Source organism: Garra rufa, chromosome 12 (assembly GCF_049309525.1).
Source record: "Garra rufa chromosome 12, GarRuf1.0, whole genome shotgun sequence".
NCBI classification, from domain to species: Eukaryota; Metazoa; Chordata; class Actinopteri; order Cypriniformes; family Cyprinidae; genus Garra; species Garra rufa.
In genome coordinates this window covers 47,696,769-47,840,947 of record NC_133372.1, presented here as the reverse complement: position 1 = coordinate 47,840,947, position 144,179 = coordinate 47,696,769, and the positions used below count along the sequence as shown (strand labels likewise).

Genomic DNA, 144,179 nt, shown 5'->3' with positions numbered 1-144,179 from the left:
CGAAGCATTAGGAATCGAGAGTCGATTCCAAAGTTTGGAATCGATCCCATCAAGGGGAATTGACTCCTTATTCAGAGCCGTGTTCAGTTCAACAACATCTATGTATATAGATGCCTGTCAAACGAAAGACTGCATCCCACGAAGGCTGCATATCTCAGCTGCTAGTCATCAAATGTTGCCGAACGTTTTCGGCGATTCATGAAAATAAACTGAATGAAACGATCATTACAGAGCTCGTCTGAAGCACCCATTAATTCGGCTCTTGCTCACTGATAATTATTAAAATTCTGTTAGATCGTTTTAATAAACTAGTCCAAAAAACTATAAGTTATTTTACGATGGGAGTCACCCATGTTGTCCACAAATTTGAGCGCTGCACGACGGAATAGACGTGAGAATGCAGAGAGCACCAATCAGTGGTCTCTAGAACGCACCTGATTGGCAGCTAATCCACAAGCTCTAACATTAGTGTTGTTGTTAAAGTTGTTTATTTTGTTTCACTGTATCGTTTGCTAATTTTGTGCGACGCATACTGTTAAAGTAAATATCATTCAGCTGAACTGTGGACATTAGACACTTCATGACTTGTTTTAGTATTGCAATAAATGCATGTCCACTGCTGAGCCCTGGGTTATGACTAATTCCATGGGCAATGCAGACAAATTACAATTTAAAATCTGTCAGAGCTACAAAAATATTGTACATTTTCATATTTTTACAATGAAGCTTCATATTATGAGAAAGCTACTTTCTTTGACTTCAATATCCTGCAGTCATTGCAAAATTAGCTTCATCCAATTTAAATGGCAAGAATTGAAAACAACAGTGAGGAAATCGATTCTGAACCAGGAATCGAATTGATTCCAAAAATTTCGGAATCAAACAACCCTACACAGAACAATGGCCGCAGCCCAGCCCTCCACCGCAGCTCCTCCTCAAGCAATGCCTGGGCCCGCAGCCCAAGCCAGCGTTTGGCCGCTTCGTCTGCCAATCGCAGCCCTGGCCACCAACCTCTTTTCTCGTGGAGTTCGCAGCCCAAGCAAGCGCTTGGCCACCAGTCTCAGCTCCGCCGCCCGCCCCCGGCAGCTCGGGGCTCGCAGCTCAAGCGAGCGCTTGGCCACAATGGCCGCCTTACACAGCCCCGCCTCTAGCTGCAGTCAGCTCGGATCTCGCAGCTCAAGCGAGCACCTGGCCGCACTGGCTGTCACACACAGCCCCGCCTCCAGCTCATGTCAGCTCGGATCTCGCAGCTCAAGCGAGTGCTTGGCCGCACTTGCCGCCTCACACAGCCCCGCCTCCCGCTGCCGTCAGCTCGGATCTCCCAGCTCAAGCGAGTACCTGGCCGCACTGGCTGTCACACACAGCCCCGCCTCCCGTTGCCGTCAGCTCGGGGCTCGCAGCTCAAGCGAGCACCTGGCCGCACTGGCTGTCACACACAGCCCCGCCTCCCTCTGCCGTCAGCTCGGGGCTCGCAGCTCAAGCGAGCGCCTGGTCGCACTGGCTGCCTCACACAGCCCCTCCACCAGCCTCCTACAGCTCACTCCTCCAACCACAGTACTCGCTCTTCACTGCAACACCAATGCCCGTGCCATCAAATGCCACAGCTTCAGAGCCTCCCCAAGTGGCCCACAGCATCCGAGCACAGATACTGGCAGAAATTCAGGATGCTGGCTCCAGAGGCGGAACAATCCCCAACTCCAGTTCCTCATTATTCAGGATTAAGATTCTCCTAAACCACCCACTGAAACCCCTCCTCGACGCGTCCCTCAACACCATCCTCCAAGCATTCTCTCCATGAACCCTCCAGTCATACATAACTGCGTGGAAATGCTTCAAAGCTTTCTACCTCTCATACAACACACCCTTCCCGGATTTTTCCCTACCCTCAATCACCTCATTCATCTCTTTTCTCGACAGGATCAAGGGACTCCAAGCCGGGCCCATCAAGGGCTACCTGAGCGCATTCAATTTTTCCACAAGCTGATGTTCGGGGCACCCTCTCCCGAAATAAATAACTCACAAACCTCTCTACTGATCAGGGGTTTCAACGATCCAGGCCCACCCGGCCCTACCCTAGACTTCCCATAATGCTAGACATCCTCACACACACTCCGCACCAGTTACCAGCCTCTCAGTACTGCCCGGACAGTCGATGCCATGTTCATTTTAGCCTTCTTCGGGTTCCTCAGATGCTTGGAACTCACCATCTCTTCTAAATTTGATCCAAATACCAACCCCACCATTTCAGATTTAACAGTACTCGATAACGGTACAATTTCCTTCCTAATTAAACCAAGCAAGACAGACCAAGCCAAAAAAGGCCACCTCATCTACATCTTCAACCTCCCTTCTCCAATCCAACCCTACCAGTCCATCCTTCAGTTTCTCTGCCTCAGAAATACCCAGGCTAAATCCCCCCGCGAGCCCTTGTTCTTAGACGAAGCCAAAAGACCTGCTAATAGCTTCTGGTTCCAAAAACATCTCAAGTCCGTCCTGCAATCATCAGGCATCCCAGCAGGAAATTTCTCAAGCCACTCTTTTCGCATCGGGGCAGCAACATCAGCAGCCCAGAAAGGCCTCTCCAAACAGCAGATCCAAACCCTAGGAAGATGGACATCAGAAGCCTTTCAGAGCTACATCAGAACTAGCCAGTCACATATCAAAGAAGCCCACCAAACCCTCATCAGCCCATAAGCCACCCAAAGTAACCTTCTCCAGGTCTCCCTATCCCCCCGCCTGGTGCAATGCTAGGAGTCTTGATCTCCCATCATTGCCATGAGAGCCCTCCCAGGCGGGTCTTTTTCTCCCTCCCGGCCCGGCGGGCCTAACCCTACACCTTTCCCCTGCCTGGTGCAATGCTAGGAGTCTTGATCTCCCATCATTGCCATGAGAGCCCTCCCAGGCAGGTTCTTTCACTTTCCCTTCCCGCCCGGCCGGCCAGACTCTACGCCTCCTCCCCCCGCCTGGTGCAATGTTAGGAGTCCCGATCTCCTATCATTGCCATGAGAGCCCTCCCAGGCGGGCTTGTCTTTCCGCCTCCCGCCCAGCGGGCCAAACGTCATGCCTTCCTCTGTCCGATGCAACGTCCCTGCCTGGTGCCATGCTAGGAGTCTTGATCTCCTATCATTGCCATGAGAGCCCTCCCAGGCAGGTTCGTTCAGTTTTCCCTTTCCACCCAGCGGGCGGGCCAAACGCTACACCTTTCCCCTGCCTGGTGCAATGCTAGGAGTCTTGATCTCCTATCATTGCCATGAGAGCCCTCCCAGGCAGGTTCGTTCAGTTTCCCCTTTCCACCCAGCGGGCGGGCCAAACGCTACACCTTCCCCCTGCCTGGTGCAACGCTAGGAGTCTTGATCTCCTATCATTGCCATGAGAGCCCTCCCAGGCAGGTTCGTTCAGTTTTCCCTTTCCACCCAGCGGGCGGGCCAAACGCTACACCTTTCCCCTGCCTGGTGCAATGCTAGGAGTCTTGATCTCCTATCATTGCCATGAGAGCCCTCCCAGGCGGGTCTTTTTCTCCCTCCCGGCCCGGCGGGCCTAACCCTACACCTTTCCCCTGCCTGGTGCAATGCTAGGAGTCTTGATCTCCCATCATTGCCATGAGAGCCCTCCCAGGCAGGTTCTTTCACTTTCCCTTCCCGCCCGGCCGGCCAGACTCTACGCCTCCTCCCCCCGCCTGGTGCAATGTTAGGAGTCCCGATCTCCTATCATTGCCATGAGAGCCCTCCCAGGCGGGCTTGTCTTTCCGCCTCCCGCCCAGCGGGCCAAACGTCATGCCTTCCTCTGTCCGATGCAACGTCCCTGCCTGGTGCCATGCTAGGAGTCTTGATCTCCTATCATTGCCATGAGAGCCCTCCCAGGCAGGTTCGTTCAGTTTTCCCTTTCCACCCAGCGGGCGGGCCAAACGCTACACCTTTCCCCTGCCTGGTGCAATGCTAGGAGTCTTGATCTCCTATCATTGCCATGAGAGCCCTCCCAGGCAGGTTCGTTCAGTTTCCCCTTTCCACCCAGCGGGCGGGCCAAACGCTACACCTTCCCCCTGCCTGGTGCAACGCTAGGAGTCTTGATCTCCTATCATTGCCATGAGAGCCCTCCCAGGCAGGTTCGTTCAGTTTTCCCTTTCCACCCAGCGGGCGGGCCAAACGCTACACCTTTCCCCTGCCTGGTGCAATGCTAGGAGTCTTGATCTCCTATCATTGCCATGAGAGCCCTCCCAGGCAGGTTCGTTCAGTTTCCCCTTCCCACCCAGCGGGCGGGCCAAACGCTACGTCTTCACCCTGCCTGGTGCAATGCTAGGAGTCTTGATCTCCTATCATTGCCATGAGAGCCCTCCCAGGCAGGTTTTTCTCTCATCCCCCCCACCCAGGGGCTAAACTCTCCCTCCCCCCCGCCTGGTGCAACGCTAGGAGTCTTGATCTCCCATCGTTGCCAAGAGAGCCCTCCCAGGCGGGCTTTTCATTCTACCTCCCCGCCGGTGAGAGCCCTCCCGGTCGGGCCTACATACTCGCCGCCCACAAGCGAGACTCATCTATCCAACGCCACGTGCCATAATCTCCCGCCTATCATCTCAGTAGTCCTTCCGACCCCAAACCACGTACTTCAGCATCAACAGCCGGCAGGGCCTACCTGACTGTAGCCTCAAACCAGAGCACTCTGGCCTGCCTACCTGCCAACTTCCCGATCATCAGCCCCCGTCACATTAGTGCCTATTTTGGGGGGTGTCTTTAATCCGGCGGCTGTCCTTCTATCTATTTGCTTTTTGGGGGGTACTCTGGGTTCGGGCCATCCCTGAGCTCGGAGCCCTTCACCGGACAGCACGCCAAACATGCATTTCTATTCTCCGGCTAATTATATGTAAGCGCGAACTCGTGAAATGATGTTTCATTAACAAAGTTCGGGAGAAGCGCGTCAGATACTTAGCGTAAACAGCACAAGAGGAGCCCACTCAAGTCAATCAGCGCCATAGGTTAAATACAGCTGACTCACCTCCATTCACTTGATGGTTTATCAGTAACCCTCCACCACCCCATCTCCTCACTCCGAGTTCTCACTACTCCTATTGGGGGGTACTCTGGGTTCGGGCCATCCCCGAGCTCGGAGCCCTTCACCGGACAGCACGCCAAACATGCATTTCTATTCTCCGGCTAATTATATGTAAGCGCGAACTCGTGAATGCCCTACACCGCTGTTTTACCTTTTTTTTTTTTTTTTTGTAAAGGGCATTTGATGATCTTTGCATGTTCACTTTGTAAACACTGGGTTGGTACGTCTGCAGCGATGTAGGACGATTTTGAAGTTGGAAGAGAAAATGAGATGGGAGTTTTTTGACATACCCTAACTGCCTTGAACCGGAATATACAGAGTACACACAGAGCTAAACAAGATGAGCATTTGAGGTGAAAAAGTATATAAATTGTCCATTTTTTAGAAAATAACTGATGGTTTCTCAAGACAAGACCCTTCTTCCTTGGCTGTGATCATTTAGAGCCTTTTGAAGCTGCATTTAAACTGTATTTTGGAGGAAACTATTTCTTTACGACCTAATTTCAAAGACATGAACATCTTGGATGACAAGGGGGTGAGTAAATTTTCTGTAAATTTTTGTTCTGTTTAATCAGTGCAAAAAATGATCAAGTGTATGACAACAGTGAAACATCTTGATATTTGTTGTTAAACAGCATGTGAGTGAAACAGAGTGTCCATCTGTTCTGACTTAAGTGGTCTTCCACCTCTCTTTACTTTCTCACAGTGAGTACTCGCTCTCTGGTGACTGTTCACACTCATGTCTCACTGAAACACAACAGGTCTCACCTGCCATCAATGTACCAGCATGCAGACAAATTGATTAAAATTACACTTTCTCCTCCTGTTGAATGATCGGATACTAAACACAGTGCATAACCACTGGCAATGCACAATGGGAATTGAGCTGTAACCTCTGGTTCCCAGCTCATTCGTTTTACGGCACAGGTGCCATCGGAGAAAAAGGACAATGTTAGCCCACTGTGTGGTGGGCATCTGTTATCCAGACCACCATTCTACTCAGTATTTATCTATCAATCATTTCCTCCCATCCAGTCTCTTCCAGCGATCAATCACCCACAGAATGAAGCATTTAAATGTTATTGTTTTCCACTTATCTATCAGTCTATCTGATTACTTGCTTAGCTTTAAAACACTGCTTTGAATATGCATGATTTAGATGAAATGAAAAACAAATAAATACAATCTGATTTTTAGAGAATAATATCTGTCAAAACTACACTAAAATTCAACATTTCTATTACTATCTAACATTGTTCTGACACGCCAAAGTCCCAGTGTTCCAGCGGGACAGTGAAGATTTATCTGACTCATCAGAGCCACTCGGTTCCCCATCTTCAGGCGTGGATACATCGGGTCCAGGGGAATTTGCCCAGACAGGTTTGATGAATATCTGTATTCCCCCTCAAACTGTAGACTGGGAGTTTCTCCAAAGTGTGTCTCTTTGGGTGGAAATACAAGAGGTGCACTCAAGAACACCGTGACACATTGACTTTGCTTGCCCCTCTCATTTGGCTTGGCAAATATTATTTTTCTTTTTGTTGCTGAATGCTACAGTTCTATTTTTCTGTATATGAAGTTTTTTAAGAATATATAGCAATTAAAATTAAACTAAAAAATCATGAACAGCAAATAAAATATTATGGTTTACAATACGTAACCATGTGATATAGTAGTATAGGTAATCACAATATATAGCCATATCGCATGGCTACGAGTGTGAAATTGCTTTTATGCAACAATTTGACAACACGAGCGTGTAAATACATAAGAAACAACAATGGAGTGTTTTTTTAAACCCTCTTTGTGTGCAAACTACTTCTGTCACAATTCTGGCAAGTTGTGGAGGAGATATGACGAGGCAGGGACCGGAGTAAAATAAACACTGAATATTTATTGAACAAATAAACAAAGAACATAGAGCAAACAAAACAGAAGTAACGTTAACGACGGACACTGGGGTGTGAACTGACACAGACTTAAAATACACAGAAAATGGGGCGTGGTAACAAACAAGATAACAGGATGACGAGGGGGAAATACAAATATGGGCAATGCATAGGAAACATAGGGGGAAAGACACTAGGAAAACAGAACAGACAAGACTAAATCCTGACAACTTCCTTCCACCACAGATTTAAATCTCAAGTTGGAAGTTTAACAGCTGAGCCCAAGCCTCCATTACTAATTCGAAAACGTCACTTTAAAAAGTGTAATGAAGCAATGTTGAGCTGCTTTATTGAAAGCTTATTGTATTACTGTTTTAAAAGTATTATGTAGAGTACTATGAGAGAGAGAGATGCATCTGATACAGCATTCATTCTTCAGCTCAATCTCATTTTCAGCATAAAACATTATTATGTCAATTGAGGAAAGCAATATCTTTGTCATACTAACTTTTCATCTGTTAAGGATGATTTCCGATGACATTGCTGCTCAGTGCATTTGTTGGCTGCGTCTTTCAAGGTGTTGTTGAAAGTAAAAATAACTTCCTTGTTTAACTGTGTTTCAGTCTCTTTCAACATAATTTTTTTTTACTGCTGACTCCCTCTCAAAAACTTGTCCCCATCTAATGGTAGATCAGTGAACTAATCACTATCAGGAACACACATTGTTTCTGAATACTAAATGTTACTATTAAATACATAAATATTGAGAAGTAATATTTAATAAACAACAAGAGCCATTATAAAAGTTGCTAGGCAATTCAGTCAAAAGGCGGCGCTCTGATATACAGCATTAAATTTACATAATGAGATTTGCCCTTAGCCAAAACTATTTGCTCTAGAACAAATAATAGATTAATGAGACCAAAGACTGCCTGTTAGATTTACCCGAAACGAATTATAACTCATGTTTAACCACTACAGAGACATCAAAGCCAGTGGCAAATTCCAGATGATCTGACTGAGGTAAGACTGCTCTCATTGGGCTCATGAGCGCTGAACGGCCGCAAACACCCTGGAGCTCACATTTCCGAAAACATCAAAGCAAATTTTCTAATTTATTAACAAATCGCCTAAGTCTAAACAAGTACATTATTGTCTAAAAAACTCTTAAAACAAGAATTGGATCAATAATTTGATTATACAAATGATGGTGCAAGGATTAGTTAATATGTCTCATCATGTATGAGAGCACCAGCAATTTCTTGGCATCCGCCCTTAAATGTTAATAAAGGTGTTATGCATATTTCAGTGATGTAAACAGATGCAGGTGAGGCAGGACTGAGGAGTAATTTATTTATAAGGGTCTGTCTTGTAAAGGTGGAGTTTACAGGGGGCTGTCCTGTTTGTATATGCACATGTGTGTGTTTATGTCAGCTTGGTGCAAGTGTCAGTGCGTTGGTGTCTGAGCGGAGCCTATGTCTGACTTCACTGGGCTCCCGGAGGCATGCTAAGGACGCACAACACTCACAGCTCCACAGTTTACTCAAACACAATCACGCTACGTAAACAGCAGCACTACTGAACACGTGTGTATGCTTGAGTCCTCTGGGAATGTGCGATTTTATAAGAAAATAGGCAATTTTCTCTCTTCAGAAGAAGCAACAAAAGACTTCTCTACATTAAAAACAGTCCCACAGGACCAGCATGCCTTCCAGAATCATACACAAGGGAACTGCGCAATGATAGTTTACATGCTCGATCATGTTGCCATGAATATATTCACCCTTTTAAAATGGCCTCAAACAAGACAGGTAGGTAAATTGTCTGCCTAGATGGATAAGAAATCAATTGTGAAACGAAAAGACAAGTTCATGTACCTGACAGCTTTGGAAATGGTTGACTTTCAGATGTCAGAGAGAGAATGAAAGGGGGATAATGAATAAAAAGACAGAAAACAAGAAGGAAACCTAGGATTTCTGAAAGAATAAAAGGATGGATGAGCACAAAGGAGTTCTTGGGTGGGAGATACAAATGTTAATGGCTTAAAGGGATGAAAATTCTGTCATTAATTACTTCCAAACCCGTAAGACCTTCGTTTCTCTTCGGACCACAAATTAAGATATTTTTGATGAAATACGAGAGCTTTCTGATGCTGCATGGACATCAAGGGAACTACCACGTTCAAGGCCTAGAAAGGTAAAAACGACATTGTTAAAATAGTTCATTACATTTTTTAAATGTTTCCAAATCCTAATACACTAGCAGTCAAAAGTTTTTGAAAGTCTCTTTTGCTCACCAAGCCTGCATTTATTTGATCCAAAGTACAGCAAATATAGTAAAATATTGAAATATTTTTACTGTTTAAAATATCTGTTTTCTATTTGAATATATTTTAAAATGTCATTTATTCCTGTGATTTCAAAGCTGAATTTTTAGCATCATTACTAAAGTCACATTATCCTTCAGAAATCATTCTAATATTCTGATTTGCTGCTCAAAAAACATTTATTATTATGTTGAAAAAAGCTGAGTAGAATTTTTTCAGGCTTCTTTAATGAATAGAAAGTTCAGAAGAACAGTATTCATCTGAAATACAAATATTTTGTAACATTATAAATGTCTTTATCATCACCTTTGATCAATTTAAAGCATCCTTCCTAAATAAATTTAATTTCTATAATTCTGTAATTTCTTAAAACACTGCAAAAAATGCTTTTCTTACTTAGATTTTTTGTCTTGTTTCCAGCCAAAATATCTAAAAATTCTTGAATCAGGAAGGATTTTCGAGACAAGTAAAAATTATTGTCTTGTTTTTAGTAAAAACAAGTCAAAATTAGGTGAGTTATTGCTTAAAACAAGCAAAATAATCTGCCAATGGGGTAAGAAAAATAATCTAGTTGTCTGCTTGAAATAAGATTTTTTTTTCTTACCCCATTGGCAGATTATTTAGCTTGTTTTAAGCAAAAACTCACTTAATTTTGACTTGTTTTTACTAAAAACAAGACAATAATTTTTACTTGTCTAGAAAATCCTTCCTGATTCAAGAATTTTTAGATATATTGGCTGGAAACAAGACAAAAAATCTAAGTAAGAAAAGCATTTTTTGCAGTGAACAATTATACTGACTCCAAACTTTTGAATGGTATAGTGTACAAAGCTTTTTATTTTAGATAAATGCTGATCTTTTGATCTTTCTATTCATCAAAGAATCCTGAAAAAATGTACTCAGCTGTTTCAAATATTGATGATAATAATAATAATAATAATAATAATAATAATAAATGTTTCTTGAACAGCAAACCAGCATTTTAGAATAATTTGACTGAGGATCATGTGACACTAAATACTGGAGTAATGATGCCGAAAATTGAGATTTGGTCACAGGAATAAATTGAATTTTAAAATATATTCAAATAGAAAGAAGATATTTTAAATCGTAAAAATATTTCACAATATTTATATTATCAAATAAATGCTTGGTGAGCAGAAGAGACTTAAAAAAAAAAAAAATCTTAGAGTGCAAAAACTTTTGACTGGTAGTGTATATGTAAAAAATTCTTTATTTCCAGAGTTTAAACACCAGATAGTCCATGTTAAACACTCTGTTGAATATAAGCAGCATTGTAACTACATGCCAACCACCAATATTAGTATTAGTAGAGCTTATTTGTAGACTCTCTTCTTAATATCCTAATATCTAACATTATTTTTTGATGGTCCCTGAACAGAAATTCTACTGACTATGAGTAACTTTACAACATGTCAGCTTATTCTACCACCACTAGGCCTAACCTAACAGTCTACTACTACTCTAATAAGAGATAGTTAACATGTAGTTGCAAAAGTTACTAGAATGTCTAGAAAGGATTCATGTTGCAATGAACATGTTCACACTTTAAAGTGACAAGACAGGTGAATGGGGGTACGAAGTGAACAAAAACACAGAAAACAAGAGGAAAACTTAGGATTTATGAAAGAAAAAAAGGATGGATAAGCATGGAGTTCTTGGGTGGGAGTTCCAAATGTTAATGGCTTAAAGTAGGGTCACCGCAACAGGAAATCGCAGACGACTGGGGTGTCATAATTCATCATAGCCGCGCTCAGTAATGCAGTGTAGGAATAGGATATGCAGGAAAGTCAGCCTTTCTTCCACCATGACCTCATACTGCCAATGCGTCTCACCACAAGACATACTCTCCGCCATTTAGACCAGAGAGATGATTTGTCAGTCTCTCTCGCTCGCATGCGCCCGCACGCTAACCAGCGGCTGGTGCTAATACACCTCCTTCTGTCACTACGTGCCAGTTTCTTGTCATTTGTGCGACTATTCTTACCACAATTTCTGTTTTCCTTCTCCCTCCATCTACCACCGTACGGTGGGAGTCAAGCTGAGTGTGCAGTCTTTAGCGGAAAACTTTCTGCCCTGTTTTGCTCTCTTCTGTATTATTAGGACCTATAAAGTGGAACAAGGGTAAACTAGGACATGAACTGGGGGCCTCACAAATGAGAGGAGAAACGATACATTTTTTATACCGAACATTGTAATTGATTTGGAGTTTCTCCCATTATATGCATCTTTTTAGCTTGTTAGAGGCACTTTCTCTGCTGTGCTATGGTGCGTTTGGCCACGATACTCTATAAATCTGTCAGTACGTTCTTAAAAATAGATTGAGGGAGAGAATGCCAACAACTTTTCTCGGTTCATTGACGAGATTACTGAAACAAAAACAATTGAGGGTCTTAAAGGGACATAAACACAGGCGGATAATGCAGTACATAACGTGTGGCAGTTTGTCAGGGTGTGTTAGAGAGGACCCTCAGGGCTGCAGTATACAACAGAGACTGCCAACTTCAAGACAGGGTATCAATCCAAGAGCCTGGATATTGGAGCATTGTCTGTCAGCAGATATCAAGTGCACTAAATCTAAGATTACCAAATTAAGAGGAGGCACTTAAGTGAGGTATCTATTAGACACACACACATAATGTACACACATACAGTGAGTCCAAAAGTCTGAGAGAAACAGCAAAAATTCTTATAAACCTTTTAACATATCTATCCCTCTTTTGATTTAAAGACAGCAGTATTACTCTAGAGGAAAAGAAATTGTATTTTACATTTATTTCATGGTAAGTATGTGCTAAAGTGGAACTGCTGCAAGTATACTTTAGCTACACAAGACCAATATTAATCAAAGTTCATACAATCCTCATTAACAGTGACATTAAAACACATTTTTAAGCTTAATATTAAGAAATGTGCATTGTGCACAAGTAGCACTCCAAATAAAGTTTAATTATAAGTTTTATATCAGTAAGTCTTGAGTGATATGTCAGTAAATATGTTAATAGATCTGAACTATACTTCGTATGAAATAAATGTATTTTAAATATATCACTTTTTTTTTTTACATATTTTTTTCCCTAAAATTGATTGAAGAAATAAAATCAAAGCATCAAATGACAAAACTGCTGAATTTTAAACATTCAGAAAATTATTACTAAATACTAAATTATTTGTCATTATTAGTGATCTATGATATTATATTAAGCTGAGTATCAAAGGTTTTCACGTCTATTTGTTAATAGGAATTTATGAACACATTAATGATTTTAGATTTATTAAGGAAAATGTAGTTATTTATTTATTTATTTATTTATTTATTGGCACAGATTTACATGCTTATTGATCAAAAGTACAGCAAAAACAGTACAAATTTGAAATCATTTTACTATTTAAAACAATTGTTCTATTTGAATATATTTTAAAATTTAATTTATTTCTGTAGTTTCAAAGCTGAATTAATAGCATCACTAAAGTCACATTATCCTTTAGGAATCATTCTAATATTCTGATTTTCTGCTTAAAAAAAAAAAAAAACATGTATTATTATTTTGTTGAAAAAGGATGTGTAGAATTTTTTCAGGTTTCTTTGATGAATAGAAAGTTCAGAAGAACAGCATATTTCCAAAATAGAAATATTTTGTAATATTATAAATGTATTTAGCATCACTTTTATTTAATTTAAGCATCCTTGAAATGTTAATTTCTATATTTCTTTCTGTATTTCTCATCCTGAAATGTACTCAACTGCTTTAAATATTGATAATAATAATACAATGTTTTTTGAACAGCAAATCAGAATATTAGAATGATTTCAAATGATAAATTGACACTGAAGACTGGAGTAATGATGCTGAAAATGTAGCTTTGATCACAGGAATAAATTATATTCGAAAATATATTCAAATGGAAAACAGTTATTTTAAATAGTAGAAATATTTCAAAATGTAACTGTTTTTTTAAATGTAACAATAAAAATCTTACAGTTCAAAAACTTTTGACTGATAGTGTATCTTTGCTATTAAAGCTATTAAAATCATTCAAATTGATTTCATAGTGTCACTATTAAGACATATCTTTAACTAAAATATGAGCAAATAAATATTTAGATATTCGCATAACTTACTGTAAGTACCTTTAGACAAATATTGATTCTGCCTTGTCTGTCTTTAGTTATTCAACTACTCAAAAAAATTGTCAAAACACAAATTTTGGTAACACTTTACAATAAGGTTGTATGAATTAGCATTAGTTAATGCATTAGTTAACATGAACTAAGCATGAACAACAACTCTGTTCAGCATAAATTTTAATAGAACAGTTGATTTAATATTTCATATTATGACATTTTAAAATATATAAGGGTTAGGATGGAACTTTTAATTATTTTACATTTGGTTCTACAACTAAATTAGCAAATTGTTCTATTTCCCTTAATAACACATTGGCTGATACATGATTTTTTCCCCCTATTCTACTCTCAATATAAGAATCTCTTCTGAATAATTACTATTATTTTAGCTTTTGTAGCAGATACCAAGAAAAAGAAGTGAAACAAACAGATATGTGTTCAGGATGAGTTACAGTAGAGAAAGCACAAAGACTTGTTCTCAGACTTCACCTCAGTATGGACTAAATCGTTGTGAATGAAGTTTGAGAATGAGATAGCTCTGGAAAGCCCAACAACAGATAAAAGGAAGTGAAGACACTTGCACTTTTTATCGGGTTGAGTCTGCTGGCGGCGTGTTTCTATCCAGTCACACAGAATCTGGGAAAATAATCTGTCAAAACAGTGCACAGGGTCTCATTACTGTTCACTCAAACTCATTCCAAAACATCATTACCTTGTAATACTAAATGGATGTTAGAAAAATAAAAGCTGTGTTGCCATGTACCCGTCACTTCCTGGCGTCCAGGACACATTAAGAATTAATGAGCTCCTTGTCATGCCCTTTATTTGAACCACAGATCCTTTCCAAACATTCACACACACCTTATAACTATAAAAAAAAGACAATTTTGATACATTTTTTTTTACATTTTAAAATGAATTCAAAGACAACTTGCATGAACAGCAAAGAGCTGGATTCCTTCTCTCTGCTGAAGTGCACCACCCAATGGAGAGGCGCATCAGTCGAGTGCAGATGGAGCGTATGATTGTCCTGCGCATCTGTGGTTTAAAGACAGAGAGAGGGGGAGACTCTTACAGCAGATGAGCGGTGATCCTGGTCCTTGACTCTGTGTGTGTTCATTCAGGGAAAGCGCTTTTGGCCCACTTACTGACGTACACGAGTAATGATAGTGTCAGTGGACTCGGCTGGTCGCTGGCTTCATTCTATCGCTCCCCGCTTCCCCCATATACATCTCCCCCGTGCTCGGTTTCTAACTAAATTAATTTCACGCCTCTTCGGTTTGTGGTGTTTATACACTGTGAAACTTTAGTCAGATTCTAATTGTTAAACACATTTGGGTAAATCTTTGAGAGTACTATTGGTACACTTGATCAAAAAAATTCAGTTGAGTATTGTGAAAATTCATCAGTGTGAATTTGAATTGAATTGGTCAGACGACACAAGAAGGTACATACAATGAAAATAAATTTATTAAATATAATTATATATACACTTGCTGTTCAAAAACATTGGGATTGGTATGATTTTTTAAATTGTTTTTGAAAGATGTCTCTTATGCTCACCAACACTGCATTTATTTGATGAAAAATACAGTAACAGTAGTAATATTGTGCAATATTACAATAATTTTAAATAACTACTTTTTAGTTTAATATATTTTAAAATGTAATTTATTCCTGTGATGCCTTACGCTAGTCTTCAATGTCACATGAACCATCAGAAATCATTAAAAATTGATTTGATGCTCAATAAACACGTATTATTATAACATAATAGATATACACTACCAGTCAAAAGTTTTTGAACAGTAGGATATTTAATGATTTTTAATGTTTTTGTTCTGCTTACCAGGCCCGTGTTTATTCAATCCAAAGTAACATTTATTAAATATTAAATATTTTTACTGTTTAAAATAACTTTTTCCTATTTGAATATATTTTAAAATGTAATTTATTCTTGTGATTTCAAAGCTGAATTTTTAGCATCATTTCTTCAGTCACATGATCCTTCAGAAATTCTAATATTCCGATTTGCTTCTCAAAAAACATTTCTTATTTTTATTATTATGTTGAAAACAGCTGAATAGAATTTTTCAGGTTTCTTTGATGAATAGAAAGTTCATAAGAACAGCATTTATCTGAAATAGAAATATTTTGTAACATTATAAATGTCTTCACTTTTAATCAATTTAAAGCATCTTTGCTAAATAAAAGTGTTGATTTTTTATAATTTATAACTTTCTATTTATCAAAGAATCCTAAAAAAAAGTACTCAACTGTTTTAAATATTGATAATAATAATAAAAATGTTTCTTGAACAGCAAATCAGTATATTAAAATGATTCCTGAAGGATCATGTGACACTTAAGACTGGAGTAATGATGCTAAAAATTTAGTTTGATCACAGGAATAAAATATATTTTTAAATATATACAACTAGAAAGCTATTATTTTAAATAGTAAAAACATTTTACAATATTAAGGCTTTTGCTGTATTTTGGATCAAAGAAATGCAGGCAGAAAATGCAGAAAATACTTTCTTTTGCAGAAAATGCAGAAAATTCTTTTAAAAAATATGTATAAAAATAACATAAAAAAAAACTTTTGACTGGTAGTGTATAAATAAAACAAACAAATAGCTATGCTCCTTAATTTTAATGATGAATAGAAAGTTCAAAAGCACTGAATTTATTTGAAATAGAATTTTTGGCAATATTATAAATGTTTTTACTGAAACTTATGATCAGTTTGACCCTAAAAAGTGGTGTTTATGAATATATAGTATATTTAAATTTCCATAGTTGTCTCATTGTTTTGCTCTTTAGAAGTTTAATTATTATTCACTAAGCCAGTTTGTCCTTTGTGATTTACAGTTAAAAATACAATTTCTGCTTACTTTTCTGTCTCACTTTAAATTCTGGAACTGAATTAGAATTAAAAAGACATTATCAATTCAATTTCAAGTAATTTCATTCACTGCGACAAGAGCATAAACAACACTATTAGCACAAATCAGCAAATCTGAGACAATCAAGCAGCTTACCACTACACTTTGCTTTCTGTTCTTTTGATTAATTAGCAGTTTGATCAAAATGTGGCTTCTGTTCTTTTAAATTACATTTCATAGCTATTAGTTTTGTAATATTCCGCAGTGGCCAACTCTCAATATCCATTTTATAATATACAGCCATTATTATAAGAAACACTCAATGTATCCAGAAATCACTTGCAAATCGGTTACGCAGCAAAAACGCTGTCAGTATGAAACAACGCAGATCTGTGCTGTTGCTTCTCTTATGTATGCGGTGTGAAACGGGCCTCGGGGTATAAGAGAGAGCAGAGATTTTGTAGATGAGAAATCTAAAGTGTGTGTATGTGTTTGATGGCTGTTGGCCAGGTCCAGTAGAGTAATGGAGCAATTGATTGCTGATTGACCCTAGTGTCACTAAGGACACTTCCTTCTGTTCAGCCACTGCATTACTTTTATTTTCATTATGGACACACAAACCGAGACCCGCAACCACCACCATATAAAAGAAAAAACTACACAGTGAAAAAACTAGACTTAAAAGTAATCGTTTTATTGTCTTTAGACTATAGATGAGATGGCACTCACAAGTCGCTGAGTCACTGACAAGCGAAGGCTTAAACTGACCTGTTCTGAAGAACTACGGCTGATAGAGTGAGTGGGGAGAACTGAAAAACACATGTGATCAAGGGTGCAAACACAGCAGACTTGTGTGGAGAAGCGTACGGATAGATCAGAGTGAATCAGCGAAAACCACAACCTCTTTCTCAAGGTCACTGCAGGTCAATTAGCACCTGTAAAACAAAGAGGGAGAAGTGAAGGACAGGCTGACAGATACATGAATCTCAGTCATTTCATAATTCTAATATAATGTTGGTATATAATGTAATCTCCAAAGACGTAGATGAAATAATATAGGAACTTTTTTATTTTATTTTACTTATTAAACGGCCAGTACCTACAGATTCCCACTTGATATTACAGTAGCTTTGAACTTTAAGGCATTATACTGATAGTTTATTTGCTTTTTTTTTGCCAGTTTTATTTACAGAGTCCATTGAGAGGACAATAAATCAAGAAGATAGATACGGAAAGGGGACTTTATTCAGGGTAGATGCCCTATTTATGAATAAAAACAAGGCAATGCTGGATAGATGTGCAGTTGAGGTCGTACGTTTACATGCACCTTGCAGAATCTGCAAAATGTTAATTATTTGACCAAAATAAGAGGGATCGTGTCCTGAGCAGTTGAACTGCCCGCTGTTCTGCAGAAAAATCCTCCAGGTGCCACAAATTCTTTGGTTTTTCAACATTTGTGTATTTGAACTCTTTTTCCAGCAATGACTGTATGATTTTTAGATCCATCTTTCACAGGACAATCGAGGGACTCATATGCAACTATTACAGAAGCTTCAAACGCTCACTGATGCTTCAGAAGGAAACACAATGCATTAAGGGAGTGAAAACTTTTGAACAGAATGAAGAGGTGTACATTTTATTACTTATTTTACCTAAATATCATTTCATTTTATTTTTTCATTTAGTACTGCCCTTCAGAGGCTACAGAAGATACTTACATGTTTCCCATAAGACAAAATAAGGTAAATTTACCCTTATCTTCAAATTTTAAAAGTTTTCACCTTTCCGGCTATTAATGCATTGTTTTTGATTCTGGAGCATCAGTGAGTGTTTAACCTTTCACTGATAGCTGTGTATGAGACCCTCAGTTGTCCTCAGTGTAAAAAGATGGATCTCAAAATCATAGTCATTGTTGGAAAGGGTTCAAATACACAAAAATGCTGAACCAAATAATTAGTGGGGCCTGAAGGATTTTTCTGAAGAACAGCAGGCAGTTTAACTGTTCAGGACAAACAAGGGACTCATGAACAACTATCTATTCTAAAAACACAGCTGTGGATCATTCAGGTAACAACACAGTATTAAGAATCAAGCGTATATGGAAAATTTTGAACAGGGTCATTTTTAGGAATTCAACTATTATTTTCTATTGTGGACTATATGTAAAAATCATTTATGTGAAATATTGTATTCAGGTCAGTACTAAATAAACTATCATGCATTTTGTATAATCACTCTTATTTTGGTCAAATAACTAACATTTTGCAGATTCTGCAAGGTGTATGTAAACTTATGACTTGTATGTACAATGTACAATGTACAATACTGTTGTGTTAATCATTTAGCTGATGCAAATATGTATTTCTAAAATATTTTCTTGTAAAATTCAAAGAAATGTGTTGTGAAAAATATATGACATCCCTCACACTCTAATGATGTCTATCCTGACTAAGGTCTATGGGATTTGAACCCACAACATCTGAATGAGCACCACTTTTAATGGCAACCCCGCTCAAAACATCCAGAATGTTTAGTGTATTGTCATTCATTACCTACACGGAATTAATTCCCTCAGGTGAACGCTTTTATGAAATGAGACATTCAGAGCCATTATATTTTCCTGTGCCTCACAGGAGTAAAAATAATAAAAAATAAGCCTTTAAAAATGTTGTTTTATTTCCTTGCAGGGCTCCAGGACCAATACTCACCCCAGCCCAAAGCCCAAAGCCAGAGGGAGTTCCGCGTGTTTAGCTGTAGGCTGTCAAGGTGGGACGTGACTGACAGGAGCTCTTTCCACACACTAATTGGAAGAGTGGGAAAAGTATGAAAAATTCAAATCTTCTGGTATTTCATCGCTCCGTTTTCCTAATCAGGCACGGTTCAACATTAGGAGCCGTTTGTTTGTCTGTTTGTTTATTTATTTGTTTATTTTCGAGTGCGTGGAAAAACTGTGGAAAAAAATCGCTTGCGTTGCAGATTTTCTCCCTGTGATAGCATGTTTTTCGCTTTGTCTATTCAGCACACAGCGTGTCAGCGCGAGTGTGCGTGCAGGCGCCGGCGTTTGTGTGTGTGTGACAGCCGGTTGTGCAGCGGCGAAGGGTCGCTCACTCACCATCTGTAAATTGCTTTTTTTCAGCGGGTCGGTGCTGCGCCGCGGCTCCGCTCGCTGTTTGGAGGGAGCCGTTCCGCAGTAATGAGTTTGTCGGCGTTTGGGGATCGCGCACGGTGCGCGCCCCGGGTCACTAATTCAATCCTGGGAGCGTTCTAAATAATTATTAATACCTGCTAAGCGTTAATAGAGCTTCATAGGCGATTCATCAAGCTGTCGATTTATTTTAGGGGTTGCGACATTTTGTGTCTGTGATTTCAAACACGTCCAATAAACGTGACCAGCGTACAGACCTCTAGAGGGGAGGCTTTTTATTGCAACCTATCGAAAATGACCATTATGAATCCAATTGTTAATTTAGCTTTCCATTTGACAGCCAATATAATGCGTCATGACATAGGCCTACAGTTGGGTCCTTGCTACGAATAATTTGTGTAGGCCCACATATACAAGTGCACACACAAAGTACACATTTCCAAAGTCCCCTCGTGAGTGTGTGAAGTGCATTGTGTGTGTGAGAATGCGCGTCTGCCTCTCTTGTAAGCTGAGCCATAGAGACGCTGACTACAGGGGAATCTCATCGGCAATGCAGCCTAGACGCCAAAGAACACACTACCTCTTCCTCTCGCTCTGCTCTCTCTTCCTACTTGCCTCCATCTCTTCTCCTCCTTTCATTAAATGCTCCTTGGCCTATAGGGCTGCCACCATTGAAGATCAAACGTATGCCTTTTGGTGCCATACATCCATCTTGGATGTACTGTTGCTGAAAAACAGAGAAGCATAGCCTATTAAGGAGACAAAAAAAACAAGCACTGTCCTCATTCAGACTATTCAAGTTCACTTTATATTAATAAATGAATTCAAATAAATACATACCTTCTATTAAGACAAAAACACATGGTGTGTGTGTCAGTCTGCTACATGGTTGAGATGAAGTGATGGCTGTCACACACATTGTCTCCTCTGACACAGCAGAAATGAGAGGAAGTCAGGAAGAAGAGTGGGGGATGGGTTTGAGGGTGCGCTGAGATTGAGCTTCAGTCTCAGTCTGAACAAGGACAGACAGCATCTCAGTGGCCACCTCTTGCTCTAACCAAACGTGGCCTGTTGTGTGCATAACAGAAACATGACAAATGTCATGTTTAGCTACTTAGTGTGCGTGTCAACCAGGCTGAATTTCCGTTTGAGGAAGATACATGCCGGCCTTTCCGTCTTCTACTCTTAATAGTGAAAAAGTAAAAAAGCATCAGTGTCAGTTATACACAAGCAATGCCTGCACAAAAAGTCGGCAGCAAACAAAAATGCTCCCTTGGGCTGGTCAAAAAAAGGATATGAACTTGAGCAGTGAGCAGTATCAATAGTCAAGTGTGTCTAACCGTGAAGTAGTTCTGTTCAGACTGACTTGAAGAAGAAAAAAACACTTTGTATAGAGCAGTATTTCCAGACAACTTTCTTCAGAGAAGCTTTTTGCTTTCTTTAACTTGCCAAATAGATCTGGTACAGTTTGTCTGTTTATTACAGACAAACAACATTTTGGATGGTGAACCCTAGTGTTTCCCTCTTGGTTTACTTTAAACTGTATAAAACTAGACCATCCTCAAAAATACAGGTCTCATTGTTTTGAACAAAACCTTCACTTGATTGATTATTCAAATTATATTAAAAAGGACAAATTGTAAAAATGACAAATGACACTGCGCAGTGAACAAGAAAACGGCATTACTGGTCAGAGCAACTCTTGACAGAGAGTTACACTGACATTTTGGTTACAGCACTGTGTAAAAAATTTAGCACATTTGGGATTTCCATTAATCTTAATATGCTGGGTGAAATAGCTCAGAAGTGGCAGGTATGATGGAGAGCAAGTAATGCAACATTACGCCCACTGAAACATAATGAATGAACTTCAGGTCATGCCAATGAAAATGTTGGACTTTATTATTTAATTATTATTTAATTATTTCTCTCTCTCTCTTAAATTAAAAAGCATTTCTTTGGTCTTTTCATCTGTGTGAATTAATGTTTTTTTAAAAGAGAGCAGACAGCATACACCTGTGATGCTTTGTAGATTCGTATGCATGTGATATAAGAGAAAAACACACATGTATTAAATCTGAAATCCTTTGAGACTCAGAAACTGGGTTGCCTCTGACACTAACAGTGATAAAAAAAACGCCAGAAGCAAAAGAGGTCAAGTGAAACACTTAGGGACTAACATCCAGTTTAGCCTTTGATACAACAACAGGTGCAGAGCCCAGAACACTTAAACAAAAACTGAAGGTTCAACCACCAACAGGCTGTTTTCATCTTCACACAGAGTACGCGAACCTGCGAGAGGCTGAAACAGCCTGGAAAAAGAAACCCGAAATTAGACCCGAATATTAGACTCTCTCTCGTTAATCACGTTGTAGAGTCTTGCCCAAAGCATTTAGTATTACAAAGCCGTTTGTTCTGATATAATTATTATAAACATTAAGGAACATTTGATGTAATGTAATTGGGAGGAAAGGGAAATTAATAGGATTAGTCATTGATCAGAATACTGTCGCGAAGTCTTGATAACGTCAAACAGTAATCGCGGCTCAAACTATTATAATAAATGAGAGCTTAATGTTTGACCCTGTGAAAGCATAATTTGTCATAATTTTAAGTTTATTTTATTACTCCGGTAAACTAAAAAGTGAACGCGACTAAGCATTTTAATTAATTAAACAAACATTTAGTGTCACTCAAAATTAATTTCTTCTTATTGGTTTAAATATGAGACGTTTGAGAGCTATAATAAGAATAATAAGAATACGAAGAATTACGAATACAAATCACCGTTTGCTGGTTTGTGTATGTATCTTTTAGCTTTCATCTAATGAGTCATTTTGTGTAAACAAACCGTTTTAATTATAAACGAATGTCACGTTGTACCGAGCAATATGAACTTATGTTCATTTTAAGATTATACAATAAATCTCTATGCCACTTCACACCTCCATAGTATAAAAATTAATCATTATAATTTATTTTTGAAAATGTATACAAATATAATAACCAGTTTTGAAATAGTACGATTCGTGTGCCTTATGCGCAATGAGGCACGGCGTTTTATACAAGAAACCAATCGTCATTTTTTTGCGTTTGTGTTTAATTTCATCTGTCATTTAAGCCTAATAGGTGGCACTGAAAAAAATGAATCTTATAACAATAGATCACATATTTTAACCATGAAAAGACACTTGTTGAGTGATGGGAAAACAGGCTGATGCATTTGACAGGAGTTTTTATTAAACATTATGAAAACAAGATTCTGAACAACATTCCATTTCGAAACATTTTGGTTTGGACTTACTGACACGTAAGGACATTTATAATTTCGATAAATATATAGAAATTATAAACTATGTACAGGTTTTTTTCTTTTTTTCCATTTTATTTATTTATTTTTTTTTACATAAGACAGCACACACGACAGCACATGTGGTTATGTAACCTCAAGCCGCTGTGCCTCAAATTAGATCAATAGACAGAGAGATTGCTTCATATCGAACTGTATCATCATTCATAATTCATAATTTAACCGAAAAAAAGAATCAGTGGTTTTCAGGTGAGATATCAAGCAGATACTAACCCAGGTAAAGGAGCATACTTGAAGACCTTATTTTACGAGTCTGGCCGATAGATCTGTTAGGAAACTAAGCATACACAGGTCGGAAAGAATTTGAAAACTGATTTAAGATAATTTACGTGCATTAGATAATCCACTTTGGCAACTTCGTTATTTAGCCTGAACAAGATGGGCTATATTTCAACCTCAAATGCGCATTATTACTTCTAGCAAAGTTTGCACACAAGCCCTCTATTATTGTTGAATTATATCCGCGTTTAATCTCTTGACATCTACCTGTAGTGTAATTCAGTATGGTCGGAAGCCTATTATCATCACAATGTTGTAATGCAAAACAATAGGCAACTGCTTTATACAGAGTATGCTACAGTTTTATTATGTCATAATAAGTTAAAACAACCATTCTTGTCCTTCTAACGACGGCTGTCATATATTTGAAGTTAACAGTTTTATGTCATTTGTCATCCCGGCCATTAAGACAAATATATGTAAAAAAAAAAAAAAAAAAATCTTTAAGAGATGATCTTGGTTATTTTTGATATCCATGTCTAACCGGTTTTCTACATAGCTTCATTTATTTTGAAATACAAAATTCACATAATCAGAGCTTCTGTTAATTGCTTTCGAATTTGGTGCATAGAATATTAGCAGCAATTAAAGTCCTTGTGTTTATATGCACTTTAGATCGACTAACTATGTCCACCATAACAGCAATTCGATTAACACAGAGGAAAAGAAATGTTATATAAATCCCAATTCTTCGAATCGTAGTGCAGTAGGCTTCCTTTGAAATTGTACATATTCAATAGGATGAGAATATCTTTGTCATTTGCATGCTACTACATACAAACATCGTATTAAGACGTTTTAAATAATCAAGCAAAAAAGACTTTAAAAAGAAAGTTAAATTAACACACCATTTGACCTCTACATATGTACAAGTGGGAATAAATAACTCTGGCTCAGTTCGGTGTTTTTTTCTCATTTGTTCTTATTCTGTACTTTTAAACAATACAAAAAGAAATGCGAGAACGGATTTCATGTGATTTCGCAGGTACGCATGAGTTCCTTCACATACACGGTTTATGTCGAGCAGAAGAAACGAAAAAAAAGAGAGAAGAGAGAGTGATTAAGGGCCATGCTTTTCATCCAAGTGCTGTATGAGGAAGAGATAGAGAAAGGACCTGGCGCGTTTGGAGTACCATACATGTCCCGCATGCAGGATTGGTGGGGTAATGCAGACTTGAGCAATGCTTGAGGGCCCTCAAAGTTCATAAGTCCCCTCAACCTCAGTTCGTGACTGAGAAAGGTCAAGGATGTATTGCTGTCTCCCTTTCTCGCTTATAAGTGTTTAAATATTAGCATTGTTCCTTACAAAGTCCCTTCACAGGCTGAAGTTTCGTTTCCAGTATGTTCTCATCGCCATTAAGACTCGTCAATCCGAAAGGATAAAACAAAAAACAAAACAAAACAAAAAAACAAACAAACAAACAAAAAAAAAAGGATTAAGGAAGCGGCTGTATGTCTTTAAACATGTCGGACTTTGCAGTTACACTATCACTAAAAAAAAAAAAAATGAAAAACACAGATTTACAGAATCCAAAACTGATGGGTCTTTGGAGGTTATGCGTGATCCCATATTTTGATCGGAGGTCTTATGAAGTAGAAGGGTCCGTGCAGTATCTGTGGAAGATAATCCTAACATTACACTAACCTTAAGACTTTTATGGTACAGTAATATATGTACACAAATAATGAGTAAAGACTTTAAATATGTCGCTGTAATGTTAGACTCTACACTCTTAAAAATAATGATTCTGAATGTTTCGTTTCAGTACTTCAAGGACTTGACCTGCTTGTCAATAACCATTTTGGCGGTAAAAAGTGCTTATGAGTTCTCTAGATTTGCATATTGGGTTTGGGGTTCTTTGAAGCACCAGTACATGGATGTTTATCTAGAGTCATTGAGAATAAAATATTTGTGGAACTTAAAAAGGTTCAGACCTTTATTTTTAAGAGTGTAGCTATGTTTTAAAGTGGACACTGAGTATTTAAGATAAGAACTGCAAATAAAATTCACACTGAAAATCATAAAAATTAAGGTTTAAAAAAACGAATACGTTGGTGCGGAAAAAGTCTTTAACAAGAATCACTCTCACATGAAGAATTCCGTGGAAGTGGTTTTCCCGTGATTGCCGTTGGACGGGTCCCGAGTGTTGCCGCCTACGTTGCCGCCGCCGTTAAAGGTTCGGCTCGCAAGCTTCTCGTACTTCTCCTTGTACAGGTCCCGCTCTTTGATCAGACGCGCCACGTCTTGCTTGAGTTGCTCCACCTGGCTCTGAAGCGTGCACTTTTCGCTCTCGAGCATGTGGCGCTGCTGTACGCGCTTGTAGCGGCACGACTGCGCATAGCCGCGGTTCTTCAGGGTTCGCCGTTTCTGCTTGAGACGGATCACCTCTTCTTTGCTGAAGCCTCTCAGTTGCCGGTTGAGCTCGCGAACTGTCATGCTCACCAGCTGCTCGTCTGAGAAGCGGTCCTCGAGGCGCGCGTGCGCGTGGTGGCCGTGGTGATGATGGTGGTGGTGGTGCACCGGGTGGTGGTGTCCGTTGGGGGCCGTCGAGAGGTCTTCTCCGACGTATTGCTGACCGCGGAATCCCTCGTAGGGTTGATGGTGATGGTGGTGGTGCGCGTTACCGATAAGCGCTTCGACCGCGTCCTCGGGCGTCAGGTTGAGGGCCTCTGGACTGATGTGATGCTGGTAGTTGGGAATCCAGTAGAGATCTTCCAGCTGCGGCTTGCCCGAGGAGCCCTGGTTGTTGTTGCCATTGTTGTTGTTGTTGACGCCATTTCCGAGGTTCTGACCAGGCTGAGATCCGGGGCTGGGAGCGCAGAAACTGGGCGAGGAAGGCACCGAGGAGCAGGGTGTGCTGATTGGGGTGGAGGATAGCGAGCCCGGGGGCAGGCGGTGGCAATAGCGGTCGGCCTCCGGGGGCTCTTTCTTGACTTCAAACTTCATGAGGTCGAAGTCGTTGACATATTCAATAGCCAGGGGGCTGTTGGGCAAATCTGCGCTCATGGCGAGATCGGTGGCCATGTCAGTCCATGCGACACCTACCCTAACAGCCAAAGCGACACGCGTGGGTTTCACTGGGATTACGATGAAAAGGACTGAAGATGAGCGCCCAGGGTTTAATACATAAGCACGGGCTTCTATTTATAGTGCAGTGAGATATACGTATGCCCATGCATGTAAATGTACTTATACACCTGCCAGTTTGCCTCTTGTTGACAACTTATCCCAGGTCAATTTCACGCGTTAATATCACTGGCCAGGGCGGCAGAAACTTGAGACTCGTGAATTCAAAACCACCAACCTGACTCGTCCTCGCTTCACCGTGACATGTGGTTTCAGAGAAATCGTCCTTTGACTAAGAGACTTCAAATATCCTTCTTCACCTCCGTGTTTGAAGTTCCGGAGGCAATAAACTTTAAGCTTTCACGTGAAGAAAGCGAGAACTTTCCTCGCATGTCCCAGAAAAGTCCGCTACACAGCAACTTCAGAAAGCGTTAGACTTTACCTCGAAGTCCGAAGGAATGATGCTGCTGCTTCTTCTTTTAACACAGTCACCAGCGAATGCAAACCCCAACAATGTGCGTGACAAATCTCAGTGAGTATGTAAGTTCCTTTGGTGGGACGCTCCGACGCAGCCCGACAAAGGATGCGGATGCTGAATTCTGGCTACTAAATTCACCTCTCCCTCCGCTGCCACTTTTAAAGTTAGCCTATATGGACCGCTGTCACCGTTGCCTTTCGTTAGCTAGAGCTTATTTTTGCACTGTTGTCCACCGCTGAAACGCAGTATCACTGAAGCACTGAAAGGGGCATGTACCACTTTATACACATGGCCCATCTGAGCGTCCCACCCAGAGCATGGGAAGGACCAATGGGAGGAGGCGTAGCAGTAGAAATGCATATTCCTATAGCAACGCCTCTCTGTGGCAGCTGAGCCGAACGCGCAGCAGCTGACAGGGCGCTTAAACAGGTGTTCTTCCCGCCCCCTAGCGACGCCTTCCCTGCAACCACACGTGGAAGGTAAGCGAGAGGAAAGGCAATAGCCCAGCTTGTCTTACTTAGAAAATGTTTATTTAGAACAGAGCAAACACTTCTTAAACGTTATATGCAATGCATATGCTTTGGGTGTAACTTTAAAAACACATTTATAAAACGAATTTAATCCTATATTTGATAGCAACACATGAATTTATGTTTTAAATGATCATATAATTACATTGATTTACGTAGCTCATTTTTCACTTCTAAACTAAAAGTCAGTCTTATTTATAATTGCAATAGGCCTACAATGAGAGTGAAATTATTACACACCGATAAAAAAAAAATGACGCAGTAACAATGTTTGCACTTATTTTCTCATTTAAAAACCTTAATGTGCTTCACTAAACTAGTGCAACGACAATTAGCCTAAGAGCAATATTAAAGCAATTATGCGTATTCCACGCAGCATCACATTTTCTCTCACAACCATTATTAACAATTAATTATTTATTAATTTATCAAAAGCGAGCTATCGTTTAGACTCCATATTCTAAAGAATACCTCGTGTGTTTGGACATACCGTTTAAAGTTTAAATTGATTAGATAATTATGTATTAAACTGCATATTTCCTCAATGTGCCGTAACCCCGTGAACAGTCATTCAGTGTATTGATCTGATAGGATAACACACAAGCAACTTTCCTCCCCGCTTATGACCTATAGGCGGTGATGAACTCAATAACGCGTGATCCAGCAATAAAATCAATCCACATTTCCGCCGGATAGGGAAAAATGCGCAATTTGTGCGGGTGAGTTAATTATGATCCGCCTCGCCAGTGCCAGCCACGCTCCGGATTTCTTTCGCAATTAACCTCTAATTGCATCTCGACTCATCTGCGCGGATCGACAAATAATTAAGCCCCACGCAGAGCGCGCCTTCATCACCACAGCATATGTCTTAATCAGACGAGCCAGTCTCGCTTTGAAGGAAGTACCCAAAGATGAGGGTCAGTCTAACAACCCTATGCGAAGTCCTTATTGCAGTGTAAGGATACAGAGGAATGTAGATCAATATAAAAAAGGTTTGAAACGCTTATCACAGTGCTTTGTTAAAAATAAAAGAGACAGGAGGACACTAAGTTTACATTTAATTATTTTGCCAAAGTAAGTGTTAAATAAATGATTTTTTTTTATTTAGCACTTACCTGAATAAGATATTTCACATAAAAGTTGTTTACATATAGGAAAATAATAATAGTTGATTTATAAAAATGACCCTGTTCAAAAGTTTACAGACACTTGATTCTTAATATTGTTTTGTTAGCTGAATGATCCTGAACTGTTTTTTTGTACAGTGATAGTTGTTCACGAGTCCCTTGCTTGTCCTGAACAGTTAAACTGCCTGCTGTTCTTCAGAAAAATCCTTCAGGTCTCTCAAATTCTTTGGTTTTTCAACATTTTTGTGTATTTGAACCCTTTTCAACAATGACTGTATGATTTTGAGATCCATTTTTCACATTAAGGACAACTGAGGGACTCATAAGCAACTATTGCAGAACTTATTGAAGTTGCAAGTACCTTCTGTAGCTTCTGAAGGACAATACTAAAAAAATCTCTCTCTCTCTCTCTCTCTCTCTCTCTCTCTCTCTCTATATATATATATATATATATATATATAGGAAAAATAAGAAAAATCTTTCTGTTCAAAAGTTTTCACCCCCAGCTCTTAATGCATGGTTTTTCCTTCTGGAGCATCAGTGAGTGTTTGAACCTTCTGTAATAGTTTCATATGAGTCCCTCAGTTGTCGTCAGTGTAAAAAGATGGCTATTAAAATCATACAGTCGTTGTTGGAAAGTGTTTAAATACACAAAAATGCTGAAAAACCAAAGAATTTGTGGGACATGAAGAATTTTACTGAGGAACAGTGGGCAGTTTAACCGTTCAGGAAATGTTGTCTCATCTGAATTTAAGAGAGAAACATGCGCAGATCAAGCACTGAAAACAGTTTTAAACAAATATGTCCATTTGGATGTGAGAGAACAAGAGACAACGGACTTCAAAAAATGATGGACTGTTATTTTGGTCAAAAGCGATGGTTAAAAGTAATTATGTTGTTTTTTTGTTTTGTTTTTTTTTTACAAACAGTTTTTCATTTCATAAGACATTAATTGATGGATTAGAGTTGTGTGGATTGCTTGTGGATTATTGTGATGCTTTTATCAACTCTTGTTCTGATGGCACCCATTCACTGCAGATTATCCATTGGTGAGAAATGTCGAAACAAAGTCATCTACATCCTAGTGGATGGCATTAGGGTGAGTGCATTTGCAGCAAATGTTCATTTTTGGCTGAAATATTGAGCTCAGATGCCTAATACTTGCCAGTTTGTATTAATGTATGTGTATTTTCTACCTTCAGAATCAATATCAAAATAAAATCTGCTGTTTAACTTACTTCTTACTACATCCAAGACCTCTGCTAACTTTATGTAACATGCTAAGACTTTCTTTCCAGGTGCCAATGAGTGAAATACAGACACGCTTGAGGCTCAAATCTGCCAACGGAGGAAAAAAAAAAGAAAAGCCTAAGAGGACAGGACAAATCATATCGAGGTATTTGAAGTTGAAGGTGCGCTAAGTCATTATGGAGGTTTTATCAAATAAGCATGAGTGGACCTCAAAGTCCAAGCTAAGCAGTCCGCTTTGAAAATGCCACATTTAAGAAGATCTGCCATCGTCCATTCAGTGAGCGGAGGTGGGTGGGTGTGGATGTGGCCGAGGGCTTGAGACATAAATTTTGAAGTCAGGGCTTTCATTGTGCCTTTGCATATTGGGAGTTAGCTGCTGGTGCAGTTCTACCGATTTAAGCAAAATGGACATCAGCACGTCTGAGGAGAAAGAGAGTATGATAGTGTGAAAGAGAGAAGGGGGGTTTGGACTAGACGTCTGTGAAAATGACTGAGACGGATTTGTCCGGTTAACCCCTCTTTAGCCAAAATAGTTGAGAGGTGCGAGGTGGAGTAGGGGGTTATCGGAAGCGGGTTTTTGTAGGCCTCAAAATCTCACAAATGCCTGTTCAAAGACTCAGCATACAATCAAACTAACAAGTACACAAAGTTCTGTGAAGTTCTCAGCGGAAAAAGTGAGTTAGAAAGAGCTAGATGACAGAAAATTAGAAAATGTACTAAAACTTGGAGCTTTAAAAATGGCGGAAAGATAAACAGAAATAAAGCACAAGCAGAAAGATGGGAAAGCAGTAAGAGCAGTATGAAAAAAATGACAGAGGACTGATATACTAATGACTAACTACTTGCAGTGGAAGTATGATCTTTATTGATGTGCTGGAGTCTTTGCTGAGCTGTAACAAGTTTGTCTTTTTTATGTCTAGGCGATCTATTGAGGTAGAGAAAAATTACACTTGACCTTTCATTCGTTCCTTTTCTCATTCAAGTGAGACTGTCGTGGAAAAAATGTGAATGTGTTTTCCTCCTTTCTCTCCCGCTCTCCTCCTTGGTTCTCTTTCACATGCGCTTTTACTAAAAATTGAAATATTGATCTTAATTAGAGTTTGCCGAGCTCAGCAGCTCGCGTTGAGCTTTGAGACAAGCGGCAGCAGACATCTGTCTAAGGCACTTACATCCTCGCCGTCAGAGCGAGAGAACGAGAGGGAAGGGGAGGGTGAGAAAAGAAAGACTGATTGCTCCATGAATTTCTCTTTCTCTTCCCATGCAGATAACAGATACTGGTGAGTGACCATAGTTAAAGAGCATCATGAATACAGATATATGCATCACACCACACATCTTTTGCCACTTCCTCCTTTGTGTACAAATAACCTAAAGGTTCTGACTTTACTGTACAAACTCTGATTTTAATATTACTATTAAAAAAAAAAAGAATTGAATGAAGGTTGAAGAATATTCTGCAATGTTGCATCTGAGTCTGAATAAAAAAAATAAAAAATAAAAAAAAACATTCCATTTATTTTGGCAACTTTAATGGATGTTATATGGAGAAACCAGTACTATGTTCTTTGTTGTATTAAAAAAAAGATAAAACTGAGGTTACTGAGGCATGATGTTTGGAGAATTTTAAAACTAGAAATGAGAAGCGTATAATTTTTTAAAAGCATTTACACCTTGTGCTAAATTGTACACTAACTCTAAACTTATGTATTGTCTGAGCTGTAAAGTTGTTTAAATTGTCATTTTAATGGATATTTAGACAACAAATCTGGATAATCTAAGCAACAAAGTTGCAAAGGTTAGTAAGCGATTAATAGAAGTGAATAAGGTCAATTTTGGAAGATTTAGAAATATGAAGCTTACAATTTTTTAAAGCATTTACACTTACTCTTGTGTTAAACTATACATTATTTGAGTAGTAAAGTTGTATAAAATGTCATATTAATGGTTATTTTAGAATTTTAGGCATTACATTTAGGCAACAAAGTTGTAAAACTGAACTTTTCACAGCAAAATGTAGTAAGCGATTAATAGAAGTGAATAAGGACAATTTTTGAAGGATTTTAAAGCAAAAATATGAAACATATAATTTTTAATAAGCATTTACATCTAGTCGTGTTAAATAGTATATATTATTTGATTAGTAAAGTTGTATAAAATGTCATTTTAATGATTATTTTAGAATTATTGGCATTACATTTAGGCAACAAAGTTGTATATCTAAACTTTACACAGCAAAAGGTAATAAGCGATTAATAGAAGTGAAAAAGGACTTTTTTTGGAGCTTTTAAAAGCAGAAATATGAAATGTATAATTTTTTAAAAAGCATTTACACCTAGTTGTGTTAAATTGTATATATTATTTGAGTCGTAAAGTTGTATAAATTGTCATATTACTGGTTATTTTAGAATTATTGGCATCACATTTAGGCAACAAAGTTGTAAAACTGAACTTTACACAGCAAAGGTTAGTAAGCGATTAATAGAAGTGAATAAGGTCAATTTTTGGAGGATTTAAAAGCAGAAATATGAAACATAGAATTTTTAAAAAAGCATTTACACCTAGTTGTGTTAAACTGTATATATTATTTGAGTAGTCAAGTTGTAATAAATGTCATATTAATGGTTATTTTAGAATTTTAGGCATTACATTTAGGCAACAAAGTTGTAAAACTGAACTTTTCACAGCAAAATGTAGTAAGCGATTAATAGAAGTGAATAAGGACAATTTTTGGAGGATTTAAAAGCAAAAATATGAAACATAATTTTTAAAAAGCATTTACATCTAGTCGTGTTAAATAGTATATATTATTTGAGTAGTAAAGTTTTTATAAAACGTCATTTTAATGGTTATTTTAGAATTTTAGGCATTACATTTAGGCAACAAAGTAGAAAACTGTACTTTACACTGCAAAGGTTAGTAAGCGATTAATAGAAGTGCATAAGGTCAATTTTTGGAGGATTTAAAAGCAAAAAAAATGAAGTTTACAATTATTAAAAAAGCATTTACACCTAGTCATGTTAAATTGTATATATTATTTGAGTAGTCAAGTTGTATAAATTGTCATATTACTGGTTATTTTAGAATTATTGGCATTACATTTAGGCAACAAAGTTGTAAATCTAAACTTTACACAGCAAAAGGTAATAAGCGATTAATAGAAGTGACAAACGACTTTTTTTGGAGCTTTTAATAGCAGAAATATGAAATGTATAATTTTTTAAAAAGCATTAACATCTAGTTGTGTTAAATTGTATATATTATTTGAGTCGTAAAGTTGTATAAATTGTCATATTACTGGTTATTTTAGAATTATTGGCATTACATTTAGGCAACAAAGTTGTAAAACTGAACTTTACACAGCAAAGGTTAGTAAGCGATTAATAGAAGTGAATAAGGCCAATTTTTGGAGGATTTAAAAGCAGAAATATGAAACATAGAATTTTTAAAAAAAGCATTTACACCTAGTTGTGTTAAACTGTATACATTATTTGAGTAGTCAAGTTGTAATAAATGTCACATTAATAGTTATTTTAGAATTTTAGGCATTACATTTAGGCAACAAAGTTGTAAAACTGAACTTTTCACAGCAAAATGTAGTAAGCGATTAATAGAAGTGAATAAGGACAATTTTTGGAGGATTTAAAAGCAAAAATATGAAACATATAATTTTTAAAAAGCATTTACATCTAGTCGTGTTAAATAGTATATATTATTTGAGTAGTAAAGTTTTTATAAAACGTCACATTAATGGTTATTTTAGAATTTTAGGCATTACATTTAGGCAACAAAGTAGAAAACTGAACTTTACACTGCAAAGGTTAGTAAGCGATTAATAGAAGCGAATAAGGTCAATTTTTGGAGGATTTAAAAGCAAAAAAATGAAGTTTACAATTTTTAAAAAAGCATTTACACCTAGTCATGTTAAATTGTATATATTATTTGAGTAGTCAAGTTGTATAAATTGTCATATTACTGGTTATTTTAGAATTATTGGCATTACATTTAGGCAACAAAGTTGTAAAACTGAACTTTACACAGCAAAGGTTAGTAAGCGATTAATAGAAGTGAATAAGGCCAATTTTTGGAGGATTTAAAAGCAGAAATATGAAACATAGAATTTTTAAAAAAAGCATTTACACCTAGTTGTGTTAAACTGTATACATTATTTGAGTAGTCAAGTTGTAATAAATGTCACATTAATTGTTATTTTAGAATTTTAGGCATTACATTTAGGCAACAAAGTTGTAAAACTGAACTTTTCACAGCAAAATGTAGTAAGCGATTAATAGAAGTGAATAAGGACAATTTTTGGAGGATTTAAAAGCAAAAATATGAAACATATAATTTTTAAAAAGCATTTACATCTAGTCGTGTTAAATAGTATATATTATTTGAGTAGTAAAGTTTTTATAAAACGTCACATTAATGGTTATTTTAGAATTTTAGGCATTACATTTAGGCAACAAAGTAGAAAACTGAACTTTACACTGCAAAGGTTAGTAAGCGATTAATAGAAGCGAATAAGGTCAATTTTTGGAGGATTTAAAAGCAAAAAAATGAAGTTTACAATTTTTAAAAAAGCATTTACACCTAGTCATGTTAAATTGTATATATTATTTGAGTAGTCAAGTTGTATAAATTGTCATATTACTGGTTATTTTAGAATTATTGGCATTACATTTAGGCAACAAAGTTGTAAATCTAAACTTTACACAGCAAAAGGTAATAAGCGATTAATAGAAGTGACAAACGACTTTTTTTGGAGCTTTTAATAGCAGAAATATTAAATGTATAATTTTTTAAAAAGCATTAACATCTAGTTGTGTTAAATTGTATATATTATTTGAGTCGTAAAGTTGTATAAATTGTCATATTACTGGTTATTTTAGAATTATTGGCATTACATTTAGGCAACAAAGTTGTGAAACTGAACTTTACACAGCAAAGGTTAGTAAGCGATTAATAGAAGTGAATAAGGCCAATTTTTGGAGGATTTAAAAGCAGAAATATGAAACATAGAATTTTTAAAAAAAGCATTTACACCTAGTTGTGTTAAACTGTATACATTATTTGAGTAGTCAAGTTGTAATAAATGTCACATTAATTGTTATTTTAGAATTTTAGGCATTACATTTAGGCAACAAAGTTGTAAAACTGAACTTTTCACAGCAAAATGTAGTAAGCGATTAATAGAAGTGAACAAGGACCCTTTTTGAAGGATTTAAAAGCAAAAATATAAAGCTTATAATTAAAAAAAAAAGCATTTAATCTAGTCGTGTTAAATTGTATACATTATTTGAGCAGTAAAGTTGTATAAATTGTCATATTAATGGTTATTTTAGAATTATTGGCATTACATTTAGGCAACAAAGTTGTGAAACTGAACTTTACACTGCAAAGGTTAGTAAGCGATTAATAGAAGTGAATAAGGTCAATTTTTGGAGGATTTAAAAGCAAAAAAAAAAAAAAATGAAGCTTATAATTTTTAAAAAAGCATTTACACCTAGTCGTGTTAAACTGTATATATTATTTGAGTAGTCAAGTTGTATAAATTGTCATATTACTGGTTATTTTAGAATTATTGGCATTACATTTAGGCAACAAAGTTGTAAATCTAAACTTTACACAGCAAAAAGTAATAAGCGATTAATAGAAGTGAATAAGGATTTTTTTGGAGCTTTTAATAGCAGAAATATGAAATGTATAATTTTTTAAAAAGCATTTACATCTAGTCGTGTTAAATAGTATATATTATTTGAGTCGTAAAGTTGTATAAAATGTCATTTTAATGGTTATTTCATGGTTTTAGGCGTTATGTTCAGGCAACAAAGTTTTAAAAGACATAGCAAATGATAGTGTTACTCTGTCAAACTGAAATTATGTTAATATTGTTTATGTCTTGTGGTTATATATTTTAAAGTTGCCAAATTCATTTTACACTACCAGTCAAAAGTTTTTGAACAGTAAGATTTTTAATGATTTTTAAAGAAGCTCTTTTGCTCATCAAACCTGCATTTACTTGATTTATTTGGAAAAACAGTCAAATTTTGAATCATTTTACTGTTTAAAATAACTGTTTTCTATTTGAATACATAAAATGTAATTTATTCCTGTGATTTCAAAGCTGAATTTTTAGCATCATTACACAAATCATTCTAATATTCTGATTTGCTGCTCAAAATACATTTATTATTATTATTACTATTATAATGCTGAAAACAGCGGAGTAGGACTTCTTTCAGGTTCTTTGATGAACAGAAAGTTCAGAAGAACAGCGTTTATCTGAAATAGAATCTTTTGTAACATTATAAAAGTCTTTATAATTACTTGTGATCAATTTATAATGTTTTGATCAATTTGAACAAACATTTTTAAAACATTGATAATTATAATAAGCAATGTTTCTTGAACAGCAAATCAGAATATTAGAATGATTTCTGAAGGATCATGTGACACTGAAGACTGGAGTAATGATGCTGAAAAAGTAGCTTTGATCACAGAAATAAATTACATTTTAAAATATATTAAAATAAAAAACAGTTATTTTAAACAGTAAAAATATTTTTAAAATGTATTGTTTTTGCTGTACTTTGGATCAAATAAATGCAGGCTTGGTGAGCAGAAAAGACTTCTTTAAAAAACATTAAAAATCGTACTGTTCAAAAACTTTTGACTGGTAGTGTATGTGAATATTTCATACATGTATCTGACAAGACAAAATTAATTTTGTGGTAAACAAAATTATGCAGAATATTCTTCAGTTAACTCTAGTGTTAAACTTTTATGTTTTACCGTTAAAGTTGTAAAAAGGTATTTAAATAGTCATTTTAAGGTTTTAGGCATGACATTTAAGCAACAAAGTTGCAAAAATAGACCCAGCAAACATTAGTCAAAATGAAACCATGTTAACATGCATATTGTTTCTTGTGGTTATTTATTTTTAAACCATAATTTGCCCTACTTCCAATATAAGCACCTCACATTTTTCAAAATATATATGTTTTTAAATAACTATTTTTATTTTGATAATCAACATTGTGCTACAAGTCAACTGAGCTCAACTTGTATGAACCCAACATTCTTATAAAATAAAATCTGAAAGCTAGAGCCACAATGGAAATAAGACAAATAAGCTAAGGAAGGTTAGGTGATGTATGACAACTTTAGTTGATTTTACAACACCCATATCAACATGCATTCCTATGAAGTATTCCTTCCTGCATGAACGATTAAATAGAAGAGAAAGATCAGAGAAGTCAAATGAGGGAGTGTTTTCCTTCCCTCCATCCCTCTATGTCATCGTAAACGTGGCTCGCATCATGGGCAAGGCCTTTATCTCGTTAACACGGCGGCAGGCTTGTCAGTGCCAGCGAGTGTGTCGTGTTCCGCAGCGAGACCCTCGCCACGGTGTATTAATGCCCCCTGTCGTTGCTGCCGGCGACGGTTAACCAGGTTTCCTGTCGCGACCGGCAGTCGTTTGTCACAGAGCACGGAGCACGAGGCCTTGGTTCAGCAGAGCATTAATAGTCTGAATATCAGCAGTCTCCGCACAGTGAGGGGCGTTCAAGGGATTACAGCTCCCATCATCCTCTCTGTACCACTGTTTAACACTCAACATACTAATTACATTACCCGACGGAGAAGAGGGAGACGAGGAGGAGGAACGCAAGAGGCAAACGGATCCTCAATCAAATGCGCATTTTAGGAAAAGACAGGGAGAAGAAAAGGAAAATGACATTGTCAGAAATTAGTTGTGATGGATTTGGTCAGACAGCAGTTAGAGAGGGAAAAAGTGAGAGGTGAAGAAAAATGAGTTTTGAGGAGTGTGAGGGAGGCGTAACGTTTTTTTTGTTTCCTATAGATTCCTTAAGACTCAATTACAGTGACAGACATGCAGCCATGAGCGATGGTCTTCCACCTGCCTCACAAGACGTGTCGAAAAATGCAGATACTTTTTACGTTAAATGATGTTATTCAGAAAACAACTTGGAAGTGGTTTGTTATATGGTTTAATAACTGAAAAATTGGTCAAATATTGAAAAATTGTTGGTTTTCACACATATATTCGACCTTGGACCACAAAATCAGTCTTAAGTAGCACAGGTGTATTTGTAGCAATAGCAAAAAATACATTGTATGGGTCAAAAATGTTGTTACCTGAATGATCCACAGCTGTTTTTTTTAGTGATTGTTCATGATTCCCTTGTTTGTCCCCAAACAGTTAAACTGCCTGCTGTTCTTCTGAAAAATCATTATTCTGTTTTTTTTTTATTTTAATTTAATTTTATTTTTTTTAGCATTTTTGTGTATTTGAACCCTTACCAGCAATGACTGTATGATTTTGTGATCCATCTTTTTTACACTGAGGACAACTAAGGAACTCATATGCAACTATTACAGAAGTTTCAAACACTCACTGATGCTCCAGAAGGAAAAACGATGCATTAGAGCCAGGGGTGTAAACTTTTGAACGGAATGAAGATGTGTACATTTTTCTTATTATACTTAAATATCATATTTTTTTAATTTATTACTGCCCTTTAGAAGCTACAGAAGATACTTGCATGTTTCCGAGAACACAAAATAAGTAAAATTTACCCTGATCTTCAAATGTAAAAAGTTTTCACCCCCTGGCTCTTAATGCATTGCCTTTTCTTCTGAAGCATTATTGAGCATTTGAACCTTCTGTCATAGTTGCATATGAGTCATTGTTGGAAAGGGTTCAAATACAAAAAAATGCTGAAAAAACAAAGAATCTGTGGGACCTAAAGCATTTTTCTGTAGAACAGCAGGATGTTCTTTACATCCACCTGCCTCACCACACGTGTCGAAAAATGCTTTTTATGTTAAATGATGTTATTCAGAAAACAAACTGGGAGTGGTTTGTTATATGGTTTAATAACTGAAAATTAATGTCAAGTAGCACAGGTATATTTGTAGCAATAGCAAAAAATACATTGTAAGGGTCAAAATTATCTATTTTTCTTTTATATGCCAAAAATCATTAAGTAAAGATCATGTTCCATGAAGATATTTGGTACATTTCCCACTGTCAATAAATTAAAACTTAATTTGATTAGTAATATGCATTGCTAAGAACTTCATTTAGACAACTTTAAAGGCGATTTTCTCAATATTTAGATTTTTTTTTGCACCCTCAGATTCCGGATTTTCAAATAGTTGTATCTTGGCCAAATATTGTCCTATTTTACATCAAAGGAAAGCTTATTTAATAAGCTTTCAGGCGATGTATAATTCTCTATTTACAAAAAATGGAACCTTATGACTGTTTTTGTGGTTCAGGTTCACATATGCAAACACGCTCGCAAATAAAGACGCAGTCGTGCAAATCACAAAGCAATTTTATTTAGTAATTTCAATTTTTTGAAAATACATACAAGCTTACATTTGAAATGATAAAATTTCTCTGCATAAACCACTACAGAAATGCCATTTTAAAAGTCCCTGAGAATTACAAATGCATTTACATTTTGAAACTAACTTCAAGAACTCAGAATATGAGTGTTTTTTCAGAGCAGTATTTGATGATAACGCATAAATTTAGTTCTGTAATGGTAAACATTTCTGAACATATTCTTAGAAATGTTTAATCAGTTCTTAGAATTGCATTTCCTGAAACCAAACATGTGACTTCACGGCAAAAACACTTAAGTAAACTATTTTGTAGCAGGAGAATTTCTTATTTTTAAACTAAAAATTAAGTTAAAAATGTTTCATTATGGTTTATTAACTGATTAAAACACCCACCATCAGCCTTCCTTTGGCGAGCTTTCTGTCTGTGTTGTAGATAAGAATCGTGGCTTGATATGTAGTCTCTTTCCTGTAACAGACAGAAGAAAAGAGAGGAAAAATTCCACGAGGAAACAGTGCATTTTTTTTTAATGTTTTTGAGAAAGTGAATTATGATTTGGTTGCACAGCAGTAACTGAAGCTAAAAGTGAAAGTAGAGAAAACTTTGATTTGTAAAAACAAGGCAGACAGACAAGAAATAAATAGCACCTGCTATATAATGACAGGAACAGCTATCGCTCTGTTTTTACTGATAGAGGAGTGACAAAGGAAAGTGTGATTGTCTCAGGGTGAGTGATAGCAGAGAGACGGAGGGAGAAAGAAAAGACGCAGGCAGTGATGCATAGATTCTGTGCTAATTTATGCAAAGCAGGGAGAAGTTTGTCTGGACGGCCACAATCTTTAGAGTGAGAGTTAAACTGTCATTAGTAACAATTAACTGCTCTTGGTGTGAATGTGGTTGTACCAGGAGGAGGCAACAGTAACACCTCACCAGGGTTGGGAATTATATATCAGTGGCATTTCCTCTGAGGAGGCAAGGGAGGCAGTGCCTATTCAAAATATTGGTTGAGAAACAAATTCGTAGTTCAAAAATAAAACATTGTCTAACAGCACCACCAGCAGGTAAAGTTTAAGTGGGAGTCTGCGTCTCTCTCGCCTCCCCTGAGCCCTTTGAGTTTTAACAGTCCCGCAAAAGCATGCGGTGAGTTTGGTGGGGGGTAAGTGAGAATGAATGGGGGAAAGTCATGTGAGAGGAGGCAATGCCTCTATTGCAATATAATTGGACATGACTGGTTATTTTCGGCTGAGATTGGTTCATGCGATAAAATCCTGCCTCTTGTGTTTCGTGCGCGTTCTGTGTTCACAAGTCTGAATGAACAATATAATGGCGTTAATGGGAAGACTAATTAAAACAGTAATGAAACAACTCATATATTTAGATATAACCACTTTGTTCCATCAAAAATATGATCTGGAAGTTTTTAGTGAGTAATCAGCAAGAAAACCCTCTGTGTCTGTAACCAATATTTACCGAGCTTTGATGACTGATGATCTGAAAAATTAAAAAATAGTTCAAAAGTTAACTATTGAAAAGAATAGCTGAACATAAGTTACTGCCTTGAGTTATTATTTTGGAAAAAAATAATACACTAACTTAACGAGATTCATACTTAGCTTTGATAAATAGAATATTGATTCTATTTTAAATGTAAAAATATAAAATAGTTTTTATTTTTAATTTTTTCTGACAGTGAAAGTAATGTTTATTGAAGCAAGAAAATGTGATTGGGACATGAATTTACATTTGATAAAAAACAACAAAAATAAATAAATAAATAAAGTCAAAGGTTTACATACACCTTGCAAAATGTTAATTACTTTACCAAAATAAGAGGGATCATACAAAATGCATGCTATTTTTTATTTAGTACTGGCCTGAATAAGATATTTCACATAAAAGACATTTACATGTAGTCCACAAGAGAAAATGAATTAATAAAAATGACCCTGTTCAAAAGTTTACATACACTTGAGTTCTTAATACTGTGTTGTTACCTGAATGATCCACAGCTGTGTTTTTTTAGTGATAGTTGTTCATGATTCCCTTGTTTGTCCCCAAACAGTTAAACTGCCTGCTGTTCTTCAAATTCTGTTTTTTTTTTTTTTTTAAGCATTTTTGTGTATTTGAACCCTTACCAACAATGACGGTATGATTTTGAGATCCATCTTTTTACACTGAGGACAACTGAGGGACTCATATGCAACTATTACAGAAGGTTCAAACACTCACTGATTAAGAGCCAGGGGTGTAAACTTTTGAATGGAATGAAGATGTGTACATTTTTCTTATTATACTTAAATATATATTTTAAATTTAGTACTGCCCTTCAGAAGCTACACTTGATACTTGAATGTTTCCCAGAAGACAAAATAAGCTAAATTTACCCTGAGCTTCAAATGTAAAAAGTTTTCACCCCCTGGCTCTTAATGCATTGCGTTTTCTTCTGAAGCATCATTGAGCAATTGAACCTTCTGTCTCAGTTGCATATAAGTCATTGTTGGAAGGGTTCAAATATAAAAAAATGCTGAAAACCACAGAATTTGTGGGACCTGAAGGATTTTTCTGAAGAACAGCAGGCAGTTCAACTGTTCAGGACAAACAAGGGACTCGTAAACAACTATCACAAAAAAAAAAGTGGATCATTCAGGTAACAACATAGTATTAAGAATCAAGGGGATGTAAACTTTTAAACAGGGTAATTTTTATAAATTCAACTATTATTTTCTCTGGTTGACTATATGTAAATATCTTTTATGTGTTTATATCTTCTTCAGGTCTGTACTAAAATAAAAAAATAACATCATGCATTTTGTATGATCCCTCTTATTTTGGTAAAATAAAAACGTTTTGAACTTTTTCATTCTAAAACATTCTGAACTAAACTTCATGCTATGACGAGGTAAATTTGAGAGCAGCAGTTTTCCAGTCTGTAAACAGCAGATGATTTCAGACAACAGGATGAGAAAGTGACATGTGAAAAGCCATGGTGGTCTGGTGGGCACCTGTGCTATTCTGAGACACAGGGCTGCCATCAATGATCCCGAAGGGGAACTGATCTGGAATTTGGCATGAGGCAAATAGGAAGTTGGCAGAGGGATGCGTGTGTATGTATAACAAGCATAAATTTGTCTAAATATGCAGACATGATGCAGAAATAAACTTGCCATCACTTACGAAAGCTTTGCAAGCAGAAGAAAACCCTACATGTATGAACATGAGCTAAAACAGCAAAAATAAAAACAATTTAGAAACACAGAAGTTTACATACAGAGAAGAGAGTGAGTATATGCCACGCTTCAGTATGACCATATGATTGCGAAAAGATACTGTTAGGGTGTGAAGTCAAAGGTTAATGATAGCAGTTTCTGTTCTGCAGTAACTAATTTAAGCAAGGAAGTATGAAAGCATGACAAAGGAGAAGACTAGAGAGTTAAAGCGTTCAGATGGATTCTAAAAATTAGTTTCTCAGAACCTTTAGGAGAAGTTGATCATTTCTTGCTGGAAAAATGTCATGTGTGTGAGTTTGCGTAAGGGCAGTATATCAGTTTGTCTTATTGAGTGTGGAGAGAGAAAGACACTGTCCCATAGGGTGCGGCTGGCATGTGTGTGTGTGTGTGTGTGTGTGTGTGTGTGTGTGTGAGAGAGAGGATATAGGGGCCCCTCTCCACTAATCCTCTATCAGTGAGACTGACATGCCAACTTCAGCTGTGCCTGTCCTTAACAACAAACCTAAATATTAGTAACCCCTCAGTAAGTATTATATACCTTATGCAGGCCCTCTCTTAAATAATACCAACCTCCTCGATATTATTAACCCCATCAGTAACCCAACTACATACTCCATAAATATTTATTACCTCCTTACTCTTTATATATACAGTGACCCCAAAAAGTATTTGGACTCCAAAGCCACACTGAACAAGCCTATTTTAAATTTATATGAATATAGTACTGCAATGTGTAAGATTCAAAACATCAATTTGGAAGACCTTTTCTTAGAGCTGAAATTATTATTATTAAATATTTTTCTATTTACTTGAATTTTTGGTGTGCATATTAATTTAGAGTGATCTCCTCATTTTTTTTACATAGGTGTCCCAGCAGATTAACAACAGGTGTACTTGTCTATGGACATGAAAATGCTTAAAACATTTTATCTAATTCTTAAAAACTTGAAAAAAATGTTGACTTTTTTCTCAGAATTGAGATATATACTTGCAATTGCGAGTTATAAAGACAGAATTGCGAGAAAAAAAACTCACAATTCTGACTTTTTTTATATATCGCAATAATTTTTTTTCTCATAATTGTTTAACACAAACTCACAATTCTGACGTTTTTCCTCACAATTCTGAGTTTATATCTCACAATTGTGAATTTTTTCTTGTAATTCAGAGTTTATAACTTGCAATTCTGATTTTTTTCAGAATAACCTGATATAAACTCACAATTGTGAGATATAAAATCTGAATTGTGAGATAAAAACTCACAATTCTGCCTTTTTTCTTGCAATTCCAAATTTATATCTCTCAATTGTAATTTTTTTCTTAGAATTGTAATACAAACTCACGATTATGACTTTTTTTCAGAATAGCATGATAAAAACTCACAATTCTGACATTTCTCTTGCAATTCCAACTTGTTTGTCAGAATAAACTCTCCGTTGTGAGATATAAAGTCAGAATTGTGAGATAAAAACTCACTATTCTGACTTTTATTTTGCAATTCTGAGTTTATATCTCGCAATTCTGACTTTTCCCACAATTCTGATTAAAAACTCACAATTCTTTCTCACCGTTCAAGACTTTTTTTGTCAGAATAGCCTTATATAAACTTATAGTTGCGAGATTTAAAGTCGGAATTGAGATTAAAAACTCACAATTCTGACTTTTTCTGACTATACAAACACAATTCTGATTTTTTTTTCTGATATAACGCACAATTTCTAGATATAAAGCAACAATCCTCATAAACTCAGAATTGCGAGATATAAACTAACAATTCTGACTTTTTTCATAGCAAATGTGAGTTTGTATCTTGCAATTCTGACTTTATTTTTCAATTACGAGTTAAAGTCCAATTCTGAGTGGGAAAAAAGACTGATATGTTCTTGCAAGTTTACGGTTTTATTTTTTATTGAGTGTCGGAAACGGATTTCCATATAAATATCATTTAAAACCTAGCAAATCTAAATGTCTTTTTGTGAAATGTTTTATCTTTCTATAAAGTACCACATGGTTTTATATTTAACTAATGCAATAACATTTATACATTAAGTGTAGCTTAAGTGTTTATATACTTTGTAGGACCAGTGTATTAATTTCATCTTCTGTTTGTTACAATTATTATTATTTTATAGTGAATCTGTTAAATCTAAAGTCCTATAGACATATAAGTACAAACCTTTGGCCTGTGGGCCTGCTGCAGGAGGGACCTTAGGGGTATCAGGATTCTCTGATATGTCAGAAGGGCTGGACAAGGAGATGAAGGAAGGCAGCTTCTCAGGACCCGAGAAGGATGAGCCCTCATCTGCCTGTATGGACTCCAGTTGTGTCTGAACTTCCTCTGAACTGAAAAGATAAAATACAATTATTCAAACAATATGCTTTATTTCAACAGTACAAAAAGGAAAAACAAAAAGAGAACACTAATTGTGTATCTATGACAATTAAGAGCTGTAAAGGCTAATGTTAGATTAGTTCCTGACCTCTTTGAAATGTCTTTAGTATGGGCTTTCTTGACCGGTACAAAGTTTGTGTTAGAGCCGGAGCGTTTCAAGCTCTGTCTGTGGTGCAGCTTGCACTTGGATCCACGTGGACACACACCGGTACTTGAGAAGTCTGGACACACCAGCGTGTGTTTCTTCTTACACTGTGAAGACAGCAGAACATTCTTAATGCTTGATTTCTTTATATCCAGACTGACAATGGATGTTTAATGGGCTGGATATGAAGATGTGGGACACTGTCAGGTTAAAAGGAAGAGATTTCATGAGTGCCACACTCTGTAGGAGTGCACTGAAGTTAGCAAAAGTAAGTGTTTGCGTGTGATCACACATCAGTAGGTGCATGTATCTGATATGTGAGAGAAGGTGAGCATGTGTTTGTGTGTGTAAGTGAGAGTAGGTGAGAGTGTCTGTGTGGCTGTGTAATTTGGGCGTAAATTGGTAGCTTCATTCTTCGGGAGACCCGATCCCTCCCACCTGTCAGAGGAGCTAATTATACCCCACTATGGGGTGAGGAGCGCTAGACGCGTGTATAAGTGAGCGAGAGAGACTGGGCGAGTGTGGGGCATGTTGCTCCAGAAATAAACAGAGAGAGAGAGAGAGAAAGAGAGAGAGAGAGTCTGTATGTGTGTGGGAGGGAAGGGTGGCTGAAGGATCGTGTGTCCGGGAACAGTGTGGACTCCCTGTCACCCCTTGGGGCAGACCGCCCAGAGACACTTTCCCCAACAGGAATCAGGTCAGAGCCAAAAGTGAGCTAAAAATGACTAAATTTACAGTTATTATGTATTATCTTGTGGTTCTTAAAAATGAGATACAGAAACCAGACAGATTTTGTTTAATTAAACCCTCAGGGAACATTAACACTGAAAACATAATTTTGTAATCCAGCTGTGCTACTTTTTTAATTGTTGCACAGATGTGTCAGGCTGCTGTTTTTTTCAGTGTCTAGCACCAAAGGCACCACATTTTTAGTTAATCAAAATGCTTATCAAGACCCCTAGTAAAACCTTTACGGTAAATGCATCCTGTGCGGACAGAAGTACAAGCCAGAAATTAAGAAGACTAACATATTAACAAGACTAAATGAAACAAAACACAACAAAAGAAAACAAATCTGGCACAAAAAACAAAAATAAAACATAAGCAAAAAGAGCAAAATACAAAAAGTACTAATTAAATATCTTAAATCAAATCAAAACACCAAACCAAGAAACAAACAAAACAGACAAGACAAAACACCAAAACAACAACAACAACAACAACAACAAAACCAAAGCAAAACCAAAAACTTCAAAATACTAAACAAAGCACTAATTAATTAAACAAACAAAAATGAATACAAATTTATTCAGGTCAAAACAAAAAACGCCAAATCAAGAAACAAAACAGAACAAAACAGAAACAAGATAAAACACCAAGCAAAAAATAAACAAAACCAAAAACTTCAAAATACAAAAAGTACTAATTAAATAAAAAATGATTACAAATTTTATTCAGATCAAAACAAAACTCCAAACCAAGAAACAAAACTAAGCAAAACAGACATAAGACAAAACACCAAGCAAAAAAACAAACAAAAAACATCAAAATACAAAAGTAAAAAAGACAAAACAAAACAGAAAAAACACAAAACAAAATACCAAACCAAAAACAAGCAAAAAAACAACAACAAAAAACTAAAAGTACTAAATAAAAAAAAATAACAAAACAAAACACCAAACTAAACTAACACAAGACAAAACACAATGCAACAAAAATAAATAAATAAATAAAGGAAATAAAATTTCAGATTTTTAGTTTACCAAAATGCTTATCAAGACCCCTAGTAAAGCCTTATGGTAAATGCATGACCAGGTCAAAAGTCCAAGCCAGATATGAACAAAACCAAACAAAACAGACACAAGACAAAACACCAAGAGAAACAAACACACACCAAAATACAAAACCAATCAAAAGCAAAATGAAATAAGAAGCTAAATAAATATCAAAACCAAAACAATACAGCCAAAAGACAAGCAAAAAAACTAAAACAAAGTATAAAGCCAAACAAAAGCAAACATGAATAAACTGACAAAAACAAAATACCAAACCAAAAACAGACACAAGACAAAACCAAGCAAAAAACAAACAAACAACAAAATACAAAATAAAGTATTAAATAAACAGCCAGATATGAAAGCAAAAAAAAAAAAAAAAAAATCAAAATACAAAACCAAACAAACGCAAACACAAAGCAAAATAAACCAAAAACAAAACAAAAACAGACACAAAAAAAAAAAAAAAAAATCAAAATACAATACCAAGCAAAACAAATGCATCCTGTGTGAACTGGACCCGGTCAACAAAAAACAAAACAATACAGAACAAAAAACAAAACACCAAACCAAGAAACAAAACTAAACTAAACAGACACAAGACAAATGACCAAACAAAACTAAAAACAAAACCTCCAATATATATATTTATTTTTATTTATTTATTTATTTTTTAAATCATAAAACACACACACACACACACACACACACACACACACACACACACACACACACACACACACACACACACACCAGGTCTGTGTCTTAGACTCAGTCACTAACCATAAAAAGACATGTATAGTGTGGCTATGGAGTCTTTAAACCCAAGATGACAGCTTTTGCTTTGTTTACTGTTATACACAAAACACTAAAAGTATATATTTTATCTATACACACAGTCTAGTCTAACTGGATTATCGTACCCAATGAATCCGGATCTCTAATGCCCCCTAAATCATCCTATAGACAACATCATCACTCACCACACTCATGGCTAATTGGCCCAATTTGCTAAATCCCTTGCCACTTGAATTCAGTCGATTCCAATTCCACCCCATTTCAGAAGAGCATTTGGGACCTTTCTTTTTTTAAACACCCATTTGTTTCTTGTTTGACTGATAACATCCATGTTGAGCTTTAATCATTCAAAGGTCCAGCAAAGGCAGATAGAACCAATGTGTAAATTGTGAGAAATTACAAGCGGCGTGAAGTGAGACAACCTGATCATACTGCATCTGGAATTTTCTGGAACTTTTCTGATTTCATGTTCACAATAATATAAACAACTTTTAATTGTGTGTCTAGTCTTTATTATAATAAAATAATTATGTTTATGGGTAAAATGGCATTATAATCACCTTTTCCCTTAAAATGTCCACATTTTAATAGGCATTTCCTTTTTTTTATAACATGAGTTTATGCAATTATAGAAGACTGATTAAAAGAGATGCTAACTGGTAACTGAATAATGTTTCAGCTAATTACAGCAAAATATAAATAGCAGGTATTCTTAATCATCAGACTGATACAGTAGAAAATAATTCAGTTGCTTAAAAATCTTCTATGTTGGGTCCCTATATGCCATTAATATGGCATATAGGATGGACCCAGGCTGTTTTGCAGTGAAATGTACCAACTATCACACTGGCATCTCCAGGGCATTTATAATTCAACAACATTGACTACATCCACTGAGTCTACTCACAGAGCATTTGATGCATATTGACCACTGAGATGGCCAGAGCTGGTTGAATCCACCAATTTCAGATTTGTTGGTTGGCTGCTACACCAAAAGGGTCCAAAAGTTATTAGGGAGAAAAAAAGGTCTTGTCTATTAATTATCAAGCTGCTACAATGGCCTCTTACAGTGAGTATTTTCTCAAATTTGCAAGGTTCATGACATCTTTTTTAGGTCTTTTTCATTAAATTGTTTTTAAGAGCTTTGTCTAATGTAAAAAAAAATTGGATTTCCATATTGCTGTTTGTATAACCTTTTGTCGAGTCTGCTGCTCTATTATTTGAAAGAGCTGACATTTTGTTGCACAGCAGTATATTATTGTGGAAGCAGTGACAGATTTACCTGCCTCTTTCATCCCCTTTTGAGGTACAAGGAGTTCTTGGCAAGTGAAATCAAAAGTCTAGTTTATAAGATCAACTTAAACCAGATCAGAATGGTAAGTTCAGCCAAAAACTAATACTGTCATTTACTCAACCTCATGTTATTCCAAACCAGGGTCAGAAATTAAGGAGGGCTTGTGGCAAAAATGGCACCAAAATGAACAAAAATGCCCTATAAATTCAAAACAAATGGGCAAAAAATACCCCTTCACAATTCAGGCATGAAAATCCCTCACCTTTTCGGTGAAATTCGCCGTTTTGAAGCAAAAAACAGGTGACCCACGTGAATCGTGTAGATCCGATGAGAAATTCTTTTTTTTTTTTTTTGGGGGGGGGGGGGGGGTCTTGGATGGTATTTATTGATAAATTCAAACTTAGTATAAAGTGGATTTGAGCCATTTCAAATCGTGAAAGCTGAGCGTCCCACGTTCGTAGACCGTGCGCGCCATCCACTGACATTTCGGGCAGAACGATGCAGCTCTATTTCATGTCTTTAGACAAATGTTAATACAGTATTTTTTCAGAACCTGTGCTTGGCTTATTATTCCATTCAACTTATTTGGCTACTGTAAAATTGGCAAATGGAAACTTTTATCAAACATGTTTTTTTTTCTGTCATGCTCTGTCTGCAATAGCAAATAGCATTTGTGGTTGATGGTATGTTTTTCGATAATGGTAGAAAACACTTATTAGGTTGATTTCTTTGCCGAAAAAAAACAAACAAACAAAAAAAAAACTTGGCTGTCAATCATGACGGAAGAATAAACAAGTGAAACAAAATCACCCCTCGAGCACCCTTCTCGCCTTTTTCACCCCTGACCCATTTTCATGCCTGACAATAACCCACAATGTATTACAGCTGTTGCGATTCAAATTAAATGTGAAAATGAATAAAAGGTTCTTATTTAGATTCACTCACACTGCATTAGATTGTTTTTCCATGCTGTTTTGTACAGCCTTGAGCCTTATAACCAATCAAACGCGTTTCTGTTGAACTTAGGATGGCATTGGCCAATTAGAGGCGCTTGGATCATTCAGCGCTAAAAATGTTGGAGCTGTTGATGAGTGCACACTCATGAATTCCCTCATCATCCCGTACAAAATTTTACATCCCCTTGATTCTTAATACTGTGTTCTTACCTCAATGATCCGCAGCTGTGTTTTTTGTTTAGTGATAGTCCCTTGTTTGTCCTGAAAAGTTAAACTGCCTGCTATTCTTAAGAAAAATCCTTGAGGTCCCACAAATTCTTTGGTTTTTCAGCATTTTTGTGTATTTGAATTTTTCTGAAGAACAGCAGGCAGTTTAACTGTTTAGGACAAACAAGGGACACATGAACAACTATCACTAAACAAAAAAATACAGTTGTGGATCATTCAGGTAACAACACAGTATTAAGAATCAAGGGGATGTAAACTTTTCAAAGGGGTCATTTTTATAAATTCAACTATTATTTTCTCTTGTGGACTAGATGTAAACATCTTTTATGTGAAATATATTCAGGTTAGTACTAAATATACAATAAAATGCATTTTGTATGATCCCTCTTACTTTGATAATTAACATTTTGCAGATTTTGAGAGGGGGGTGTAAACTTTTGAACTCAACTGTATATATTTAGTTATTTGCTCTTTTGCAAACATATTCTTCATTACTAATAATAATGATTAAGAATAAAGTCACACACTTCTACCGACATTTAATATTTATGATGAGGGAGCAAATAGCCTTATTCTTTTAATTTCCACCAACATTTCATTTCTACAAATTAGTGGAAGCTCCAATATGAGAAGTATGGGTGATATAAATCTTACCTAACTTATAAGTTGATTGGCAATTTGGAATCATATCTAATTAGAAGAAACTCCCACTGATGGGAGGTGGACGCAGTACTGAGAAGGCTCATTAACTTTGATGTTCACGGTTGCGATCTGGGCAAAGAAAACACAAAAGCCTGAGTCCTCCCCGACCATGCTCGCTCATACATTTTAATTTACATAAAAGCAGCAAAATAGAGGGAAAAGAGAAGAGTGTGAGAGAAAAAAAAGAGAAGTGGATGGAACATCTTTATATCAGTGCAAGTTAACAATTTTCCACTTGATTTAAGAAAGGCTGGGAAGTCTCTGGGGCCTATTAGAAGAGCTTTCTACTGGCCACAAAGCAAAAAGAGTCAGCACATTTTACATTACTGAGACAGAGAGCAAGAAAGAGAGAGAGACAGAAAGAATGTATGGTGGTGTGAGCTATGATAAAGAGCTAGGAAATGAGAATAGTGACAGAGTGATAGAGGGATGAGAGGAAGAGAAGGAGAACCAAAAGAAGAGTGATCGGGACGAGGTGTGAATGGATGTGCCCGGCAAACAAAAGAAGAAACGGGACAGAAAAACATGAAACGGCAGACAGAAAAGAGTGAGCCAGAGAAGGAAGAAATGAAGAGGATGAGAGTGCGCTTTAACCCTTGCTCCGCTGGCGTATCCATTGCTGGCCTCTCGGCTGTACTGCTGTCATCAGCACTTTTTCACGTCCATAATTATGGTGTGCTATCCATCATATCTAAGACAGTGCTTTTGGGACGGCGCAAAATTACAGACCTAAGCACTTCAGCTAATAGAATAAATATTAATATCTCTCTTCTTATATATTCTCATTCTCACCCCAAATATTTAAATGAGCCCTGACAGCGAGAGAATGCATTTGTTACGATGAAGGGAAAGCAAAGAAGAACAAATGGAGGGAAAAAAAACAGACCGAGAGACAGACAGAGACAAAGAGAGAAGACGGGAGAAGCAGAAAACACTGCGGAGAAACAATTCATTAGAATGAGACAAATCCTAAGAGGAAGAAACTGATAGGGGCGGCGATGAAAGTTTCTGCGGAGAAAAACAATGAAGGGAGGTGTACTGTCAGTTTAAAATAATAAATCACTTTTGTTCTGGCATTTATGAATTACGTTATCATCTCAAAAGCTTCCTGCTTTAAAATCTATAGCACAATAGCACTACAGTTTAAAAAAGAGGCACTTTTTAAAAAATCTGATTGGCGGATATGGCAGTTGTCTGAAAAAAATGCTTGATAATAGAGGTCATATGATTTAAATTTTGTGTATTTAATAACTTTTTGGTGTCAGTTGTTTGGTACTACTTCACAAAGTTATTATCATGTTCATTTCTTAATGCATTCAGCATCATGCACTAACACATCTCAAAAATATTAATTTATAAATGTACAATTGTATAAAATGGACTTAATTCATGTTCATTTATAATTCATTTATATGCAACTAAAAAAAGTGTCAAAAATCATGTACAAGTTAAACTTGCTGTTTAATGCTGTATAAGTGTTAATTTTTAGTTCATGATGCCTAATTAACTGTTAATCAATTGAACCTTACTGTAAAGTGTTACTAACATCTTAAATAAAGAGCAATTACTGAATGCACTGTTAATAGAATAGTAATAGCAATAATAATAAATACAGCTGCAAGCAGCAATTACGAGGGTTCAAAAGCTTTAAGGCATTTAAGCACATATGAAAAAATACATTATGTAGCAAGCCTGTAACCACCTAAATCAATTATTCAAAAAAGCATTTTTGGCAAATCCAGGTTATTTACCATAGAAATATATATATATATATATATATTAGTGGTGGGCCGTTATCGGCGTTAACGTGCTGCGTTAACGTGAAACTCTTATCGCGCGATAAAAAAAATATCGCCGTTAATCTATTCTCAAATTTGGGTTGGGAGCTGGGTCTAAACTACGCAAGCTATGATGACTTTCACCTTGATAGTTTAACGCGGATGTATACCGAAGACTGTAGAATATGGTCGCGCGTTTAAGTCTCCTCCGCCAAAACACAGACGGGATCACGTCGTCCTCCATTCATAAAAACCGAATCTACTATAGCGAAATGCCACGTAAATTCGTCGTTTTTTGGATTCATAAATCAAATGTTGGTCAGTCACTTAATTCAAATCGCGATATGGACTAGTGTATGTGAAAACTGAAATGCAAAAAGACCGTTTTAATATGAATCCGATATTTGCCTAGCTGTATGTATGCATTGCGGAGACGAGCTTTTACTACAGGCATACTGAAACACACGTGACGCTCCCGGTAATTTTTGGCATTTTCATCTCACATGAACAGATAAACTCAATCTCCCAAACTGCTGAGTGTCACTTTTACCGTTTCATTTGAGAAAACTAGCATCATATCATACTGTATGACACAGAAACTTCACGGCAACCTGTCAAAATAAAAGTACGGTGTAACATGTAATGGGCTGGGTAGGTGTTGACGTTAAAAAAAACACAATCTAATAGGGAGAAAAAATAATTTCATTGTTAGTTAGTTAGTAAACACAAGTACATCTAATTGAACATAATTTATTTTCATCAACAAATTATCATAGAACAGCTTTATGAGCTTTATGATCCATTCTCAAAGACTTTAAATCATTATTTGGGTAGCACACATATTCTGAATACCTTCATCAGAATTCAAATTAGCCATTTTAATCTAGATTAATCTAGATTAATTCCAAAATTTAATCTAGATTAATCTAGATTAAAAAAATTAATCTATGCCCACCCCTAATATATATATATATATTTTTTTTTTTTTTACATTTATGACTGTTAAAGCAGCAGCTGTGGTTCAATCCTCTTAAAACTTTGCATGCTTGTTTAGAATCACCATATGCATGTGCTCACCATGTTTTGTGAAGTTTTGAGCTTTCCTTTAGGTTATATAGGATTTTGGATACATTTGGACAGGCCCCCATTCTAAAGGACTTCCTAAAGGGTAAATTTCAACATTTGGTTTTATTAATTATTGACCTAGAGAGTCCAGAGAATTGTGCTGAACATTTTTTTTTTTTCAGATAAAGAGAAAAAACTTATAGGACTAGTTCCCAAGCATAGTTTTTTTTTTTTTTTTTTTTTTTTTTTACATATTCTCAATCATTCAACAAACGATTTGATTGACAGCAGTGGTTCTAGAAGCAAAGTTATCCAGAAAGTGGAGTTCTATCATATGACATGAATATCGTGTTTATTTGTGAAAAACTGCAATATACAATTGTTTACACCCTTAAAATAATGGGATATCGCTCCGCCAGTGGCCGATTTCACAGTTTTCACAGACTTTTGGGGCAGTGAGTCAGACAGGCCCACCGAGTAACGTTCCAGATGGCCTCCTTTAACCTTGTCTAATAGGTGCTCAAACTTCATCAATAAATGGCAGCCATGGTTTTTTTTAGATGTCCTATAGACACCTGTGGTACTTTGGATCAAGACCATGCACAGCGATTTTCATGTTTATAGGACAAAGGGTTGCGTCAGTATAGTCATTTTTATGTTTTTTACTCTATTATTAGAGGAAGTTTGGCTAAGATATCTCATTCTATTCAGAAGTTATAGGCATTTTACTAAAAGTGGCCTGTCCCTTTCAAATGTTTTGGAATAATTTTTTGTGACAGTGAGTCGAATGTTTACCTTTTTTTTTTTTTGATAATTATTGATATTCACTGTGCATCTTTCTGCACTTGTTTTTGAGTTCGATCGGGTGAAAAACCTAGGACTAGCTTGCAAAAGTAGGTTTTTCCAAAAATCCAACATAACTGAAAATTTTGCCAGGCTCACGGTTTAGGAGTTATGAGCGATTTCATACTTTTGATCACTGTAGCACCCTTATCAAGCCTATTGGGGTGAGCATGGGTGACATTGTCAGCGGTGTGAGTACTACCATCCCTCTAAGTTTCAAGTCTCTACGACTTACGGTTTGGTCTTCACGATCAGTATGTGGAGACAGCTGATCATTGGCCATTTTAACAAATTCAATTACAATAGGGCCAAAAATTAGTGCTCACACTCAGGCCATCCAAGAACGTGCAGTGGAGACTGACACGGAAGAGAAGAAATTGTTGAATTAAGTCATTATTTTTGTTGTTTGTGCACAAAAAATATTCTAGCTTTCAAAAAATTAATGTTGAACCACTGATGCCACATGGACTATTTTAACAGTAGTAGTAGTTGCATTGCTATCTATGGATCAGAAAGCTCTCAAATTTTTGAAGATGAACAACAGGGTTTGGAACAACATGAAGGTGAGTAATAATGACAGAATTTCCCTTTAAGCTAATACTTCTAAATTATAATATACTAAAGAATGTGACTAGCACAAGTCATTTATTCAAAGTAGATGAAAACAAGAATGTTATAGGTGCTACAACATGATTTGGGCTACACCTGTCTCATGTAAGCGAATGTTTGTATGCTCCTGTACGGCCTAATGAGACTGAGGGACAGGTGTGATGGGGGACAACAGAAGCATATGTGTGTGTGTGGGAGAGCTGTGGTGAGGATAGAGGTCACGGATGGGTTAGAACCTGCTAGATTTAGGACATACGAGGACACTTGGTAAATGTGGGTCATGTTGTCCTCTCTTGTTACTGCCCTCAATATGTCACTCACTCACAAACATGGAGAAAGCAAATGCATATGTCATAAGCACCCTGATGAAGGTTCAGATTAACATTAGGAACCTAGTCAAGTTCTAAGAGCTCTATTTAAAACTCTTGCAAAAAGTCATCACCAATAAATGGCATTCATTCATTAAGACCTATAAAACTGTCATCAACTGCAAAGTACTTTAATCCAACAAATGTTATGAATGTCAAACTACATGTTCACTAACATAATGAGGACCATAACAGCATCTATGTGGATGCAAGTAAAAGTGAGATAAATATTGTTGACAGTGATGACCTGAAAGTTAAACCACACGTGTTATGTGCCACACTCTAGTTGCGGTTGTTCTCTCTCTCCACATCAGCACCACAAAATTGAATGAGTACAATACAAGTGGGTACTTTTTTCAGGGTTGAAGAGCTAGGAACTTCATTTGGACAAATTTAAAAGCGATTTTCTCCATATTTTCAGTTTTTGCACCCTCAAATCACAGTTTTTCAAATAGTTCTATCTCTGCCAAATATTTTCTTATCCTAACAAACCATATATCAATGGGAAGCTTATTTGTTCAGCTTCAGATTATGTATAAATCTCAGTTTTAAAATATTTACCCTTATGACTGGTTTTGTGGTCCAAGTCACATTTATTCTTTATAAATGTCTTTTAATTCATTAATTTACCTTTTTATAGCAAAGAATATTGTACTGTATTGTAATGTAAGAAAACTCTTAAAACTGTCATTACATCGCACCAAGCATTTCAGAGTTTTTACAAAGTTTTCAAAAGAAAGAAAAAATAAAAAAATATAAATAATTAAATATAAAACAAAAAGGCCCAAAAAAGGCTGATCAGGCCCACTGTCAAATCTTTATTTTATGACATTTAATAAATGTTTTAAAAGGTTTTATGTTCAAGATTTCAAGTAGTCAAACTGTCCTTAAAGGGACAGTCCCCCAAAAACGAAAATTCCCCTGTGATGTACTCGCCCTCAAGCCATCCTAGGTGTATATGACTTTCTTTTTCAGGCAAATACAATTGGAGTTATATTTAAAAATCCTGGCATTTCCAAGCTTTATAATGGCAGTGAATGGGTGTTGAGATTTTAAAGCCCAACAAAAGTAAAAAAGCTGTACTCCACACAGCTTAGGGGGGGTTAAAGGCCTTTCGAAGTGAATTGATGCTTTTGTGTATGAAAATTATCCATATTTGAAACTTTATAAATCTCTAGCTTCCGTTAACATAAGGTTCTTTTCCTCATTTGTCACTTCTGCTTTCATCAGAATATGGATAAATATGGATATTTTTCTTACACAAATGCATTGATTCACTTCAGAAGGCCATGTGGAGTACTTTTTATGATGAATGGAAGCACTTTATTGGACTTTAAAATATCAACACACATTCACTGCCATTATAAAGCTTGGAAGAGCCAATATAACTCTGATTGTAGTTGTCTGAAAGAAGAAAGTCATATAAACCTAGGATGGCTTGAGGATGAGTAAATCATGGGGCAATTTTCATTTTTGCATAAACTATCCCTTTAAATGAATTCTTAATCGACATGTGTTTGCATAGAAATCATCAAACTGTCTTACCTTATCTCCCTGAGGGCAGTAGCCTCGGACAAAGTCTTTGCACACATCGGCTTTGCGAGACACATAAACATGGCTGTAGGGACAGCTACTGTTATTACAGATCCCCTTCAGAAAGTATAAGCAAACAGGCATCTATAAAGAAAAACAAAGCAATTTAGAGCTCGAAAACGACTTCATTAAATCTCAAGCCCTAAACAACAGAACCAAAGAAAACCTGAAAGAATAAGAGTAAGAGCAGTTACAATAAAGCTCAGGCTTTAAATTCACTTTCTAACAGATGTGTGTCGATATAAAGTAATTGATGGAAAACATAAGTGAGTTATACACATATGGCACCAGTACTGTATCGCGTATCTATTGAAGTCCCTGTCAAAACACACATTTATCACACATTGTCTAATCAGTAATTATGTGCATGTGTCAATGGCACAGATTTGCACTGACTCCTCGTGTATATAATCTGCATGTATGAATAATCTGAACGTGACGGAGAGCTCTCCGGGCTTAAAATAGAATGTTAGGATCACGCACACGATGAGCAAGAGGGGGGCCGCTGACCTCTTAAGTGGAATCTCATTTCCATGGGGGTCATATCATTTCTGCTTAATTAACTGCAACAGAAATATTGACCCAAGAGGAGCGTCGTACCACCTGCATGATGTGTTTATGTGCAGGGGAGGGGAATTGACGCTAGCCACGACTGGGGTGAAGGGGTTTGGGGGGGTTGGGTTGGGGGTCTTGTTTCTCAGTTATTTGGAGGGGGAACTGGATCGTTTTCAATTGCAGGCGTGAACTCAAGCCATGCTTCATGGCATATACACGGATGACACAGGGTGCGGGGTTAAATTGAGCCCCAAGGCTGTGGAGGAACAGGAGAAGGGGGGCTTATGGGGTTGGGACTAGCAGGTGGGCCTGCACTGCGATGAGGTGGCTCTGCTCCTTTAAAACAAGCGGACAGCTGGTCTCGTGGTAGACTGGAGGGGTAGAGGGTGACGACTGTCACAGGTGCAGTGATTCGGTGTGTTTGTATGTGGAGGGGGGTATTGGTCGAGTAGGGCCTTGGACAGAACACAAGCAAAAGTCTGAACAAGTGTTAGAGTGGAGCAGAGAGAAAGTATGTGTGTTTTACAGAAAGTGAACGCTCTCAGTGGGGCTTTTTCTCTGTCAAACAAACAATGGAGAAGGATGTGTGGGGACAGTGTCTTACTGAACCACTTCTATTCCTGTCATTTATACACCTCTTTATTTATCACTCCTGCTGTCATAAATAATGCATTATTCCTGTGTTACTTTCGAATTATACTAGCACGGTTTTAAAGCCCCAATATGTGACCCTGGACCACAAAACCAGTCTTAGAAAGCACAGGTATATTTGTAACAGTATACAAAAATACACTGTACGGGTCAAACTTATCAATGTTTCTTTTATACCAAAAACCACGAGGATATTAAGTAAAGATCATGTTCCATGAAGATATTTTGTAAATTTCCTACCATAAATATATCAACTTATGCATTCCTAAGAACTTCATTTGGACAACTATTAAGGCAATTTTCTCAATATTTAGATTTTTTTTTGCACCCGCACCCCATACATCAATGGAAAGCTTATTATTTACCTTTAATATGATGTATAAATATCAAAAATGGACCCTTATGACTGGTTTTGTGTTCTGCTTCACAACAAGAAAATAAAAGTTAAGAAAGCATCTGATCACAGCAATGTGGATATGGTTGCACGAGCTCTGCAATTCACACTCTAATCAAATCACGTCATGTTTATTTATACAACACTTAATACAACATATTGCTTTAAAGCAAGCAGCTTTACAGTATTAAACTGAAAGGAGGTTGAACTGGACTGAATGAGTAGTTATCTAAAAAACAGGCAACGATTTGTAGAAATTGGTGAACATAAATCTACATACACGAACTTGTGGTGTACCACAGGGATTGGTCTTCGGTCCGAAACTTTAGAATTTATATCAATGCCATGTGAGTATCAAATATACAAAAATTTGCAAGCAAGCTTATCTTTACATAAGCGCTACATGTGCAGAATCTAGCTAATGCATTATTTAAAATGAACTGTATATTGATTATAGATATTTTATTAGATTTTAAAGATTTTATTTTCAGGCCTGAAAAACAATGCTATTTCTGGTTTATTTGGATATTTGGTTTTTTGAAAGTTGACATTTCACTCTCTGTGGATATAGTTTTCATGTCTGTAAGGCAAGTATACACAGAGTTTCGAAGTTTCACGCTCAAGTTCACAGAGACCGAGACAACAGAAAGTGCATCCTCCTTGCTTTAATTATGAGTGCACACAAATAAGCCAAGTCTTTACAGATTCTAAAAAGATGTATTACTTTTATCTGTATGACCAAAAATGAATTCTTTTCCAGGTTAACATTAGATTGAACGGTCATGTAAAGTTGCTACTACTTACATATTTTAGATGAAAAGTCATATTTGATAGGAGCATTTGGATGGCCTGCCTAATGTACTATATTACCACATAGACCAGCCCTTAATCACCTGTCCGTTACGGACTGTGTGACTTCGCCACTTCCTGTGAATTTTTTTTTCCGCGACTAAGCGACTAATAAAATTTTGGTCAACCAAGCCTTTTCTCGTTGACTAACGGTTAGTCTACTATTAGGGGGCAGTCCTAGATATTTCCATGTTTTCCATGATCATGGGAAACCCTAAAGAAAACTTTGCAAATTTAGTGGACCATGTTATTAAATGTTATCACTTTTTACTGAACTAAGCAAATACTGATTATGACAAATATTTTAAATGGTGGACACTTACATGAGATACAGGTTTCTGACTATTTTACTCATGAGGAGCCTACATACAGGTGGTACCTCTTCATCCTGGCTGCCATATTAAGATGACAAGATCACTTATCTTAGCAACCCTGCTATTGTCAGACACTTTTGATTGCAAAATGCATTGCATGTCTACAATGCATTCTGCAACCAAAAATATCTGACAGCAGTTCTGCAAATATCTCTATAATGGTATTGAACACTAAATGGGTTAACAAGGTGAGGAGGCAGCCTTTGAAACCAAAGAATCAAGACCATGAAAAATATGACCATGCACATATGCGTATGTCTGAGGTAAGTAATGAGATCGTAATGTTCACTTCGGGAGAATCTAGACTATATGATGGGTCACATGTTGCGTCAATACTGATCCCATCTCCACCTGTCTCCATGACGGCAATGCCTAGGCAAAGACCTCGAAGTATGTAACTCTGGAATCTAGTGGGATTGCCTCACAGATATTGAGACTGTAACACACCATCATAACCTGAGAGAGGAAGCTAAGAACCTGCCATACTATCTTTAATTATCACCCCACAGGCCAGCAAGCCCTGACAGTAACCTGATACTACCACATATGGCCAGTCATGACTTATGTTAAGATTCTTATGGCTTTATGCATAAATCCAACTGTCAATACTGCCCTACAAAGATAAAATACAGTAGCTACACATTTTATGTTTGAGTTATGACTGAAATTGTGTATCTTCGTTTATGATCTGCCCTGTGACTGACGAATTTAGTTCAACTATGTTTAAATTCAGAGAAAACAATTATAAAAATCAATATTAACTCAAACAAAATTTACTCACAACTTTGAAGCAGCAGTTGTGTTGATTTTATATGTAAACACGCTAGATGGTTGACTTTGACACTTTTTGTTATCTTGTTCAGTTTTTGAACACATTTTGTACATACAGCTCATTAGAATGCTTAAAGGAGAACTCCGGTGTGATATTGACCTAAAGTGTATTGAATAGGTATCGAGTGATATCGAGTGTGAACGTACCTTGCATATCTCATCTCGTCTTGTCCACTGCAGTCCGAAATCTGGGGTCAGTTAGCCGATGCTCACAACAGGTTGTCAATGAGAGTCAATAGGGCATCGAAGACGCCATGTAAATAAATCACTGTTTTATGCCATTTACGAGGCACAAAGTAGCTCCACACTTCATTGGTAGACTTCCAAGGGCCCTGACATTTAAAACGAGACATTTCCTGCTCGTCACTCGACTTATCGTGACTAGATTCAAGATGGCGGCGACCGCTGAACTTCTTGCAGTTACTGTCTGTATAAATCTTCTCGTAAATAAACTACCGGTGCTTTTTCTGAGTTCTCAATGTCTCGTTTTAAATGTCAGGGCCCTTGGAAGTCTACCAATGAAGTGTGGCGCTACTTTGTGCCTCGTAAATGGCATAAAACAGTGATTTATTTACATGGCTACTTCGATGCCCTATTGACTCTCATTGACAACCTGTTGTGAGCATCGGCTAACTGACCACAGATTTCAGACTGCAGTGGACAAGACGAGATGAGATATGCAAGGTACGTTCACACTCGGTATCATGATTCATTACACTTTAGGTCAATATCACACCGGACTTCTCCTTTAAAGGGATAGTTCACCCAGAAATGAAAATTCTGTCATTAATTTTTCACCCTCATATTGTTCCAAACCCAGATATTTTCATTTGTGTTCTGAAGATGTATGAAGGTCTTACTGGTTTGGAACAACATGAGGGTGAGTAATTAATGACTGGATTTGAAATTTTGGGTGAACTATCCCTTTAAATAAAATTTTTATGCTTTTGATTGAAGAAATGTACAAATGAGTACCTTTACAAATGACCCTAAAAACGCACCTTCTCTTTGGCTACTTTATGCGAGAAAGGACAAGTCCCATCTGTCTGCTTGCATGTGCCTCGGAGAAACCTGCCAAAAACCAATCAAGATTTTAATTTGAAGTCAGCTTGCAAAGTATTAAACATTTTGTATAATGTGAAAGTGCAGATACTCAGTACCTGGTGCAGACGGCCACTTTGTCAGGGTCATGGATGTAGGGGCAAGCGTCGCCATGGTTACACTTGCCGAATCGGTTATAATACATGCAGTACTGCTTGGCCTTCTGTTTCTTCTGCCGGGCTTGTCGTATTATAGCTAAACTCTTCTGAACAGCACGACTGATACACATAGAAAAAAAAAAAATTATCGCAAAACCAGTAAACAAATTGACGATCATACAGTTGAGGTCCAAAGTTTACATCCCTATTTCATCTGCAAAATCATACAAAATGCATGTTACTGTTTATTTAGTACTAAACTGAATAAGATATTTCATATAAACGATGTTTACATATAGTCCCCAAGAGAAAATAATAGTTTACTCTATAAAAATGACCTCGTTCAAAGGTTATAAGATCCGTCTTTTCACACTAAAGACAACTGAGGGACTCATATAAAACTATTACAGAAGGTTTAAACGCTCACTGATGCTTCAGAAGGAAAAATTATGCATTAAGAGCCGGGGGTGAAAACTTTTTGAATTTGAAGATTAGGGTAAATGTAACTGTCTTCTGGGAATCTTCTGTAGCTTCTGAAGGGCAGTACTAAATAAAAAAAATATGATATTTAGGCAATAAGAAAAATTTACCTCCATTCTGTTCAAATGTTTTCACTCCCACCTCTTAATGCATGTTTTTTCCTTCTGGAGCATTAGTGAGTGTTTGAACCTTCTGTGGTAGTTGCATATGAGTCCCTCAGCTGTCCTCAGTGTGAAAATCTAGATCTCAAAATCAGAGTCATTGTTGGAAAGGGTTCAAACACACAAAAATGCTGGAAAACCAAAGAATTTGTGGGACCTGAAGGACTTTTCTAAAGAGCAGAAGACAGTTTAACTGTTCAGGACAAACAAGGGACTCATGAGCAACTATCACTAAACAAAAAAAAAAAAAAAAAAAAAAAAAAACACAGCTGTGGATTATTTAGATAACACAGTATTAAGAACCAAGGGGATGTAAACCTTTGAACAGGATCATTTTAATAAATTCAGCTATTATTCTCTCTTATGAACTGTATGTAAACATCTTCGGAAACACAGATTTAGATATTTTTGATTAAATCCGAGAGCTTTCTGACCCTGCATAGAAAATCAAAACATTCAAATGACCCAGAAAGGTAGTAAAATAGTCCTTGAAATAGATGCGACATCAGTGGATCAACCTTAATTTTATAAAGCTTCGAGATTACTTTTTGTGTGCAAAGTACGACAGTGCTTCCTAACATTACGGTTGAATCACTGATGTCACATGAACTTTTTTAACAATGTCCTTACTACCTTTCTGGGCCTTGAACGTGTCAGCTGAGTAACTCTCTATGCAGGGTCAGAAAAGCTTAGATTTCATCAAAATATCTTAATTTCCAATGATGAACGAAGGTCTTATGGGTTTGGAACAACATGACCATCTATAAACATGTATTACAATACTAACCTGGCTACATAACGTGTGGCTGATGTTCTTCCCTGATTACCAGCTGAGGAAACATACGGATTGTACCACTCTCCTGTAGTATGGACAGAGAAAGAAAATGATAGAAGATGACTCATTACACATCAAAAGATCAAAGATTACAAACCATTTTGTGGAGGTGTATGACTTTCTTCTATGAAACACAAGAAGGTTTAGCAGTGAATAACAACAGATTTCCATTTGTTTGTCACACAAAACATTTATTTATTTTCATGATGGTTTTGTAATATTTTTATAGTACGTGTAAGCCATTCTTGAAACTTGACTGTCCCTGGTCACTTAATACTTTCAATGTATGAATAAAAATAGCAGCGTGAACATTACACTAAACATCTCTTTCTGTTTTTTACAGACAAAATTCTTTGGTTTTGCTTTTGGTTTGGATTGGATTGAAATGAAGATAAAGAAATAATAACCTAATTATAATTGTTAGATGAACTATTCCTTTAAAAAAACATCAGCTTAACCCAAAAAAAAAAAAACAATCAGCTTTAGCAAATATAAAGTATTGTATCAAGCCTTTGAAGTGGCTTGAAATGAGCTGTAGACCAGTGCTTGTTTGTTCCTCGTCTCATCCAAGCATATTTATTTATAACAAGCCAGACTAATAGCATGTAATTAAAGGTCATCACGTTCATTGGTAGTGACGGAGGCAGCAAGTACAACTAAGACAAGATGCCATGCTGTTTATTTATATGTCAGGGTCCATCAACCACAGCCAAATGGCAATCTGAGAGAGAGAGAAGTAGATACAAACACTGTACTCTATGCAGCACTAAGTAAAAGAGCAATGAGGCCAGAGCGCAAGGAATTTAGGATCCGACTGCATGTGAGAAATGGCTCGCTGGTTATGTGGAATTCAATTGTGAAGTCCATGTGAAAAAGTGAATGAGAGATTGAGTCTGTGTATATTAACTGTACCAGACTTGTGTGTGGTGAAACCATAGTTGGGGAGATCATAAATAGATGAATTGTGTGTTTGTGTGGAACTCCTGTCACAGAGCAGGGGCTGATCTTTAATTTCACTTCTGACTAGGGCTTTAGGGTTTAATCTGGGCTGTTCACGATCTCTCACATTCTCTCTGTGTCTCTCTCTCTCTCAACCTGTAGCCAGTGACAGATGACAGCTTTATTATTTCAGAAGGCGACCTGTAGACCCCTTCCACTGGAGTGATAATCTGGACTGTGTACTTATAGACGAGTGATATTTACTGACCCTTCAAAACCCACAAAACCACAACTGCAGTACCTCCAGGGCACATATTTATGTAAACAAACTGTGGCCAACACACAATTAAAATCTCATTTTAGTGCTTAGAAAATTTGCTAACTGGTCAAGCAATGTATATCTCTGCAAAATGGTTACCTTGTCTACTGTTAGGTGTGCAGGTGGTTTGAGTGCGAGAGAGCTTATTGGCTGAAACTCTGTATAATGCTCCGCCTATCCATCTCATGCTTCGCCCCCTCCACTGCCTTTCTGAAGTTGTCCTTAGTCGATTCTGCAGGAGGATTCTGAAAAATTGCAAAAAGACAACAACAAATTATATTAACATTTAAACACCAATTATAATCAAATTCTAATATGTGACCCTGGACCACAAAACCAGTCTTAAGTATCAAAGGTATATTTGTAGCAATAGCCAAAAATATATTGTATGGGTCAAAATGATAAATTTTTTAAATGTGAAAAAAAAAAAAAATTTGGATATTAAGTAAAGATCATGTTCCATTAAGATATTGTATCAAAACTTACTTTTTGATTAGTAATATGCATTGCTAAGAACTTAATTTGGACAACTTTGGGCGATTTCCCCAATATTTTAAGTTTTTTGCACCCTCAGAATCTAGATTTTCATACAGTTGTATCTCGGCCAAATATTGTCCTATCATACATCAGTGGAAAGCTTATTATTTATGTATAAATCTCAGTTTCAAACAATTGACCCTTTTGACTGGTTTATTGTCCAGGGTAACATATATACAATGGTTCTTTCTGGTCCTCAAATCTGATTGGCTGAGAGGAGGGCGATATTCTAGTGATAACAGAACTCCAACCGTTTCACCATTTGTATCACTCCACTTGCACTATTTCTCACAGGGAGTGTCATGGCGGACAGCCAAATGAACCATTATTTTCTAAACTACACTGTTTTTGTGTCACGGACTGTAGTTAAACAGTCAAACTGAGATTTGAATCCAAGTTTTTTTTAACACACTTCTTGTTGTTTCTTATATACTTACAGACTTGTGCTGTTGAACTGTTGTCTAAACACAAAATATCTAAAATACAGAATATAAATATATCTACAGTCACTTTTGATCAATTTAATGTATATTTGCATATTTGAAAAGTAGTGTATAACATAACTAACTTTTCAAATTAACTTTGTTTTTATTACATTATAAGATTCTGCCTTTGTTTACATTTATTTGGTTTGCATCACATCACATTTTTGAATGTGAGCAGTAAAGCAGCTATTCTTTTTTTTCCCCTCTTACTGTCCCTTCTTCAACACCCCTTTCCAATCTCATCCTCACCTTCCTAAACATACCCACTCTCACGCTCTCTCTCTCTATCTCTCTCTCTCTTACTCCTGGCTCCTGTGTCACAGCACTCTGGTAAATTGCTCCTTTAATGGAGGGGACGGCCGTGTGGAAATGGAGAGAATTGAAAAGAGGAGGAAATCATTGAGATAATTGCCAGGGCATGAGGCCAGAGCAGAGAGACTGCCCCCCAAACATACTCCTTGATGCTTCCTCTCCTTCTTAAGCACACACACACACACACACACACACACACACACACACACACACACACACACACACACACACACACACACAGGACACATCTCTCACATTATCATTTACTACAAAATTTTTGTGCAAAAATGGACAGAAATACATTTAATGGCTTCAAACCTATAAATGTGAATCGCTTCTAAAAATAGCTGAAAGTGTGCATAATAAAAATTCAATAAGACATATTCACTGCTACACATGGAGAACAGCAGTTCTGTCAATTATCATACTCTGTATTATAGACCAAATGCCATATAGTCTATTCCACCTTTCAAAGTATATATTTAAGACTGATTGTGGGGGAAGTTGTGTGTGAAGTAGTGTATGAGAGTAGCTACTCTGTATTAGGAGACATGAACTTTAGTACAAAACGTTTCAAGAGCCCCACAGCAAATCACCTCCAACATCAATCTACACCCAATACAAGAGCTTCAACTACACAATCTATTGCCTCGGCCAATATGTCCAACCCCAGCCCACACATACAGCACAGCATCAACATTGAGTCTGAGCACTCCTACACACACAGAAAGTATCACTGGCTTCAATACAAACACACATTGATAACCTAAAGGCCCCATGAACTGCCATGTAATAGTACTCTTAATGGATGCTAATTAGATTTTTAAATAACATTTTGATGATCATATTTGATGATAAAATATTCATTTTTGGGTGAACTAACAATAATGCATTTCACTGGAATATACAGTGCCTTATGAAAGTATTTATAACCCTTAATTTTTTCACATTTTATGTTGCTGCCTTACGAAATCAGACATCAGAAGATTGCAGAGAACGGTTTGGACTGTCGAGAGGATTATTGGTGCTCCCCTGTCCACCCTTCAAGAACTATATACATCCAGAGTGGGGAAAAGAGCTCAGAATATCACTCTGGACCCCTCACATCCAAGCCATCCCCTCTTTTGAACTCTTATCATCTGGCCGGCGCTACAGAGCCCTAAATTTCAGGACAACCAGGCACATGAACAGTTTTTTCCACCAGGCAATCCACCTTATGAACAGTTAAAATGTTCCTCCCATTGTGCAATAAAAAATGTGTGCAATAATAATACATCCCTGCATTCCATTCTATCATCTATAGCACAACTGTACATGCCACTTATTTATTTCCCAATTTATTTTTACAAATTATTATTATTATGATTTTATTTATTTATTTTTTGTCTATTTATATTTACATATGTGACCCTGGACCACAAAACCAGTCTTAAGTCGCTGGGGTATATTTGTAGCAATAGCCAAAAATACATTGCATGGGTCAAAATTTTAGATTTTTCTTTTATGCCAAAAATCATTAAGAAATTAAGTAAAGTTCATGTTCCATGAAGATTTTTTGTAAAATTCCTACTGTAAACATATCAATATGTAATTTTTGATTTGTAATATGCATTGTTAAGAACCTAATTTGGACAACTTTAAAGGTGATTTTCTCAGTCTTTTTGATTTTTTTGCATCCTCAGATTTCTGATTTCAAATAGATGTATCTCAGTCAAATATTGTCCTATCCTAATAAACCATACATTAATAGAAAGCTTATTTATTGAGCTTTCATATGATGTATAAATCTCAGTTTTGTCAAATTTAACCTTATGACTGGTTTTGTGGTCCAAGGTCACATATGTGTATTTTCGTATTCTCATCTTATTTTTATTGTCTGTGTGTTGTTGTTGCCTTTGTATACTGGAAGCTAATGACACTGAAACAAATTCCTTGTATGCGCAAGCATACTTGGCAATAAAGCTTTCTGATTCTGATTAAACTGCTTTAAATTACTTTTTGCCCCACAGCAATCTACACTCTATACTCTATAATGGCAAAGCAAAAACCAGGTTTTTAACATCTTTGCAAATGTAGTAAAAAAATAAAAAAATGTAAATGATTCCATTGCATAAGTATTCACCCCCTCATCTGTTACAGATGAAATTTACCTCAGGAGCACTCATATTGCTTGTAGATGTTACTACACTTTGAGTGAAGTTAACCTGTGGCAAATTCAATTGAATGGGTATGATTTGGAAAGGCACACACGTCTTAATAAAAGGTCTAATAGCTGAAAATGCATATCAGAGAAAAAAAAAAAAAAAAAAAAAAAAAAAAAAAGAGTAGAGCTCAGAAACAGAATTGCGTCAAGTCACACATCTGGAGAAGAGTTTAGAAAAAATTCTGCTGCATTGAATGGTTCACAGCAGCACGTAGCCTCCGTTACCCTTAATGGAAGAAGTTTGAAACAACCATGACTCAAACTAAGCAGCTTCGCTGTTGGGCTGTTTTTGAACAGCAGGAACTGAGGGAATCGTCAGAGTAGAAGAAAAGCTCAAAGCACAAGAATATTGAGATTGCCTTAATGAAAGCCCAGTCCAGAGCATTCAGGACCTTAGACTGGTAAGAAGCTTCACCTTCCAACAGAGCAACGACCCTAAGCACACAGCATTATATATGTGGCTTATAGACAACTATGTGAATGTCTTTGAGTGCCCCATCCAGAGCCTGTGCTTGAACCCAATTAAACATTTCTGGAAAAACCTGAAAATGTCTGCCAGACCCCATCCAAGCTGACAGAGCTTGAGCGGTAAGGCGAAGAATGGCAGGTAATGAGCTAATATTTATAATTGCCAAATTTTGATGTCCAAAATTGTTGCATCATACCCAAAAAGATTTGAGCTTGAGACTTATGTACTGAGTTAAGGGTATGAATACTTAAGCAATGTACTTTTTTTTTTTAATTTATAAAGTTGTGACAATTTTATTTTTGTTTTGTCATCATGGTGCATGGAGTGTAGACTGATGTGGGGAAAAAAGTAATTTAAACAGTTTAACATAAGGCAGCAACATAACATGAAAAAAAGAAGGGGTATGAATACTTTCGCATAGCTCTGTATGTCACAAAATAAAAGAAAAGATCTGTTGATTTTTCAGCTTTACTGTGACTTGAACAAATTCACATAGAAGCCGAACAAGCTTACGTCCTTTCAGCTATAAGAGCATATGTCATACATACATCATAACACACAAAGGTCCACAACGGCTCAGAGACGGCAGCCATGGGAGCCATAATGAGGTGTAATGGGAGAACAGTTGCTGCCCTCACTGGAGCTCAGGCAGGGCACCCAAGAGCCATAATGGATCCTAATGTAGCCAAGACATGGACATGGAACATGTGAGGCAGTTAACCCCAGTCGTAGCGAGCCCGTGTGACAAATGGATAAAATATATGAAGCCTAAACTCGGAAGCAGAGTACATGTAATAGCATGCAAATGTTCCTCCGCTGGGCTTTGTCTAAGATGAAGCGAGAGGAAAGCTGTAAACACAAGATGCCTTGTGACCTCTTGGGTCTCTTTGTTTTAACTCTGGAAAAGATGGAAATAAAAGTAAGACGGGAAGCAAAGAGGAGAGCTCTATCATCCTTAGAGCTCTCAGCCAGTCGTCCTTGACCCTTAAACGCCGATACCTTATCTTCAGCCAACCGGCACTCTTTAAATCACAGGTCGCCACAATATACGTACTTTTAGTTGCTGTTCTGGTATCAGTTATGTTTGTGTTTTCTGTTACCGCAGTAACTCAGGCTGGAAGGTGTTGAAGCTGATCCGATATCAGAGGCAGAGGGGACCGGCAGTGTTAATACATGGGGTCTGGAGGGACATATCACGTCGTCCCATGTATCACTTGAATGGCAGTAGGGAATTATTTTTATGGGACACACGATGGGTTGTAATTGCACTGTTAGAGTGGGACGTGATTTAGCATTTGGGGGCTCTGACCCTGAGGCTATGATATAAAAAGGTCTTTGTGCTCTTCCTAAGGGTCTGCTGGAGGATATGAAAGAGGAGAAGTTTTTATGGAAATCATTCGGATGAAACTTTGAGGACAGGTGCACTATGAATAAACAACTACAGTACGTATTTTGAGTTAAAAATGCTAAGAAATACCTAGAAATGTTTCATTTTGGAAAGAACAAAATAAAAACCATCAACTTAGACCAACAGAATCCATCCAAATGCTATCCCAACTATTCAAACACAGTTGTCTGAACAAAGAATTTCAAAATTATAGAACAACCTTAATTTTTTCTAAATTATTCTAAGTTATTCTAACAAGAGTAGAAGGGCAGTTTGTAAGCAATTTTTTTTTCTAAAACACAGTACAAAAACTTAAATCAGATATTTGAAAAAGAACTCGGATCAAAATGAAAGAACACTTACAGATACCTCTAAGTTATTGGTGTTAAAGGAGAAGTTCACTTTCAGAACAAAAATTTACAGATAATTACTCCCTTGTCATCCAAGATGTTCATGTTCTACTTTCTTCCGTCGCAAAGAAATTGTTTTTTGAGGAAAACATTTCAGGATTTATCTCCATATAGTGGACTTCTATGGTGCTTACAAGTGTGAACTTCTAAGGCCTCTAAATGATCCCAGCCAAGGAAGAAGGGTCTTATCTAGCCGAAAAAAAATTTTTTTTCTAAAAAAAAAAAAAAAATTACAATTTATATACTTTTTAACCTCAAATGCTCATCTTGTCTAGCTCTGCGTGTACTCTGTTTATTCCGGTTCAAGACAGTTACGGTATGTCGAAAAACTTGAATCTCATTTTTTCCTCTAACTTCAAAATCTTCCTACATCGCTGCTGCAGAAGTACTGACCCAGTGCTTACAAAGTGAACTTGCAAAGATCAAACAGCCAAAAAAAGGTAAAACAGAAATGTAGGACGATTTGACGTTGAAGGAGAAAATGAGATTTAAAACTTTCAACATACCCTAACTGTCTTGAACTGAAATACACACAGAGACATTTAGGGTTAAACAGTTTATTGTATTTTTTTTTTTTTTTTTTTTTAAGAAAACAACTAATCGTTTCGCTAGATAAGTCTCTTCGTTCTTGGCTGGGATTGTTTTGAGCCCTTTGAAGGTGCATTTAAACTCGCGGGCACCATAGAAGTCCACTATATGGAGAGAAATCCTGAAATGTTTTCCTCAAAAAAACTAATTCTTTACGACTGAAGAAAGAAAGACATGAACATCTTGGACGACAAGGCGGTGAGTAAATTATCTGTTAATTTTTTGTTCTGAAAGTGAACTTTAAGGGGGCACCTGGTGCTAATTTCCTTAAATTATATGACAAACCCTATTTAACTGGCAGCATTCCTGCAGACATATCAAGATGACAGGCTGCTTTAAGGTGACTGAAACCCTGCGACAGGAGGTTGTATAGATGGAGGCCAAAGGGATGACTCTTTTGGCCATTGCAAGATAAGTTGGTCATTCCAAATTTCCAGATTTCTTGAATACTGCAGGTTTACAATGACACTAATTCATTTAAGTCTCCCAAAAAGGCTGGTCGTCCACGTAAGACAAATCCACAAAAAGACACAGATAATGCAGAGACTCTCAAATAGGGAATCGGTTCAACACTGCAGCTGGAATTGCTTGCCAGTTCAGTGCTGAACAGGGTAAGGATCTGTCTCTGCATGTTTAAGAGAAGTCGGACTGAAAGCGCACTCTGCAGTGACCAAGCCTCCCATCAGCAAAATGAGGAACATGTTGTGTGGAAAGAGGAGATCTGGTCCAAAGTTCACTTTAGTTATGAGAGCAACTTTAATTTATTTGGGTGTGATGGGAAACATTATGTTCGGCATCAAACTGGGAAAAGACAGAAGCCCAAGTGCTTCAATGAAATCATTGAAAAGTGAAGAAGGAAGTGCCATGGTTTGGGGGACGTCTTCTGCAGCAAGAGTTGTGCCTCTTATACAGTTACATGTCAGAGTGAATGCAAATGTTTATCAGAACCTCCTTCAGCAACATGCAGTTCCTTGCGAGTTCCACGCAAGACAATGCCCCCATCACACAACAAAACAGATAAAGCAGTTTCTTGAAACTAAGAACAGTGAAAAAATTAAATGGCTGACCCAGAGGCCGGATCTAAACCTGATTGAAAACCTCTGGAAAATCCTTGGCGACAAACTTAAACCAACTACAGTTACCAAACTATGGAAAAGAGTGAAAGAAGAGTGGACCAAGATCACACCAACGTAGTGTGAGAAACTAGTGATGTCCTGCGGCCATCTTTCGTGCTACAGTGGTTAATGGTCTCTAATTTTGATCACTGTTTTCCACAAAATTAAGGTTTTTGTAGAAATGCATTGGACAAGTATGTTAGTAGGTATAGTGGTATACCTACAGCTAATATACCTTCAAACGTTAATGAAGATTAACAATATTTCAGGAAAAAAAAAAGTATTTATAGACAGGTGCACTACACACACACAAATTTCCCTAAAAATATAATTAGAAACAAACCAAAAGATATTTGCTAAACAAGGAATATGTAGTTGTCTTGAATTGTTTCATGTAAACAAATTCAAATTGATACATTAAAATACTGTTACTCAGGACAATTTTTTAAGACAATAGCTAAGAACCTAAAAATCGGAATGCATTTTTTTCATATATATTGTATATTATGCTCACGTTATGGAATGCGTGAAATGCAAAGATGTACTGAATATGCTGATGATGACCCATCCCTCGAGGGGCCGGAGCAAATCTGTTTTTTTGTCCCTTTAATTCATTCTGTCAAAATAAACGCTTTTACAGCAAACATCTCCGAGGCATCATGATTTTTATCACTCCCACTAGACACAAATCTCTTTTTTGCTAGTATGTGGCATATTTAGGGGGCACGGTAAGCAACCATCAGCAAGGATGAGTGCGGGGGACTTACACCTGTGTCAAGACAAAAACACATCAGTGCTGGTGCATATGATCGTCGGGGGAAGAACACATAAGCTCGCCAAACAATTAGTGTTTGAAACCTCTTAATTGTAAAAAAAAAAAAAAAAAAAGTTTGGCTTAGAAAAGTTAGTTACGTTTACCGGCCGCTTTCGATTATCCAAACTATTGTGCATTCTCACATGTACAAGCATGTATGTGTGTCTTGTTGCGTTTCGACCGCAGGACGAGCGCAGATGAAGGAGAGGACGAATCAGCACTCCGGCAGGGTGATTAACGATGTGACTTTTGTTTTGGTGACGGGGAGGAATTCACAGGCCGCACGGGCATTCGCAATAATGCTTGTCTTGTCTATTTGGCTGCAGAGAAAGCATTAGTAAGCTCATCCTGAAGAATAGACAAAAAGAGTTACCCTTGAAATGAGCTAGCTGGTTTCACTTAACCAATTTTCCGTGTGTAAATGACTTTTTGCTTGTAGCAAAGTAGATAATGAGGGAAACGTAAGTGATAACCGTATTAAGGACTATTAGAGAGGGAAAACAACTCAAATGTTTGAAGAAATCAACAGCTCAAGGGCAGACAAGTGAGCAAAAGATGAAAACATTTGAAAGAGGAGAGGACTGAGGGACAGATGACACGAGGTAAAGTAGACAGTTGTCATCAGGGTGGGAAATTAACACTTGCCACCAGCCAAATGCGGCTATTTTTTGCAATGACGGGTATTTACGCTTATTATTATTAACCAGACACGTGGCATGTTTCAGAACGCCTATGACAATAAATGCTCTTGTTTAGTAACAGTGGCACACAGTAGTAAAACATATGATTGCATCTTGAAATATGTGCAATGCACAGCTAAAACGGAGCAAATCTCACAGACTTTTTTTTTATATTGAATGCCATCTGCAGATAATGCGCACTTTATGCAGTCTATAAACAACAACTGAACAAACAAAACACATCTGCTCTCACTTTTGTACTACACTAGATTACACTTAGCATAGCAGTACTACAGATATTGTTCTTGTATGACAAAACACTTGTAAAAAAATATATTTTTAAATTACACTATTGTGCAAAAGTCTGTGGTCAGTAAGAGTTTTTTTAAGAATGAAAAAATATATATGCATTAAATTGATCAAAAGTGACAGTGAAGACTTTTACACTTTTTGCCTCTTTTTTTAATAAATGTGGTTCTTTTGAACTTTCTATTCATTAAATAATCCAGAAAAAAAGTGTATCATGGGTTTTATAAAAGGTATAAGGTAGCACAGTGGATTTCAACATTAAAAGTAATAATTAATAAACAATAAATGTGTCTTGAGCACCAAATCAGCATGATTTATTGAGGATATTTCTAGAGAATGATCCTAAGAACTAACACTGAAGACTGGAGTAATTCAGCTGTTCGATTTAGAATAAATTACATTTTACAATTTATTAAAATAAAAAACTATTATTTTCAATTGTAATAATATTATATATTTTTTTTACTGTATTTTATTTATTTTTTAAATCAAATACACTACCTGTCAAAAGTTTTTGAACAGTAAGATTTTTTATGTTTTTTTTAAAGAAGTATCTTCTGCTCACCAAGCCTGCATTTATTTGATCCAATATACAGCAAAAGCAATTATATTGTAAAATATTTGTACTTTAAAAAAAATTTTTTTTTATTTATTCCTGTGATCAAAGCTAAATAATAGGGTAATTTGCGGTTTAGAAAACATTTATTATTATTAATTATTAACAATATTTAAAAGTTATTATTATTATTATTATTATTATTATTATTATTATAAATAGAAAGATCCAAAAATCAGCATTTATCTCAAATAAAAAACTGTAATAATATTTTTTTTAATAGTTTTTTTTTTTGGTCAAATTGATAAAAATTGATCAAAAAAAGATGATAAAGACATTTATAAGATTACAAAATATTTCTATTTCAGATAAATGCTGTTCTGAACTTTCTATTTGCAGAAACCTGCAAAAAATTCTACTCAGCTGTTTTTAACAACAATAATAGTAATGTTTTTTTGAGCAGCAAATCAGAATATTACAATAATTTCTGAAGGATCATGTGACTGAAGTAACGATGCTTAAAATTCAGATTTAAACTTACAGGAATAAGCTCCATTTTAAAATATATTCAAATAAAAATCAGTTATTTTAAATAGTAAAAATGTTTAAACACTCTTCATGCAGCCTTGGTGAACATGAGATATTTGTTTTAAACACACATTTAAAATAAATAAAAATAATACAAATGTAGGGTATTTCCACCCTGGCTATCAGCATCAACATATTTATCAACTACACTTCCAGGCTCATGCTCGGTTGTATATCTCAACACTGTATTATCAGTCAAACATTTCTGGCTGTTAATACCTGAACTCCTACGCTCTATTGCTCTATCTTGTCCTTCAGCACTCTCAATTCACCTCTCTGCTCCTCTTGTTCTCCCTCACGCTCCCCTCCCTTCTCTCCCAAGATGGGTGGATGAGATGAATGGAGAGGTGGTGAAGAAGAAGAGAGGAGAGTGGAGCAGTGCTGCAGCATATCCTGTGCTGATCAATACCAGAGCACTAAACCTGATGAGGGCCACGCGGGCCGCTCCACCCACACCGAGAGAGTGCATGACCGCACGTGTGAAAGTGCGTCGACTAGAGAAAATAAAAGGTGAAGATTATGATTGTTTTTTTGTTGTTTCTCAGACATGAACAGTGTTAGAGTTCAAAAACAACAGCAGAAAGAAATCTGGCTTTATACGCAGAACTATACCACCATAAATGATGTCTTAAATGTATGTCTTATGTTATTAGTTAGAAAAATAATCAAGATTATGATTTTGGCTGTCTAATCGCTCACTTTCTGTCTATTATTATTATTACAAAACCTGAAAACTGATATATTGCTGTATAAAACAGCAAAAAAATAAATAAATAAATAAATAAATTTATCAATCAAGTATTAAGTATATCAATGTGCATTTATTAATTAATTTAGTAACACTTTACAATAAGGTTCATTGGTTAACATGAACTGAAAATGAACAATACTTATACTACATTTATTAATCTTAGTTGTTAATATTAAAGTTTGTATCAGCGATTTCTAGCCTGAAACATAAAGTGTCAAATTCAGCTGACCTTTCATCACGATCCGTTTGCTGCCTGCCCCATAAATTGTCTGTGAAAAAACCGAGTCTCTCTGGTCAGCCTAGGGTCAGAGATATGCCAAAAAAACAATCGGCACTACCAACCTTTCCACACAAAAACAAACAGTGTTCCAACCAATCAGCGTCAGGGGTTTGGTGTTGTGGACTTTCGCTCCGCCTCCCTCTCATCCCAGCACCAGTAGGAAAATCCACAACACCAAACCCCTGACGCTGATTGGTTGGAACACTGTTTGGTTATCTGTGGTGTGTTGATAGCGCCGATTGTTTTTTGGGCATATCTCTGACCCTAGGCTGACCAGAGAGACTCGTTTTTTTCACAGACAATTTATGGGGCAGGCAGCGAGCGGATCGTGAAGAAACGTCAGCTGAAATTGACACTTTATGTTTTAGGCTAGAAATCGCTGATACAAACTTTAACATTTACTAATGCATTGTTAAAATCACAAATTAATGCACTGTTAACTAACATAAACATTGAACGATTGTATTTTTATTAACGTTAACAAAGATTAATAAACAATGTAATAAATGCATTGTTCATTGTTCGTTCATGTTAGTTAATACATTAATTAATGTTAAACAATGACAACTTATTGTAGTTGTGTTACCATTCATTTCAATAATATAATATGAATTAATGTTGATATTGCTAATATTCAATAGTAATTTCACAATATTGTATTTTTACATTTTTATTTTTTGTTTTCACTCGAATGAATGGGTGAAGATTTCTTTCAAAAACAGCAATAAAGTAATTTACTGTAATCAACAAAGTTATTAAGTATTTTCATGTATTTTATGAATTAATTTCAATAATATTATTAATTAATTATACTGATATGTTGATATTGCTAATATTACAATCATTAATTTCAAGAATATTAATACTAATAAAATTATAAAAAAATAACATTTGTGATTATAATATTAAGAGATATTATCATAAGTGTTTTATTTTATATATTTTATATTAATCATTGGTTTAAATAATATAATATGAATAATAATATTCAAGTAAGAAATAAATTACATTTAAAAAATAAATTTAGTATAAGTAGTATAAATAATAAATTCAAAACTGTTATTTTATATTATTATTATTATTATTATTATTATTATTATTATATATTATATTTTATATTTTATTTTTACATTCTTTTTTTCTTTTTTGCTCAAATGAATGCAGCCTGGGTGAAGATTTATTTAAAAAAATAAATTAATTCAGTATTATTAACATTTTATTACTTAATTTCAATAACATAGTATTAATTCTAATTCTGCTGATATTTTTAATATTATAAGAACCATTATTCATATAAAACATATTAGTATAATAAAATTATTATTTATGAGAAGAAATATCAAAATTAGAAGTATTTTGTTTTAATGTACATTTTATTAACTAAAATAATATATGAGCACTGATATTGCACCGATAAATATTATACGAATAAATTATTAATCTAATTATTAATTAGTGCTGTGCAACAATTAATCGCAAAGAATCACATCCAAAATAAAAACATTTGTTTATATAATATATGTGTCTACAGTGTATATTTATTATGTATATATAAATTCATGTATATATTTAAGAAAAATGTTATGTTTATATATTCAATATATTTATATATAATATAAATTATATGAATAAAAATATATGGAAATATTTTCAAAATATATACTGTATGTATGTGTATTTATATATACATAACAAATATACACAGTACACACATGTATTATATTAAAAAAATATATATTTTGAATGTGATTAATTGTTGCCAATAAATTTGAATAATATCAATTAATTCATATTCATGTTTGAAATATCAAATAAGACATGATCTTAAAAGTTGGTCAGGCGAGTCAAGTCCAAGAAGAAAAAACAAATTCCACATTCACAATAACAAATGAGAAAATCTAAAAGAAAGAACAAAACGGAGAGTGTGCAGTGGGAGGAGGGCAGTTTGTATGTGTGTGTATGTATGTATGTGTGTGTGTGTGCCATGCAGACTCGTGTAATTTATGCCCAGGCGTCCATGCTTTACGGCTTTCTTAATTCAACTCCTGCTACTATTAATGTAGTTAATGTTGAGATTATATCTATTTTCTGGTGGCTGCCGGGGATTTACGAGGGCCTTTCCTCCCCCACCCGGTCCCCTCAAACACTCAATCACCAGACACAGCCGCACTGCTGACTACACACTCCCACCGCTCTCCAGCTCGCTGCGCCGGACGCCAGGTCACTGCACGGAAGGGTGAGGGGCTAAAGAGCCCCGCGTCTGTCTGCTCATGTGTGAGACGGAGAGGCTCCGCGCTTCTTCTGCTTGAGCTCTTGGGTGGTGGACTGTGATCAGCCATCTGTGTGTGTTTGCTAACTAACTAATACTTGGCATTGTGGCTTTTTTTAAACTATGCTGTGCAGCCACGCTTTAGCTTTACATCGCAGGTTCGATTCTTAGGAAGTGCCTGTATTGGTAAAAAGCATATATTGAATGCATCATAAGTCGCTTCAGATAAAAGCTTAAATGTAATGTCTGCCAAATGTGTAAATATAATACGAATGTGGCAGATGGCCATACTCTAAAATACTCTAAAAATATGCATCTCCAACAAATGAATGAATGAAAGAGAGATGGATCGTTAAAAATCTTCCCTTATCTGCTTTCCCCCCCAATGCTATCTCCCTCTCTCTTTCTCATTTCCCTCTCTCTTGTAATATTTCACAATGCGTCACAGAGGTTCAAATTGAAAATCCCTTGATGAATCAATATTTATTGCAGGCAGCTAAATGAATGGCGGTAAGTCACCACAGCTCAAAGGCAGTCTGAAGCCAAGCACGCGTCTCACAAAATCTGCATTACACAAATGAAGCCTCACAAACACACACTCGCTTATCCATTAAAAATCCCAGAGAGCACTGCCCTAGCAAATCTAAATCGCATGAATGAAGTATCACTGACTTGCACACAGTTGCACATATCTGTAACACTTTAGATTACTATGTGCATGTTGCATAATATTAAATAATTTAGTTGGTTACAAATAACATTTTAGATTTTAGTGCAAAAATGTAAAAATGGTACCGTATTTTGTAAGTGCTGTATTGGAACAGAATTTGTGATAAGAGGGTTATCACCATTTTAATAAACTTTTAGAAAATTTGAAAATGTATACAGTTAAATGAATTGAACTGCAAATAGTCCTGCAGAGTGAAAAAGTAATTTCCAAAAGTAAAAATTTTCAAATGTAGACAACTTTTAGGACAGAGTCTGCTTATTGTTCTCATTTGGGATAGACATATGTGACCCTGGACCACAAAACCAGTCTTAAGTCACTGGGGTATATTTGTAGCAATAGCCAAAAATACATTGTATGGGTCAAAATTATAGATTTTTCTTTTATGCCAAAAATCATTAGGAAATTAAGTAAAGATCATGTTCCATGAAGATTTTTGTAAAATTCCTACTGTAAACATATCAAAATGTAATTTTTGATTAGTAATATGCATTGTTAAGAACTTAATTTGGACAACTATAAAGGTGATTTTCTCAGTATTTTGATTTTTTGCACCCTCAGATTCCAGATTTTCAAATAGATGTAACTCGGCCAAATATTGTCCTATCCTAACAAACCATATATCAATAGAAAGCTTATTTATTGAGCTTTCATATGATGTATACATCTCAGTTTTGTAAAATTTAACCTTAAGACTGGTTTTGTGGTCCAGGGTCACATATATGTATACAGTTGAGGTCAAAAGTTTACTCCTTTCAGAAAGTGCAACATGTAAATTGTTTTACCCAAATAAGTGGGATCATACAAAATGCAAGATGTTTACATATAGTCCACAAGAGAAATAAACAGGTTACCAATTTTAACATTTATTACACTTAAAAAAAATAACAACTTTTAATTTAAGTGAACTTAAAACAATCTTCATAAACCCATATTTTACCTATGCCCTTCAGCAAGTAGGAAACATACAGAAATTGAATAAAGTTTCCAAACACTAAATACTAAAGTAAATACAGATGAATCCTTAAAGCTACAAAAGATATTGTTTCCCTCTTTTTCTTTTGTTCTTTGATTAACAGACATCACATCAGCTGGGTTAATAGGTTATTTGGCTGCTATTACTCTAAGAGCTGCCACTGCTGAATGTGACGCGGATCTGACACGCATACTCGTAGTTTCATTCATGCTTTAATATGAAATGATACAGGTTACAGCTCATGCCACTGTATTTGTGCGAGCAACTAAAGTGTGATGGCCTGATAACCTCTCATCTGACTGCAGTTCACTGTTGCACTACTAAAGCTCCTTCATCACCTGTACCTTTCCGGCGCTTGTTTGAATAGTGCCTGGCACTTAAGTGAAGCTGAAGTGCGCATCTGAAAAGTCTACTATTTGATGTGGTCGTAAAGACATTCTGCAACTAAATAAAAGTACTTCTTGTCAAGGAAATAAGAGACAGAAGCAGCATTTGTGAGTGGGGTTGCCAACCCTAGCCCCAGCCCTACGTTAACTGTGTTAAATATTTTTTATGCCGTTAAACTGGAAAAATTTTATACATCTCTACTGCAATTAGCCACATTTACCATCACTGGCATCAGTCTCAAAAACTGAATCCGACTAGGCACGATCTGCCATCAAAACCAAATTGCATTCAAAATGTAGTGTGTAAATTGGCTATAGGCAACAATTTCAGTATAATATTCATTACTTACTTATTTAGTATGTGCTGAATTAATTACAGATGAACCTGCAAAGAGCTAGAAAATCAATTACACCAAAAAAAGAAGAAAAAAAAAAACTATGCATAAACAGTGTTGAATAGTTGTATGCAGGCCACTGAGGTCAAAATGTCAGCATCTCCTCAGTAATGAGCTCAGATGAGAGTCTGACCTGTAGACCTGTTTATCATCTATTTCAAGAGCAGCTGTTACATGTCTGTCGGCAAAAATGTTCTCAACTGCTACGTGATGACTACATATACCAGTAGTTTTACTAAATCGGGCATAGCATTATGTTTCCTTGCTATGTAAAATTCAAAAACATATGTTTAAAAAAAAAAAATCATTTCAGCTGGGTGGTGAAAATTTTTTGAATTTGAAGATCAGAGTAAATTTAACTTATTTTGTCTACTGGGAAACATGTAACTATCTTCTGTAGCCTCTGAAGGACAGTACTAAATGACAAAAATATGATATTTAAATATCACAAGAAATAAAATAAGAAAAATGTACACATCTCTATTCTGTTCAAATGTTTTCACCCTCGGCTCTTAATGCATCGTTTTTCCTTTTGAAGCATCAGTGAGTGTTTAAACCGTCTGTAATAGTTGCATATGAATCCCTCAGTTGTTGTTGGAAAGGGTTCAAATACACAAAAATCCCAAAAAAACAAAGAATTTGTGGGACCTAAAGGATTTTTTTTCTGAAGAACAGCAGGCAGTTTAACTGTTCAGGACAAACAAGGGACTCATGAACAACTATTACTAAACAAAAAAATAACACAGCTATGGATCATTCGGGGAACATACAGTATTAAGTATCAAGGGGATGTAAACTTTTAAATTGGGTCATTTTTATAAAATTCAACTTTTATTTTCTCTTGTGGACTATTTTGTATGATCCCTCTTATTTTGGTAAAATAATTAACATTTTGCACATTCTGAAAGGAGGGTGTAAACTTTTGACCTCAACTGTATACATACATGTCCATCCCAAATGAGAACATTGAGCTTAAATAATCATATAAGGAACTTACCTTCAAGAAACTATTATCAGCTCATACGATATGAACAGGGATCACTACAATTCTAGATTTAAAACCCACTAACATCACAGATCAGCTCCCCCAACTTCCTCTCTCTCCATTAACACAAAGTTACAGCTGCTTAAGCAGCCAATCAGATATTCATAGTGATACCATACACCGATCCTGCTTGAAAGAAGCAGAAAGTAGTGATTTTGTTAAGCACTATCCACTCAAGGCAGTGTAAAGCAAACCTCACTAAGGCGGAAAAGCCCAGAAAGACAGTGAAAGAGAGCAAGAGAGATAAAACAGAAGGTTATTTTGTTTAATGTGCCACCCTTCTTAACATATAACACCTATAATCCACACTCTCTTTTTTTATACATGGCTAAGCCAGGCCCACACAGCAGGGGGATTTATGAAGATCATTTTAACTCTGTAGATAAGAGGGGGAATAAAAAATTTACACCCATATGCATGAGTGCTTCATTTACACCCTTAAGTGAATAGGATTTCTCAGAGGCCTCCTATCAGGCTAAAGCTAATGCCATACAGACACAGCAGTGACCCCTCTTCCTTCTCTCTGTCTTTCTAAAAGCATTCACAATCTAGTAGCTTTCCAACCTCTTTTCATTTTGCTTTAAAGGCTTGTAGCTTCTATCTTGTCAAATAAAAAAGGGGTTTCTTTTTACATTACACTTACTTGCGTTTTTACCTCATGTTTTAAAATGTGACTCTGGACCACAAAACAAGTCTTAAGTAGCATGGTATATTTGCAGCAATAGCCAAAAATACATCGTATGGGTCAAAATGATCGATTTTATGCCAAAAATCATTAGGATATTAAGTAAAGATCACGTTCCATGAAGATATTTAGTAAATTTCTTACTGTAAATATATCCAAACTTAATTTTTGATTAGTAATCTGCATTGCTAAGAACAACTTTAAAGCCGATTTTCTCAATATTCTGATGTTTTTGCACCCTCAGATTCCAGATTTTTAAATAATTGTATCTCGGCCAAATATTGTCCTATCCTAACAAACCATACATCAATGGAATTTAAAAAAAAAAGACTCTTATGACTTTATGGTTTTGTGATCTAGGGTCACAAATGCAAAAACAAGTTTTGTGAGAATGGCCTCTTACACTTATAAAACACTTAATGTTGTAATATGAAAAACAATTTCAAGGCACCATTGGCCATTAAAAGCTTCTGTCTCAGTGGCTACCCTCATGTCCACACAAGCATGTGGGCCATCCGTAGAACATCTTTATGGTGTAATATTATGGTTCCAGTAATAGATTACCATGACGAGCGGCACCTTCTCTCTGTCATTATCAGTGGTGATGAGGCAGTTAGTTATGGTTCTATGTGGCGTTATTAAGGGCCAGGCGGTTATTTAATGTTTTATTAGGCACTGAGACACTGATAAAAACATTGAATGTCAACAGAGAGGTTTTAATCAGTCTGGTAATTGGTTGTGCCGGGCTGAGATTGTGAGCGGGATGCACGCACACATGCAAACGCACAATTTATGATAGAATAAAGCCACTGAAATGAGCTTTGTTGAAGTGGAGACAAACAGGAAGTAGATTAAGTGGTGGTCATTTCCACCTCAGACAGAAAAGCACTCATCACTTACCTGGCAGAATGCACTCTTTTGACCCTGTAGGAAAGAGCAGGGTTGTGGTGGATCGTATGCGCTCTGCGTGTGTCTATTTTGTAGCGTGTTTTGATGATCCTATGCGATGACGGACTTCGCACTAACATAGAGGAGGAGCCTGCAAAGGAACAGACAAATCACGGAAGGGAATTAATGGTTGACATGTCACTTCACTGATCAATAATGCTTAATCACCTAATGATGCCCGCATGAGCTATAACTGAGTCATTAGTATGGTTTGCATAAACTCTAGATTGAGATACATCATTTTGAACCTGTAGACTTAATATAAATGTGTTTTACATCTTGATAACTTAATAAAAACAAAAATCACAATCACAATGTATCTTGGGTGCAATTACCCATGGCTTTTAATGTGGTTAAGTGTTATCGATTGTTATTTGATCACTGAAAACTCATGATATTAATGGCAAGTCTAAACGGAGCCTTTGCTAGACTTAAAAATATGGCAGTGAACACCGACAGAGGGGAAGAGTGTGTCATCTAAACTGGCTCTGTGAGGTCTGAGTCTTCCTACTCTACGGGACACACACATTTAGACATACACTCACTGGCGCACACAAACTCTTCCCCTGGCAGGTGCGCTCCTTAATAAGCTGCACATGGAAAAATGACTGAATAACAAAGGCTGAATTTTTATCAGCCTAATAAATCATATCCGTCTCTCCACCCCAGCCCTGTCTTTCGCTCTCCCTCTAAGTCTTATTCCTTATATCATTTCACAGATCCATCAGAGAGGCGGAGGAAAGGATGTGCGGGAGAGAATAAGTGTGGCTTTTATTTATTTCTTTCTGTATTCATTTATCCATCATGTTGCTTTATGAGTGGCTGGGCTGAAGTGACACATGCATGCATGCGGGCTGAGTAAAAGATGGACTCGGCATGGCGGCTTTCGCTCGTTGCCGCTGTACACCAGAGCTAAAAACCCCAAAGATTTATTCCCGGCAGCTACAATTTAGCATGTTAGACAAGCCAAGAAGAGAATGGTATTACTTAAAGATCTTAAGAAAATCAGAGAGGGTTAGTGGAGGAAGGAGACAGAGCACAGAAAGGCATTGGCTGAAACTTCATTTTAATAAGCCATTTACAACTGTTTACCAAAAGCTTGTATTTGTAGGCAGGTGGTAGTTTTTAAAACTAATTATAGGTGACACCAAATTGGAAAAAGTTCAATTACACCTAAATTCTCAGCGGTGCTTTTCTAATGTATAACAATCTCATTAAATGAATTGAAATAATCATACAATAGAAAGACGGATGGATGGGAATAAAAAAAAGAAAGAAGGAACAACATATGAACAAAATTGAAGTGAGTGAGTGAGTGAGTGAATGAATGAATTAATTAATTAATGAATGGGGAAAGGAAAAGGTTGTAGGAAACAAGGAAGGAAGGCTGAAATTAATGAATGAAAGAATAGAAAGGCAAAAGGAAAAAAGGAAGAAGAAAAATAAGCAAGGAAAAATAAACATTAAAGAAAGAAAGAAAAAAGAAAGAAACAAAGAAATGAAGGAGGGAAGGAAGGAAGGAAGGAAGGAATGAAAAGAAAAGTAAATTAAGGAATGATGAAATGGGAAAGAAAGGAATGATTGAAAGTAAGTCAGGAAGGAAGGAAGGGAAAATGGATTATAAAAAAGCAAGAAAATAAGAAACAAGAAAAAAAGAAAGACATGAACAAAAGTGAAGTGAATGAATGAATGAATGGGGAAAGGAAAAGGAAGGAAGGCTGAAATGAATGAATAAATGAATGAATGGGAAGGCAAAAGGAAAAAAGGAACATAAAAAATAAGCAAGGAAAAATAAACATGAAAGAAAGAAAGAAAGAAAAGAAATGAGAAGTAAATTAAGGAATGATGAAATGAGAAAGAAAGGAAAGGTCTGGAATGTATGAATGAATGAATATGCAGAAGGGAAAGAAAGAAAGAAAGAAAGAAAGAAAGAAAGAAAGAAAGAAAGAAAGAAAGAAAGAAAGAAAGAAAGAAAGAAAGAAAGAAAGAAAGAAAGAAAGAAAGAAAGAAAGAAAGAAAGAAAGAAAGAAAGAAATGATGAAAGAAAGGAAGGAACAAGAACAAAATTGAAGAAGGGGAAGAAAAAGAAAACAGGAAAGGAATGAATGAATGAATGAATGAATGGGGGAAATAAAAATAGTCTAGTAGGAAGAAAGGAAAAGAAAGGAAACAAATAAAAGAAAGAAGGGAAGGAAACAAGCAAGGATGGACGAAAGGAAGGAAAAAGAAAGGACTAAAAAGTGTGAATGAATGAATGAAAGGAAGTAGAAAGGAATGATGAAAGAAAGAAAGGAACATGAACAAAAGTGAAGTGGGGGAAGAAAAAGAAAACAGGAAAAAAAATGAATGAACAGAGAAAAGAAAAAAAAAAGAAAGAACAAAAGACTACATGAATTGTAGAAAACAAAAACAATGTATATGTGTAGTGGCAATACTCCTTTTCCTGTTTATTTGAACAGCTACTCTTCCCAGGGTGCTTTTAATGGCCATTCCATATTGTTTTAAAAGAAACTCACATTTCCTGTCGCAATAGAAAACCTTCCTCCTCCTATTTTTCCCTGTCTTCTAGTCCAGGGCGCCCTTCTCCATTTATCACTGGACCCATTCACGCACACACACTTCAGCATGAGCTGGGGAATTCATCTTCGACAAACATTTACCAATGATCAAATCTCGGCCCAGTATGGCACACAGCGGAGGGATGTATCCGACTGTACGACCGTGTGTAGTACAGAGCACCCTTTATGAGTGTTTATGTGTGCTTTATGTGATGGAGTGTTTGAGCTGTGGAGTGTATGACCAGACTGCATAAGCGAGGGAGCAAACACACTTGTGTGTGGGCCTGCGACAAGGGGTCGTGTATGTGAGGCTGCGAGATTAGTTGTCTGGCTCAAAGTCACTTTTTCACACACTTCTCATCTGTACCGCAGATGTCGGACCTGCCTGCGTCCCGGCGGATGACAAATATGGCTTGTCAGAGAGCTTGTGTCTTACACAGCCAGCCTATACTACGCACTTCGCTGTATTGTTCCACCTTACCTATTGTTTAATGATAACACCACAGAATTGATGCCACCCGTGACTTTGTGCGCGTGTGTGCGGACGGTTTAGTGTAGCACTGCATGCTAGGTACCAAAGCTGAGGCTGTGGTCCCTGTCAGGACACTTTTATTGATGTGTGTACCCGCAAGTGTGTGTATATGTGTGTGGTAAAGGCCTGTCAGTGGCCTATTAGAGGGAAGATTGAGACTCCACTCGGCAGACTCACTCAACCAACACAACCTGCTGGGCTTTACAATCAGGCCTGGGGACTCATCCATCGCCTGCTGACACACCAGTCCCGCACCCGCGGCTCCTCAGACGGCCGATTATTTACTCAACTCACTTCGGCTTCAGCGCTGCGAGCTCACACCTTTATCTATCCCTCTCTGTCAAACACACAGACTAATTTTTCTGACAGGTTCCCATGTTATTTTTCTGTCTACTCTCTGGACTTTATGTTGGGGTGCTTGGGATAACTGTGGCGATGTTAATGTTTAAAGGAAAAGCACACATGCAGTCCATGGGAGGTCTTGGAATTTTATGAGGGTCATCAATTTTAAGGTGGCCACCTAGTCTAGTTCAGCTTCTCAGATATTTTTAAGATGCTTTGTACATAACATACAGTAAGACTACAAAACTCAAATATGGCTTATCAACTAAAATATGTAAGCAGTAGCAACTTTACGAAAGAAAGAAAGAAAGAAAGAAAGAAAGAAAGAAAGAAAGAAAGAAAGAAAGAAAGAAAGAAAGAAAGAAAGAAAGAAAGAAAGAAGATATGCAGATAGGTAGGAAGGAAGGAAGGATGAAAGGTAAGTAGAAAAGAAAGATGGCACACTAAGTAGGGTAGGTAAATGGGCAAGAGGAAATGAAGGAAGGAAAGAAGGAAAGAAGGAAAGAATGAAGGAAGGAAAAGTCAGACAGGTAAGAAAGAAAGAAAGAAAGAAAGAAAGAAAGAAAGAAAGAAAGGGAAAATACATCAGGGAAAGAAAGAGAGAAAAGAAGGAAAAGAGGAAAGAATGGAGAAAGGTAGGGAAGGGTCAGACCAAACAGGCTTGGGGGCAGGACTCCCACAGTTGCTCTTCGGCCGACCTCAGGTCGAGTCCTGGCTTGTGGTGCTTTTAATCCCGCCCCTTTCTCTCTTCCCCACTTCACTTTCTCTCACCTGTCTCTACTGTCCTTACAAACAAAGGCAAAAATGCCAAAAATACTTGTTTAAAGCTGGGGAAAGGAAGGAAGACAGGAACAAAATGAAATACAGACATTCAAGTTGCACTCCTTGTCCTAACATGTCCTCTGGAACTGAAACTGATATATTCATAACGGGACAACTGCTATAGTATTTATTTTACACTTCCTCATCAATGTTATGACAGGGCAGCAGTGACACCCTGCATCCTCTTAGGGATTATCAAGCCATGTCATCTCATGTTCTCTGATCCCGTCTCCAAATTTGACAACTAATTCCGTTTAACAGCAGTCCGATTCTCCACCGTTCCATCTCTGTCACATCATTAATCTCATTATTGACAGCGAGAGATACCCCTCCTGCTTCCCCAGCAATCCCCCAGGGGCTCATCCTCTGATTCCCAGTGGGACGGCACAGCTGCCATTAAATGCTTCTCCGGTAAACCAGCAACACTTAACACCGCTATCAAACTAGTGTTAAGGCAGCGCAGAATCTCCTGGGACAAAACAAGTGTGCCAGAAATGGAGTGTGGCATATCTCCGGAACGCTTTCTTGGCAGGGACTGAATCAAAGGGAATTGTAAGTTGTGGACTATTGTCTGGTTGTACTCTGGATGTCTATCTATCTCTAAGCAATTCCATCAATGATTCTAAGTGCCAGCGCTATGGGCCAGCTGTTTAATAGGCATTCTTGAAGCCATATGTGAAGGCAATGCAATTGTATCATTGTTGGCATCAAACACAAGGCCAAATGGACAAGAGAATGCAGTTTAATTCCTCACTTGGGGGAACTGCAAAGAAAATACTATTAATAATAGGGATGGAATGGGATTATCAATATCGTGGTTTCGATATTATCATGGTCACGTTATGATATGAAACGATAGACCTTCAGGGCAAAAAGTGTAGTTTTTAAAACAGATTTAAATTTCTTATTCTAACATAAAAGGTGATTAAAGTCCTGTTTTGCGCCTTTACACTTTTGACAAACTAAAACCAAATGCACAATATGGCTTAATCCCTTCATCAAGTCTGTTTTTGTTGCATGTTTCAAGTTTGTGATTGGAACTCAACGGCCTCCAGTTATATGCTTTATTTTCATGGCAGATGACTACAGCATTTAGCTAGATTTGTAGTAAGACTTGTTTTTGTAAGCCTGTTTTTCATCTAAATAAAAACTCTACTGTTGTTTCCATCAAAATAAAAGCTTAAAAGCACAGTATAAATTGCTGACAGCTAGCGGTTTAAATGGGTAATGTTACTGCAGTCCAAATTCTACATTCAAAACTCTTTCAAGTGAAAAAATTAGAAAAGAATCTATTTCCCTACTGTAGTGTAAAGCAAAAATATATATTTTTTTTATTTTACAGTGCAGCTGTTTTACAATATATGGCTATTACTGTCATAGGAATAACAATAATATGAAACTATTATAATTTTATTCTAATTAGTTTGGCTTCTTCAAGCACCAGTGTGAATGTAATTTAGACTGAGATACCACAAATAAAAAAAGGGGTTGAGTCACCTTTAAAGATGAGGTCCAAGTAAAAGTACATGTTTCTGACTTAAGTTTTCTTAGTTAAGAACATGGGTTGGAGCTCCTAATTTTGTCAAAAGTGCATCATACAGAATAATTTAACTTTGAAATGTACAAAATGTAAAGTTTTCCTTTTTCCTTTTTTTTTAATATTGCAACAGTATCGTATTGTGGACTTCACATAGTGATATTATCGTATTGTGAGATTTTGATACTGTTACATCCTTGTTAATAACAGAAACTAGGGATGTAACACACTGGGTCCCATTCATTAAATCCAAAGTTCTATAATGAAACTATAGATGGCGCAGTTCAATAGGTTCTACCTCAATATGATATAATGACATTATTATTCACATGGCGCCGCTGATTGGTCATCAGCCAATGATCTTACTGCTTAAAATTCACATACTTTTCTAGTAGGGATGGGACGATAAATCATTGCAATACGAATCGAAAAATGATTCAGCATCAATTCTGAGATTTTCCGAACATATTTTTTTCTCATATCGAATCTGAGCTTAGTTTTGAACAGCAGGTGGCAGTGCTTGCTTTAGAAACAGCCGTGCTCTGCTTGTTTCCAAATCCTTACACACACTTGAACCTAAAATAATCATTCATACAATTCAAAAAGGCGAATTACAGTGGGCTGTTTACATTAATCTTGCGTCATAAAAGCATTCTGACTGAGATGAAATTACATGACTCAGCCGAACACACAAGTGCTTTTCAACACTCTTCTTCGTGAGTGTTTGAGTGTGCGGATAAAAACTAGGATAAAGCACCATCTGCTGTTAAAATGTAAACTCGATTTTGTAGAATCGAATTCAGAATGTCTCTGTATCGATCTACAAATTAATTTATCGGTCCATCCCTATCATCTAGTGCTTGCTGCGGCGGTTGCAGCACGCTTCAGAAACCCTCCACCCACCCCAGCTCCACCTATATAAGGGCAGCATGAGCAGCATGTCTGTGGATGTATTGGCAGTAGGGCTGCACAATATTGGGAAAAAATTACATTGCGATATATTTTTTTCTTGCGATATATATTGCGATGTGTACAAATTAATTTATGTTCATCAGGTTGTTTTGAACTGCTTAAAATCAAATAATAATTCAAAAATAATTGGGGTAATTTTGTAAGCATTTTCAAAGAATAAGAAAATGTAGAAGTACAGTATAATCAAAACCCTGAAATAAAATACTTTTTAAAGCTTATTTTGGGTAGTTTCATAAACAGTTTGACTCACCTTATTCACTGTCAATTCAGGCAAATCAAGGCTCTAATATGAAATTAATAATGAATGTTGCTTTTACCCTGATGAAAGGGAAATCAGCTTCTTCCTTTCACGAAAAACATTAAAAGCTTAGCCAAGATGGAGGAACAGCTAGCTGATCATAGCTGTTACAGGGATAACATTTTTTAGCAGCAGAGCTACTGCAAGCAATTTTTAGTTTTGGAAATCCATTTATCTTTGTTTATTTATCTTTGCTGAAACTTCCGCGTCTTTAGGAGAGCGCGGGTCATGGTTGCTTAGCAACGGCAGACGCCACTCTGCCACTCAAGTTACAGAGCGCTTTGTAAAGAAGGAGAAAGCGGCGCGCCTAGCGTTTTCCACGCATTTTTAGGCGCGACATGTGAACGGTCCCTTAAATTTGTAGTGTTTCCGCGAGTTGTGGCAACAACTGCCAGGCACTCCCGACAAAGCACCTGTTTTTGGTCAGCAGCATCCTTTTTGTATCCAAAATACTTCCATATGACCGACGCTGCGTTTCTTTTTGTGACCAAATCTTCCATTTGGCGCTTTTCTCCCGTCCCGCGCTCATTTCGCCATGCGCACACAGAGACTGCATGCATGAAGTAGGTGAAGCAACGTGTGCATTGTAGTTTTTAAAGAACCCTTATACATGAGTTAATTACTTTATTTTAGACAAATATAGATCCGTGAATAGAAAGTTTAGAAATATAGAAAGTACATTTTTAAATCAGACACATAATTTTTTTTTTTTGCCCTGCATCGTGACTGCCACGATGTGACTATCGCGCATGCGTACATCGCGATGACGATGCTGAAACGATCTATCGTGCAGCCCTAATTGGCAGTAGTCCTTGGACTTTGCTCAAAGGTCTCACCTTACTCTTATTATTGAATGGAAAAATATTTGTCATCGGGCATAACTTATTGGGAAAAATAGAGCAGATACTAGACATACATAAAGCTTTTTTAGAGCACATGACAACCACTTTGGAATACACTTTGGCAGGCTACAAAAACGCAAAACCACCACTAAACAAAGCTGCTCTCTTAAGTTGAGTAGGAGGAATTAAGAGGAACAGGAACCGTGTATGACTTAAAAAAGGCCACTGTACCCCGACCCCAAATACCAAGATGCCTCTTTTCAATCCTGGCACAAACTACAGAGCTGATCTGAATGTACATGTCTCTAGCTTTTAGGTGAAGTGTGCCAACAAAGATCTCTGCCCACCTCTGAGACCTGTTGTTCAGCCAAGTGTTTGTGCATGTGGAATTGACAGGATGTGACCTTGGGAAGTTTTAAAGTGCAGAAACATAAGAAGAGCCCTCTGAGGCTCAGATGATCTGCTAATGCAGACAGACACATAACAATCTTGCCGCTCATCTTGCTATGTACTTTGGAGAGATCCGATGAGAGACAGGGTACAAGAAGAACCTCATCACCATGAACCATGGACCAGTAGACAGCTCCATGGTGCCATACCAGTCAAAATCAGGCAAGGCTCAAGTATCTCCCATGAGGCCAGGCCTCATCAGTCATTGGTGCGATGCTATCGTCACAGAAACCAACACCACATTAACACACATAAATACTCACCCTGATTCTACATCATCTAATGGCTTGACCCAAGATGGCTGCGACTAATGAGAGCAACACGATCTGCACTGAGCATCCCTGACTGCTTATAAAGCCAGAAATGGAGGTTGACAGTCGTAATTCACACGTCTGCTGCAATTTTACTTTGTGCTAACATTTAAGTTACTTTTAGATTCACGCTAGAAGCCTTTCGTAGGCCGTCAACACCATGGAAATGTTTCCATATTGCTAATGTTTAGTCCTTTGGGATTCCAGCATTGCTTTCTCTCCACATGCATGATGTTATGTGTCACTGTTGGTTAGAGACCGAACAGGAAAAACATGAATGTGTAACGACACCGGCTTCCTTACATGCAGTACTTCTGTTTTCATGCAGTTATGGCATTAAAGGCATGAATAAGAGATGAGATGAAAGCAGTATGACCTTGCCCTTAGCCTGAGAGCACTGGACTGCTACCAAAACTGTGCAACCATTTATAAACCATACGTTTGACAGAATACTGTACTCATTTAAAGAGATAGTTCACCAAAAAATCTAAATTCTGTCATTAATTACACACCCTCATGTGATTCCAAAACCGCAAGATGCACAACAGATGCTGACCAAATGCGACAATCTGATCCTAACAAACAAACAAACTAACAAAAAAAAAAAAAATGATGAACCTAAGGAACTTACTTTAAGTTATATTTTTGGGCTTTTTCATGCCTTTATTCAGACAGGACAGTGAAGAACAGAGAGGAAAGCATTGGATGGAGAGAGCAAAGGACCACGAGATGGGATTTGAACTCGGGTCACAGCGAACACAGTTGCGCTGTTTGTTGGCGCACGAACCACGAAGATATTGGTGCCAACGATTGAATATCCTGTTTTTAACATGAATTTTCATTTTATTACTTTTTTACTAGATTAACAGATCCACACAAAGAAAAACCAAAACTTGTCATTGACCCATAAACTTAGTTAGTAAACTCCCATGAGATTCACATTCCAAGAAAGTGCCTCAGAGTTGTGACCAAGGTTAGAAGAAACAAGTGTTGAGCTAAAGATCCAAAAAGTTACACCTTTATGGCATGTGTCTAATGCACAGGGGCACTTATGAAGGTTAAGTGCCCCGGGGCCCGCACACAATAAAGCACTGGGGATCTGAAACTCTGCCTGTCACAGCTGATAGCTGTATATCTTTTGAGAGATGGAAGCATGTTTATAAAACATGGAAGCTTGAGGGTCTAAAAGAGACAAAAATAGGGATAGCAAATTTAGCAGACAGAAGGTTATACTAGATATCCAAGGGTGTGATTATGCCATGTGTTGACAACAGAACTACATATATTCACAGAATGAACATGGGCAGCATACATGTGTGCATTTGTGTCGTGTACACGTCCTGTGTGGTGACAGAGCGAATAAACTTGACTGATGCATTCTGGGTTTGTCCACTGAGAGCATAAGACGCTCTCACAAACTCCAACATACACTTCACCTGTTAGCCACCTGTCCGCCACCAAGGGCACCTAAGAGTCTGGACAAAACCCTGGGCGGCATTCTCCTCGCAGGGCCTCATTAATCACTGGGTGTGAATAAGTGTGTTGCTAAAAGGAGTTGGTGTTTGGTTGTCCATGCTCAATCAAGTCTGAGCATTCGACTGACTAAAAAACTTGGGTTCCACTCACTGAGTGAGACATTGAGCACGACCGAGCAGTCACTAACCCTGCACTTGTGAGTGTCGATGGCTCCCTGAGTGACTTATGGAGGTTGTGAATGTGTCATTGTGGTAAACACTCACCTAGTAGGAGGGGCAGAAGCTTGAGATGGTCTTGTTGAGGGCTGCGTTTCAACTAAGCAGCATCGTAAATTATGGCAATTGAACCCAATGTGACCTGTAATGCAATAATATCTGCCCTTCTTCGGAGTTCTTTGGAGGAAACATTCACTCCGTGTCACACCAAGTTTGATATTAATTTATAATTTTTTATGTGTGAATAGTCAACTAAACGATACTACTGCTGGGTTACATTTTAATTACTGTCATATATAATGTCACTTAAAAAAAAATAACCCATTCTGGAGAAAATAAAATATTTTAATTTACTGCATTTTACATGCATTTTCTCTGGCATGAATGTTGGATTCAGAGAAATTTCCACTCTTAAGATGAGCAAGGTGAGGGAAATTTTTGACTTGGAACAAACAAAGTCAATTAAACAATTACTAATAGGTTTGTTGCAGCTGAGTTCAAAAGTTTACATCCCTCTTTCAGAATCTGCAAACTGTTATTTTTCCAAAACAAGAGGGATCATACAAAATGCATGTTATTGTTTAATTAGTACTGACCTAAATAAGATATTTCACATAAAAGATGTTTACATACAGTCCACAAGAGAAAATACTAGTTGAATTTATAAAAATGACCCCATTCAAAAGTTTACACCCCCTTGATTCTTAATACTGTGTTCTTACCTGATTGATCCACAGCTGTGTTTTTGTTTTAGTGATACTTATGCATGAGTCCTGAACTGTCTGCTGTTCTTCAGAAAAATCCTTCAGGTCCAACAAATTATTTGGTTTTCCAGCAGTTTTGTGTATTTGAACCCCTTCCAACAATGCCTGTATGATTTTTAGATCCATCTTTTCACACTGAGGAAAACTGAGGACTCATATGCAACTATTACAGAAGGTTCAAACGCTAAAAATGCCAGGCGGTGAAAACTTTTGAACTTTTGCCTAATTAACTTATTATTTAAAGTTAGTACTTCCCTCTCAAAGGCTACAGAAGATAGTTACGTGTTTCCCAGAAGACAAAATAAGTTAAATTTACCCTGATCTTCAAATTCAAAAAAGGTTTCAACCCCCGGCTCTTAATGCATCGTGTTTCCTTCTGAACCATCAGTGAGCGTTAGAACCTTCAGCAATAGTTGCATATGAGTTCCTCAGTTGTCCTCAGTGTGAAAAGATGGATCTCAGATTCATACAGTCATTGTTGGAAAGGGTTCAAAAACACAAATATGCTGGAAAACCAAAGAATTTGTCGGACCTGAAGGATTTTTCTGAAGAACAAGAGGCAGTTTACTCATAAACAACTATCACTAACCAAAAAAAAAAAAAAACACAGCTGTGGATTTATTCAGGTAACAACAGAGTATTAAGAATCAAGGGGGTGTAAACTTTTGAATGAGGTCATTTTTATAAATTCAACTATTATTTTCTCTTGTGGACTACATGTAAATGTCTTTGATGTGAAATTATATGACCTTATTCAGGTCAGTACCAAATAAAAAATAACATGCATTTTGTATCCTCCCTCTTATTTTGATCAAATAATTAACATTTGCAGATTCTGAAAGGGGATGTAAACTTTTGACCTCAACTGTATATTGCCAGTTATGAGGGACAACAACGATATGAAATTTTATTTCAGCGGCATTTAGTATAGGATTTGACTGTTTGATTGCTAGATTAAATTAGCGGTTTCAAATAGATCACTAGACTGTTTTCTTACTGTCTTCAGGGGTAGACTACACTTTCCACCAAGATTTTTTACAGGTGTTTGACCTGTATTTTAAATTAGGCATTGCATTGTGTTGTGTTTTAGGGTTGAAGGAAATGTCCAAAAATATAACTGAAAATGTACTAGTAATTTTGTGCCAGGACATCATCCCATTTTTCTACAGATTCTCTTCTGTAGTCTTCTGTAGGTGTAGTTGACTAGCCAGTTACAAAATTTCCATTTATACATTAATCAAATTAGTCATGGTGCACATTCCTATTACTATCCCAACATGTTTAAATGGTAGTGTTAAAAAAAGTAAATATATATTGTGACGAGCATCCCGAGAACAGCGTCACCCTGGAAACCAACGAGTACCACCTGCCCTCTCTCATCACGGCGGGATCGGCTTCAGCTGCAGCCAATCAGCCGGCGTGCTCATAAGCGGCACAACGCCAGCATAATACGAGAAACCCTCTCCGAGACAAGACGTTAACGTTCTCTCTCTCTCTCTACATTTTCCCCCAGACAGCAGCTGAAGACCGATCCTTTCACCACTCACTGGACGCACGTTGCACGACAGAAGGAAGAAGAGCACGCCAATTCACCGCCTCACTGCACCGTATTAATTTCCACTGTTTTCTCTTGTTTAATAAAAACCCACCCTCCGTGGCAGTTCTCTGTCTTGTGATCTCTCACCCTGCGACAATATCATTTAAAATAAAGAAAAACAAAAGACTAAACTAAGTGATACATTTGTTTTTTTATTGCTGCCATTTTTTTTGGTCGATTTTGGACATCCAATCCACAATCCACATCCCCCATTAGTTCAAAAACGAAATGCAACTTTAGTTTTGGGCAAACCATTTCTTTAAAAAGAATGGGGTTTAAGATGAAGTTGGATGGATGAAATCCATTGAAAATGCATAAATCCATAATAAAAAGTGCTCAGCATGGCTCCGTAGCACTAAAAAAGGCCTTTCAAGTGAATAAATGCATTTTTGTAAATAAAATATCCATATTTAAAATTTGTGAAACCTTAATCTCTAGCTTTCTCTAACTGTCATACTCACATTCATGAGAACCAAGTTTTGTTCACAGCAAAGGAGAACCAGTTTCCTCTTGGCTTATATATTGAAATCCTCCAACATTTTTCTTTACAAATCCTCGTTTTGTACTTCTGATTTGTGAATGGTGTTTTGTTTTACTCTCTCCACTTTGCTTCCACATTAGTCACCAAGTTGGCCTAGGTCATCTGCTGGAAGTTTTAAAATTCAGATATTTTTCTAAGAATAACATATTGATTTGCTTCAATAGGCCTTTATTAACCTGGAGTACTTCTTATGATGGATTTATGCACTTTTATTGAACCATCCATCCAACTTTATCCTAAATCCCATTCACTGCCATTATGAGCCAAGACATTTTTAATATAACTCTGATTTTATTCATCTGAAAGAAGAAAGTCATATACTGGACTGCCAGGTTCAGTGAATGCAAAGACCTGTCCTCACACCTTAACATTTGAGTGAATGCAGGACAGAAAGTACAAGCGTCCCTCACGTCTCATGTCCCATCACATCTCTTCATCAGTTCACACTGCTCCTTCCGCTCTGACTGGCACTGATGCCAGCAGCTGCTGTAAGCTTAATTGGTCCCTCTGGGTAAGGCTGGCACGAAAGGGAACAGGCATCTGTTCAGAATGGGCAAAGAGGAGAGCACCTAACCGCTGGAGCAGCTGCCCTCAATGTCACCAGGACAACTGCAAGGGCGTTGAAAAAGGGTAAGCCACTGACCTTCAGTTTATTCACACGGCTAGCCTCAAACGTGTCAATCGGGAGGGGTTACTACCAGATTTCTCACCAGGGCACCTGTCAGGCATGGGATCCGTGCCAGGCAATGACAAATCTACCATCTTTTCATAATGGCAAAGGGAAAGGGAGGGAATAAGAGTGACAGTGTCTGTTGTAAGCTAAGAGGCTTCACTTCAAGTTGGTCATTAATATCCACAAACTCGTTAAGTGGAGAATGCCATGAAAGGGGATCTGGGACATGACAAGTGCCCTGGCAGAGCAGAGAGAGGGACAAATCACTGGCGCTTAAAATAGGCCGGCTGGTATTCACTAACCCTAACCGCAGAGCTGCATTAAGGAACACTATCGTTTAGACCATAAAAAGATCTTATTACACATCACACAATCAGTTAACAAGTGTCTTTAACACTTTAACTCAATATGCAGGCATGAAACTAAATAAATACTTCTATTTGTTATCCCATTCTACACTCATACCCGCACAGTCGAGTCCTGTTATAAAAGACGATCATAAATAGTGTTTCTCTTAATGGTTTCTTATTATCTCCGGTCAGTGCTTCGTTGGAAAAGGCCATGACTTATGCAACATTAGGTTGGGTGTCTGTTGCATGCCATAGGACTTACGATGAGACAGCCTGACTCTATTTATTAAACAGCTCACATATGAATTGATGTTGTATGATTTCATTTTGTGCACAACAAGCAATGTAAATAGCATTTGAACAGTGATGATTTCACTAATGGAAAAGCACACCAGTGGTGTGAGGAAGGGAAAATGCAAAACATTTAACCACTGAAGCCACTAGTGTTCAAGACCGATTGACCACTACACACAATCAATACTACGCCGTCCGCTGTGCCTAAAAGCCAGACTTTTCCGCCTCAGTGCTTCACACATGGGAACCGGTGTTAATGTTAACATGGAATCCGCTGTCACTTTTTAAACATACAGATGGCCCCAAAATATTGAATAAATGCTTTAGGCAGCCTGACTATCAGTCTGTGTCAGGCAAATATACACCATACTGTGCTGATCAATGGTGCACCATTCGCCAGCATGATTCATGTCACACAATCTAACAAATACAATTTCCATAAATTGTAATAGACAATTTTTAGACTTTATTTCCTTTAAAGGATTAGTTCATTTCCAGAATAAAAATTTCCTGATAATTTACTCAGCCCATGTATAGAAGCACGTTTCTGCCACTGAATAAAAAAAGGTTATTGTGACTTATCTCAGAATTCTGGCTTTTTTTTTTTCTCTCAAAATTGCGTGATACAAACTTGCAATTCTGTCATTTTTCCTTAGAATTGTGTGATAAAAACTCGCAATTATGAGAAATAAAGTCGCAATTGCGAGTTATAAAGTCAGAATTGCGAGATTTAAACTTGCAATTCTGAGAAATGAAGTCAAAATTGTGTGATGTAAACTCGCCATTGGGAGTTAAGTCAGAATTGTGAGATATAAATGTGATATGTGAACATATCTGTCTTTTTTCTCCTCAGAACTGGACTTTATACATCGCAATTGCAGGTTTATATCTCACAATTCTGAGGAAAAAAATCTTAATTGTGATATACAAACTCACAATTGCAAGACAAAATTCTTGTGAAAAAGAATTGTGAGATACAAATTCTCAATAGCGAGGAAAAAAAACTCACAATTGTGAGTTAATTTCTTGCAATTCTGACTTTATTTCTCGCAAGTGTGAGTTTATATTCCGCAATTCTTACTTTATATCTAGCAATTCCGACTTTATAGCTCACAATTGTGCATTTAGATCTCACAGTTCCGAGAAAAAAGTCAGAACTGTGAGTTTATATGAGTTTATATTTTCAGCATTGAAACTGCAATTTGGACCTTCAACCCGTTGGCCACCATTGAAGTCCACTATATGGAGAAAAATCCTGGAATTTTTTTCCTCAAAAAACAATTTCTTTTCGACAGAAGAAAGAAAGACATGAACATTTTGGATGGCATGAGGGTGAGTAAATTAATTTAAAGTGATTTAAAAAATCTTAAAAATTCTGGTTTATTGCACGTTAACACCATAAAAGCCAATGTCCAGCATTATTTTTTATTATTAAATTAATATGTAATGAGTGATGTGAGTGAAGTCATTGGTGATCTCATTATCATTTTGGAGTAACCCGCCCAACAATAATGAGCAGACAGTAGGAGGAGGAGACAGTACAGAAAGTATATTTGCAAAGCCTGACCAGATAAGTGACTATCACTAACCAGAATGGAACCCCGGCTGCTCTACAACCACCGTGACATGAGACAAACTAGCTATTTCCCACAGAGCAACTCACCGGGGACAACAGAAAATGAACTGGCCCTGATCAATACCATTCAGCTCCCCTCTCTATCTCTCCCTCTCTCCCTCTCTCTCTCTCTCTGTACTTTGATGCTGCTCAAAGAGGAAACAAAAAAAATGCACACATATTGTAACATGATGTGCAAAACCACATTTAATTATGTCACACTAGAGAAACACAGGAAAAAAGACTAAATAAACAAACAGGCAGGAGTTTTCTTTTCTTTTAATCTACAAATGTTACAAAATTCTCCCTCATAACATTTGTGACCCTGGACCACAAAACCTATTGAAATTTTTTATTAATTTTTTGTAAGAATAGAACAATATTTGGCCGAGATACAACTATTTGAAAATCTGGAATTTGAGGGTGCAAAAAAAATTAAAATGGCCTTAAAAATTGTCCAAATGATGTTCTTAGCGATGCATATTACTAATCAAAAATTAGGTTTTGATATATTTACAGTAGGTAATTTAAAAAATATCTTCATGGAACATGATCTTTACCTAATATCCTAATGATTTTTGGCATAAAACAAAAATTTATAATTTTGACCCATACAATGTATTTTTGGCTATTGCTATAAATTAAACAATTACAATATTCAAAAGTGCCTGGTTTTCTACAATAATGGAAGATCACCACAAAATAACATTTATGTTATTACTATCATGTTAGTATTTGTTGTGATATTGCTCCAAATCTGTATGACTGATTCTCTTTTGTGGAAAAAATACATATTGAAGGATTTTCATGCAGATCTTCATGCTTAGGCCTATCATGGCTGGTTTACCTAACTATATTTTTTCCATTTTTGTTGTAAACATTAATCAAATTTAGAGGAAAGCATTTACTTCAATAAACTTTATTATATGAGAGACATACAATGTAAAAAAAAAAGATTTCTCAAAGTTATAAATAAAAACAAAAATGATTAAAGATGTTTTACTAGAAAATACTACTACATGTGTTACTTGTTGATTCTTATTTGTGACCCTGGACCACGAAACCAGTCACAAGAGTATTTTTTTAATTGAGATGTATACATCATCTGAAAGCAGAATAAATAAGCTTTTAATTGATGTATGGTTTGTTAGGATTTGAAATCTGGACTGAGAAAGCAAAAAAATCTAAATATTGAGAAAATCTGAAAAAGTTGTCCAAATGAAGTTCTTAGCAATGCATATTACTAATCAAAAAAATTATAACATTTACGGTATGAAATTTACAAAATATCTTCATGAAACATGACCTTTACTTAATATCTTAATTATTTTTGTCATAAAAGAAAAATCAATAATTTTGACCCATACAATGTATTTTTGGCCATCGCTACAAATATACCAGTGCTACATAAGACTGGTATTGTGGTCCAGGGTCGCATTCTACATTTCTACATAAAAATATTTTCAGTTTATTTTAAAAGGTGGCAAAGACTATTTGAGTCACAATCTCTAAATTCCCATGCGTGTATGTGTACTTCAGTAATGTCTTCCTCTAATTACTAAGACTCTTTATTTGGATGGTGCATAAGTGTGGGGGACATGAGAGTGCTGTCAACAGAGAGGAACGCTGTTAGTCCACAGGTGTGGGAAAGACCCTCGGCACAATTCTCAGCCAGAGACAGGTGCATTTACGAAACACCATTGCCATTCACACTGCCACCCTGGGACATGTTTGTCTCGTGTCTCAAGAATCAGTGTAAAGAAACTTGTCAGTTAACACTTCAGAAGTTGCTCTGGAAGACAAATCTACTAAAGGACGAAGCATTCAATCTTTGTGTATGTACTGAGCAAATCATCAAGTGGTTTCAATGGCCCTTGTAAAAGGGCTCCCTCTGCAGGTGATGATCAGTAGTGAACAAAAAAGATCTTTCATGCATTAAAACCTTAGGAAATATGCAAATATATTTTAGCGTTTGACACAACTTGGTAATAAATACTGGATATAACAGGACTACACATATGTTTACAAAACTGAGATGTATACATCATATGAAAGCTCAATAAATAAGCTTTCTATTGATGTATGGTTTGTTAGGATAGGACAATATTTGGCTGAGATACATCTATTTGAAAATCTGGAATCTGAGGGTGCAAAAAATCAAAATACTGAGAAAATCACCTTTAAAGTTCTCCAAATTAAGTTCTTAACAATGCATATTACTAATCAAAAATTACATTTTGATATGTTTACAGTAGGAATATTACAAAAAATCTTCATGGAACATGATCTTTACTTAATTTCCTAATGATTTTTGGCATAAAAGAAAAATCAATAATTTTGACCCATACAATGTATTTTTGGCTATTGCTACAAATATACCCCAGCGACTTAAGACTGGTTTTGTGGTCCAGGGTCACATATGTGACCTTTGACCAAAAAACCAGTCATAAGGGTCAAATAGATACGCTTTCCATTGATGTATGGTTTGTCAGGATAGAACAACATTTGGCTGAGATACAACTATTTGAAAATCTGGAATCTGAGGGTGCAAAAAAATCTAAATATTGAGAAAATTGCCTTTAAAGTTGTCCAAATGAAGTTCTTAGGAATTCATATTACTAATCAAAAATTAAGTTTTGATATATTTATGGTAGGAAATTTACAAAATATTTTCATGAAACATGATCTTTACTTAATATCCTAATGATTTTGGCATAAAAGAAAAATTCATCATTTTGATCCATACAATGTATTTTTGGCTAATGCTACAAATATACACATGCTACATACGATTGGTTTTGTGGACCAGGGTCACATATTGTGTTTTCATCTAAAAGAGAAGTACCTATGATGAGATTAACAGAAAAGATATTAAAACAGAGAAAAACAACATCTAAAATAAGCTCCAGTGTATTGGGTCATTTAAAGTGCAGCATGGCGACAGTGAGCATAAAAAGAAATGGATAACTAACTCAGAGACACTCAGAGAAATGAAAGAGGATCTGGAATTGTTTTGGCAGATTTCCCTGACCTAGTGTATCCCGATGTCTGCATGCTGTACAGCGAACTGATACAGGTGCAGAAATAGCAGCAGGAACCATGCGTAACACTGTCCTTAGACAGGTGCAGTGATTTTGCCAATGGGAATGAAACCAATAGATGAGCTACATAAGTGGCAAAATCACTCTAACACTTTAGTCTTTAAAAAAAGTGGTAAGGGAGATGAAAACAATGGAATCTGTACATGATATACATCTGACTCAAACCTCTATCCCCCTGAACACAAGTGCAGGGAGTCCAGACTCCAGTGCAAGGCAAAAATGCACACAGACCCACACTGTAACATCAGAACCTGCCCTTCTATTAGACTGGACTCAATTACTCTCTTAGTTCAGAGCAAATCTTACTAATTAAATACGCTAAGCATTAATTATGTAGCCTGAGTGGGAGCCTATAAAACTATACCCAGCAATCCCAGCTGATCGATACTCCAGGAGTGGAATTAGCAGTTATCTTAAAGTCCTTTAACAACAGTGCAGGCTGACAGACCAACACAAACAATCATCCATAATTAAACGGACACTCTCTGTCTCACACGCACCCACCCACACACACACACAAGTAAAATAAACACACTAGGGATGAACTACTACCATTTTTTGATACCAAATATGAATGTTACATATATATTATATTGTTCTTCTGTATAAAACACTGCAGCTTTACTAACACTAAATGTGGTTCTCAACTGAAGGACCCAACCTGATCTCATGATGAAAATGTAAGACACGAAATATGTAGGGCTCTATGTATGTTTCATGACATGTTCGATGTGAAAACTCCACTAAGTGGTGCTAAAAGCATGTTTGATTTTCCCCCAGAACAGATGAACGTATAATTGGTATGTTTTATGTCATGTTGGTTTTGTACGTTTCACCACAGTTCTGACTTGAAATGTCCATTGAGTGGCGCTATAACTCTAATGCTCTGTGACATTTGAAATAACGTATTAACTGCACTACACCTAAACCTACCCCATAGTATGAAAAAAAAGCAAATGTGATGTAAAAACGCAATTGCAAGCATGCCGTTTTAGCTTGTTTTTCCATTTCTCATCCTTCAGCTCTTTCATCGTGAGTCATATTTTTCACGGGATTTGTACCCAAGGATTCCGCATCCTAAGTCCAATTCCGTGCCGGCTGAGCTACCGAGCAAGCTACGTCTGGAAAGCAAAACATATGGAGATATAATCATAAATGATTACAAGTGCTCGCTGTTTTACCACCTCCAGTGATAATTTAAGTTGGAAACTGCAGTGATATGTATTTATTGGTACATATTTCACGTCTTGCAAAAAAACTTCCCACAAGTACGTTTCCATCATGAGATGAGACTGGAAGGGCCACAACCCCAAAATACTGACCACATAATTAAAGGGATAGTTCACCCAAAACCGGTTCAACCCCAATTTTATGACGCTATGAGAATATTTTTTGTACGCATAGTAAACAAAGGCTACGTCTACATTAATCCGGATTGGAGTTGTCAAAAAGTATACAGTTTCGGTACTGAAAATTTAAAAACGTCCATTTCCCGCTCACATTTGGCCAATCAGCGATGTATAAAAATTGCCTCAACAGTGCTTAAATGTAAGTGGGAAAAGGACCTTTTTAAAATGTCATAACTCTAATCCGGATACATTAGAAAAATTGAGTTCTCATTTTAAAGTGCTCTCCGTCCACATCTTTTTCCAAGTTTCTCATGCACACTGAAACGTCAGAAACGTTAAATTCGCTTTACTGCGCATGTGTAAAAGCTCCTAAATGCTCACTGAGATGATGCAGACGGAAAAGACATAATAAGTTTTCATGCAATTCTTCTGGCAGGCTCATTTACAGAAACAAATCTTATCACTCACCGACACATTTATGTTGCATTCACTTTGATCTAAAACACGACTGCCGTCATGTTTGCAACAGGACAGCAATTGTGAGTAATAGTTCTCTAATATTTGTAGGACTGTAATATGAAGAGTGTACAAAGTAAATATCTTTAGCAACAGTAAATAGCACATAACAGACACAATACTGGTGAAAACATAGATCTATCGGTACAATATAAGTCACATGACTAAACATGCGTAATAGTTTTCAAAAGCCTCCATTTTCACAATCCACACTACAAAGCAAAAATTTAGTTTTCAAATTGATCCACTTTGGAGAGCGTTTTCAAAAAGTTCTGTTTACCTTGACAAAAACAGCCAAAACGGAGAAAAAAATATGCTTTTTCAAAAGAAAATTTATTAGTGTGGACAGGGCCAAAAATAATTACTTTATTAAACAATTTCTGTGTGCATTGTGGTACTCGTCAACGAGTATTGACTGACACAAAACTATTTTCATTTTCAAAAAGTATTCTCATCACTTCATAAAATTAAGCTTGAACTACTGATGTACCATGAACTATTTTAATGATGTCTTTACTACCTTTCTGGCCCTTGAACGTGGTAATTTCATTGCTGTCTATTCAGGGTCAAAAAGCTCTCGGATTTCATCCAAAATATCTCAATTTGTGCTATGAAGATGAACAAAGGTCTGGCAGGTTTGTAATGACAGGAGGGTAAGCAATTATTGACAGAATTTAAATTTTTGAGAGAACTTTCCTTTTAAGCAGAGGATATAAATAAACAGGCTTATTTTAGGGAAAAAAAATGAAAAATTCATTGATATTTCAGTTTGGTGACAGATCAATTTACAATGTTTGATTTTAAGAAATATATTTGTTAAATTCTGTGTGATAAACAATTATGATATGGTGACGAGTCAACCATATGATGTGAAAAAAATCTGGGTTTGAAAGCAAAACAAGTTGTGAATCTGTGGACTGAATGAAACTGCAATTTACCAAAAAGTCAAAATCAAAAGAAAAAGAAACCAAAAATAAACGATTGGATGAAGAGAAAGTGAAAGAGAAAGCTGGGGGCTTTCCATTGACAACACTCACTTCCCAGATCTCATCTGTCCATCAGTCGGTGAGCTTTGTGTGTTAAACAAGCTCCCACACATTTCCCAGGATAACACACACACACAGCCTGCGGTTTTAAATTTGGACAGCCACCTGTGAGGATGACTAAGATAGCTTGTTGGGGCAGCCTGTGTGTGTGTGTGTGTGTGTGCGCATGCAGGGTTTATGGAGCTTACTTGCATAGGGAGTGTTGAGCCGGGGAACTTGCATGCCAATCGTGGCCAGGAGTCTCTAAGAGGCCTGAAGGTACTTAACTGCTCCCTTGAGAGCAAAATAAAGATCGAGTCCAAGTGGGAGAGAGGGGAGGAATAGAAACAGTATGTGATAGAGCGAAACTTTGGGCTGTGCCAAAAAAAGCCCATCACAAACAAAAAAAAGTGACATTAGGGACAGAAAATGGACTGGGTCGGATACTAAAAACATTGGGGAAAGGGAAAGTCAAATGAAGGGATGCCTGCATGGTTTGCTGGCTTACTTCTCAAGCCCAGAATAGAGCGTGAGCTCCAATGTCTGGGCCACTTCGACAGAAATGGAAAGTTGAGAGTGATTAGGGTCAGGTTTCCCAGTTCACCCCTCCGTCATGGGCTGTGGGCCAGGTGGAGCGGACTGTGGGTTTGGGAGGTATGTGTGTACTCTAGCCCCTGGATGGCCTCTCTGGCCAGCGTACAGCTACAGCCAGCCCGTTAATTAGGAGAATTTCATCACTCCGTCATAGAGAAGGAAAGATAGAGAGAGAGGAAGGGACAGAAATATACCATTAGTCTATGGTCACTGAAGATGATTCAAGCCCATATGGATGGCGTTGAGAGTAACACAAGCTCTGCTTGAACTCAACTGTGGTTGCTTTATTGACATTCCCTCTATTGATTGTTTAGATTTTCCTTTTTCTTTTTCACAAGCCGTGTAATTCATACGCGCAGTGAAATGAAGCAATTCTAGAATATGCTTAGGGCCACAGGGTCAAGTTTGTTTATCGTAGACAAGTCAATCAGCCTCCTCACATGCGGTGTAGATTGGAAGGACATATTAATAATATTTTGCATATGGGAACACAAACCTATATGCACACTACCATTTTCAATTTTTAACGTTTTAACTTGAATCTACCCTTGATGAATAAATATATTAACTTACTATAAAGTGTGTAAGAAAAAAAAAAGCATGATCACCTACATATCTTTTGCATCAAAAAATTTATTAAATTTAAAAAATTAAATGGAAAATAAAATACTGCACAAGACAGTGGTTGTATGTTTTAAAAAACATTATTTCTGCAATTCTATTTGGTCACAAGTGGCATATAAAGTGAATCTTTAGCTTTAAGAGTCTCATGTGCTTCTGGGTTTGTAATTAGCAACTTGGAAAGTAACTTGGCAACTTGGTAACTACCACCTTGGACAGAGTGAACAAGGTAGATCAAAGGGCAAAAATCAAATGAGACTACACCAGTGAAGGTGGTGTAAATGGCTATACTATGCCTGCTAGGCCTGTAATTGACTGCAATGTGTTGAAACTGTTCTCGGATATGGTTACTAAAAATGATATGAACATATGTGGGCTCACGTAACGGCCGAAAATAAAAATGGATATTAATCAGTCTATCTAATTCTTACACTTCATCTTCTTACTTCATACACCTGTCATCGGCATAATCTCTCATATCCTATAAATGAACTAGCGATTTTATTATAAATTGTAGAATTTAGAACTTGACTATGAAATAAGAGGTGAAACTTAAAGGGATAGTTCACACAAAAATATAAAGTACCCCATGATTTACTCACCCTCAAGGCAGGTGCATATGAATTTCTTCTTTCAGATGAATACAATCAGAGTTGTATAAAAAAAAAATGTCCTGGCTCTTCCAAGCTTTATAATGGCAGTGAATGGGTGTTGCAATTTTGAAGTCCAATAAAGTGCATCCATCCATCATAAAAAGTGCTCCACTCGGTTCTAGGGAGTTAATGAAAGGGAAGCTAGATATAACAGTTAATAAAGTTTTAAATATGCATCATTTTCTTGCACAAACATATCAATTCGCTTCAGAAGACCTTTATTAACCCCCAGACCCATGTGGAGCACTTTTTATGATGGATGGATGCACTTTTTTGGACTTCAAAATCTCAACACCTATACACTGCCATTAAAAAACTTGGAAGAGCCAGGATATTTTTAAATATAACTCTGACTGTATTCATCTGAAAGAAGAAAGTCATATGCACCTATGATGGCTTGAGGGTGAGTAAATCATGGGGTAATTTTCATTTTTGGCTGAACTATCCCTTTATGGCTTGAATACACTATACTACTAACACTAACTAAGCATCTTACACTTGCCAACTTTGTAAATGGTTACAAATAAATAATGGGCATCATGACAAATAAAAACAATATGTGTTCTTAAATGAGTTAAAAATATCAAACATTTTTAACCGTAGACCATAAATCGGGAAAAGTTGTGGTGTATTCCAGCTTTCAGTTACGTTTAACTTGCACAGAAGCGAACAGTTTTACAATGATATTGTCAAAAGTGACCAAGTTTCCTTGTAAATCTCAACACAGAGTGACAATATATTAAAAAAAAACACCAAGGGTCACCTTTAAACCACAAAAGAGTTAGTAACATGTTCAGTAGAGGTCCAAAAAAAACAGAGAAGGTGACTGACGTATCTCTTTTTCTGGAAGCACGCCCCCCATAAACACGACCTCTACGACTCCACCAGCTATCCTCCAGAGAACAGTAAGGCCTGAAGACTACTCCTAATCTTTATTCCATCTTTCTGCCCCATCCCAGTTGGAAAACCTTTGACCCCATGAACCTGTCCCACTCCAATCCACTCAATGAGAGGGCCAAAAAGCCTCATTATGGATGTTTGGCTGGCCTTAGACCGCAGAGTCTGCTTCCCACGCAATGCCAATTTGCTGTGATTATTATGGTAACACTTCACGCCGTGTGGACAGATGAAGGGTGCGTGGGAGGGGCTGCTAAGATCGGATTACTGGAAAAGGGAAACTTAAAGGGCCTGGGCAAGTGGTAATATTATAACGTGCCATTTGTAGGAACCTCGCCATGGTCTTAAAACAACTAAGTGAACTTTATGTTGTGCTACATAAGACTGACGCAAAAGCAACAGTGCTCAGTGGCCAAAAAGGACACTTGAATAACAGTTACACAAGGGGGGCGGTGTAATTCAATATTAGGGCTAAAAATTCAATTAAAAAAAAATGAACAAATTAATTTTGAACAGTAAGATTGTTAATGTTTTTTAAAGAAGTCTCTTCTGCTCACCAAGCCTGCATTTATTTGATCCAAAGTACAACAAAAACAGTAAAATATAAAATAACTGCTTTCAATTTGAATATATAATTTTTTTTCAGGAATCTTCGATTAGTAGAAATGATCCAAAGATCAGCATTTATCTGAAACATTATATTATATATATATATATATAGTTTTGGGAAAGAAATTATATAAAATGAATACTTTTATTTAGCAAGGATGTTTTAAATTTGTAATGTTACAAAAATCAATTTCAGATAAATGCTGTTCTTCTGAACTTTCTATTCAAAGAAATTAAAGATTGAATCAAATAAACCTGAAAAAAAATTCTACTCTGCAGTTTTCAACATAATAATAATAATAATAAATGTTTTTTTAGCAGCAAATCAGAATATTAGAATGATGAATGAAGTAATAATGCTAAAAATTCAGATTTGAAATCATCATAAAATTACATTTTAAAATATATTCAAATAGAAAACAGTTATTTTAAACAGTAAAAATTGTTTTTATAGTAAAAATTTTACTGTTAAAAAAACATTTGACTGGTAGTGTATATGAATTGTGAATTTTTTTTTTTATCTTTACTAAGAAACCGCATATTTTGAAAACTAAACAACTACATTCTGGCCTAAAAACTCTTAAAACTACATTCTGTGACACAAAACAGTATTTACAAAATTATGTTAAAAAAAAGTCATGTTTTTAAGTCCCTTGAACCTGGACACATACTTCCACAAGGCAAGTGTTGGCAGCGGTAAATGGCTTGTATGTTCTTAATAATTAGCAGGTGTGTCCTAAGGTTTCTGATTTATTCTGTCCCTTGGGTTACCGGAGACCCCTCAGGATACCAAGAAAACATTTACCCCCAAAACGGGGAAGGAAAGAGTGTAAGTGCAGTGTCCCGTTTCATTGGCGTTTGGATTACACTTTTCATCACTTACCCTTCAACTGCTGGCACAAACACTCAACAAATGATCTCACACATCAACCCTTCACCGCACCAACTCAAAACTAGTTTCAATGTGAAAATGTGTGCAAACAGTTTGACAATAAACACATTTACTATTTCTATGCCTTTCCCTGTAAGCGTATATTAGAAAACCTTATAGAAACTAAGTGGCATCATCTCCTTCTACTTAATCTGCAGGTGCTCTCATGCAGTTTACACATAAGCGCATGGGACGGGTGAGCCTGGCAGGTGGCTGTTAGTTGTGTTGCTGCTTGGGTGTGTCACGCAAGGCAGAGCAGTGAGAAGCTTTAATTATGGCCAGCTGACAGTTTGACAAGGAAGCAGCCAAAGGCCTGGGTGAGAGAACCAAGGCACAAGAGCAGTGGATAATGTCTCTCTACATCTGTCAGTGACTGTACATGAATTACACACTGGGAATCCATGTTGAGCACAGACGCCTTTTCGTTAAAGGGTCTGAGGTTGATCAGTTGCCCCGGGGTTGTATTCTGGGTGTTATTATGGTATGCATACTACATTCTGACCAAATGGTTTGTAAACATCTATTTATAGACAGAAGCTGCCCTGATAAAAAACAAATTCTGTGCTCTATGATGTCCATTACCAAAATTAAATGGTAAATCAATTACGTTCTTCTGATTTTCCTGAATGTTCCAAATGAGTCAAATGTATTTATTTTTAATTTATTAATTAACATTAATACAGCTGAGGTCAAAAGTTTACATACACCTTGCAGAATCCGCAAAATGTTATTTTACCAAAATAAGAGGGATCATACAAAATGCATGTTATATTTTATTTAGTACTGTCCTGAATAAGATATTTCACATAACAGACATTTACATATATTCCACAAGAGAAAATAATAGCAGAAAAATGACCTCGTTTAAAAGTTTGATTCTTAATACTGTGTTGTTGTTACCTGAATGATCCACAGCTGTGTTTTTTTTTTTTTTTTTTTTTTTTTTGCAACTGCCTGCTGTTCTTCAAAAAAGGTCCCATAAATTCTTTGGTTTTTCAGCACTTTTGTGCATTTGAACCCTTTCCAACAATGACTGTATGAGATCCATCTTTTAACACTGAGGACAACTGAGGGACTCATATGCAACTATTACAGAAGGTTCTAATGCTCACTGATGCTCCAGAAGAAAAAACTATGCATTAAGATCCAGGGGTGTAAACATTTGAACAGAATAAAGATGTGTACATTTTTATTATTTTACCTAAATATCATATTTTTTTCATTTAGTACTGCCCTTTAGAAGCTCCAGAACATTTACAGATACTGCAGATACTTACATGTTTCCCAGAAGACAAAAGTCAAATTTAGCCTGATCTTCAAATTCAAAAAGTTTTCACCCCCAGCTCTTGATGCATTGTTTCCTTCTGGAGCATCAGTGAGCGTTGGAACCTTCTGGATGTCAAAATCATACAGTCATTGTTGGAAAGGGTTCAAATACACAAAAATGCTGAAAAACCAAATCATTTGTGGGACCTGAAGGATTTTTCTAAAGAACAGCAGGCAGTTTAACTGATCAGGACAAACAAGGGACTCATGAACAACCATCACTAAACAAAACAAAAAAAACACAGCTGTGGATCACTCAGGTAACAACTCGTTATTAAGAATCAAGTGTATGTAAACAATTAAAGTGGGTTTTTATAAATTCTACTTATATCTTCATTTTTATAAATTCAACTAATATCTTCTCTTGTAGATTATGTGTGTAAACATCTTATGTGAAATAGATTATTCTGGTCAGTAATAAATATAAAATAACATGCATTTTGTATGATCCCTCTTATTTGAGTAAATTAATTAACCTTTTGCAGATTCTGCAAGGTGTATGTAATCTTTTGACTTCAACTGTATTAATAATTATTTAATAATATGAGGTGCCAATCAGCACACATGCAACTTAAAAAAAAAATAAACATCATCAAATACGATCAACAAAAATAATTTACACTTCCATTCAAATATGTGGAGTCAGTAGAGCTGTGCGATAATGAAAAAAAAATGATATCTGATATTGTCAGGAATTTTGTCAACAGTGATCATTTTTTATATTTACTTGAAATATAAAGCTAAAATTAGCAGTATGTGAAAACAAATCACTGCATGAGTGAGTCATTGACTCATTCAACCCAACTGCTAATTGATTCAGAAACGAAACACCATTGTGTGTTGCTTTGTTTTTAATTCTTTTCATTGTTGAAATACAACAAAAACAAGAACTGTTGTGTCTAAAATGTAAGTCACTAAATATTAACTTCTTGTTTATTGAGCTGCTCATCAGATAATATTGCGTTTGGAATCGTGCTAATATTGTGTGATATTAACTATATCAGAAGATATAAAGATAAAATTCTCGTCCAAATTAAAAAAAAAAAAACAAAAAAAAACCGACCTCACGTCAATCACCTCCAAAACTTTCGTCCGTCATAAAAAAAATTGGATCGGGTTAAATTTTCTGCATTTTTCGCATAAATATCAAGCATTTTCATAGGTGTTTTGCCAATTCTGAGCCACTGTGATGTTCTGTGCATGACGAATTTTGACCAAAAAAAAAAACGCATACGAAAATTTCAGACTCAGTGTGGAAGGACGTTAAAATGCTGGCGCAGTAGTCTAACCTTCATCTCTGCACGTGCACTCTCTGGGTGTGTTTTTGTTTGGATTTGCTATATACTCAATGTCAAATCGCATATCATTTAAACATTGCACAAACCCTTACTTTACAAGTATGTTCTTCTACATTGGTTCTCACACAAGCTTGTAAAATCTTGGATTGTGGATGACACCTTTTAGATTAAATAAAATAAACGGAGCTGTAGAGAACATGGTGAACGTTATTGGCAGTTGTACCAATGACAACCAGACAGAGAGAAACTGACAACAGACAGCTGAGGGACAGACAAGTTGAGATATACTGAACATCCACACACACACACACACACACACAATAGCTGTTAACAGGTGGTGGGTGGTCCTCCCAAAGACAGGCCTGTTGGAGACATTATGAACAGGTTGGTGTGTGCGTGCTGGGACCCGTACTGAGCATGAATTTGAGTAGTTGGATGTTTATCCAGTGGACACTGGTGGAGGGGAGATATTACACCCCATTAAAGTGCGAGTTGGCCCATCTGCTTGACATGCAGGGCCTGAGAAAGTGATGTGGAATGAGCAGAATGTTCGTCCCAGAGACTGAGGGTCGACGGTGTGCGAGTACAAGCGTGACTGACGCAGTTGATGAAACCACTGTGGCATTGTGGTATTTAGAGCAAATATCTCTCGGGTGACAGTTGAGAGAAGTTATACACCATGTTGGCCCTCGTAAATTTCTTTTGCATTCAGATTCTTTTTTCATTCATGTTGTAATTGTGCTTGTTTTCTCTACTGGCTTTCTCCCTTTACCCACAAACTTGGGTCTAAAAAAAAGTTGGATTCATGCAAATACAATATAACCACATATCCATAACCCACAATGCTACACCACAAAGTTTCACCGCAGGGTTCCCATTTTGCACTACAACCCTAACCTAGGATCAGAAGGGCATGTGGATCAAGTAAACCAGGGCCGGCCGACACACATCTGTCATAAACGGGGGATTTATTACCGGACTGGTACTGGGATGCTTACTCAATACGGCAGACGCGTATGTATGAACGGAAGGGGGGGGTCGGGGATGAGATCTAGCAGATGAGGGAGCAGCGGTGGTGTGAAAAAAAGTGGCAGAAACTAAAGGAAGTGTGAACTAGTGAGTGATGCAAAAAAAAACAACAAACAAAAATAAACCAACGAACCACATAAGGAACGAACGCTTAAGGACAGAAGGAGACTGACGCATTGGCTGTCAACTCTAAAATTTACAACACGTGTATGGTTGCCAGTAAGGGGGTTTAATTTGGTCGGGATAATACAAAACAGCATTCACTAATGCTTGAAAAATTATTTGCAGTTTGTTTGACAGTCCATTGCATTTCCTGTATACTCCAGCACCATCCATTTATACCCCAGTTCTTTCTGGTCTGAGAGAGTTTCGATAGTCTAGTGATATCGGAAACTCCCAACCATTTCACCGCTTGTATCAATGCCCAAATCCACCATAACTTTATAAATAATACTGTTTTTGTGTCACAGAATGTAGTTTTAAGAGTTTTTTTTTTTTACAGTGTCGTGAACAATGGTCTTTTTTTTTCATTAAAAAAATGCAGAAATAATTTTTGAAGGATCATGTGAAACTGATGACTGGAGAAACAGCAACTGAAAATTCAGCTTTTCTTTCAGAGAAAGAACCACAGTTGAGGTCAAAAGTTTACATACACCTTGCAGAATCTGCAAAATGTAAATTATTTTACCAAAATATGAGGGACCATACAAAATGCATGCTTTTTTATTTAGTACTGACCTGAATAAGATATTTCACATAAAAGACATTTACATATAGTCCACAACAGAAAAAAAATCGTTGAATTTATACAAATGACCCTGTTCAAAAGTTTACATACATACATTTTTTGTTTGTTTGTTTGTTTGTTTGTTTTGTTTTGTGATAGTTGTTTAGTGATGAGTTCCTTGTTTGTCCTGAACAGTTAAACTGCCCGCTGTTCCTCAAAAAAAATCGTTCAGGTCCCACAGATTCTTTGGTTTTTCAGCATTATTTTGCATATTTTAATGCTTTTCAACAATGACTGTATGATTCTGAGATCCATCTTTTCACACTAAGGACAACTGAGGGACTAATATGCGACTATTTCAGAAGGTTCAAATGCTTACTGATGCTTCAGAAGGAAACACGATGCATTAAGAGCCGGGGTGTAAACTTTTGAACAGAAAAAGATTTGTACATTTTTTTTAATTTTGCCTAAATATAATAGTTCCTAAATATAATATAATCCTGAAGTATCAGTGAGCATTTTAATCTTCTGTAATAGCTGCATATGTGTCCCTCAGTTGCTCTCAGTGTGAAAAGATGGATCTCAAAATCAATTTATTGCTGAAAAGGGCTCAAATACACAAAAATGCTGAAAAACCAAAGAATCTGTGGGACCTGAAGGACTTTTCTGAAGAACAGCAGGGGAACAGCAGTTTAACTGTTCAGGAAAAACAAGGGACTCATGAACATAAAAAACTAAACACACACAGCTGTGGATTATTCAGGTGACAACACAGTATTAAGAATCAAGTGTATGTAAACTATTGAACAGGGTCATTTTTATACATTCTACTATTATTTTCTCTTGTGGACTGTGTGTAAACATCTGAAATATCTTACCAAATAAAAAAATATCAGTACCAAATAAAAAATAACTTGCATTTTTTTATGATCCCTCTTATTTAGGTAAAAAAATTAACATTTTGAAGATTCCGCAAGTGTATGTAAACTTTTGACCTCAGCTGTATATTCAAACAGAAAACAGTTATTTTAAAAAGTTCACAATATTCCCTTTTTACTGTATTTTTAAATTTTAATTTTAAAATTTTAAAATAAAAACAGCCTTTGATGAGCATAAAATAGTTCCTTTCAAAAACATAAAAAAAAAAAAAAAAACATTTAAAAGTCCGTTTGTATTTTTTTTTTTTTTGGAGTGAGTCAAGTCATAGCTTGCCAGACGTTAGGGTTCCCCCAGTTCCAAAATCCCAATTTAACTCCCAGTTGCCAGGATATGTGTATGTTTATTTACGTTGACAGAGTGTGTGGTTGTGCCGTGAGTGGTGAGGCACTGTGTTAATCTATGGAAATGATACTTTCTGCCTATATAAAGTGACAGAATGTAATGCATGAAGACAAAAATCGAGGAAAAAATAGATGACACAGGATGAACATACACAAACCCTTCATAAAACATTACCTTCCTTACACTGCACTTCACAACGAACATAATACATGCTAAACTTAACTGATACCACTTAACAAATTTTGTCAAATGACCTGAACTTCTATAGATATCACTTGCTTGTTGTATAGGGAGCAATAAACACTATGTAGGGAGCCTGTGAATTAGGCTGCAGCTATGAATAGATTAAAATACCTCCACACACCTCGTCCAAACTGTAATGATATTTTTTGAGTTAACGATTTAAAGGATCACATATATAAAAATACAAAACATACACAAAAAAAATGGTTAAACCTAAAAGATTAACGTTGCATGCCTATATTTAGGTGCTGTTGACACTTGCGTGTGTGGCCACTGTCTGCATGTGTGTAAACTTTACGTGAGCTGGTGAGGGACAGCACCATCAGATCGAGTGGAAAATGACAGCGAGATCGGAGCTGTGAAAGACCGGACAAGTGATTCATGGGCAAATAAAAAGGTGCAAATATTGTACAGTAACAGGACCCCTATGGATGTAGTCAGGGCTAAGGTGTGTATATGGGCGTGTTTGTGGAATTGCGGTAACATGACTATGCGAGTATGCATTTATGAGAAGAGTGATGTGTCCGACTCCAGCTTAATCGTAAACCTTACATATCTATGCCTGATCAGGTCAGCATGTGTATGCGCGTGAGCTGAAAAAGATAGATGGTGCCCTCTGAATTACGCATTAAAATACCAATCGTTTGCAGAGGAGATGTTAAAACTTTGACCTGAACAGTGTGTATTTGTGTGTGGGGAATAGGAGGGGGTAGGGTGGAGGTGTACATACATCAAACCAAATAAAGCCACAGCAACTCTCCCTCAAGTTAATCACTTAAACACATGGGAGAGACGCTGTCTTCACAAACACGCATGAGGGGGAGATCTGACCCACAGTCAGTTACGTACACCAAATTATCCAGATAAAGATTCTACCAATTTCTTTATACAAATGTCTACCAAAAAAGGGACCATTACAGTTGTTGTTGTTTTTTTAAAAGCAAGAGTTTTTCAGTCCATCCACACTGAATGTGGATCATTCCGGTAACAACACAGTATTAATAATCAAGTGTACGTAAACTTTTGAACAGGGTAATTTTTATAAATTCAACTACTAATTTCTCTTGTGGACTATATGTACACATCTTTCATGTGGAATATCTTATTCAGATCGGTACTAAATAAAAAATACAATGCATTTTGTACAATCCCTCTTATTTTAGTAAAATAATTAACGTTTTGCAGATTCTACAAGGTGAACTTAAACTTTTGACTTCAACTGTACAGTTATCCAGTTCTTGTCCGCTATAGGAAAATAATGAGAAGAATAACAACGTGCAGTAAACTGTAAAACTGTTTGTGTTCATAATTAAGATAATACGTTAAAATAATATGCCAAAACAAACCAGTTTTCAATATCAAGCAGCAAAACAGGCTGCTTTGTACAGCTAAAAAGCTGGAAGCAAATGACAATGGAAGCCAGACCCATAAAATTTACAAATGGCCGCATCCACTCTTATTGGAAAAGTAAGGAGAATATGGAGTGGGATTTTGCACCAATGATATTTCAAGTAAGGCAACCCACCTGACCAATCATAATGCTGAATTTACCATTTTGTCTGACAAACAAATCAGACAGGAGAGTACATTCACTTCAGTGGACTTAAACTTGAAAAATTGTGTGTATTCATGTCTTTCCGTGGTTGAACTAAAATACGCTTTGATGTTCAATCATGTTTATTTTGTGCTTTAAGTAAATATAAAAAAAACAATCAGTTCACGTGCCGTTTGAACTGAGGCAACCTGTTACGACGCATTAAAGAGTTACAAAATGGTATTTATTGTTTGAATTTCTTAAAAAAAGGACAAAAGCTGAAAGCTGAGACCTTGGCTATATCCGAAAACGCCCCCTATACCCTCAAATAGGGGACTATTTGAGGGGACAGCCATTTAAGTAGTGTTCGAAACCATAGTGGACGTTCTCGAGTGCACTCATTTAATCCCACAATGCACCACAAAAAACTTGAAACTTGAAAAATTGTGCATATTGACGTCTTTCAGTGGTTGAAATAAAATACGTTCTGATGTTCATTCATGTTTATTTAGTGTTTTAAGAAAATAAGTAAATGCTTGAACTTCTTAAAGCTGAGACCTTGTTTTATACCAGAATCAATAGTTTTTTCTTGTTTACTTAAAACACAAAATAAACATGAATGAACATCAGAACATATTTTATTTCAACCATGGAAAGAGGTCAATATGTTTATGTTTTTGAAAGCTGTCTCTTATCCTCACCAGGCTGCATTTTAATATATTTTAAACTGCAATTTATTCCTATGATGGCTAGACTGAATTTTCAGCAGCCATTACTCCAGTCTTGAGTGTCACATGATTCATTAGAAATTAGAAATACGATGATTTGGTGCTCCAGCAACATTTCTTATTATCGATGACGAAAATAGTTGTGCTGCTTAATATTTTTGTAGAAACCATGAGGCTTTTGTTTTCACAGGATTATTTGATGAATTTGAATGTGACAAGTGAAAGTGTTTGAAAAAACAGATTTATTTGGAATATAAATATTTTGTAACTAGTGCTGAGCAACCATTAATTGCATCCAAAATATATATAAAATACATGTGTGTGTGTGTGTGTGTGTGTGTGTGTGTGTGTGTGTGTGTGTGTGTGTGTGTGTGTGCGCTGTGTATATTTATAATGTATAGACACACACAAAGTAAATATTTATATTCATAAAATTTATATTATGTTTAAATATATTTATAACATTATAACATATTTTTCTTAAATATATACATGCATATGTGTGTGTACTGTGTTGATTAATCGTTTACTTATATAAATGTATTCATTTACTTCACTTTCAAACACACTCTTGCTGAATAAATGTATCCATTGATAAATAAATAAATAAAAACATAAATACATAAATGTGACCCTGGACCACAAAACCAGTCATAAGGTTAAATTTGACAAAACTGAGATTTATAAATCATATGAAAGCTCAATAAATAAGCTTTCCATTGATGTATGGCTTGTTAGGATAGGACAATATTTGGAAATCTGAGGATGCAAAAAAATCAAAAAGACTGAGAAAATCACCTTTAAAGTTGTCCAAATTAGGTTCTTAACAATGCATATTACAAATCAAAAATTACATTTTGATATGTTTACAGTAGGAATTTTACAAAAAATCTTCATGGAACATGAACTTTACTTAATTTCTTAATGATTTTTGGCATAAAAGAAAAATCAAAAATTTTGACCCATGCAATGTATTTTTGGCTATTGCTACAAATATACCCCAGCGACTTAAGACTGGTTTTGTGGTCCAGGGTCACAAATATAGAAATAAATAATGTTCTTACAGCGTCTAAACTTTTGAAAGGTAGTGCACATGAGTAATTGGCTAGTAAACAAGTAAAAGTTTGCTTAAACAAAATTCTCAAAAAGTTTATGTACATGTCAACGTGTTTAATGTTATAGAACATTATTACAAAAAATACTCAAAATCCCATGTTTGCCAATGAATCTACAGTACATCACTTACACAACCAATGCACAAAATCTTTAGTTAGCTTGCAACCAATCTGGACTGAATGTATAATCTGAATGTTGCTTGATATCACTGATGAACTCATCAGGCTTTTCTTTCATGTCCTTTTTACTTACTACTACTATGCAAAAATGTATTCATTTCTTAAAAAGGAAGGAAAAACCGTGAAACTACCGTTGATGGTTGTGAAAAACTGCCTAGTACAACATGAAGCCACAGTAAACCATAGGAAGACCTCATAGGGGTGTAAATGCATTCACAATTCAAATATATGAAGCTGCTCTGTATGAAGTGAAGACTAATCAGACCACGTTGCTTTTATTTGCGTATGAACGCTCGAGTCCTAAGCAAAAATACCGTTGAGACGCTTCAGGCGGCTTCATTTCCTCTCTTCTCCTTTTCTCTCTCCCTCTCATCTCCTCACTATTGTGTTCTGTCATTTATCTATTTTATGGGATTATCGAGGCGCTTCTCCCCTGCCCGCAATTCATTACGCTCCTAACTGCTCACTTAGGTTTATGCCCCTTTAAATCCCCCAACAGATAACCAACCAGCCTCGGTAAACAGATAGAGAGGGAGGGAGAGAGAGAGAGAAAGAGAGACATGTGGTGGGCACTCATCAGAGAAGGAATTAAGAGATGTCACGCGGTGGTGGCCATGGCAGTGAGCAGAGGCAGTTAGTGGCGGTTTTTAACGCGGCTGCCCTCTTTCTCCTCATTAGTAATTCAATTTGCTCTTTATTAGCCACTCTTATCTCCTGCACAGAGTCCCTCTGGCTAACCCCTCCATCACCCACCCTGTCTTTCCCACTCGCCCCCTCTCCTCACATACAACCCAAAGAAACATCACCTGGTTGGAACAAGACAAAACTTCCTATTACAAGACCTTGGTAGGAATAATATGGAAGAGACATGAGCAATTTACAGGTATGCAAAAGGAAGGCAGTTTTATGGTAATACTGCTACTCTAATGTGCACAGAAACAGAGCACAAGCGATTACAGTGAGATTGTGGATGGGGTGGAGGGGGTGGAGCTGGCTGTAAAAACAGTGATTGCTTTCCATCAGGTTGGGCTTATATTCTCCAGTTCGTTAAAACAATCCAATTTGCAAAGGGATAATTACGCATTAGCTCCTTTTTATCTACTGAGCGAGAGCGCTGGCAGGGTTTGATAGTGTAGCCGTATTCGGCGTGCCACTGCTGCAAATTACCCGCTATCGGCACATGTACACCATCACGACCCGATTGGGCAATTAATTAACTCCTCCTATCCCCAGTGGATACGGGCCATCACACCCAAACCTACTCCCTCAAAACCAATCAGGCTGCTGGGAACATGCTGCCCTCTATTGGAGGTGTATGGTCATAGCCATTAGACTTCATTCATGATCTTCTGAGTAGAAAATGTCAGAGAAAAAAAAACTTTGCGGTAAGTACATATGGTACAATGTGTTGTAAAAAATATTCAAGTCAATTAAATGGCAAATGAAAAAGCCACCTGAAGCAGAGAAACTTTGAGTTTTGAAACAATATCACATAATATTCTCACAATATTTCATACAGGTCTAGTGATGGCTGATAATCGATTATAACATCCAGCAGACCTTATTCAAGGTATTGCCATGTTCAGTTTTTGACAGGAATAAATATGTATCTTTAAGTCTATCCAGTGTTCAATATAAAGGCTGAGATACAATAGATTTTAAAACATCATAAGCATCATAACCTGCAAATGGTTACAGAGGAAAAATTGGGCCAAACTTTCACGTCATTTCAAACACAACAAACTCACACAGAAATGTGCTTTTTGTTGATAAAAAAATACATGACAAATAAACTTAGAACTTGTGTTCTAAAACTCAAAAAATAAAAAAGAAATTTCCTCAAACTGGACAGAATCTATGAAAGCCTGTTTCAGCCACTAAATAAAAATTGTTAAAAAAAAAACAATTGCGAGTTTACATCTCACAATTCTGACTTTTTTGTCAGAATTGTTAGGTATAAACTCGCTATTGCAAGATATAAACTCAGAATTCTCAGAATTACAAGTTTGTATCTTGCAATTCTGACGTTATAACTCTGAATTACGAGTTTATACCTAAAGTCAGAATTGTGGGTCTATAAACTCACAATTCAGACTTTTTTTTTTAGAATTACAAGTTTGTATCTCATAATTCTGACTTTATAACACAATTCTGCTTGAAATAAGTCAGAATTGCAATTTTATATCTCTCACAATTGACTTCTCTTTTCTCAAAATTGAGATAAAAACTTGCAATTGTGAGTTATAAGCTCAAATTCTGAGATGGTAAAAATTATATTTTCTCAAAATTGGTTTATATCTCATAATTCTGACTTAGTAACTCACAATTGCCTATTATAAAGTCAGAATTGTAGAGATATAAACTCTAAGAAAATATTTTTTTTCCAAGTTCTTATCTTAATTCTGAGAAAAAAAAGTCAATTGCAAGTTGCAAGCACGTTTATATCTAGCAATTCTAGGTTCTTTTTCACGCAATTGTGAGTTTATATTATGCAGATCTGAGGGAAAAAAGTCAGAATTGTGAGTTTATATATCTCACAATTTACTTTTTTCCTTAGAACTGAGATAAAAACTTGAAAAAAAATTATACTTTTTAATAAATTATATTTTCTCAGAATTGTAAGATATAAATTCGCAATTTTGATCAAACATACTTTTTTCCCCTCTCAGAATTGGACTTTATAACTCGCAATTGCAAGTTTTTATCTCAATTCTGAGAAAACACTGTCAATAGCGAATTGCAAGTTTATATCGAACAATTCTAGGTTTTTTTTTTTTTTTCAAGCAATTGTGAGTTTATATCACGCAATTCTGAAAAAAAGGTCAGAATTGTGAGATAAAAAGTCGGAATTACCTTTTTTTTTAATTAATTATTTATTCTGTGGTGGAAATGGGCTTCCATAAGAATCAGTTTGAGCCCATTATACACTATGCAATTTTCTGTGAAATCTGTCAACTCTGACTGCTCAAAATCTGCAGACTGGATACATCCAGACTGCAAAACAAGCCAAAAACCTGGGCAAAATTTGTGTAATTTATTTCAGCCTGAAAATGTGTAAGAAGTAAGAATAATTATGATGTAAAAATAATAAAAGTTAAACTAATTAAATATTAAATAAAATAAAATAATTATTGTAGTGAGGACACTTGCAGACAATATCAAGACAATAGACAACGGGACTTATACAGTAGATGGTATATTAAATTATTCAAAATTACACATCAGAAATAAAACATGTAAGACATATCAATTTAAAAATATATATATATGTGACCCTGGACCACAAAACCAATCATAGGGGTCAATTTTTTTTAAATTGAGATTTTTACATAATCTGAAAGCTGAATAAATAAGCTTTGATCATTGACATATGGTTTGTGGAATCTGAGGGTGCAAAAAATCTAAATATTGATGAAATCACCTTTAAAGTTGTGCAAATGAAGTTCTTAGCAATGCATATTACTAATCAAAAACTATGTTTTGATATATTTACAGTAGGAAATTTACTAAATATCCTAATGATTTTTGGCATAAAAGAAAAATCGATAATATTGACCCAAACAATGTATTGTTGGCTATTGCTACAAATACACCCATGCTTTTTATGAGTGGTTTGTGGTCCAGGGTCACATATATAAAATTCCAGGGTTGGGCTGTGACAGTCAAATCTCTGAGACTGACAGGAAGATTTCAATAATCTCATCTACATTAAGACTTTATGTTCATGACAGTACCCAGTGTACTGTTCATCTCTGCTGCAGCTTTGTGTTTCCATGGGAACATAAAGCCCATCTCAACCTCTCTCGGAGGAATACAAACAAAGCAGCGATAATTAATTTTCCAGAGACCGTTTTGTGTTAATTACTAATTAAACCAATTAGTCACAGAGGGGGTAAAAACAATCAGTTCATTTAAGAAGGCACAGGTAGAGTTGCATTGTGTTTTGAGAGTTGCAAAGCATTTTGTGAATGTGCAGTCATAGTAACTGACCTGATCTTGAGGTCCCGAGTGAGGTGGAGGTGAGAGAGAGACGGCGGAGCTTGTGTCTGCCAAAAGAAACCAACACTTTGGGCTGTGCTCGCCTGACATTGGTTGGAGTCTTCACCTGAGCATGTGTCCGTCGCCGCAAAGAATACCGGCTCCTTACAGTCTGCACAATGGGGCTGTATCTTCTCTCTAAGGAGGGACTGTATATAGACATATATGAATAAAAATATGAAATGCTGTAGGAATATTGTTAAATTTGTTGTAAAGTTGCTTACTTTGTTCAATTAAAGTGCAAAGGAAATTTAAGGAACTATGTGCTGCCATCTAGGGGGCAGTTTAAGAACAATATGTGACCCTGGACCACAAAACCAGTCATAAGGTTAAATTTGACAAAACTGAGATTTATACATCATATGAAATCTCAATAAATAAGCTTTCTATTGATGTATGGTTTGTTAGGATAGGACAATATTTGGCTGAGATACATCTATTTGAAATCAGAAATCTGAGGATGCAAAAAAATCAAAAAGCCTGAGAAAATCACCTTTGAAGTTGTCCAAATTAGGTTCTTAACAATGCATATTACAAATCAAAAATTACATTTTGATATGTTTACAGTAGGAATTTTACAAAAAATCTTCATGGAACATGAACTTTACTTAATTTCTTAATGATTTTTGGCATAAAAGAAAAATCAAAAATTTTGACCCATGCAATGTATTTTTGGCTATTGCTACAAATATACCCCAGCGACTTAAGACTGGTTTTGTGGTCCAGGGTCACATATTGCCACCAGCTGTGACATCTGCAACTATCAATCATTCTACATTTTAAAAAGCCTATACAATACACAGGGTTTCTACAATATGTGATGAAAGACATTTCTTGTTTTAGAGTTTAGAATTTTTAGAATTTAAAAGTACTGTTATTCATTATCTCTATCTTTAACAGGACAGATAACTACTCCTGCAAGAGGAAAAAGGTATCAGTCTATGAATTAGGGTTATATTATGAACAGAAAAATTAATAACATTTTTAATTAAATTCAACTAAATTAAATACATGTAATAAAACATTTTTAAAGTTTATAAGTAAATAAATTATTAATAACAACAACGATAAATAACATTGTTATTACAATGTTGTGATGTCTAACTGATTTTAGCTTTTTAGTGTTTTATTTTCATTTATTTGAAACAAAATAGTATAAAAGTAAACAGTTTTCAAATCAGATTTTGGCCATATTATGTTCATGCCAGCCAGAATTTTAATATCAGTGCATCCCTAAAAAAAAAAAAATCTGACTTTTCACATCCCCTGGCATAATGGAATATATAGTTGAAGTGAAAAGTTTACATATACTTCACAGAATCTACAAAATGTTAATTATTTGACCAAAATAAGAGGGATTATAAAAAAAAGCATGTTATTTGTTATTTAGTACTGACCTAAATGAGATATTTCACATAAAAGACGTTTACATATAGTCCACAAGAGAAATAATTGTTGAATTTATAAAAATGTTTACAATGCTTCAAAAGTTTACAGACACTTGATTCTTAATACTGTGTTGTAACTTGAATGATCCACATTTTTTTTAGTGATAGTTGTTTATGAGTTCTTTCTTTGTCATGAACAGTTAAACTGCCCACTGTTCTTCAGAAAAAATGTTCAGGTCCCACAGATTCTTTGGTTTTTCAGCATTTTTATGCATTTGAATCTTTTCCAACAATGACTGTATGATTTTGAGATCCATATTTTCACACTGAGGACAACTCAGTTTAACTGAGGGACTATTACAGAATGTTCAAATGCTCACTGATGCTTTAGAAGTAAAAACTATGCATTAAGAGCCAGGGGTGTAAACTTTTGAAGGGAATAAGGATGTGTACATTTTTCTTATTTTGCCTATTTTTTTTTTCCATTTAGTACTGCCCTTCAGAGGCTACAGAAGATACTTACATGTTCCTCAGAAGACAAAATAAGTTAAATTTACCCTGATCTTCAAATTGAAAAACGTGTTTCCTTCTGGAGCATCAGTGAGTGTTTTGAACATTTGTAATAGTCGCATATGAGTCCTTCAGTTGTGCTCAGTGTGATAAGATTGTCTGAAGGGGTTCAAATTCACAAAAATGCTAAAAAATCAAAGAATTTGTGGGACCTGAAGGTTTTTTCGGAAGAACAGTGGGCAGTTTAACTGTTCAGGATAAACAAGGGACTCATGAACAACTATCACTAAAAATTATTATTAAAAAAAAAAAAAAAAAAAAAAAACACATCTGTGGATCATTCAGGTAACAACACAGTATTAACAATCAAGTGTATGTAAACTTTGGAACAGGGTCATTTTTATAAATTATTATTTTCATAAAGTATTATTTTCTCTTGTGGACTACATGTAAACATTTTTTATGTGAAATATCTTAGTCAGGTCAGTACTAGAAAAAATAACATGCATTTTGTATAATCACTCTTATTTTGGTCAAATGAGCAACACTTTGCAGATTCTGCAAGGTGTGTGTAAACTTTTGACTTCGACTGCATTACAGTTTTAATAAAGCAGTACTCTCACTTGCTAGCAGATCTTCTGATGATCTTGGTTCGGCTCCTGAGCTTGAAAGCACCTGGTGGCAGCATTGTGGTAGTAGGGTTCATGTGGATGGCGTTGAAGGACAGAGCAGATCCCTTTTCCCCCCTTTGACCATTTTTGTTAGCTGTCCATCGATAGACTGTGCCCTTATGGGTAATCCTAGAAGTTGAGCTAGAAGCATTTACTGTTGTGTTTTGTCCAGTTGCCTTCCAGCGATAACGACTGGCATGGGTTGTGGAGGCACCTGTAGCTTTAGGCTTTTTTGATAAAGTTGTTAAGGTTGTGGCACATCTCTTCTCTTTCTTTAGTCCCTCCAGTCCACCTTGAGATGTTCTTACGGGGACTTTAAGAGATTTGGGTGAAAGGGGCTTGCGTGGCGTTTTTGTTGAAGTGCTTGCTTTTACAGCTGTTGATGAGGAACAAGAAGAAGACACCCATGTGTACTTTGAGGTCTTAGGAGATCCGAGGGAAAGATTAGGCTTGCGAGACACCTTCTTATTGGAGCTGGAGACTCGTTTGACAGTGGCTGCTCCTGGAGAGGATCCAGGGGTCACTGGCTTAGGTGTGCTTTTTATGTTTAACATCTCTTGGCTTTTCACCCAAGTAAACCGAGATTTCTTATGGCATGGGGAGGCTACACGTGTCTGAGTTGAGTCTAGCTTAAGCTGGAGCTTTGTGGGACTCAAGGAAGCCTGAGACTGAGAGTTAGATGCAGAAGAAGCCATAGTACAATCTCTACTGGCTGTTGGCATTACGAGAGTCCTACTGGATAAGGCAGCAGTGGAAAGATGTGGTTTGACTTGAACTGGAGCTGGAGGTTTGACAGGTAAAGGGATAGAGTGATCGTTCACAGCTGAGGATGATTTCAAAGTAGGTTTTATCTTAATTTCAGGATCTGATGTTGACGCAGAGTCAGTTGAAGATATAAGCACAGTCCTTTTTCCACTTGCTTCACATTTTGAAGTCTCACTTTGGACACTGAGTGAAGGTGTTGCCGATTTGGCCTTGGTTTGTCCAGCTGGTAACTTTTTAAATAAAACACTACTGTTACCAACAGGTCCAGCATTATTCCCAGAAGCAGTGGCTCCAGATGTAGTAGTGTGGTGGTGAGGCTGGTTCAAGTGGTCCACAGTTGGGTGAGACACATGCCTCCCAACTGCCGTGTTAGTCTTGTTGTTAAGTGAGTATGTTTTCCTCCAGCTGCCAGAAAAATGAGGCACATACGGTTGTGGCAGTGATGAATATGATTGTGCGTAGTTTGAGGCATGACCCCGACTCTGGCCCTGGCCCCTCCTTGAACCATGTCTGGCACGACCCCACTGGGTGGAACCTGAGGGAACGTCCCCATGAGTACTTTTATAGTCATTAATGAGGTCTGCAAAGTAAAGAAGAAGAGAGTACGGTTAAGGCAAGATTGATCTTATTGACCTGATTATAAAAAAAATTGTAAAATGGACAGCAAATGCAAAGTCTATAAAAGAATAAATACATTTTTCCTTGAGAAAAGAGAAAAAAAAGTAATTATTAAAAAGTAATTATTATTAAAGTAATTCTAAAAAAAATAATACAGTTGTTAACTATAAAATCAAATGAACGGTATTTGTAATAATAAATAAATAATTTAAAATATATACATATCTTAAAACAATAAACACTATTGTAGAATAAATTGGGGTCACTCCATGTCAACCAGAGGTCCCCAGCTCAAATTTTTGATTTTGCTAATATTTCTTCTGAAGAAAGATAGACATGCATAGTGATGAAAGCCAAAATATTACATGTCATGGATGAATTTTTACCAAGCAATACACTATTTTGTAGAGGGGGATCAAAATGGCAATTTTCACCTGAGAGTCAAATTACAGGGGGGTAAAAATGACTTCAGAAAGATGGCAGCACCATAATGTTATTTTTACACAGAGATTGGTAGTTCTCTTAGTAAAATCTGTTGACTTTAGCAATCTTTGTTGCATTGGTACCATTGGTGCCAATGGTAACCATTCAAAAATGGGGAAACAGCACTTTTTTCTTTAACTCAAGAAGTATGAGATATCTCATTAGCCTTTGAGATAGTTGGTCAAACTTTCCTTTTGGCATTTTCATTTTTAAGGGCCTATATGGTTTGGTTTCAGAGATACTGGAATGTCAATATGAAAATCATAAATCATATTGCGATATCTTTAATACTTCTTGAGTAATAGGCACACAAACTTCTGAAAAATAATATTTCTGGTACTCAGGTACTGTATGTTCAATGCAGTTGTCTTGAAGAAAGAAAAGAGATACATTTGGTTTTTGACCACTGAAAATATGTATAATTTAACAATTTACTCATGGAGCCATTTTAAAATTCCAATATCTCCAGAAATTAACTATATAGGGACTTAAAAATGAAGATGCCCCCAAAAAAAAGCTTGCCAAGAATCAATATCTAAAAGGGCATTACGACATCTCTAATATTTCTTGAAAAACTTGTAAAGTGCTGTTTCTCCATTTTTGATTGGTCACCATTGGCACATAATGCAACAAAGATTGTCAACAGATTTTACTAACATACCTACCATCTCTGTGTAAAAATAACATTATGATTCTGCCATCTTTCATTTTATTCATTTTTACCCCCCTGTAATTTGTCTCTGAATCTCAGGTAAAAATTGCCATTTTAACCCCAGTCTACAAGACAGTGTATTGCTCAGTAAATATTCATCCATGACATGTAATATTTTGGCTTTCATCACAATACATGTTTGTCTTTCTTCAGAAGAAATTTGAGTAAAATCAATTTAAAAAAAAATAGAGCCGGGGAAGTTTCTGAATATCGGTTGATTTGGCACAGATTGACCTATTGTATTAAATTGACAGGATTTTGATTTAATTGGTTTCAAAGTTTGGAGATTTTGGAAATCATTTTTGTTCAACCATGAATGGATCTGAATTTTTCATCAACAACAGTTTATATTAGGTATTCAACAGCTAATAAAAAGAATCTCGAATAGAATATTATCAGACATACTCAATTAAATAACAGATGAACGAACGAACGAATGAAGATGCATTTAAAATGCACATAACGTTAGATAAAAATGTGCGACATTTCTGTCATTTTTTGAACCTTCTCTACAAGAACCAGCAAAGTAACAGCACCAACAACGAAGAAAAATGAAAATGAAAACCAACGACCTAATATATGCGATAAGGCAGAAATTACAAACATAAACATCTTAAAATTAGTAAATATCTTAGCTTTAGGGAATAACTGTTAGGTCAGCCACGGTGTCACTGAATACTCCATTCACAAGATAAATGTGACTAATAACGAACATAGCGTTTTATGAAAGGCTTAAAACCACTTTGAATAACGTTAAAATAACGCCAAATAAATAAAACAGTCACGCTTACTTTGTAGTTCCTCTATTTCTCTCTTTAGCGCTTCACGTTCAGCCATCTTCACACCAAAACACTGATGTCATAAAACAGCGACGACGCATGTGATGACGTTTACAGGCAAAACCCAATCACAACACGCCTCTCAACAGATGATTCTATAGTTTTGGTTTTGAGCAGAAGTACGCCTGGTGGTTCGAAACTTTCCAGACCGACAGTATGTCGGAAGAGTAGTTTAATTTAAAACAACATTATAAACCTCTGATAATCACATCATTATCTGTATCCTCATAACAATTTAAGTGTCTGTATTTGGAAGAAGACTGACAGTTTTGTATTCTTACGAGTTTCGTTTTGGGATACAGAAATCGAAAGTACTGCTGACATCGGTAAGAAAGGGGTCAGATTTAATGTTTACGCAGTATAATTGGGAATTATTAATTTCATGAAGTCGCTTATGAGTGGCAGTTAACTCGTTTAAAAAAACGTCTTAATAATCCATATAGTCTGTCAGATCAATATATCAATAAACTAATGACAAACAAAAGTCACTGTGACTAACTATTGACTGTTTTAGAGAGTTTGTTTACGCAGCTCTTCTTATCTACTAGCGCAGTTTTAAACTGTTTAATTATTAAATCTCATGGTATTTAAATGCCGAAGAGGAGGAATATGAATTACTCAGAGGAAGTGAGCAAGTAACATAACGTTAACTCTAATGCTATAGGCCCATGCCCACACTGGAAACACTGGTGTCAACCTGAAAGCCTGACGTACTTCAGTTTTCTAAGTGACATTTTCACGAGATGGCTTCAGATGACAATATATACTTCATCATAACTGCAAAACCGCCTTCACCACATGGGTACATAAAAGCTGGTGAAATATGTTACATAAATAAACAACGTTATGCAAGGGAAAAGAGAAACGACACAGACATTATACCTGTAGTTCGTATTGGTGGAGCCTATGATGAACGCCTTGATAAAGCTCTACTAAACCCATTGTCGTGCAGATCAGCAGAATTACTGCTGGCTCTTGAATCCAATGAACAGCGACTGTTGGCACTAAATGATCCTGAGGCTTTAGAGGAGGCTTCAAATCTGTCTAAAGACAGTCAGGTTTATGTGGAATATAAAGAGCAATCTTTCAGAGGTGTTATTCGATACATCGGCAGTCTCAAACCTTATAGTTCTGAACCTATAACAGGAGTCTTCTTTGGAGTGGAACTGCAGGTGAGTAACCTGTTTGCATGAGTAAGATTGTGTCTGTAGTATTGCTGAAGAGAGGTAGAGTAATACAAACAACCCACTAAGGGTAATATGGTCATACAATAATTCTTATATTCTCTTTTATTCCTAGGGGGAAGATAAAGGAAAGGGCCAAAATGATGGTTCCTACTCCTACAAAACCTACTTCAAATGTCCCAAAAACTCAGGCATTTTTGCTCCTTTTACAAGAATCAAACCAGTGGATCATAAACCTTCAGCACCACCGCTACAATCGCAGTCTTCTTTGTCCATGACATCTACTGACCCTCTTAAAGCTGGAGACAGAGTAACCTTTTTTGATGACAAAAATACTCACCATGGCATGGTTATGAATATAACGGACAGCAAAGGTTGTAAAATGGTACTCATATCTACTGTGAGTACTGATTTCTGACTTCTTAGAGAGACCAAAATTAATATTTCAACCAAAAAAAAAATGAATTTATTCAAAGCCTGTATGACTTTCTTTGATTAATCAAACAAGAAAGGGGAAATTTTAAAGGGTTTCACATTTAGTTTTTTTACTGAAAAAAACAGCATACAGGTTTGGAATGATGTGGGAGTGAATAAATAATGACAGAAAGTGTATTTTTTTTAGGTATTTTGTAACATTCTCTTCGAACACTTTTCTTAGCTCTAAAGAATAAAAACAAAACTGGATTGGTAGGATGATAGAAACCAAAAAAATAAAGACTCACCTAAATGTTCATATAAATACTAGTCACACAATAATGTTCTATCTTTTAGGGTATGTTTACACAGTAATGATTTTCTAATGTTTTGCAAAAGAAAAGTTTTCCCTTGTATTTTTTGCATACAGATGACAACATTGTCAAAACAATCCCCGTTCACAGGGATCGATAAAAATGAAGTAAACACTGTAATATATAACATAAACAAGCTTGTAATATGCATATGTCGTCTCCGTTTTCACAAATTTGTGGTTTTGTAATTTACATAGAGACAATAATGGTATTGTTCGCAACAACTTGTACTTGTTTATAACCCAAAAATGCGGTTTTTGTGTAAATCAATGGCCAAAACGCATAAAACGGTTTCAGTTTTTAGCTAAATGTTGTGTAAACACCCCCTTAGGGAAATTGTTACATAACAGCAGCATGAAAATAGCAATACAATTATTTGTCAACTAAATGTAAATAAAAAGAAAATTACAAATCTTCAAAAACATATTACATAAATGTATGTACAAGAAAAACAAAACATGTACACTAAAGATTTTTAACGATCTTTAAAGACGTTTCTTATGCTTATCAAGCCTGCATTGATTTATTTAAAAAATACAGAAAAATTGTAATATTGTGAAATATAATTTCAGTTTTCTATGTGAATATATTTTAAAATGTAATTTATTCCCGTGATACAATGCTACATTTTCAGCATCATTACTCCAGCTTTCAGTGTCACATGATCCTTCAGAAATCATTCTGATTTATTATGTGTTGGAACCCATGATACCTTTTTCAGGATTCTTTGATCAATAAAAGGTTAAAAAGAACAGCATTTATTTAAAATAGAAAGATTTTCTAACAATATACAGTATTGTTCAAAAGATTAGGGTCAGTACATTTCTATTTTTTCTCTTTTTTTGAAAGAAATTAATACTTTTATTTAACAAGGATGGGTTAAATTAATAAAAAGAGATAGCATAGATTTACATTGTTAGAAAATATTTATATTTTGAAAAAATGCTGTTGTTTTTAACTTGTTATTCATCAAAGAATCCTGAAAAAAAGAATCACAGGTTCCAAAAAAATATTTGGCAGCACAACTGTTTCCAACACTGATAATTCTAATAATAAATCAGCATATCAGAATGTGACACATGTGACACATTTTCATGTGAAAATTCAGCTTTGCATCACAGGAATAAATTATATTTTAAAATATATTAAAACAAAATCCATTATTTTATTTTGTAATAACATTTCGCAATATCACTGCTTTTTCTGTATTGTTGATCAAATAAATGAAGCCTTGATGAGCATAAGAGACTTCTTTAAAAAAAGATTACAAGTCTTACTGATCCAAAACTTTTGATCGGCAGTGTATGTACAGATTATTTTGCAATGGTGTGTTCGCCTATAACCCAAAGATAAGCTATTGTACAATGTTATATTAAGTAAGAATAGTTTTCTAAAATGTTCCTCTACTCAGGATAAGGATGAAGATGGAAAGCAAGGAGGAGAGATAATGGTTCCTCTGGATTGTGTAATTAAAGAGGAGCTGTTAAATAAAGGTAACATATACACATGTCAGTGCTGTTTTTATGTGTACTTAAAACACAGTACAACCTTAATAAAAGTATGTGGGTATAGACACTCATGCAAACAATAATTTCTATCCTTTCAGTGCAATGGAGTTTATAACATACTTGTTGTTTTTTCTTTTAAACAGATGAAACTGAAAAAATGGACACTTCTCAGAGTGCAGAGATTGGGGGTGTAACTGATTGTGATGAAATTACTGTTGGCTCTCTAGTGCAGTTTCTTGGAAAAACACTACTTTATGGAATTGTTCACTGGATCGGATATTTACCTGATCATCCTGAAAAGATTGCTGGACTGGAAATGGTATGTTCTCCATACACCAGTTCAACTGTTGTCTTCTTCCAAAAATTCCTATACTTCTCAAATGAAATGAAATAAAAACAACAAGCCAGTTTCACCATTTTAAACTAATTGTTAGCACTGTTAAATATGTTGGTTCTTTTCTTAGGAGGACAGCAGCGCTGGCGTGACTGATGGAACATATAAAGGAAAACGGTACTTTAACTGTCCTCCTTTTTGTGGTTTATTTGTGAAGCTGTCATCATGTCGGCCTGATGATCGGTTTTCTGGTGCAAGGAAGAAGCACTTTAATGGACACTCTGGTAAGACCTGGTAATCTGGTTAAGTCCTTGCCTACAGTTTTTGTGAAATGACAGTGTACTCTACCTAAAGCGGGTATGTCAGGTGTTTAGCAGGAGAAAGTAACTCTTATGTTATAAATTATGTTGCCACTTACCGTAGTGGAACTTGTGGAACGTTACTTGTATGCTTCATTCTTCTTCTCTGTAACAGATCTAAATGGGACATGTGTAACTGAGGAACAGGAGAATGTACCACCTATTAGAACAGAAGATGTGTCAAAGCGATTGATTGGTAGGATGAGAGGCATTCAGGGTCACTGCAACTCCTGTTATATGGACTCTGCCCTGTTCAGGTTAGAACTCATCTTAGACATGGTGTACATGCAGAAGTAAAATCAATTAAAAACACAATTTAAATATGTAATTAAATAATTCATTTCTCAACAGTTTAATAATATGTCATGATCTCATTTCTTCTTTTTTATCCAGTGTATTTTCGTGTTCGTCAGTTCTGGATTCTCTGCTTTTTAAGTCTACAGAACATGACACCATACAAAGCATTCTGCTAAAGAACATTGTCAACCCTCTCCGCAAGTGAGCTTGTGGCCTGCATTTGGTTTTTACTGATAGAATTTTTACCTTGTAAAATAGCCATATGAAAGTCATGCTAAGCAGAAATTTTAGTAACACTTACATATACAGTTGAGGTCAAAAGTTTACATCCTTCTGTCAGAATCATTCAAAATGGTAGTAATTTTACCAAAATAAAAGGGATCATACAAAATGCATGTTATTGTTCATTTAGGCTGACCTAAATAAGATATTTCACATAAAAGATGTTTACGTATAGTCCACAAGAGAAAATAATAGTTCAAATTACAAAAATTACCCGGTTCAAAGGTTCCTTAATACTTCCTTAAGATCCTTAATACTGTGTTCTTACCTAAATGATCCACAGCTGTTTTTGTTTTTGTTTTGTTTTTTCGTTTAGTTTAGTTAGTGATAGTTGTTCTTAACAGTTAAACTGCCTTCTGTTCTTCAGAAAAATCCTTCAGGGCCCACATATTCTTAGGTTTTCCAGCATTTTTGTGTATTTGAACATTTTCCAACAATGACTATATGATTTTGAGATCCATCTTTTTACACTGAGGACATCTGAGGGAGACATGCAACTATTACAGAAGGTTAAAATGCTCACTGATGCTTTAGATGGAAATACAATGCATTAAGAGCCGGGGGGGTGAGAACTTTTTGAATTTGAAGATCAGGGTAAACTTAATTTATTTAATCTTTTGGGAACATGTAACTATCTTTTGTAGCCTCTGAAGGGCAGTATTAAAATAAAAAAAATATGATATTTAGGCAAAATAAGAAAAATGTACACATTTGCATTCTGTTCAAAAGTTTTCACCCCTGGCTCTTAATGCATTGTTTTTCCTTCTGAAGCATTAGTGAGCATTTTAACCTTTTATAATAGTTGCATATAAGTCCCTTTAGTTGTCCTCAGTGTGAAAAGATGGATCTCAAAATCTTACAGTCATTGTTGGAAAGGTTTCAAATGCACAAAACTGCTGGAAAACAAAAGAACACAGGTGTGGATCATTCAGGTAAGAACACTGTATTAAGAATCAAGGGAATGTAAACGTTTGAACTAGGCCATTTTTATAAATTCAATTATTATTTTCTCTTGTGAACTATATGTAAAATCTTTAATGTGAAATATCATATTCAGGTCACTACTAAATGAACAATAACATGCATTTTGTATCATCCCTCTTGTTTTAGCAAAATAACATTTTTAATGATTCTGAAAGGGGGATGTAAACTTTTGACCTCAACTGTATACATATAGGAGATTTTGAATAACCTAATTTTCTCTCCTAATTCACAGAAATGGTTTTGTATCAGAGCGCAGTGTGATGAATCTTCGGAAACAATTACAGAAACGGGAACACTGCCCCACTTACACCACAGATGAGAAGGGTACGCTGTCTTCTTGATGTCATAGCTTTGTAGCATATTCAGCTTTGTTAACAATGTCAAGTTTCAAACAGAATATTGATAAAAAATGTCCAACTTTACATTTCTCTGCAAATCATCAAAATGCAGATCCAAAATCTTACACAGCTGTTTCCACAAATTATTTATATCCCATTATCTATAAAAGACATCTTGGCTGTTTTATGGAATTGCAATAAGCATAGTGTTTTTCCTGATGTGTCCAGATCCCGAGGAGTTCCTCTCTCTAATCATGCAAGAGATTCTCTTTCTAGATCCACTACTCAAACTCTGGTAAGGAACCTTTTCATTGTTTTTATGAGAAGTTTAGCCATTCTAGTTACTTCATGATTTCACTGTTTATTCTTAGTAGTTTGAGGAAGTACCAAATTTGAACAAAAATGAGAAAAGGAAGTTCTCATGAGAGCATCTGGAGATTTGAAAAATTAGTGGCCGGAACTTACTTATCCAGCACATTTTTTTTTTATTTTGCACAACATGTGCACCTGCACCTTATGTGCACCCTGCAAATAATTGATCCTAACTACTGTACAATTTAAAATGTTAATTCACCTAAAAATGAAAATTCTGCCATTAATTAATCACCTTTGTGGTGTTCAAAAGTCCTCTTCAAATTAAGATATCTTTGATGAAATCTAAGAGCTTTGTGACCCTGCACAGACAGCAATGCAACTACCCCGTTCAAGCCCCAGAAAGGTAGTAAGGTCATCGATAAAATAGTCCATGTGACCTCAGTAGTTCAACCATAATGTTACGAAGCTGGCAAGAGAAAAAAAAGTTGAATAAAGTAGTTTACTTTTTGCATAAAAATTATTCTTGTAGCTCCATAAAATTACTATTGAACCACTGATGTCTACCTTTCTGGGCCTTGAACGTGTCAGTTGCATTGCTGTCTATGCAGGGTCAGAAAGCTCTCGGATTTCTTCAAAAATATCTTAATTTGGTTCCGAAGATGAACAGACTTGCGAGTTTGAGGGTGAGGTTGACTGAACTTAAATTTTTGGGTGAACTGTCCCTTAAACACGCACACACATTAACTACACATTGGAAACACTGTCCAAATATTTTTTTCATGATAATCTGAAATAAAGAGATTAATGTCTGCTAAAATGTCCTGGCGTTTTAATAGAATGCCTTCTAGTTTATATAAGCTTTTTTAGAGTTTATGCATTAATATATGTTTATCATTTGATCTGCTTTTAGCAACCAATCAGGACGTATACAAAAAGAGCAAAGCTGTTACTACTACCAAATCTTTATGGATTACAACCACCATTTAGTCCTGCCGACGGTTCAACAGCTACTGGAACACTCGTTTTACAGCAACAGTCTCAAACTAGCGGAGGTTTTATTCTTTCTTTTATTGTTTTAGTGTTTGAGATTCTTCTTTCAATTCTTTATTTGTATTATTTTGGTTGGACATTCCATAATTGACCTGCAGATGGTACTGTTTCTCTCTATTTAAATATTTCTGATGTGACTCAAATGAATATCCTGAACATATTCTATGTGTTTTTCTTAATATCTTAATGAAACAGATTCACAATCTATATCTATAATCTAAAATATTTTGTTTATGCCTTTAGGTGCCTGCTTGTCTCATTCTTACAATGCCTCGCTCAGGGAAGAGTTTCAAAATGTTTCCAAAAATCATTCCTTCTACAGAACTGGACATCACAGGTCTTCTTGTGGATGGTAACTTGTCCTAAACATCTATACAAATATTAATCTCTTGGGGTTTTCTTAGTAATGTACTTCCCTCTTTCTATGTCTTCTATTAGTCACCTGAGGTGTGTGTTATATATTTACTTGCTCATTAGGTCCTCAGCAGTGTGTGTTGTGTGGTCAGCTAGCAGATCAGGAGTGTGCTGAGTGCTTCAGAGACACAGTGTTTAGTGATACAGGATTCAAATATTTCTGTGTGGCATGTTCCAATCAGGTAGGGTGTTAAACATGCATTATGCATTTATCAGAATATTCTGTACATATAAATTTATAATGCATAAATGCAGTCCTTTCTTAAGGGTAATCTCACAGGATTGATTATTAGACTAATTATTATAGAGATTCTATACAATAAAGTAAATCATGCACTGTATAAATCATTATACATTTCCTACATTTTGCTGCAACATAATATGTTCAATCTTGGAACGGATTTGTTTGTGTAGGTTCACTCTCACCAGCAGCGTCGATGCCACAAAGCAAGCAAACTGCATCTTCCTCAGGGCTTCTCTTGCTCACAGAGTTCAGGGTCTGATCGCCGCACTCCTCCACGGGAGAAACTCGAGCTGTTTGCTGTGCTGTGTATAGAGACCAGCCACTATGTCTCTTTCGTCAAATACGGACCCCGGGATACTGACTGGATCTTCTTTGATAGTATGGCTGACCGCGTTGGTAAGTAAACGTGTGTGCAGTGTGTGCTTGGTTTGAGTTTCAAGTATAGGTTCACTTTCAGAATAAAAATATCCTAATGATTTACTCACCCCCATGTGATCCAAGATATTCATGTCTTTCTGTCTTCAGTCGCAAAGAAATTAAGGTTTTTGAGGAAAACATTCACAGGGCTCTACACTATTCCAGCCGAGGAATAATAGTCTTATCTAGAGAAACAAATGGTAATTTTCTTAAAACAATAAAAATGTATAATGTAAAGTCAGAAGTTTACATACACCTTGCAGAATCTGAAAAATGTTAATTATTTTATCAAAAACAAGAGGGATCATACAAAATGCATGTTATTTAGTACTGACCTAAATAAGATATTTCACATAAAAGATGTTTGCATAAAATCCACAAGAGAAAATAATAGTTGAATTTTTTTAAATCACCTGTTCATAAGTTTACATAGACTTGATTCTTAACACTGTGTTGTTACCTTAATTATCCACAGCAGTTTTTTTGTTGTTGTTTTTGTTTAGTTACAGTTGTTCATGAGTCCTTTGTTTGTCCTGAACAGTTGAACTGCCCGCTGTTCTTCAGAAAAATCTTTCAGCATTTTTGTATATTTGAACCCTTTCCAACAATGACTGGATGATTTTGAGATTCATCCTTTTTTTACACTGAGGACAACTTATATGCAACTATTATAGAAGGTTCAAATGCTCCCTCATGCTCCAGAAGGAAACACAATGGATTTAGAGCCGGAGGGTGAAAACATTTTTAATTTGAAGATTAGGGTAAATTAACCTTCCGTCTTCTGGGGAACATGTAAGTATCGTCTGTAGGTTCTGAAGGAAAAAAATAAAATAAATATTTAGGCATTATATCGTCATTTTGTTCAAAAGTTTTCACCCCTGGATCTTAAAGTGCATATTGCAGGTTAAAAAAAAATTCGAGATAAACATATATTCGTGAATGAAAATACTATACGAACCGTTAATGTGCTATTTGAAAATATTTTACAAGACCTAAGGGCACAAATTTAGAAGACAAAGTGACGGTTTCCTTGACAGCTCTCAAAAACAGCTTTTTTTTTCCACACCGCGTCATATGACGTCACGAGAGGGAGTCGTTCGCCTAGCTCTGATGCTATTCAGTAGGAGCAGTCTTGAGTTAGTGTGTTTTCGGTAGTTATTTTTAATTTTAATTGATCATCGTCATGGTAAATTATTGTGTTTATGGAGGCTGCACAAACTCCAGCCTGTCAGGACATCGTGTCCACGGGTTTACTTACAATAAAAAGAACGGTGCTATCTTCTGTATATGGGTGCGTTTGTGCGGATGAAGTGACGGGCCTATACTAATGCATCTGCTTCGAAAAACGCGTTCACTTTACTCTGGAGGATTATCATCCCGGCGATATGATGCAGTTCAACATGAGATGCTGAAGCAAGAACCAAGTGAGGCTCAGAGCCGGTGCAGTTCCTTCGGTGCACAAAGCAGCTTCATCGGGTCCGCTGTCAGACTGTGGTTCGTCCGAAGCCGTCAGAGATGCAGCTCGACGAAAACGGGAACTGCACCGTAAGTTTTGTTTTTCTTCTCACAACTTCTCATAAATACCAAATCCGTGAACATATTTATTTAACCCTCTGGTGCTCTTCGTTTAGGGGTCACACTTGTGCTCTTCGCGGTCAGAAGTGACCGGACACCTGTAACGCATCCTGTAATTTTTTCAGTAAAACCATTCCAATTCATTTTTGTTTAATAATATTTTTTCTTTTTTCTTTTGCATTTTGAGAGGGTTTTGTGGTAATAATGAATATTTATGCTGTAATTAATATCCATTTTTTTGCCATTGAGAATAATAAAAAATTTTATTTATTTTTTTTTATTATTTTTTTTTAATGAATGCAGTATTTCAGGTTGAAATAGAGACTCAGCCATTCAACACTAATTTTTGAAGGCAGATTAGTGCCATCTGTTGGTAAAAAACGAGAAAAACATCTGTAATGGCAGGTGTAACTTGATGCCTGTATAGTTCTCTACAGAGCAGCTTGTGAATTGCCTAGTTGTTTTTAGACAATTGATTCAGCATTTTTATTAGGTGGAATAGTTGAACATACATTTAAACAATCTCAAAGACTATTTCTTATCCAGTTTGGGATAGTTTTTTGTTATAAATATGATTTGAAGTGTTAATTTTTTGTATATGCAAGAGAGTGTGTGTCTTTTGCACTCTGGATATGTAATTTTTTTATACATATATTTTTTTTTATTTTACATCTTCTCAATTTGCTGTGTTTCAGTTCATTTGTGCGTGTGTGTGTGTGGATGTGTGAGAAAGAGACAGAAAAATTCTGTACATTTTTGTATTTTTGTCGATTTCCCATTCATTTCCTGATGTCGGTCATTTTTGACCAAAGAACACAAGTTTTTTTTTTTTTTTTTTGGAATCGTGCCCTCATTTTTTGTGTGTGTCCATAAAAGTCACTGAATTTGGTACCGTTCTGATGAAGCTGTGATTTAAAAAAAAAAATTCAAAACCGAAAATGTTTTGGTCAAAAGTGACCAAATAGAGGTGAGTATATTAGTGTGTGTGTGTGTGTGTGTGTGTGTGTGTGTGTGTGTGTGTGTGTGTGTGTGTGTCTGTGAATGGGTGTGTTTTAGAGTGTCACCCCTTCACTGCTGTGTACTTTTTTTCAGCATTGTGGAGGATTTGTAGATTGTACACACAAAAATTCTCTGAATATTTGTATTTTTGTCAATTTCCCATTCATTTCCAATGGTCGGTCATTTTAGACCGAAGAGCACAAGTTTTTATTTTATTATTATTTTTTTTAATCGTGACCTAATTTTTTATGTGTGTTCACATTCCAAATGCCATAAAAGTCAATGAATTTGATTTTTTGAAAAATTCTAAACCGAAAATGTGTTGGTCAAAAGTGACCGAATAGAGGTTTGTATATTAATGTGTGTGTGTGTGTGTGTGTGTGCGTGTGTGTGTGAATGGGTGTGTTTATGAATGGGTGTGTTTTAGAGTGTCACCCCTTCACTGTTGTGTACTTTTTTTCAGCATTGTGGAGGATTTGTAGATTGTACACACAAAAATTCTCTGAATATTTGTATTTTTGTCGATTTCCCATTCATTTCCTATGGTCGGTCATTTTAGACCGAAGAGCACAAGTGTGACTATTTTTTTTACGACCACTTAGCCTGCTTGAATCATGCCCTCAATTTTTTTTTGTGTTGACATTCCAAATGGCATAAAAGTCACAGAGTTTCATATCATTCCGATTAAGCTGTGATTTTTAAAAATTCAAAACAGAAAATTTTTCGGTCAGAAGTGACCGAAGAGCACCAGAGGGTTAAATAATGAGACAACGAGATGTGTATACGTTTTTGTAAAGCACCGTAGCTAGCTTGTAAGCATTAGCAATATCATTTTAAGAACTGTGTAAAAACGGTACCATATAGGAGAAGGCATTACTGGTCAGTTATCCTCAGTTTGTTAATATTATAATCATCAAGTCTAGTTACAGCTTGGTCACATTGTTTGCACAGCTAATTTGTAATGTATTGTCATGTGTTGTGTTTATAGGGCTTTGGGAGACATTGCAAGACATGAGGCTGTGTGAAGATCTGAAGCAGTGGAGCCAGCTGTTATTAACCACCTCTAAAATAACACATTAGTGTGATACCCACACTGAAAATATTTTTCTTTCAGTAGTATATGTTTTGTACATCTACATGTATATATTAACAGTTGCAATGTTGTGTTTTAAGTTGGGTATTAACAGTACTATGAAATAATATTTATGATTTATTGCTGTATAAATTAAACTGAATTGAATTAGCCATAAATGCAGCTCTGCTTGATATATATGTTGTAAACTTCATAAAAAATGTATACAGTAAGACAATTTGTGATTGTGATTATTTTTTATTGTTTGTCACCAAAATGGGGCCATTCACAACCTTTATTGCGTTGCTTTTACTTCTGAAGCATCAGTGAGCGTTTTAACCTTCTGTAATAGTTGCATGAGTGAAAAAATGGATCTCAAAATCATACAGTCATTGTTGGAAAGGGTTCAAATACAAAACAATGTTGAGAAACCAATGAATATGTGGGACCTGAAGGATTTTTCTGACACACATGTACATCGTAGAGCTAGTGCAAGACGAGCATTTGTGGTTCAAAAGTATATAATTGTTTTATTCTTTAGAAAATGACTGAAACGACCGTTTCACTAGATACAGTAAGACCCTTAAACCTCGGCTGGGATCGTTATAGCAATTTGCTGATCCCCATTGAAGTATATGGAGAAAAATCCTTCAACATTTTTCTCAAAAACCTTAATTTCTTTATGACTGAAGAAAGAAAGACACGAACATCTTCGATCACAAAGGGTTGAGTAATTTATCTGGAAATTTTTATTCTGGAAATGAACAACTTCTTTAACGCTGGGTTTGCACATGTTGATCATACACTTACGTGTTTGTAGGTGAAAGTGATGGCTATAATATCCCAGAAGTGCGTGTATGTCCTGAGGTTGGCCAGTACCTGCATATGCCTCTGGCTCAGCTGGCTAATCAAGTTCCTCGAGAGATGGAAGGTGTGGCGAAGCGACTCTTCTGTGACGGTTATATGTACCTTTATCAAAGCAAGAGCATGTCTCTATATCGATGATTCTATATCGATCGATGATCACATAAACATTAAGAAATGAAAATGTGATTATCTATGACTAGGTCTGCTTAGTAATATATGTTCTTTTTCCAGGGAAATCGTTAAAATATATGCTTCTGCTCCATATTTGAGCAATTATCAGTCAAATATTTACACTTTCTGGTGGAATCATTTACTTTGGAATTCCAATATTGCATTACTTGGGTGGGCGGTACGTACTTTCTTAAACATGCTGGATGAAAATGATGCAGCTGATATCCTTTTAAATGATTTAGACTTGAATTAAAACTATTCACAATTCAAAGTGCCTTTTATGTGTATAAAAATAAAAATGTAGTCATTTTCTAATCTTACTAAAATGGAGTTTTATATTTTCTTTTCAAATGCGTATTGCTAAACTGTGAGCAGACCTACTGTAGCTTGCTGCCTAATTCGTGTTAATAGATAAGGGAGTCAAGACATTTTTGTTCATATTTAAAACTGACAAGATTAAGATTTTTTTTTTCTATTGTATTGGTTCAGGTTCTTTTATTAATTCTGTATGAAGCTCTCTGGCTACTGAATAACATTGTGAGCAGAAATACTGTATATAATCATAAATTATATGTCAAAATTTGTTGATTTATTTCACTGGATGTTTATTCATTTATTCATGCTTTCTCTTGAATTTGGTTTAGTGTATATGATTTCCTTCCGATGAAAAACATCAGCCAAAGAAATAAATGTCTCGACAGGAATTACATCTCCACGTCCTCTTTCTCTCTCCGCGCTTATGTGCGAGCCTTACAGTAGATCTCAGCTCATTACATTTCTCCTGTTACCAAACAGGGATAAACCTGGATGTGACTTTGCTTGTTTGTGTCTTTCATTGCATCATCATAAACTGTAACTGACGGAACCGTAGTTGTTTAGACTGCAAGAGGTAGAAAAGACTCACAACAGCACTCCCACTGAAATCTTTCCTTAAGACTGGATAAGAAAAAGTGATTTGGGATAATCTGTGCTGTGATACTGCTAATACACATGGAGTTAGATTCTTTGGGTGCTTTAAGCAACAGGCTGTAAACATTTACACTAAGTTCTAATATTTATTTTCTTGCCATATAGAGATAAATGACTTCCTGACTTGATCTGTTTTGCCGCTTTAATTTATGTTGCCTGCAAAGTGAATTTAGACATTACAATGTTCGACTGTACAGTCATGGCCAAAAGTTTTGAGAATGACACAAATATTAGTTTTCACAAAGTTTGCTGCTTAACTGCTTTTAGATCTTTGTTTCAGTTGTTTCTGTGATGTACTGAAATATAATTACAAGCACCTCATATGTTTCAAAGGCTTTTATCGACAATTACATGACATTTATGAAAAGAGTCAGTATTTGCAGTGTTGACCCTTCTTTTTCAGGACCTCTGCAATTCGACTGGGCATGCTCTCAATCAACTTCTGGGCCAAATCCTGACTGATAGCAACCCATTCTTTCATAATCACTTCTTGGAGTTTGTCAGAATTTGTGGGTTTTTGTTTGTCCACCCGCCTCTTGAGGATTGACCACAAGTTCTCAATGGGATTAAGATCTGGGGAGTTTCCAGGCCATGGACCCAAAATTTCAACGTTTTGCTCCCCGAGCCACTTAGTTATCACTTTTGCCTTATGGCACGGTGCTCCATCGTGCTGGAAAATGCATTGTTCTTCACCAAACTGTTGTTGGATTGTTGGAAGAAGTTGCTGTTGGAGGGTGTTTTGGTACCATTCTTTATTCATGGCTGTGTTTTTGGGCAAAATTGTGAGTGAGCCCACTCCCTTGGATGAGAAGCAACCCCACACATGAATGGTCTCAGGATGCTTTACTGTTG

At 36.2% G+C, this 144,179-nt stretch overlaps 3 protein-coding genes across 3 annotated transcripts; 1 reads left to right on the top strand and 2 right to left on the bottom strand.

Moving 5' to 3' along the window:
- Window positions 1–22,660: 22,660 nt before the first annotated feature.
- LOC141346689 (transcription factor MafAa) lies at window positions 22,661–26,861 on the bottom strand. The gene has a single exon (XM_073851627.1). The coding sequence runs from the start codon at window positions 26,112–26,114 to the stop codon at window positions 25,176–25,178; it is 939 nt and encodes a 312-aa protein (XP_073707728.1). The 5' UTR covers window positions 26,115–26,861; the 3' UTR covers window positions 22,661–25,175.
- Window positions 26,862–38,950: 12,089 nt separating this feature from the next.
- LOC141347648 (uncharacterized) lies at window positions 38,951–129,158 on the bottom strand. Its single transcript, XM_073852631.1, has 12 exons — window positions 129,113–129,158; window positions 125,696–127,088; window positions 123,127–123,323; window positions 83,143–83,281; window positions 64,375–64,520; window positions 62,970–63,042; window positions 61,503–61,661; window positions 61,344–61,413; window positions 56,641–56,772; window positions 44,623–44,786; window positions 44,319–44,485; window positions 38,951–39,383 (listed from the first exon to the last, which is right to left on the bottom strand). Exons 1-12 carry the CDS (start codon window positions 129,156–129,158, stop codon window positions 39,313–39,315), a joined length of 2,757 nt encoding a protein of 918 aa, XP_073708732.1. The 3' UTR covers window positions 38,951–39,312.
- A 121-nt stretch (window positions 129,159–129,279) lies between these two features.
- On the top strand, window positions 129,280–143,075 carry LOC141347108 (ubiquitin carboxyl-terminal hydrolase CYLD-like). The gene is made up of 14 exons (XM_073852095.1): window positions 129,280–130,332; window positions 130,460–130,744; window positions 132,544–132,625; window positions 132,784–132,959; window positions 133,105–133,258; window positions 133,449–133,590; window positions 133,727–133,831; window positions 135,129–135,220; window positions 135,463–135,529; window positions 136,460–136,601; window positions 136,843–136,951; window positions 137,077–137,195; window positions 137,428–137,653; window positions 142,141–143,075. The coding sequence occupies exons 1-14, from the start codon at window positions 129,904–129,906 to the stop codon at window positions 142,323–142,325; spliced, it is 2,313 nt and encodes a 770-aa protein (XP_073708196.1). The 5' UTR covers window positions 129,280–129,903; the 3' UTR covers window positions 142,326–143,075.
- Window positions 143,076–144,179: the final 1,104 nt, after the last annotated feature.

Bases quoted from the DNA above. Each gene is read 5' to 3' on its own strand.
- LOC141346689 (XM_073851627.1), bottom strand. From the start codon at position 26,114: ATGGCCACCGATCTCGCCATGAGCGCAGATTTGCCCAACAGCCCCCTG.
- LOC141347108 (XM_073852095.1), top strand. From the start codon at position 129,904: ATGGCTTCAGATGACAATATATACTTCATCATAACTGCAAAACCGCCT. The intron at 133,832-135,128 runs GTGAGCTTGTGG...CCTAATTCACAG, and splicing joins ATTGTCAACCCTCTCCGCAA to AAATGGTTTTGTATCAGAGC. The intron at 137,196-137,427 runs GTAGGGTGTTAA...TTGTTTGTGTAG, and splicing joins GTGTGGCATGTTCCAATCAG to GTTCACTCTCACCAGCAGCG.
- LOC141347648 (XM_073852631.1), bottom strand. From the start codon at position 129,158: ATGGCTGAACGTGAAGCGCTAAAGAGAGAAATAGAGGAACTACAAA. The intron at 63,043-64,374 runs GTAACCATTTTG...TCCATACTACAG, and splicing joins CACACCTAACAGTAGACAAG to GAGAGTGGTACAATCCGTAT. The intron at 44,486-44,622 runs GTCAGGAACTAA...TTATCTTTTCAG, and splicing joins ACTAAAGACATTTCAAAGAG to TTCAGAGGAAGTTCAGACAC.